Source organism: Lagenorhynchus albirostris, chromosome 5 (genome assembly GCF_949774975.1).
Source record: "Lagenorhynchus albirostris chromosome 5, mLagAlb1.1, whole genome shotgun sequence".
NCBI lineage: Eukaryota > Metazoa > Chordata > Mammalia > Artiodactyla > Delphinidae > Lagenorhynchus > Lagenorhynchus albirostris.
In genome coordinates, this window is record NC_083099.1 from 132,505,715 (window position 1) to 132,649,893 (window position 144,179).

Here is a 144,179-nt window from a genome sequence, read left to right on the forward strand (position 1 = left end):
ATACAGGATAAATCCAAGGAGAAACATGCCAAGACATATATTAATCAAACTATCAAAAATTAACTACAAAGAAAAATTATTAAAAGCAGCAAGGGAGAAGCAACAAATAACATACAAGAGAATCCCCATAAGGTTAACAGCTGATCTTTCAGCAGAAATTCTGCAAGCCAGAAGGGAGTGGCAGGACATATTTAAAGTGATGAAAGGGAATAACCTACAACCAAGATTACTCTACCCAGCAAGGATCTCACTCAGATTCGATGGAGAAATTAAAACCTTTACAGACAAGCAAAAGCTAAGAGAATTCAGCACCAGCAAACCAGCTTTACAACAAATGCTAAAGGAACTTCTCTAGGCAGGAAACACAAGAGAAGGAAAAGACCCACAAAAACAAACCCAGAACAATTAAGAAAATGGGAATAGGAACATACATATGGATAATTACCTTAAATGTAAATGGATTAAACGCTGCAACCAAAAGACACAGACTGGGTGAATGGATACAAAAACAAGTCCCGTATATATGCTGTCTACAAGAGACCCACTTCAGACCTAGGGGCACATACAGACTGAAAGTGATGGGATGGAAAAAGATATTCCATGCAAACGGAAATCAGAAGAAAGCTGGAGTAGCAATTCTCATATCAGACAAAATAGACTTTAAAATAAAGACTATTACAAGAGACAAAGAAGGACACTACATAATGATCAAGGGATCAATCCAAGGAGAAGATATAACAATTGTAACTATTTATGCACCCAACATAGGAGCACCTTAACACATAAGGCAAATGCTAACAGCCATAAAAGAAGAAATTGACATTAACACAATCATAGTAGGGGATTTTAACACCCCACTTTCACCAATGGACAGATCATCCAAAATGAAAATAAGTAAGGAAACACAAGCTTTAAATGACACATTAGATAAGATGGACTTGATATTCATAGGACATTCCATCAAAAACAACAGAATACACCTTCTTCTCAAGTGCTCATGGAACATTCTCTAGGATAGATCATATCTTGGGTCACAAATCAAGCCTTGGTAAATTTAAGAAAATTGAAATCGTATCAAGTAACTTTTCCGACCATAACGCTATGAGACTAGATATCAATTACAGGAAACAAACTGTAAAAAATACAAACACATGGAGGCTAAACAATACGCTACTAAATAACCAAGAGATCACTGAAGAAATCAAAGAGGAAATCAAAAAATACCTAGATACAAATGACAATGAAAACACGACGACCCAAAACCTATGGGATGCAGCAAAAGCAGTTCTAAGAGGGAAGTTTATAGCAATACAATCCTACCTCAAGAACCAAGACAAATCTCAAATAAACAACCTAACCTTACATCTGAAGCAATTAGAGAAAGAAGAACAAAAACACCCCAAAGTTACCAGAAGGAAAGAAATCATAAAAATCAGATCAGAAATAAATGAAAAAGAAATGAAGGAAACAATAGCAAAGATCAATAAAACTAAAAGCTGGTTCTTTGAGAAGATAAACAAAATTGATAAACCATTAGCCAGACTCATCAAGAAAAAAAGGGAGAAGACTCAAATCAACAGAAATAGAAATGAAAAAGGAGAAGTAACAACTGACACTTCAGAAATACAAAGGATCATGAGAGATTACTACAAGCAACTCTATGCCAATAAAATGGACAACCTGGAAGAAATGGGCAAATTCTTAGAAAAGCACAACCTTCTGAGACTGAACCAGGAAGAAACAGAAAATATAAACAGACTGATCACAAGCACTGAAATTGAAAAATCAGTGATTAAAAATTTAAAATCTTTAATGATTAAAAATCTTCCGACAAACAAAAGCCCAGGACCAGATGGCTTCACAGGCAAATTCTATCAGACATTTAGAGAAGAGCCTATCTTTCTCAAAATCTTCCAAAATATAGCAGAGGGAGGAACACTCCCAAACTCATTCTACAAGGCCACCATCACCCTGATACCAAAACCAGACAAAGATGTCACAAAAAAAGAATACTACAGACCAATATCATTAATGAACATAGATGCAAAAATCGTCAACAAAATACTAGGAAACAGTATCCAACAGCACATTACAAGGATCATACATCATGATCAAGTGGGGTTTATCCCAGGAATGCAAGGATTCTTCAATATACGCAAATGAATCAGTGTGATAAACCATATTAACAAACTGAAGGATAAAAACCATATGATAATCTCAATAGATGCAGAAAACGCTTTTGACAAAATTCAACACTCATTTATGATAAAAAACTCTCCAGAAAGTAGGCATAGAGGGAACCTACCTCAACATAATAAAGGCCATATATGACAAACCCACAGCCAACATCATTCTCAATGGTGAAAAGCTGAAACCATTTCCTCTAAGATCAGGAGCAAGACAAGGTTGCACACTCTCACAACTCTTATTCAACATAGTGTTGGAAGTTTTAGCCACAGCAATCAGAGAAGAAAAGGAAATAAAAGGAACCCAAATTGGAAAAGAAGAAGTAAAGCTGTCACTGTTTGCAGATGACATGATACTATACATAGAGAATCCTAAACATGCTACCAGAAAACTACTAGAGCTAATCAGTGAATTTGGTAAAGTAGCAGGATACAAAATTAATGCACAGAAGTCTCTTGCATTCCTATATGCTAATGATGAAAAATCTGAAAGGGAAATTAAGGAAACACTCCCATTTACCATTGCAACAAAAAGAATAAAATACCTAGGAATAAGGCTACCTAAGGAAACAAAAGACCTGTAGGCAGAAAACTAGAGGACACTGGTGAAAGAAATTAAAGATGATACAAACAGATGGAGAGATATACTATGTTCCTGGATTGGAAGAATCAAAATTGTGAAAATGACTATACTACCCAAAGCAATGTACAGATTCAGTGCAATCCCTATCAAACTACCAATGGCATTTTTCACAGAACTAGACCAAAAACTTTCACAATTTGTAAGGAAACACAAAAGACCCCGAATAGCCAAAGCAATCTTGAGAAAGAACAGATCTGGAGGAATCAGGCTCCCTGATTTCAGACTATACCACAAAGCTACAGTAATCAAGACAGTATGGTGCTGGCACAAAAGCAGAAATATAGATCAATGGAGCAGGACAGAAAGCCCAGAGATAAACCCACGCACATATGGTCACCTTATCTTTGATAAAGGAGGCAAGAATATATAATGGAGAAAGGACAGCCTCTTCAATAAGTGGTGCTGGGTAAACTGGAGAGCTACATGTAAAAGAATGAAATTAGAACATTTCCTAACACCATACACAAAAATAAACTCAAAATGGATTAAAGACCTAAATGTAACACTAGAAACTAAAAAACTCTTAGAAGAAAACATAGGCAGAACACCCTATGGCATAAATCACAGCAAGATCCTTTTTGACCCACCTCGTACAGAAATGGAAATAAAAACAAAAATGAACAAATGGGACCTAATGAAACTTAAAACCTTTTGCACAGCAAAGGAAACTATAAACAAGATGAAAAGACAACCCTCAGAATGGGAGAAGATATTTGCAAACGAAGCCATTGACAAAGGATTAATCTCCAAAATATACAAGCAGCTCACGCAGCTCAATATCAGAAAAACAAACAACTCAATCCAAAAATGGGCAGAAGACATCAAAAGACATTTCTCCAAAGAAGACATACAGATTGCCAACAAACACATGAAAGGATGCTCAACATCCCTAATCATTAGAGAAATGGAAATCAAAACTACAATGAGGCATCACCTCACACGGGTCAGAATGGCCATCATCAAAAAATCTACAGGGAAGCAGCTGCATAGCATAGGGGGATCAGCTCTGTGCTTTGTGACCACCTAGAGGGGTAGGATAGGGAGGGTGGGAGGGAGGGAGATGCAAGAGGGAAGAGATATGGGGACATATGTATATGTATAACTGATTCACTTTGTTTTAAAGCAGAAACTAACACACCACTGTAAAGCAATTATACTCCAATAAAGATGATAATAAATAAATAAATTAAATAAAATGTCTTTTAGCATTAAAAAAAAATCTACAAACAATAAATGCTGGAGAGGGTGTGGAGAAAAGGGAACCCTCTTGCACTGTTGGTGGGAATGTAAATTGATACAGCCACTATGGAGGACAGTGTGGAGGTTCCTTAAAAAACTAAAAATAGGGCTTCCCTGGTGGCGCAGTGGTTGAGAGTCCACCTACCGATGCAGGGGACACGGGTTCGTGCCCCTGTCTGGGAAGATTCCACATGCCGTGGAGCGGCTAGGCCTGTGAGCCATGGCCGCTGGGCCTGCCCATCCAGAGCCTGTGCTCCACAATGGGAGAGGCCACAACAGGGAGAGGCCCGCGTACTGCAAAACAAAAACAAAACAAAACAAAAAACTAAATATAGAACTACCATATGACACAGCAATCCCACTACTGGGCATATACCCTGAGAAAACCATAATTCAAAAAGAGTCATGTACCCCAATGTTCACTGCAGCTCTATTTACAATAGCCAGGACATGGAAGCAATCTAAGTGTCCATCGACAGATGAATGGATAAAGAAGATGTGGCACATATATACAATGGAATATTACTCAGCCTTAAGAAGAAACAAAATTGAATTATTTGTAGTGAGGTGCATGGACCTAGAGTCTGTCATACAGAGTGAAGTCTGTCAGAAAGAGAAAAACAAATTCCATATGCTAACACATATATATGGAATCTAAAAAAGAACCCCCAAAAAACCAGGTTCTGATGAACCTAGGGGCAGGACAGGAATAAAGATGCAGACGTAGAGAATGGACTTGAGGACACAGGGAGGGGGAAGGGTAAGCTGTGACAAAGTGAGAGAGTGGCATGGACATATATACACGACCAAATGTAAAATAGCTAGCTAGTGGGAAGCAGCCGCATAGCACAGGGAGATCAGCTTGATGCTTTGTGACCACCTAGAGAGGTGGGATAGGGAGGGTGGGAGGAAGGGATATGCAAGGAAGAGATATGGGGATATATGTATAGATAGAGCTGATTCATTTTGTTATACAGCAGAAAGTAACACAACATTGTAAAGCAATTATACTTCAATAAAGATGTTAAAAACAAACAAACAAACTAGGGTTACCATATGATCCTACAGTCCCATTTCTGGTCATATGTCTGGAGAAAACCATAATTCAAAAAGATACATGCAGTCCGGTGTTCATTGTGGCACTATTTACAATAGCCAAGACATGGAAGCAACCTAAATATCCATTGACAGATGAATGGATAAAGAAGATGTGGTACATATACACAATGGAATATTACTCTGCCATAAAAATGAATGAAATAATGCCATTTGGAGCAACATGGATGGACCTAGAGAGTATCGTACTAAATGAAGTAAGCCAGGCAGAGAAAGACAAATCACTTATATGTGAAATCTAAAAAAAAAAAAAAAAAAAAAAGGACTTATTTCAAAACAGAAAGAGACACACAGACACTGAAAACAAACTTATGATTACCAAAGGGGAAAGGGGGACAGAGAGAGGGATAAATTAGGAGGTTCGGATTAACATATACACATTACTATACATAAAATAGATAACCGGGACTTCCCTGGTGGTCCAGTGGTTAAGACTCTGCTCTCCCAATGCAGGGGGCCCGGGTTTGATCCCTGGTTAGGGAACTAGATCCTGCATGCTGCAACTAAAGATCCCCATGCCGCAACTACAAAAAGATCCCGCATGCCACAAGAGGATCCCATGTGCTGCAACTAAGACCCAGCGCAGCCAAATAAATACATAAATATTTTTAAAAATCGATAACCAACAAGGACCTAGTGTATAACTGTATAGCACAGGGAACTGTACTCAGTATTTTGTAATAACCTATAAGGGAAAAGAATCTGAAAAAATATATATATATGAATCAACTGTGCTATACACCTGAAACTAACACGATATTGTAAATCAACTATACTTCAATTAAAAAATAGTTTAAAAAGTTAAATAAATAAATGTTTAAAAATAACCTCCCAAATAAGCCAATTTCTTAAAATCAGTCTGTCTTATGTATATCACACACACACACGCACACACACACACATCGCCCACCCCCCCACACACACCTACATACATACATACATATATACACATCCTATTTGTTCTATGTCTCTGGAGAACTCTGACTGATACAGCCCTTTTGCAGGATAAAAACAGCGGTCTGCTTTCTCAGGAACTTAGTTTTAAGAGCTATATAAAAGGCTGGAATTTAGTATTGCCAAGATTACTCTCATGAATCTTAAGTTCTCAATTAGGGACCATCTTTACACAGTATGTTAATGAGGGATATATTGGCTGTCCAAAACAGTCCTTTGCCCTGACCCCAGAGATGAGCAAATTGCTGTTTCTGTGTCTTTGTTTTCAACTGAGCATCAGCTGAAGTAATTGCTTGGGTATTCAGGGCCTTATTATAGAAAAAAGAAACATATACTTAAAATAGTAGAATCACATTCACAAAGTGAGATCCTCACACCATGAGAGTTACCTAGAAACTGAGATCTTGTGAAGGAATATTTGATTCCAATCTCCAATCTTCCTCCTACTCTAGGCAATAAACTTATTGATGGGAATAGCAGGCAAAAATCTTCATGATGTAAATTCATATTCTCTCTGTCTCTCTTTCTCTCCTTGCCCCTGTCCCCAGTGTGCGTGTATAATTGATTTCATGTGAGTTATATGTAAACGTATGTTGGATGTGACTTTACATTAAGCTTGATGGTCTGGGCTGCTGTCAGATTTACTGAACACATTTCCTGAGACTACGGTGCACTATTAAAGTGGCCTGATTTTGCATTACAAGCCCTCTTTATAACTGTCCCCAAAGGAGTCATCAATAATTTCAGTTTGGATAGAAATGTGAAAGAGACCTCTCCAATCCTGACACAAAAATGCCAGCATTGGCAGACCCATGGAAAGTCTGTCTTAAAAACTGCAGACTGGGGCTTCCCTGGTGGCGCAGTGGTTGAGAGTCCGCCTGCCGATGCAGGGGACACGGGTTCGTGCCCCGGTCCGGGAAGATCCCATGTGCCGCGGAGTGCCTGGGCCCGTGAGCCATGGCCACTGAGCCTGCGCGTCCAGAGCCTGTGCCCCGCAACGGGAGAGGCCGCAACAGTGAGAGGCCCGCATACCACACACACACACAAAAAAAACAACTGCAGACCGGACTCTTACAACCATCAGTCTAAATTCAAATGCTTCCAAAGAACAAAGAAAATGAAACAGTCGACCTTCTGGTGAACAGAAGCCCCATCACTTCTTATACTACTGAAAAATCACAAATGGAATCTACTTTTAGCATATAAACAACGTTTATAGAGATGAAAAAGTAATTATGCTTATACTAAAAAATAATATCCTTAGGTTTATTTATTTTCATAACACTGGCAAAAGAGTTTGGCCATGATTCCTTAGCAGCCATCTAGTTTTTATGGTACGTACATCTCACATGAAACATAAAGTACACAGATGATACATGTATTCACTGGGAAGACACAGCTTCATTCTTATCTTCTCTCATTTGAGTCTAAAGAAAATTTCAAGTGTAGTTCTGTGCATACCAAAAGAGACTGGAAAATTCTGATAAATATCCGGTTAGTTTTCTTCTCAAACCTCTTTGTATGAAGCTAAGTTTTCTTTTTTTTTCTTTTAGTAGTTCTGGAGTTATCATCAGAGGTCTAATTTAACTCTGCTAACGTTTTGATATTAATATGAAACTGTGCTAGCCAGCTTCTAGGATGGACCCTATGATCCTTGCCTCCTGCCATCCACACCCTTGTGTAGTCCCCTCCTACCCTGGGCCAACCTATGTGATCAGTAGAATACTGTGAACATGGCGGTACGTGGCTTCCAAGGCGAGATCATAAAATATATTGCTGCTCTGCTTTGCTCTCTTGGATCACTGGCTCTGAGGGAAGCCAGCCGCCATGTTGTGAGGACACTCGAGCAGCCCTGTGTAGAGGCCCATGTGCAGAGGAGCTGAGGCTGTTCCACCTTGCAGCCAAGTGAGGGAGCCACCATGGAAGCACACCCTGTGGCTCCGGTCGAGGCCCAGCCTAAGAGGGACCTTAAGCCAGAAATGCCTCACAAGCCACTCTTGAAATCTTGGGCCACAGAAATCATGAGAGATAATAAACAACTGTTGCTGTTTTACGCCATTACACATGAGGTGGCTTGTTAGCACTGGGAATGAAAAATGTTGCCTGCCAACAAAGGAGGCCGCAGCTGTCAAGCCACTACAGCAGCCCCTACAGTGAGCCCTGAGAGGATTCAGGATGGAGACAAACGTGCTGCCCACCACCAAGCCCTCAGCCACTGTAGCTCCCCCCAGTGGCGCACTCCGAGGGGACTCAGGATGGGAAAGCACAGGATGCTGGTCCTAGATAGCTGAGGTGCATATCTAAGGAATGATTTCAATGAGCACAGACGCTTGCATCTTCCCATACATAGAAAAGTGCTCAGTGCTTTAACTTGAGATATCTGGTTTTCTTTAATTAACAGTAATCTTTTGATGTTCCAACTGACTGGTCTTTGTTGCAAAAACCCCTGTATATCCTGGTTCCTCCCTCACCTCTTCGGACCAGTCCCTCAGAGCTATCCGAGAAGCTGCCTCCCAGGCTTGAAGTCCTGAGAAAGACTGCCAAACACAACAACATAATTCTCAACTTTGAGCTTGTGCTTTTTTTTTTTTTTCAGTCGAGAGCAGCAATACATAAGTAATAGAGGCTTTTATTTTTTCATTTCATTTCATTTCGTTTCATTTCATTTTAATTTATTGCCCTGCCAGGCGGCATGTGGAATCTTAGTTCCCCAACCAGGGATCTAACCCGTGCCCCATGCGTTGGGAGAACAGAGTCTTAACCACTGGACCACCAGGGAAGTCCCCAAGGTTTTATTTAAAAAATCAGTTATATGGTGGCAAAACGAAACTAATCATGCATGATATCCATTTCTGTGGTTTATAATTGCTGTACTTCTTGCACTTTTATTCTTTCGTTGTCTCAGTGCCTGGATACATTTCCAGATATTGAAAACTAAGTACAATTACAAAAATATGTTTCAGTCCAAGATCCGAATCTGGAAATTATAAACATCTGTAGTCTTAGTAGACGATTGGTTTATTAGGAAAGGATGTAACTCAGGAACAGCCAGAGTGTAAGGGGTGGAGGGGCAGAAAGCTGGTGGTGGGAAGCTGCAGGTGGGACACGTGGGTTCCTGTGGACTTACTGCTGAGTGAGGTAGGAAGCCACTAAGGCTGCAGGGCAGAAAAGAGATGCTGTAAATTTAAAAACTGAAAATTAAGTGTCTGTGAGGATGTGGGGACTCAGAGACTCCTGGGCACAGCGGCGGGTGTGTAACCAAGTTCACTCAGTCTGGAGGCAAGTGCCTCAGAACACTGAGGAGTTAAGTGTGCAGGCGCCCCATCACATATCAAGTTCATTTTGTACAGCGGCACAGAGAAATATCTATGAGAAGGTACATCCTGGTAGCAAAGTGAATTAGAGTTTTCCAGGGAAGCAGAACCAGTAAGACATACGTGTGTGTTTACTGTAAGGAATTGGCTCACGTGATTATGGAGGCTGACAAGTCTCAAGGGCTGCACTGAGCAAGCTGGTGGCCCAGGAGAGCCGATGAGGAAGGTCTAGCCTAAGACCCGGGAGACAAGGTGGTGGAGCAGAAGGGCAGGAGCGCACCCCACGAAAACATCAAAATCACAACTAGGGGCTTCCCTGGTGGCGCAGTGGTTGAGAGTCCGCCTGCCGATGAAGGTGACACGGGTTCGTGCCTCGGTCCAGGAAGATCCCACGTGCCGCGGAGCAGCTGGGCCCGTGAGCCATGGCCGCTGAGCCTGCGCGTCCGGAGCCTGTGCTCCGCAACGGGAAAGGCTGCAACAGTGAGAGGTCCGCATACCGCATAAAAAAAAAAAAAAATCACAACAAACTGCTGAACAACCACGGACCAAAAAATCACTGGAAGCTACCAGAAAAGATATTCTGTATCCAAAGACAAAGAAGAAGCCACAGCGAGACGGTAGGAGGGGCACAATCACGATAAAATCAAATCCCATACCCGCCAGGTGGGTGACCCACAAACTGGAAAATGATTATACGGCAGAGGTTCTCCCACAGCAGTGAAAGTCCTTATCCCCATGCCAGCTTTCCCAGCCTGGGGCCTGGCCTCGGGAGGAGGAGCCCCCAGAGCATGTGGCTTTGAAGGCCAGCCGGGCTTGATTGGAGGAATTCCGCAGGACTGGGGGAAACAGAGACTCCACTCTTGGAGGGTGCACACAAGGTCTCGTGTGCACCAGGACCCAGGGGAAAAAGCAGTGGCCTCATAAGAGCCTGGGCCAGACCTACCTGCTGGTATTAAGGGTCTCCTGTGGAGGCAGAGGGTGGCTGTGGCTCAGCATGGGGACAAAAGCCCAAGACCCAGGAGAGCCGCTCTCGTATGTTGCAGGTGAGGGCAGGAGAAGACGGACGTCCCAGCTCAAGCACTCAGGGGGAAGTTCCCCCTCATTCAGCCGTTTTGTTCTATTCAGGTCTTCAACTGACTGGATGATGCCCACCCACTCTAGGGAGGGCAATCTCCTTTACTCAATTTACCAATTCGAATGTTAATCTCATCCAAAACACCCCACAGACAAACCCAGAATTATGTTTGACTAAATGTCTGGGCACCTTCGGGCCCAGTCGGGTTGACACATAAAATTAACCCTCTGGGCTTCCCTGGTGGCACAATGGTTAAGAATCCACCTGCCAATGCAGGGGACACGGGTTCGAGCCCTGGTCCAGGAAGATCCCACATGCCGTGGAGCAACTAAGCCCGTGCGCCACAACTACTGAGCCTGCACTCTAGAGCCCACGAGCCACAACTACTGAGCCCATGTGCCACAACTACTGAAACCCGCGCGCCTAGAGCCCGTACTCCGCAACAAGAGAAGCCACCGCAATGAGAAGCCCAACACCGCAACGAAGAGTAGCCCCTGCTCGCCACAACTAGAGAAAGCCCACGCGCAGCAACACAGACCCAACGCAGCCAAAAATAAATAAATAAATAAATAAATAAATTTTAAAATAAATTAAGTACTGGCAGTACTTAAAATAAATTAAGTACTCACACAAAGTACTGGCAGTAACCTTGGTGCCCAACTCAAGGGGATTTATAATTAAAGTGTAGTAGACGGAAGTTTAAAGTATAGTGCTCACCAGTTAAAAGTAATAAACCTGTTTCATATTGCAACATGGATAAAACAGAAAATTATGAGTTAACAAGGTAAAAGCAAAACAAAAATACAGCTGTCCCTTTGTACCTGCAGGAGATTGGTTTCAGGACCCTCAGCAGATACTAGAATCCAAGGATGCTCAAATCCCTCATACAAAATGGCGTAGTATTTGCATATAACCTACCCACACCCTCCCGTATACTTTAAATCATCTTTAGATTACTTATAATACTTAATACAATGTAAACACTGTGTAAATAGTTGTAAGTACAATGTAAATGCTAGTTGCTGCCACACAGCAAATTCAAGTTTTGATTTTTGGAACTTTTTGGAATTTTCCTTTTTTTTGGAGTATTTTTGGTCCATGGTTATTTGCATCCACAAATGCAGAACCTGAGGCTATACAGGTCTGACTGTAATCCTATTTTTATTTGCAACCCTAGAATGAGACCCAAAAAAATCCGCTCCCCCAAACCATGAACTGATTATGATATTCAACCAAAAGAGAAAGTTCCTCCCCAAGAAGAATGTGTCTGTCACCACTGGAGGTAACTTACTTACTCTGAAAAGTGATCATTGAAGGGAAATAACTGAATAATTATCTTGCCTTCACTTTAGGAACTATATTTCAGGGTGACCAAATAGGCCTGAATGATGAGAAAGGGCTCTGTTTTACAGAAGGATACTGTAACCAAAAGCGGGGTCCAGCTGTTCGCTGCTCAAAAGCCAATAAAGAGGCAAAGTTGGTGGAAAGGAAAGTTTGCTTAATTTTGGATGTCAGCAATGGGGGTGGGGCGGACTCCTGTCCAAAGGCCGACTCCCCCTACAAATGACAATCATGGGCCAAGGGCTTTCATAGATGGAGGGAGAGGGCTACATGCAGAAACAGCACAGTCAGCTCTGACGGTCATCTTGAAATTGGTCATCGGTGGTCTGACCAGCATCATCTTGATTGTTTTAAGTACAGTTAATCTTCAGTTCCAGGGTCGGTGTGTTCCCATTTCCTTGAGGCCAATTCTTGGAATTGTGGCAGCTTACGTCACGGCTACAGTCTGGTCATCATTGTAGTTAACTTCTCCCACCTGGTAGGAGTTTCAGTATCTATAAGACAGCTCACAGGATATGGCTCAGAATATCATCTATAGTCCTTGAGAAGGAACTAATGGTCCTTGACTATGCTTAATGACTAAACTATTATTATTTAGTCTTGTTGGACTGTTTTCCTTTGTTTCTGCATTTTCTCACTTCTCTGATCAGACTTATTCTTTGGCTAAAGTTTTTTCACAGACAAAAGGCAGGCTGAGGACATGGGGTGGGGCAAGGACCATAGGGTCCTGTTCTGTTTCAATACCAGTTAATTAATATGGAAAAATCATAGTATAAAATCACCATTTTGCAAACTCTGATAAAATAATTGATTCAGGCAACATTAATCAATAGATGAGAAAACCTTTGGGTGAAAGACTGATGGGGGACAGAGTGTCAAGTGTCATGCCAGAGGATACTTGCTGGTTGAAAGAGGGAAACACAATTCTTCCATGAGGGATCAGGCTGTCATCACCAGAACTCACCAAATCTTAGCATCGTTAGCAATGGGGCAACCGGATTATTTTGAGCAACGTGGTGTGTTGAAATACAAAGCACAAGACACTGCACCGAAGTATTCTTACTTCAATATTTAATATTTTTGTTAATATTTTGTTTAATATTTTTGTTAAGTCTGAGCAGGATTTTAGGTCTAAATTCCAGGTGACAGGAAGTAAAGGAGACAGGTTAAATGACCCCATGAGGGAGCAACCAACCAAATCTAAAATGTGGGACATTTTGCAGGAAAACTGATTTGGCTTGCTCAATAAGACACCGGCATTTAACGCAGGAAAAGCAGGGAATTGTCCTACATTAACTCAAACAAACCAGCTGTAATAAAATGGTTTTTTAAGGACAACTGGGAAATTTTGAATATGTGCTGTGCACAAAATGGTATTAGGGAATTCATTTTCTGATGTGTGACAAAGGAATTATGGTTCTGAAAGGTGCTGTCCTCTCTCTCTTTTTTTTTTTTGCGGTACGCGGGCCTCTCTCTGTTGTGGCCTCTCCCGTTGCGGAGCACAGGCTCCGGACGCGCAGGCTCAGCGGCCATGGCTCACGGGCCGAGCTGCTCCACGGCACGTGGGATCTTCCCAGACCAGGGCACGAACCCGTGTCCCCTGCATCGGCAGGCGGACTCTCAACCACTGCGCCACCAGGGAAGCCCTGTCCTCTTTATTTAGGGTTGAGACGCTATGATGTTTGTAATTTACTTTAAAATGCTTCAGGAAATTATATAGAACAAAACAGGAAGCAAAAAAGGGGCAAAATAATCATTGTTGAATCCAAGGGATGGGTTCATTAAGTTATTCTCTGTACTTTTCTGAATATTTGAAAAACTTCACATACAAAAGTTAAAAGGGGTCTGTGGGGCTCCTGGGGAGAAGAAATTCAGAGGTTTTAGGAATCATTTAACATTTGAAAACTCACATCCAAACAGAAATTGATGGGTATAATTCTTACTGATATACTTATCTTTGCATTAAGCCTGTTTCAGAAAGACTGTTCACTCAGTCCAGGAAGACAACATAACTAACAGTTGTTTGAGAGAAATTCAGGGTCATGAAAGCAAACTGACCAGGCCCTTGGTGCTCAAGAGTGGATCAGACCAGGGGCCAGAAGCCTTGGGTTCTAACCCTGGGGCTGCCAAGTGTTATTTCCTCTCACTTGAGCCTGAGTGTTCTTACTCCAAAACGGGAGCATCTATTCAACTCCACGAACATTTCTTAACCATATGCAGTGTTCCAGCACTGGGTTAGGTGCTGCTGGAAGAAAGAATGATCCTATGGCGCCTCTCATTCAGTAGGAAAGACAGACAGGAAAGGTCAAGCCAGGGAGTTCCCTGGTGGTCTAGTGGATTCGGTGCTTTCACTGCCATGGCCCGGGTTCAGTCCCTGGTCGGGGAATTGAGATCCTGCAAGCCCCATGGCCAAAATTTAAAAAACTAAAAGGCCAAGCCAGCTAGGCGCTGATCAGGAATATGAAGGTGGACAATCAATGCACAGCAAAGATTACTCAGAATTCAAGCAGATACTACCGGTATTTTGTTATAGCAGCCCAAACAGACTAAGACAGGTGCATAAAATAAAATACACAGGATTACAAAGGAAATATTGTTGAAACTCTACTCACAAAATGTACTTCAAATTTGTGATATGTAATATATTAGCTCTTTTGTTAATGCGTTAAATAACAAGCTCTAGCGATGAATCTAATTAACTGCTCTGATTTCAAGGGAGTGATGAGTATAAATAATGTTCTGCATCAGATGCAATGTGATATGAAATGTCTGGAGTTCCCATGGGTTACACAGCCATTGGTACCGCTTTGGTTTGTTGTTTCATTCATAACTGAAGAGGATGCTCAATTTCAGTCGGAGGTTGGTGAAAATAACGACCTAATTTCTCTCCCAGCTAAGTTTAAGACCCCCTGAATTCTATCCAAGGACACCTTGAGGACACCAGTTAAGAACTGAGGGACTTCCCTGGCAATCCAGTGGCTAAGACTCCTCTCTTCCAGTGCTTGCATTGCAGGGGGTGTGGGTTCGATCCCTGGTTGGGGAACTAAGATCCCACATGCCCCGTAGCCAAAAACAAAAACAAAAAAAACCTCATGAGTGTGAAGCTATCTTACTTATCCTGAAAATAGGTACAGCACGAATGGCTGTATCTTTAGGAACTTGCTGAGTTCAGGTGAGACTCATTTTCTTTGAAAGGCCCAAGTTTACTAACTGATTCTTTTGGGTGAGTTAGTTTGGGAGAAGGAGATTCACCTAGGCTCCCAGTATCTGCCTACAGCTGAGTTATTAATTGTACAGAGGTAAAAACACCTTTATAGCGGGGAACTATCCCAGACATCATAATGTAAATGACCACCGCAAGTGTCCAACGTTTCAAAATATTAGTAGTAGGACACACTGAGATCACGTCACTCCAGACGCAAAATGTGTAAACAGAATAATCTCAAGTAAATAATCAGATAAACCCAAATTGAGGGACCCTGTGCACAATTATGTACCTCTTCTCTTCAAAAATGTCCATGTCATGACAAAGAAAGGCTGAGGAACTGTTCCAGATTATAGGAGATTAAAGAAGTTGACAATGAAATGTCTTGCTTAACCCGTGACTGGAGCCCAGCTTGAACACAAAGGTTTATAAAGGATATTATTGGGACAACTGGTAAAATCCAAACACGGAACATATATTACACAATAATACTGTATGAATATTTTCTTGAATTTGACGACTTTCCTGAGATTATGTAAGAGAATGTCTTTGTTCTTAGGAGATATACCCTGTATTATTTAGAGGCAAAGGGGACGTATTAGACTTAATGGTTCAGCAAAAATAAGTCTCTTTATATATCAGATAGATAAATAGGTACAAATATTGGGTGCATATATACACATATATACATATGTATCTATACACAAATATATACATATATTTCTATATACATGTATATACATAAATATATACATATATGGAGGGAGAAAGAGAGAGAGGGTTCATGAGCAAATGAGACAAAAATCTAACAACTGGTGAATCTGGATGAAAGGTATAAAGAAGTTCACTGTGCTATTATTGCAACTTTTTTGTGGGTTTGACTTTTTTCCAAAATACAAAGTTAAAAGCAATTAAAAAGCCCACCATCCAGAGTCAGCTGTTACAAACGCTTCAGCTACTTTTAAAAAAGTTTTATTTATTTATTATTTATTTTTGGCTGCTTTGGGTCTTCGTTGCTGCGCGTGGGCTTTCTCTAGTTGTGGCGAGCAGGGGCTACTCTTCACTGTGGTGCGCGAGCTTCTCATTGCAGTGGCCTCTCTTGTCGCGGAGCACGGGCTCTAGGCACACGGGCTTCAGTAGTTGTGGCACGCAGGCTCAGTAGTTGTGGCTCGCGGGCTCCAGAGCGCAGGCTCAGTAGTTGTGGCGCACGGGCTTAGTTGCTCTGCGGAGTGTGGGATCTTCCCGGACCAGGGTTTGAACCTGTGTCCCCTGCATTGGCAGGTGGATTCTTAACCACTGTGCCACCAGGGAAGCCCCTCAGCTACTTTTATCTCTGATCAACACCAGAGTCTCTGCTAATTAGCTAATGCACGGTAGAAATTAGTTTTCATCGCGTAGTCATGGCGCTTAGATGTGGGGATTAGCTGTTTGAGCAGGGGATAAGAATCCAGCCAGTCCTGTGGCCTGAACTTCTCTGAATGGCACCCGGGGTTTAGGATTCTGAACCACCCACATGTGCAGGTGCTCACTGGAGGCGTCTGTTCCTGAGTCCCGAGGCCTGACACCGGAACTGTAATCACTGCATCCGCCCTGAGTGAACCTTTCAGAGAGAGAGGGTTTGGAGGCTGAGGCCCTACAGCCCGGACTACGTGGACTTCCAGAAGAGGCGTCTAAGGGTTGCTGGGTCAGCCTGCTCACGAGTGCATGTGGCAGAGTTCAGTCTGAGATGTGGCTTTTTCAAGACCTTCTCTTCCTCCTCATTATTATTATTTTATAGCTTTACTGATATACATATACCTCCCATTTTTAGTCAAGAGGTCCATGAATTTTGTAAATACACAGTCCTGCGACTGCTATATTCATTTCAGAACTCTTTCATCACCCCTAGAAGTCCCCTCCTGCCTCGTTGCTCTCATCGCCGTCCCCATCTGGACCACGAAGTACTACTGATCTGCCTTCTGTCCGTATGGCTTTGCCTTTTCTAGAATTTCCTCTGAATGGAGTCATCTCAGGATGTAAACTTCTGTGTCTGGCTTCTTTCACTCAGCATAATGGTTTTGAGATTCACCTCCTGCGCTGTGTGCTGTGGTTTTGATTCAGATTACCTAATGATTAGTGATGTCGGGCACCTTTTCATGTGCTCATTGGCCATTTTTAAAACTCCTTTGGAGAAACGTCTCTTCAATTCCTTTGCTCATTGTATAAGTGCACTGTCTTTTTTTTTTTTTTTTTTTTTGCGGTACGCGGGCCTCTCACTGTTATGGCCTCTCCCGTTGTGGAGCACAAGCTCCGGATGCGCGGGCTCAGCGGCCATGGCTCACGGGCCCAGCCGCTTCGCAGAATGTGGGATCTTCACGGACCGGGGCACGAACCCGTGTCCCCTGAATCAGCAGGCGGACTCTCAACCACTGCGCCACCAGGGAAGCTCCTGTGCATTGTCTTTTGATGCTGTTGTTGAGTTGCAGGAGTTCTTCATATATTCTGTATATTAATCTCATATAGGATACATAAATTGCAAATATTTTCTCCCATTCCATAGGTTGCCTTTTTACTCAGTTGATAGTATCCTTTGGTACACAAAAGTTTTAAATTCGGATGTAGTCTTTAGTCTTTTAAAACCTGAAACACTTCCCAGGCCTTTCTTTACCTTTCATGACATTGACATTTTTGGAGAGTACAGGCCCTTATTTTGTAGAATGTCCTCAGCTTGGGTCTATATAATTGTCTCCTTATGATTTGGTTCAGCTTGTGCATTTTTGGCAGGAACACAGTATCTGCGATGTTGTGGTCTTTCAGTGCATCCATCAGGAGGCATGTCACCAGTTTGTCCTCTATTATTGGAGATGCTGATTGAAATCTCTTAACTCAGGTGGTGTCCTCTGGTAAGTATGTAACTGATAAGCAATCTGGGGGGACAGCTCTAAGATTGTATGCATGTTATAAGTATCCTTTTCCCCAACAAAATGGAACCCAGTAGTTTTAGCATCCATTATGATTCGAGCCTGAATCAATGATTATAGTGATGATTCGCTATGATGGGTGAAAAATGGTGACTTGGTTTTCCACTTGTATTAGTCCCTCTACATTTATTGTGGCATTTTAGTTGGCATTTTAATTTCCCTTATAATGAAAGAAGAGCTTTCTTCACTCTTTTGTTTACTTGTTCTTCGATATCATTCTGATTCACAGATTCTTTTTTTTTTTTTTTTTTTTTGCGGTACGAGGGCCTCTCACTGTTGTGGCCTCTCCCGTTGCGGAGCACAGGCTCCGGACGCGCAGGCTCAGCGGCCATGGCTCACGGGCCCACAGCCGCCCCGCGGCATGTGGGATCTTCCCGGACTGGGGCACGAACCCGTGTCTCCTGCATCGGCAGGTGGACTCTCAACCACTGCGCCACCAGGGAAGCCCCACAGATTCTTTTTTACTCAAGGTGTTATGACATCTATAGTCATTTTGGTGAACTTTGTTTGTTTGTTTTTTGCATGTAACCATATATCTGGATATCACTCTGTATCAGTTCATAGAGTTCTTCCTTGTTGGTTTTTATAGCAATGTGCTACTTCATTGTGTGGACATGCTATAATTTATTCAAACAATTTCTTACATATGGACATTTAGGTTGTTTTGAATATTCTGCATTACAAATTATGCTGTAATAAATAACCATCACAGTTTTTTTTGTATTGCTAGAGATAATTGAGGGTAGTACCCAAAAGTGCTATTTCTAGGTCAAAGGGTAAATACTCTGTAATTTTCTTAGCTATTGCTCAATTCCCCTCAGCAGAGGTTGGACCATTTTGTGGTGCCCACTTCCAGCCTCGCCACAGAGTGGTTTGTCAAGATATTGAGTTTCTGCTCTTCTGATGAATGACAGGTGCATTGTCACTTAGGTGTGTCTCATCGTGTGCAGAGAGGTTGCATCCTTCCACCACTTCCAGTAAGTGGCTCCTAAGACCTTATTTTAGAGAAATGGCTTCCATTCGGGCTCCAGGTGCTTATTCTTTGGCCCCAGCCCCTCTCTCCTCCCTGTCTAGACAGATGAGGTCTGTCAGACTGTAGGAATGGGATCGTCACTAATATCTCCATCGTCGTCAAACGTGCCCAAACGTGAGAGGGCACTCAGTCCACCGGCACCAAGGGGGCGCATTTCCGTGCAGCTGGACAACTTGCACAGCCCTCCCTCTCACTCCTGTCTCAGCCTCCACAGCAACCTCCCCCAGAGGGTACAGAGAACCCTCCCTGCTGAGTGCTGAGGCAAAGGGGCTCGGAGAGACGAAGCAGCTCACTCAGCCAGTGAGAGGAGAGTCCAGTCCAGAGACCATGAGCATAGAGTCCTAGTCAGTGCCTGCAAAGTCAGGGAACTGTCCCCAAGACTACTCTCACTTCTGACACCAGAGGCCAGCTCAGGGTCCCCACAACCACCGCCAAGTTCAGTGACTCACTAGAAGGACCCTCAGAACTTGCTGACAGCTGTTATACTCACAGTTACGCTTTGTTATAGCAAAAAGATACAGATGAAAACCGGCCAAGAGAAGAGACAAATAGGGCGCAGTCGGGAGAGGTTCCTACTCAGCGTCCGGGTAAACACATGTAACTGATCAGGACACTATGGGGCCTGCCGGGGACAGACCCCTCCCCCCATGTCCTCTGCTTTAGCTCCTCTCTGAAGCGCCTAGATAACAGTATCTGATGCACATTTCCTGAGTTGTTTTACAGATGCTAAAACCACCACCAAATGGAAAAAGCGAACTATATGATGACCATGAGCACATAGCCCCTGGACCTACTGGAGCCTAATGACTGATAATGTTACCACCACTCACCATCAACCAATCAGAGACCAGTGCATGAGCTGATCACTCACCCTGGGACTCCCCTCCCTCACTTTGCCTTTAAAAACACCTCCCCGAGTGCAAGTGTTTTGAGCATTAGCTGCACTGGACTCTTTGTCTGGTGCCTTACAATAAACGCTGCACTTTTCTTCACCACAACCTGGTGTCAGTAGATTGGCTTTACCGCCAGCCCGTGGGCAAGTGGACCTACATTTGGTTCCACAACACAAAGGCACTCTTATCAGGCAGGAGAGCCTAAGGGCTTAGAGATCACCTCTGGGGAGCTGAGGGCAAAGAGTAGATCTCTCTTTGGGCAAGGGTAAATCTTTATTACACAATGCCCTTTCCTTGTGATACATTCATACAAGTGAGGGTACCTTGCTCATGACCTTGGAGGAAGAGTCCAGCCTCTGCGCCCACGTAACTGGCATGAAGAAGAATCCCACTTGGCTAAACAGCAGGACTGGGAAACGGACAGCAACAGCCAGTCTGCAAGAAAAGTACAGTAGACTGGTTATTGAGAATTCACAGCCAGTGTTTTTCTCCACTCATCAAATATGGAAGAAAAATGTCAGTTTGACCCCACTTGGCTCTTGCATCAGGCCCAGCTGGCCTCAGTATCATTTCTGACTTCATTGCATCCAGAACCCATAGGTGGTGCCAATTTTCAGTTTGGGCAACACATAATTTTAAAAAGAAAAAAAAAAAGGGGGGAATCTGAAAGATTAACAAACCTCTTTCTTCCATCGAATTACATTTCCCAGTTGAGGTAATGTTACAATGAAGATTGCCTTGCAATTTGTACAAAAGGGGTAAGTTCACAGCTTTATTCACTGTGGGACTGTTGTTGACACTTGCAAAAATCTTCCACCTCCAAATCAGACAAAGGTCAATTGAGAGGAGGCCGCCAAGCCTTACTATTTAGGGATGGGGGAGGGGAGAGGAAAGGAAGACAAATTCAGACCTGAGGGAGCAGGGGATTGGGGGTGGCGTGGCGAGGGGGGCTGGGAGGGAGGAGAAAAAACTTTTTTGTTCACCTCACAGGCTTTCTCCACACACTGGGCTATCCTGAAGGAGGAGGACAGAGTTTTGTTTTCTCTCGAGGTCCTCCAGCCTACCCAGTGTCCTTCTCAGGATTTCCATGCTCCTCCAGCCTTCCTTGGATAGGATGCCAGGGCCACAGACAGATGTTTTATTTCTTTTTTCCTTTTTTTTTTTTTTTTTTTGGGTCATGCCTTGTGGCTTACAGGATCTCAGCTCCCTGATCGGAGACTGAACCCAGGCCACCGCAGTGAAAGCCCGGAATTCTAACCACTAGGCCATCAGGGAACTCCCTCAATTACATGCTTGGTCTGGGGCTTCAGCTGACACTCCCAGACGGGGGTCTGTTACAGTCTTCCAAATCTGGAGGTCTGTGGATTCATCCCAGACACCTGATCTGTTCAACCATCAATTTCATGGTTGACTCTTTCTCTGTGTCTTCAATGTGAATGTGACTTCCCATCACATGGGCCATTCTGGTCGCCCCGAAAGGGATTTCCCAGCATCTTGGGCTTCCACAACTCCAGTTAGATACTTTCCTTCTTTCTCCAGTTTTAAGCATCTGGGAATCTCAGCCAGGCCTAAAATCAGAGGTTCTCATCTATCACCTCAATTAATGAACAATAAATATTATATACCCGGCTGGTTTCTATGTAAAATGTTTCTAGCACCAATTCCATTCCATTGTGCAAGGGGAGGGTGTTGGTGGCAGTAGGGAGGGTGGTTCCCAACACTATCCAACAAGTCTCCAGACACCAGCTCAGTGTCCCACAATTCAACTCTATTCTGACACTGCCTACTCAGAGATGGCATCGTATCCCACAGGTTAAGGGCTCAGTCTCACACGCCTACCCCCTTCCCCAGCTTCGGAAGCCAGGCATAAGGCCAGCTGATCACCTGTGCTTCTGACCAACCAGCTACAGTGTCGATTGGAGGTTCCAACAAGACCCCTCCTTGAGTTTGATTAATTTACTAGAGCAGCTCACAGAACTCAGAGAAACATTTAATTCACTAGATTACTGGTGTATTATAAAAGGATATGAACAGCCAGATGGAAGAGATTAGTAAGGCAAGGTATGGGGAAGGGGCGTGGAGTCTCCATGCCCTCTCCAGGCATACCATTCTCCCCCCATCTCCAAGTGTTCACCAGCTCAGAAGCTCTCCAAACCCTATCTTTTGGGGGTTTTCCGGAAGCTTCATTTCATAGGCATCATTGATTAAGTCATTGGCCATTGGTGACTGACTCGACCTCCAGCCCCTCTCCCCTCCCTGGGGGTGAGGGGGTGGGACCAAAAGGTTCAGCCTCTAATCACGTGGTCAGTTCTTCTGGCAACCAGCTCCCACCCTTAGGGGGATCCAAAAGTCATCTCATTAACATAAAAAAGAACATTCATCCTTCTAGTCACTTAGGAAATTGCAAGGATTTTAGGAGCTCTGTGTCAGAAATGGACGAGGACCAAGTATATATTTAATTACATTACCATACCATGACCCAAATATCCTTTTTTTTTTTTTTTTTTTTGTGGTACGCGGGCCTCTCACTGTTGTGGCCTCTCCCGTTGCGGAGCACAGGCTCCGGACGCGCAGGCTCAGCGGCCATGGCTCACGGGTCCAGCCGCTCCGCGGCATGTGGGATCCTCCCGGACCGGGGAATGAACCCGTGTCCCCTGCATCGGCAGGTGGACTCTCAACCACTGCGCCACCAGGGAAGCCCCAAATATCCTTTCTTTAGGAAAATGCAGAATTGGGGATCATAAGTATCCCGCATTTTGTTGTGACATCAATTGATTTATTCATCAAATACCTACTGAGGGTTTACTCTGTGCCCAGCGCTATGTTGGCACTGGAGGCTTAATGACGAGCAGGGTAGGCGAGGTCAAAGTTGAAGAAAGGCACCGCTCTGAGATGGCTTTCAGTTACTTTTCATTCTGAAGGGAAAAACTCTCTGAGAACTGAAAACTCTACCTCTGTCTTGTCAAAAAATAAACTGAGGTATATTAAATGTTTTAAGAGTTTGAGCAAACATTAATTTGAGTCGGGCAGCATCCAATCTAGGAAATGGAAAGGGGCTCTGAGGAGCTGTACAAAATGAAAGACTTTTATAGGTAGAAGGGAGCAGAAACAAGGACGTTATACTAGGCAAAAATGCCAGGTGGTTAGAGCAGGTTACTTTCCTTTCGAGTTTGTCAGGCAGATTACCTAACTAGTGCTAGGAGTCAGGCGATTCTAGGAATCAGGTGATTCCTGATTGACCGGTTAAAGATTCCATTTCTAGGAGAGCAGAAACTGTAATTAAGTTGTCTTGGTTTGGTGACATGGGGCTTAACATAAGCGACTCCATTTGGAGCCTGTTGTCTTGTTTTTAACCGTCTCAACCAGAGGTGAATCTTACATCTTATAAAATTTATCTTAGTAGTATTTTTAATAGTTAAGCATTTTAAAAATATATATAATAAAATATTTTTGAAAAAAGATTACCCAGTACCCTAGCATGGTAAATTCAAATGGCCCAGAAGGGATCACAGGTAAGTCAACCGCTCCTTCCCTCAGAGCTGGTAGGAGAAGTTTAGGCTTCAGGCCTGCAGGGGGACCTCCTAGCCAGCTCTCCTTTCTCCTCAGGCCTATTCTAGATCCTTGGACCCGAGGGCTCTGGCATGCTGGGCAGAGCGGGGGTGGCGGCAGGGGTGAGACAAGTCCCCAGTCCCCAAGAAAGGCCTTGGGTTCACATATCCAACCAGCTGTTTGGGGTAGGGGTGGAAGTTACTCATTCTCAAATGCTTATGGATGCCAGACACTGATCCAGACATTTAGTTGGGATACATCACCTTCTTGCAGGTGAAGAGCTGGTAAGGGGTGGCTGCATGAGTGCCTGGTGTGAGAACCAGGGAGAAAACCTTCCCCCACCCCACTATTCTTAACTGCATACTAAACAGCTTCCTGTTGGCAGGGGGGCAGTGCAAGTCTTTTCTTCCTTAGTCACCTACAATGCAAGGGATTTGTAGCCACCACCCGATGCCTCTGCATGAACAAAGGATCCCTGAAGGATGTTATACTCTACTTTTCTTCAACAAAAACTGACCTTGCAACACAGGAATCCCAGTGAACTACCGATTTTTCATCTTTAAGCAGTGCTGTACGCTGCCAGTTCTAGACAAGGAGCCATTTCTGATTTCTAGAAAACTTCTTGCAGCCAGTGGGTTGGAGACGGGGCCTGGCTGTAAAGGACTGAGAGTAGAATTCAGTTACGGGGCCCGCTGTCCTGGGGTTGCCTCTTGTGTTGGAAATTACCTGCTGTGAAACGACGTTAAAAACAACCGCTCTTCACTCTTCACTCTTCCTTCCTTCCCTCCTTCCATTTATTTTTAATTGCGGTAAAATATATACAACATAAATTTTACATTTTTAAATTCAAATTTTTAAATTGTGGTAAAATACACATAACACAAAATTTACCATCTCAGCCATTTTTAAGTGTACAGTTCAGTGGCATCAGGTACATTCACATTATTGTGTATCCACCACCACCATCCATCTCCAGAACTCTTGCCATCTCACAAAACTGAGACTGTGTACCCATTAAACAACTTCCCATTCCCTCCTTCTTCCAGTCCCTGGCAACTACTACTCTACTTTCTGTGTCTATGAGTTTGACTATCTAGATACTTCACATAAGTGAAATCAAGCCGTATTTGTCCTTTTGTGTCTCACTCAAAAGCATAGCGTAGGGCTTCCCTGGTGGCGCAGTGGTTGAAAGTCCGCCTGCCGATGCAGGGGACACGGGTTCGTGCCCCGGTCCGGGAAGATCCCACATGCCGTGGAGTGGCTGGGCCCGTGAGCCATGGCCGCTGAGCCTGCGCGTCCGGAGCCTGTGCTCCGCAACGGGAGAGGCCACAACAGTGAGAGGCCCACGTACCGCAAAAAAAAAAAAAAAAAAAGGATAGCGTAATGTCCTCAAGGTTCACCTGTTGTAGCCTGTGTCAGAATTTCTTTCCTTTTTAGGCTGAATAATATTCCATTGTATTGACAGACCACATTTTGTTTATCTACTGATCTGTCCATGGACATCTGGGTTGTGCCCACATCTTGCCTCTTGTGAATTATGCTACTATGAACCTGGGTGTAGAGATACCTGATCATGTCCTGCTTTCAGTTCTTTTGGATGTGTACCCAGAAGTGGAGTTACCCTCCTCACTTTTCTTAATTACAAACTAAATGACTCTGTGCTGGGAAGAGAAACTCGGGATGAACGTGCAGTCTGTTGGATGTTTACCACCAGTGTGATAACCCAGCCGAAGGCTTCTCATTTAAAAAAAAGAGAAAAAGGGATTTCACCTTCTCACAGTTTTGTATAAACTCCCACCACTGACACACTTTCAAACATACCTCATTTCTGATATAACTGTCCTCCCTCTCTCCCTCTCTCTTGCCAGAAATTACAACCACCACAGATACCATACTCTTTCTATGATACAGCTCCTACTCACGTCAGAGCTGTATCATAGAAAATTAGCCCTGAAAAGCAAATACCCCTTCACCGTAGGTACGGACTTTCACACAATCTCTTGTCTTAGATTTACGTAAAAGATCAAGCTCCATTTAAGAGAAAGAACAAAGAAAAGGTGGTGACCAAAAATGCCTGAAGTGGATTAAATAAAAAATAGATCAGCTGCTCAAGAGGGAACAGGAAACAACTAGCAATTCACAGACTTAGAAAGTCAATAAACACAAGGAAGTGTGCTCATTTGCATGAATAATCAAATAAATGGAAATTTAAAATGAGATCTTATTTTTACCTCTCAGACTGGCAGATAAAGAGACCGGTATTATGGAAGTTTGATGAGGCTGTACGGAAACAAACACTGAGGGTGGGGATGGAAATAACTGCAACCTTTTTGAAGCACAATTTGGCAAAAAAAAAACCCTATGGCTCAGCATTTATGCTTTTAGGAATTTGTATTTCAGAGGCGTTTCACAAATCCATAAGAATACCCATACAAGTCCATAAGACAACATGCAGCCTCTGTTCTAATAGCAAATAACTGAAAACTTCCACATGTCCATCCAAAGATAAGTTCGAGTCCTAACAATTAGCACCTGTGAATGTGACCTTATTTGGAAATAGGATCTTTCTAGATATAATTAGTTAAGATGAGGTCATACTGGATTCGGGTGGACCCTAAACCAATGTCTGGTGTCCTTATAAGAAGAGGAGAGGACACACACACATACACACAGGGAAGAAGGCCATGTGCCCATGGAGGCAGAGATTGGAGCGATATAGCCACAAGCCAAGGAATGCCTGGAGCTTCCAGAAGCTGGAGGAGGCAAGGAAGACATCTTCCTTAGAGCCTCTGGAGGGATCAGAACTCTGTTGACACCCTGATTTTGGACATCTGTCCTCCAGAACTGTGGGAGAATACATTTCTGTTATTTTAACCTATCCAGTTAGTTATAATTTGTTATGGCAGCCCTAGGAGAGTAATACAGTAGGGGATGGCTCAATAATGATACATACACGTGACTAGGGATGGGTGTGAGACCCTCAATCTATTCCTTATTATGCTTTGGATTATTTTTTTTTTTTTTTGCGGTACGCGGGCATCTCACTGTTGTGGCCTCTCCCGTTGTGGAGCACAGGCTCCGGACGCGCAGGCTCAGCGGCCATGGCTCACGGGCCCAGCCACTCCGCGGCATGTGGGATCCCCCCGGACCGGGGCACGAACCCGTGTCCCCTGCATCGGCAGGCGGACTCTCAACCACTGCGCCACCAGGGAAGCCCTATGCTTTGGATTTTGAACTATGTGAATGTAGTTCCTTTTATAAAAATAAAATTTAAACAATTAATAAAATATCATTCTACTTCTTTCCCTATAACCTAGTTGTTTGGGTTTTATTTATTGCACTTTAAAGTTACAGTAATGGAGGACAATTATATTGAGTTTTTTCATAACATTTTGAATTGGAAAGATCTAAGAGATTGCCTAGTGTGGTAGGCAGAATAACGGCTCCCAAAGGTGTCCACATCCTAATCTCCAGAACCTGTGAATATATTAGGTTATATGGCAAAGAGGAATTAAGTTCACAGATGGAATTTAGGTTGCTAATCAGCTGACCTTAAAATAAAGAGGTGGGACTTCCCTGGTGGTGCAGTGGTTGAGAATGTGCCTGTCAATGCAGGGGACACGGGTTCAAGCCCTGGTCCAGGAAGATCCCACATGCCGCGGAGCAACTTACCCCGTGCGCCACAACTACAGAGCCTGCGCTCTAGAGCCCGCGAGCCACAACTACTGAGCCCATGAGCCACAACTACGCGAGCCACAACTACTGAAGACGGCACACCTAGAGCCTTTGCTCTGCAACAAGAGAAGCCATTGCAATGAGAAGCCTGTGCACCGCAACAAAGAGTAGCCCCTGCTCTCCACAACTAGAGAAAGACTGTGCGCAGCAATGAAGACCCAACACAGACAAAAATAAATAAATAAACAAATAAATGTATTTATTTATTTTAAAAAATAAAATAAAAAAATAAAGAGATAATTCTGGCTGAGCTGGGTCAATGTAATCACAAGGGTGAGCTCAGTGTAACCACAAGGATCCTTACAAGTGGGAGAAGGAGGCAGAAAAGTCAGCGTCAGAGTGATGTAATGTGAGAAAGACTCAATTGGCCATTGCTGACTCTGGCCTTGAAGATGGAGGGAATGGCCATGAGCCAAGGAATGCAGGCACCCTCTAGATACTGGAGAAGGCAAAGAAATGGATTCACCACAAGACACTCCAGAAGGGAACACGGATCTGCTAATACCATGGTTTTAGCCCAGTGAGACCCCCATCTGACTTCTGACCTCCAGAAACACAAGAAAATAAATCTGTGTTGTTTTAAAACACTAAGTCTGTGGTAATGTGTTATAGCAGTAACAAGAAACTCATCCATCTTGTCAACCCCTCGTTCTGTAGAAGAAGAAACTGAGATACAAGAACACCAGAGAAAAGAATCAATACTCTACCCCAGATGTCCTGGTTAATAAGGGTGTTTTCACTATAAAATGTGTACACGAATAATTAGAGGATAAACTTCCTTTCACCTCGTACACATTTTGTCAAAATCAAACTTTCCTGGAACATTTAAAAAATGATTTGCTCTTTGAAAAATTCAGCACATTAACATTTCTGGAACATTTCTCATCTTAAAAGCAAAAATAAACAGTAGGGACATTCCACACTCACTCTCAAACCAACTTATTAAGAACCACTGTTTTAGGACTTGCCTATGGTTCGGCATAGTTTACCGTCCTGAATTGTAATTCCTCTGCTATTCCCAAATAAACTCATTTTACTGTTGAAATAACCGGCTCTTAACAAAACCAAACTGAACAACTTTTCCTCCCAGCGGAACTGGTTTGAATTCCCTTCCTAGTAAAACTGGACTAAATTTCTCACTTCAAACCAATGCAGTTTTTATTCCAATGCAAATGAAGAGCTTTATGAGAAGAAAAACATACCATGCTGGTTCACACACAACGAATTGCATATGTAACAGGATTGCTATAAATTTAAATACCTGTTTATTGTCAAGAGTAATAAAAAGGTCACTTCTAGAATTAATGTGATTCTGAACCCTGTTATATAAGGCATTAAAAGGTTAACTCAAAGCACATTTGTAAGAAAACTGGTAAGGGCAAAAACAGTCTTGATCAAGTGGCATATGAAAGAAAACTATTGTTATTTTGAGTAACAGAAAACCAAACATACCCTAGAGACCTTAGGTATTTAGTGTGTGTTTTGTTTGAATCCAGACACATGGGAGTCTTACAATGTTTAGTTACTTTAATCATGCTTAACATGTAAAATTAGAATAACCAAGTAAGAACAATGATGTCATTTTAGACTTTAAAACAAATTTCATGGTGTGGGTCAAAGAGTGCCGGCCTGGAATCCACCCTGGTTCGAGTCGGGGTTTTGCCATTTCTAGGCTGTGATCACCTCCCCAAAGTCTTAATTCTCAGTTTGTAAATTGGGGATATGCCTGGCCTCCTAACAGGCGCTTGTGAGCACAAAGTGGAATAGGAAGTGTGAAAGCAATTCATGGACTTGACTCGACGCCAAGGACAGTCTTGTGTAGGAGGGCGGAGCTCGGAGTTGACAGGAGATGATAAGGCCTTGGGCACAGATACCCCTACAGTGTAAAACACCGGCCCTCTCTGGCGAAGAAAAAGTAGAGACCTATGACAATACAAGCAGTTTCTAGTTCAAGTTCATAATCCAGTCAGTTCTTTGCACTGGAAATTGCCCTGCTGCGGGTACTGGCCTGACCTTGCCAGTGACAAACGGGCACCTTAATCTACTGCCCTAACTTTCTGTGGTTTCCTCCTCAGGATGACTTTCTCTCCTTCCTTTGTGTACCAGTTAGGATGCTTTAACAGGCAAGTGAAGAAAACCCTTCTCAAAGTGGCTTAACGAATCAAGGGGTGCGTTACCTTGCAGAAGAGATCCAGAGAGAGGATGGTACCCGTTAGTTAACTAATGGGCTGGAAAATGCTATCTTTCAGCTTGACCATCCTCAGCTTGTTTTTACTCACATCATGTTTGCAGGATGGTTGCCCTAGGACATCCAGGAGAAAAAGCCAGACCAATTCTTTCTGTAAATCTTTTTTAAAGAAAGAACATTTCCCAGAAGCCTCCAAATGACTGCCCCCCACGTCTCATTGACCCGAATTGAGTGGGCGTCAGGCTTACCCTTCTACTCCTCACTGACATGCAGAATGGGGTGACCCTGGCAGGTTTAGACAACCAGCATTTTCTCCAGTCACACAGGTGAGGTTAGACACTGGAACAAAATCAGGGTTCTGCCAGTGTGGAATAAGGGAACAGGACAGTGGGGCAGGCACTCAACAGTGCCTGCTGGAATTGGAAAATAATCTTTATAGTTCTGTCTACGGTAATGGCATAGAAGTTGAAAGGGAAGGTCCATTATTACCTTTCTTGTCTTAGATATTGAAAAGACATCACAAACTGTGTCCAAAATGAATCTACTGATCTTTTCCAAAGAAAACCTGCTCCATCTACAATCTTCCCAGCCATCCTAATTAATAACAACCTCATTCACTGAGTCAAAACCCTGGAATCAGCCTGGACTCCTCTCCTCTTGCACCCAATATTCTAACCATCAGCAAATCCTATTTGTGTTGCCTTCAAATTACATCCAACTTGGGACTTCCCTGGTGGTCCAGTGGTTAAGACTCCATGCTTCCACTGCAGGGGGTGCAGATTCAATCCCTGATTGAGGAACTAAGATCCCACATGCCGCGGGGCGTGGACAAAAAAAAAAAAAAAATCCAACTTGGGGCCCAGGAAACAAAGTGTGGCAGGAAGTTGGGGGAGAGGCTCTGCATACAACCCAGCCATGCTCTGGTACCAGAGACGAGGGAGCACCTGCAGGAGCACCCTTGGCCTAGAACGGGGTCCCCATGATGGGAAGCTGCAGGAGTGACACTTCTCCAGGTGGCTCTATGGACTACGGATGGGAACAAGAAGCCTGAGCAGAAGAGGAAGGACAAGGCCATATGCGGGCTGCAGCTGACATTCTGGTTTGTGGGCACTTGTGAGCTGCTACTTTGGGCATGCCCAGAAATAACTAAGGACACGGGGTGATGAAGAAAAGGGCTAATTTCCAATAGAGCTGGTGAGGCTTGTGCCAGGAGGAAATGCAAACTGCCTTTATTTTGTGCCCACAGACTAGTTAGGCGCTTTGGTGCTCTAGGCGGTTAACTCCAAATGTATATACAGGAAGTCCCCTACATACGAACGAGTTCTCTTCCGAGAGCACGTTTCTAAGTCCAGTTTGTTCGTAAGTCCAACAAAGTTAGCCTAGGTACCCAACTAACACAATCGGCTATATAGTACTGTACTGTAATAGGTTTATAATACTTTTCACACAAATAATACATAAACACACACACACACACACACGAAAACATTTTTAATCTTACAGTACAGTACCTTGAAAAGTACAGTAGTACACTACAACAGCTGGCATCCAGGGGCTGGCATCGAGTGAACAGGCAAGAAGAGTTACTGACTGGAGGAGGGAGAGGAGGTGGGAGATGGTAGAGCTGAAGGGTCGTCAGCAACAGGAGACGGAGGGCTGCAATTCTACTCACACCTGACGTTGATGGAACGCACGTTCGCCTCTTTGAAAGTTTGCAACTTGGTTCGTATGTAGAGGACTTACATGGGGATATGTTTTGAAAATATTAAACCACTATGTTTTGTTTCCCTCTTAAATCACATTCCCTGGCAGTCTTCCATCTCCAAGTTTTTTTGTTTGTTTGTTTGTTTTTTGGTTTTTTTTTTGCGGTACGCGGGCCTCTCACTGTTGCGGCCTCCCCCGTTGTGGAGCACAGGTTCCGGACGCGCAGGCTCAGCGGCCATGGCTCACAGGCTTAGTTGCTCCATGGCATGTGGGATCTTCCCGGACCGGGGCACAAACCCGTGTCCCCTGCATCTGCAGGCGGACTCTCAACCACTGGGCCACCAGGGAAGCCCTTCCATCTTCAACTTTGAGCCACCAACCTCTTTGTCCCAGGGAAGGAGAGCTTGTTTACTCCTAGAACAAGGAAGTAATTGCTTTGAGTTCCAAAGATGATTTTCTTGAGGCCGTAGCATGGGGTGAACAGGCATCCTGGTCTGCCTACGGCAGTCCGGACTACTCTTGTGGTCCTGGCATTATTATTATTATTAACCCATTTAAGCATCAAAGGTATCCCTGTCTGGACAATAAATTATAGTCATCCCCACCTTAGAAGATAATAGTTTGAAAATCTTTTGTTGAGAAGAAAGGATTTTCTAAGTCCCTTTAGCATCCATTAACAAACCAAGTATCAAGTTTTGCGAAAAGACAATAGGATTTTACTTGAGATCAGGGGTAGCAAGAAATCAGGGTAGAAGGTAGACCAGTGGTTCTTAAAGTGTGGTTAGCACCAGCAGCAGCAGCATCTCCTGGGAACGTGTTAGAAATGCACATTCTCAGGCCCCATCTCAGACCTGCTGAATTAGAAACTCTGGGGATGGGGTTGAATCATCTGTGCTTTAATAAGCCCTCCAAGGGGTTCTGATGCAGCGAAAGTTTGAGATCCTCTGAGGTGGAGAAAGTAAAACACTCTTCCTTCAACATTACGGGAAGGGAGGGAAAAGGAGGGAGCTGTAGAGCAAGCAAGTGGCGTGTGCCACTTGGGTCCTCACTTCCTCTCTCCCTGTGAGTGCTGAGGGCTGAGGTAGAAACACCCAGATGAAATGGAAGATCTTGACAACTTTAGGAATGCCAGTGGCATTCATACAACGGTGGGTGGAGGAGGAACAAAGTTTTAAGAGAGGGTCCATGTGGATACATTTCAACATGGTGCCAGGGCAGGGCAGTGGGGTGTAGAGGGAGCTGTCAGGATAGAAAAGTTGGAGCAGTAAAATGTGGCCTGTGCCTAGCACCTGACGTTCCTGTGGGCCCCCTTGTTGGGATACGAAAAGGCCGAGTTGACTGGGGACCAGCAGAAGACTGGGGGCAATGCAAAAGAAGTGGAGATTTGGCGACAAGATGGCAGTGGTCAGAACCACAGATGATAGTGGTAGGACGGGTCACGCCATAGCTGTCACCGGTCCAGAAGCAGAATGGACCAGCTGCTGTGCAGCAGAAACCAACGGGGATCCTGATGACAACACGTGGATAGGCAGTGCCCTCCTCTATTGCTGCCTGACTTCTGCCAACTAGATGCCCAGAGTCCATCCTGGGGTGCAACAGCAGGAAAGGGAGGAAACTCGGCATTTACACATGAGAGAGAAAACTGTCCACTTCCACCATCTGAGGAGGGCCGTCTGGAGAAGAACAGAGGGGCCTGGTAAAATCAACAACCTCCTGTGGAAAGTGTCTAGCATTCATGATAAAATAATTGAGCAATTTTCTTGTAGACTCTGATGAGATCAAGAGCTCCCGTGGGCTGCTAGACTTACTGGCGTGTCTTGTTATGAATCACCCGAATTGTTGACCATCAGGCTGGTGTGAACAGAGAGCGTTTCACCCGACAGGCCTGTCTTGAAGCTAATGTTAACAAAATTATCTAGTAACCTTTACTTCTACCAAAAGTTTCCACCGAAAGGAAATAAATGAACTGGTTTTATTGGATGCCTTGTTCCCCTGCAGCAAGTTTAAAATAAAATTTTATGTGTGCTCATAATGAATTCATATCTGAGAAAGTTGTTTTCACATCTGAAAGAGATTGATTTAACCTAAAGCAGTGGGTTTCAAAGCGTGGTCCCTGGGCCAGCAGCATCAGCATTAGTATAACCTGAGAACTCATTAAAATTCAAATTCTCCAGCTACACCTCAGGTCTAATGAATCAGAAACATGGGGAGGAAGCAGACGTCTGGCTATGGCCAAGTGAAATGGTTAGCAAATCCTCTCCCCAGATAGCAACCGTAAAGCTAAAAAAAATTGACAAGAACAACATTTAAGTGCCCTGGAAATTGACCAAAGACATACGACAATCTGAGAAGTGTTTATGTCTGAAAACTGCTGAACTTCGGATACGAATAGTGGATATCCGAGGCATGCTTGCCAGTACTGCTTCCATCTCCTCCAGCCCAGTTGGGTGTGGAGGTTCTGCCAGGGCTGGCCAGGCCGTGAGGACTGGCAGTTATGGTGCTGTGATTAAAGGGGTCTCAATTGATCGGGTGTAGTGGGTGATGCTTACATCCAGAGGCATTGTTAATGGAAGTGATGACAGCCTTGCCTTTCAAGACATATTACAGAAAGTCCTTCAGACTGAAAGGAAGTGACATCAGATTGCAATTTGAACACATGGGAAGAAATGAAAAGCACTGGAAATGGTAAATATGTGGGTTAATATAAAAGACTCTATAAATATATTTTCCTTATTTCTTCTCCTGATTTCTTTAAAAGACATAAGATTGTGTAAAGCAATAATCATAACACTTTATTGTTGGGTTTATACTACATATAAATGTAATACATATAACTGTAATAATATAAAGGTGAGAGGAGAGAATGGAGGTATACTGGAGCCAAGTTTCTATATTTTACCAGAATTAAATTAGTATTAATCACAACTGGATTTTGGTAAGTTAAGATGTTGCAAACTATAGAGCACCTAATAAAATAAATTTTTAAATAGTAAGAAAATTAACAGAGGAATTTAAATGATATTCTAAAAAAATTTTTTAACACAAAAGAAGGCAGTAAAAGAGGAACAGAGAAACAAAGAACATAAGAGACGTATAGGAAACAAACAGCAAAACGGCAAAAGTAAATCCAAACATATTATTAATTACATTAAATTTGAATGGTCTACAATCCAATCAAAGAGCAGGGATATTCATATTGGACAAAAAGGGTAAGAGTCAACTATGTACTGTCTGCAAGAGAACACCTTAGATTCAGAGACATAAATAGGTTGAAAGTAAAAAGATGGAAAAAGATATGCCATGAAAACAGTAACCATAAGAGAGTTGGAGTAGCTATACGGATATCAGCTAAAATAGATGTTAAGACAAAGAAATATTACTAAAGACAGAGATGTTCCAAAATGATAAAAGAGTCACTATATCAGGAAGGTATAACAATTATAAATATATATGCATCTACTACCAGAACCTCAAAAACATGAAAGAAAATGGAGAAAATTAAATGGAAATGTAGACACAAATAATAAATGTGGAGAGGGTGTGGAGAAAAGGGAACCCTCCTACACTGTTGGTGGGAATGTAAATTGATACAGCCACTATGGAGAACTGGCATGGAAGTTCCTTAAAAACCTAAAAGTAGAGTTACCATATGGTCCAGCAATCCCACTCCTGGGCATATATCCAGAGAAAACTCTAATTCGAAAAAGATACATGCATCCCAATGTACATAGCAGTACTATTTACAAGAGCCAAGACATGGAAGCAACCTAAATGCCCACTGACAGATGAATGGTAAAGAAGAGGTGGTATGTATATATACATAATGGAATACTACTCAGCCATAATAAATTGAAATAATGCCACTTGCAACAACATGGATGGACCTAGATATTATCATACTAAGTGAAGTCAGACACAGAAAGACAAATATCATATGAATCACTTATATGTGGAATCTAAAAATTGATACAAATGAACTTATTTATAAAACAGAAACAGATTCACAGTCATAGAAAACAAACTTATGGTTTTGCCACAGGGGAAAGGGCCAGGGTTGGGGGGGCAGGGATAAGTTAGGACTTTGGAATTAGCACATACAAACTACTATATATAAAACAGGTAAACAACGAGGTCCTACTGTACAGCACGGAGAACTGTATTTAATATCTTGTAATAAACTATAATGGAAAAGAATCTGAATCACTTTGCTGTACACCAGAAACACAACATTGTAAGTCAACTATACTTCAGTCATTAAAAAAAGGAAATGTAGACAACACAATAATAGTAGTTGGAGATTTCAATATCCCACTCTCAATTAGTTATAGAAAAAGCAGACAGAAAATCAGCAAAGGTAGGGAGGACTTAAAAAACACTATCAACCTACACAACCTAATGATATATGTAGACTATTTCACCAAACAACTGCATAATCACATTCATTTCAAGAGTAGGTGGAACATTCTCCAGAATAGATCAAGTGCTAGGCCATAAAACGAATCTCACTATATTTAAAAGGAGTGAAATCATACAGAGTCTATTCTTTTAACTCACCGTGGAATTAAATTAGAAATCAACAACATGGGACTTCCCTGGCGGTCCAGTGGTTAAGACTCTGCCCTTCCAGTGCTTGCACTGCAGGGGGTGTGGGTTAGATCCCTGGTCAGGGAACTAAGATCCCACATGCCGTGTGGCATGGCCAAGAAAACCCAAAACAACAACAACAAAAAACACAATGGAAGGAAATTTGGGGAATCCTAATATTTGGAAGTTAAGCACTATACTTTAATGCATGAGTGAAAAAAGAAATCATGAGAGCAATTAGAGAATATTTCAAATTATATGAAAATGAAAATGTGACGTATCATGTATGGGTGTAGCTAATGCAATGCTTAGGGGGAAATTTATAGTTTTAAATACCCACACTAGAAAAGAAGAAAGATTTCAAATCAATAAACAATGCTTCCACCTTAAGAAACTAGACAAAAGAAAAGCAAAATAAACCCAAGGCAAGCAGAAGGAAAGACATAATAAAGATTAGGTTGGAAATCAGTGAAATAGAAAACAGAAGAACAATAAAGAAAATCAGTGAAACCAAAAGTTGGTTCTTTGAGGGGAATTCCCTGGAGGTCCAGTGGTTAGGACTCCACCAGAGTTTGATCCCTGGCTGGGGAACTAAGATCCCACAAGCCATACGGTGTGGCCAAAATACAAAAACAGAAACAAAAGTTGGTTCTTTGAAAAACGTTAACAGAACTGACGACTGTTTAGTTAAGACTGAGCAAGAAAATAAGAGCAACAAAGAAATAGGCAAAATCAGTAATGACGGCAGGGACACTACTACCACCCCTATAGAAATTTAAAATTTATAAGAAAATATTATGACCAACTCTATATCAACGAATTACACAATTTAGATGAAGTGGACAAATTCTTTAGAAGACATACATTACCAAAACTGAATCAAGAAGAAATAGAAAATCTAAAATGAATTCTAATAAGAAACTGAATTAGTGATGAACAATCTTCTCACAAAGAAAAGCCTGAGTATGGATGGCTTCTCAATTCATTCAATGACACCAGTATTATCCTGATATCAAATAAAGAATCACAAGAAAATAACATTACAGATATTAACAAATCAAATTCACAACACATACAAAGGATTATATACTCCGTTCAAATGGGATTTATTACAGGAATGCACGGTTGATTAAACACCTGAAACTCTATCAATGTAGTACACTAGATAAATAGAACAAAGGACAAAAACCACATGATCATCTTAATAGATGCAGAAACATCATTTGACAAAAGCTAACATCCTTCATGTAAACAAAATAGGCATAGATGGGAATTTCCTCAACCTGGATAAAGGGCATCTATGAAAAACCTACAGCAAATATCACACTTAATGGTAAGAGACTGAATGCTTCCCCTAACTATTGAGAACAACCCAAATATCTCAACTCTCACCACTTCTGGTCAACATTGCACTGGAGGTTCCAGCCAGTGTGATAAGGCCAAAAATGGGAATAGACTGGCATAGACATTTCATCAAAGAAGATATATAAATAGCTAATAAGCACATGAAAAGATGCTCAACATCATTAGTCGTTAGGGAAATGCAAAATAAAAGTACAATAAAATACCACTACATACTCACTGGAATGGATATAATAAAAAAAGATAAACAATAGCAAGTGTTGGCAAGGATGTGGAGAAAGTGGAACCTCTGTCTTGCTGATGGGAATATAAAATAATGTAACCACTGAAATATTGTTTGGCAGGTTTTAAAACAATTGGACAAAAGTTAAAAAGCAAACTAAAGAGAAATGAAACTGTATGTCCACACAGATGTGTATACCAATGTTCTTGGCAGCATTATTCATAATATTCAAAACCTGGAAATCATCTTGCATTAGTCTGCTAGAGCTTCTGTAACAAAGTGGCTTACATAACAGTAATTGAATTGTCTCAGTTCTGGAGACTAGAAGTCTGAGATCAAGGTGTCAGCAAGGTTGGTTCCTTCTGAGGCTGTGAGAGAGAATTTGTCCCATGCCTTTCCCCCAGCTTCTTGGGGTTTGCTGGCAATGTTTGGCTTTCCTTGGCTTCTAGAACCATCACCCTGATCTCTGCCTTCATCTTCACATGGTGTTCTCCTTGTCTGCCTATCTGTGTCCAAATTTCCTTTTTATAAGGATACTAATCATATTGCATAAGGGGTCTACCCTACTCCAGTATGATTTCATATTAACTAATTTCAGTTCCAAAATCCTATTTCCAAACAAGGTCACATTTCGAGGTGGTTAGGACTTCAACATATGAATTTTGGAGGGGACACAATTCAACAACACAAATGTCCACCAACCTGTGACTGGAAAAACAAGTTATGGTATATTCGGCAATGGAGTACTCTTTTAGACATAAGGAGCAAGCTACCAAAATATGCTACAACATAGATTAAGCTCTAAAACATTACGCTAAGAAGCCAGGTGCAAAATCATACACTACATGCTGTATGATTCCATTTATAAGAAATGTCCAGATAAAGCAAATTTAGAGAGAAAAACGTAGATCAGTGGTTGACTAGGGCTCAGAGTGGGAGAATGGCTTAAGCAAAAACCAGATGACGAAATCTCCTATGCTGATGGAAATGTTCTAAAACTGCATTTTGGTAATGGTTGCCAATTACATAAATGTACTAAAAATATCGCTTAAGTGTATACTTACAGTGGGTGAATTTTTTATAGCATATAAACTATATATTAATAAAGTGCTTTTTTTTTTTAAAGAAAAAACTTCTGGGGTTGGGGACCAGCAATTTGAGTTTTAACAAGCCTTCCAGCTGATTCTAAGGTATATTAACGTTTGAGGATCACTGCTCTAAAGAGACTGTTTAAACCAGACGAACCCGAGAAAATGTCATTGATGCTTAAGTCTCACCAGTTTCCTACCCAGAGTGGTAGGGAATCGTGAAGACAATTATATCCCCTAAAGCGAACGAGTAACTACATTTTCCTTACAAATCTGAATAGCACGTGTGTTGAGTTTGATATAGAGCCTACACTTAGGGGTGACCCTGAGGTTCACATCTGTGTCCAAAAGGACACTTCCAGCTCAGCACTTCGAGGTTTCTCAGGCACCCAGATGCACCCTGACCTCACCCATGAACACAATCAAGCTGCTTCCTGCTAAAACTCCTTTTGTGGCTTCTTATCTCGTCAGTTAGAAATTGTTTCGACCTCATGTAACAGAAACCTGGTTATGCTTGTTTAATCAAATATAAGTTTATTTTCTTCATGGGATGGAAAGTGCCAAGGTAAGCAGCCTATTTCCAGTGAAAACCATTGTTGGTATCTTACGTATCTTACAGCAATGTAATGTGCATTTACTGTTTAAATATATGCAATTTGAAGATGTGAATATAATTGGGCCCAAGCACACTGTTTTCAAAAATCTCCCAGGGGGTTCTGAGGTGCAGCCACTGTGGACAAGCACTGTACCCAACCCAGGTGCCTCTGATTCACAGTTGAGCTCTAGAGAGAATTACCCAAGATGATACAGTGGGCCAGAGTGGGCCTGAGCCCAGGCTGCAACTGCTAAACAGAGACCGTATGACAGGTTATAGCCAAGATTATTAAATATACAGCTAACTCTCAATTATAGTTTGCAAATTTCTAATCCCAGGCTGTTCACTCCTGTTTACTAACAATATAAATTAATTTTTATAATTTTCCCTCTCCAACTTTCAAAAATGCCTCAGAGGGCTTCCCTGGTGGTGCAGTGGCTGAGAGTCCGCCTGCCGATGCAGGGGACACGGGTTCGTGCCCAGGTCCGGGAAGATCCCACATGCCGCGGAGCGGCTGGGCCCGTGAGCCATGGCCGCTGAGCCTGCGCGTCCGGAGCCTGTGCTCCGCAACGGGAGAGGCCACAGCAGTGAGAGGCCCGCGTACCGCAAAAAACAAAAAACAAAACAAAAAATGCCTCAGATACTTCGTGATTCTGGGATATAATCTTCTCACAGTGTTTACTGGTAATAGCTTCCAGTTTTTGGAATTTACTAGCATTAAATATATGCAGGTAGGACTAGCTAATACTGCCTTTAACTGTTTTTAATTTGCTTCCTAGTTATTTTGTTTTTATTTTTTGGCTGCACCGTGCAGCATGTGGGATCTTAGTTCCCTTACCAGGGATTGAACCTGCACCCCCTGCATTGGAAGCGTGGAATCTTAACCACTGGACCACCAGGGAAGTCCCTGCTTCCTAGTTATTAGTGCATTTATTTCTTAGCATTTAAAAAAGCCTCTCTTGGGACTTCCCTGGTGGCGCAGTGGTTAAGAATCCGCCTGCCAATGCAGGGGACGTGGGTTCGATCCCTGGTCTGGGAAGATCCCACATGCTGCGGAGCACCTAAGCCTGTGCGCCGCAACTACTGAGCTTGCGCTCTAGAGCCCGTGCGCCACAACTACTGAGCCCGCGTGCTGCTACTAAAGCCCGTGCGCCTAGAGTCTGTGCTCCACAACAAGAGAAGCCACCACAATGAGAAGCCCGCACACCGCAACGAAGAGTAGCCTTCGCTCACTGCAACTAGAGAAAGCCCGGCGTGCAGCAACGAAGACCCAACGCAGCCAAAAATACAAATAATAAATAAATAAATATTTTAAAAAGCTTCTCTCTTTGTACTTTGCTTCTTTTATATTTTCCCTAGTTCTGACATTTTCCTACAATTCATATAAAAACATATTTTTCATCAACAAAGGTCCTGGTGATAATCCCTTTGTGATGTGTGATGTGAAGGAAATTAAAAAACTACTTATTTCCTGAGCATGAGGAAGGTGTAAAGGGGGGAATCACCTTGGGATTACAGAAGAAAAAAATGATTTGGGGAAAGAAAGAGATGAGATAAAGGAGAAAGGGGAAGAGTGAGTCCTAAGAAAGGAAGGAGAGGAAGAGAAAAGGATGTAAACGCCAGACCGAATTTCTGGTCTACCTTCTTGCTTACCTCTTAACCACAGAGGTCCCCAAACACCGATTTTCATCCCCAGGAATGCCAGAATGACACACGGTAAACTGCTTATTCATCCGCACAGGCTGCCTTAGAAGCAAACAAATACTGTTCAAGATCACATATTTATATTCCTTAACCTTGTTCTAGAAGGAGGGGTAAAATTCTGGGTGGAAGCATTTTCTTGGCAAAACACCCCCCCAGGGGAAACATGGCCTGAGAGGAACAGAACAGGGTCCTCTAAAGTGTGGGACCCCCTTGCCCAGGTGTGAGGGTGGTCATAGGAATAAACCCCAGGGGTCCTCTAATCCTGCATGACACAAGCCCTGGCACTGACCCAGGCTTTGTCTACATATCTCAAAAGAGGAGGGACTCAGGATCCCAGGGCCACTCTGTACATGGGCTGCTTTGTTGGCCAGCGAACTGAAATCTGATTCCAACTTCCTGGAATTTTGAAGCCAAAGAGAAACTCTGGCCTTGGGCAAAGACCCTGTGGCTGGAATTTGCACATTTATGCAATTGCCTAGCACAAGTCAGCTATCTGGGAAATGCTAGTAAGTACAACAAGCAAAATTACAAATATGTATACTTTCAAGAGGATGATAAAAAAATGTGGATTGTGTATCTCTGACAGAAGATGCCTTTGAGTCCAAGGGTGTAATTCAATAAATAAGTTATGGACAGCCAAGATGTGGTTGAATCAGCTTCTGCCTTGTTTCACTCTGGCCTTGAACTACGTGTCAGTGTTTCATCATCCTTACGACTAAATGCTCCCTACGGAGCATTAGAGGGAAATGCAGATTGCATTGGAGTTCATGGGGAGATGGGAAGGATTTCAATCCCACAAAACAAAAACAGAAATCCCCAGTAGCCAAAGCTCTTCTCCCTTAGGTGTGTCCCTTATTGGGTCCCCTTGACTCCAAGTTTCTTTTCGGGATGCTTTCTCTATCTCCTCTTTTGAGTCAAGTAGGTCCAGCTCTTGCCCTCAACTTGCATACTTCACTGGGCATGAACAACACCTGCAAGTCAGAGTTTCTCAAAGTGCCAGCATCAGCGCTACCTGGGCACAAGGTAGGAATGTAAATTCCAGGTTCCCACCCCAGACTCGCTGAGTTAGAAACATAGCAACCTGCAGTTTAATGAGTTTTCTGGGTAAGTCTAAGGCATACTTCCAGGTTAAATTAACCTCACCTCTGAAAACAGTTCACTCATCTTTGTTATTCAGGCAGCCCCGAAGGGAGGGAAGATGGAAATCCTTGTCTTGATGCTCCCCTCCCCAGCCCCCTGGTTTATCAAACTGTTCTGCCAACAAAAGTATGTGTGTGTGTTGGCGGGGGGAGGGGAATTCTCATTCTAAGCCAAACTGTGGCAGACAAATGCACATGTATCGTAAAAAAATTTTTTGAGAGAACATTAGTAAAAGTTTAATTTGCACTCCCCAAAGCTACCCACCCATAGTCTCTTGTACATCTTTCTAGATTTCTGAGCGCACAAGTAAATATGTGTATACTTTTAAATAAAAACCCACAGAAGTAGTTTGTACTGTTTGCTCATTTCATGTTTTTGAAGTCTTGTCCTTGAAGGATAAGAAATACTCTGAGGTACGGAGGTATCATAAATTATTCACCCCTTCTACCCTTTTCCTTGACATTTGGGGCAGCAGAGTCAGACAAAACGCAGAGGTATGGAGAAATCAATCAGTTGACATTCTTTGGTATTTTCACGTTTGCGGCCTTGCCAAACAGGAAATATTCGAAAAGAATACACAATTCTGATAACCAAGTAACTCTATACGTTTAGGACTACGAAAATTGCGGGCAAGAAAAGGTGAGACCAGGGGCTGAGATGCGTGGACTTTACATACCCTCCGAAACCCAAAACACAAGACAATTAAAAAGTAAAAGCTATCAAAAGCACCCAGCTTGACAGTCCCAACTTTTAAAAAAACAAATGCGACAATATTATGACCAAAGTCAGTTATAACTAACTACATTTCCAGACAAAGGGACTTCAGATCTTCAAGGCGTGCCGCGTATACCTCATTTTCCTTATTTTGTGTACTGCAATCCACGGACTACACCCTTTGGAGGAGAAGGGCTGCTGTTTTTCGCCGTTCCAGGTTTCTGGGCGTTTTACGGGCGCCGGGCGGAGGGAGCCCGCAGCGCGAAAGGCAAGGCGCCCCAAGCAGCCCTTTGGCCCCGCCCCCGGTGATTCCCGGCCACTCGCGTCCCGTGGGGGGCGTGCTGAGAACGCGGGCGGCGATTGGTTCCGGGCCAGGGTGGGCGGGGTGCGGCGGCCCGGCATATAAAGGTGCCGCGGCTCGGCGCGGTGCTGCGTCCTCGGTTTGCGTTGGCGTCCTCGGCGGGGTTTCCCGCTTCTTCTCTGGTCTTCGCAGTGGACCGGAGCGCGTCCCCGTGAGTCATGGTGACGAAGGCCGTATGCGTGCTGAAGGGCGACGGCCCGGTGCAGGGTACTATCCACTTCGAACAAAAGGCAAGGACCGGCGGGGGGAGACTGGCGGCGAGGCCGTGCCCGCACACCTGTGCCCGGGAGCGGCCGGCGGGGCCTCGGGCCGACCTCGCCACGCACCCGGCGCGTGGGTCGGCGGGTCGGCGCCCCCCGGGTCCTCGGCCGTGCGGCGCCCTCAGAGCCGACAGCCGCGCGCGGCCGCGGAGTGCTGAGTCACCGGGCGAGCCCAGCAGCGGCTGTGCGTGGCGAGGCCTGGGCGGGAGTGTAGGGGGGGAACACCCGGCCGGCCCGGTGGGTGCCGACCACCGCCAGTTTCGGAAGGAGAGAAAGCGTGAGAGGAAAGCCGGTTGCCCTGGCGCCTCCTCGGCGTCCGTAGGCCCGGGCGGAGACCTGAGGTGCTTGAGGACGCTGTGGCCCTTCTTGCGGGCTCAGATTCTGGGTCCTGAGATACCGCGGATGCTGAGTTGCGCAGTCCGAGGCCTGGCCGGTCCTTGAGACCCGGGGGTGGCGGATGCGGCTGGGCCGTCTGGGTTTCGTAGCATCCGTATCCGTTTGGGACTTTCCACCTTGAACTCTCTAGTTCAGGTGGTCTGCAGACTGCGGCCCGCGGGCCTAATCTGTCCCGAGGCGGTGTTTGTACAGCTCTCGAGCTGAGTGGCTTTTATATATTTATGGTTTTATGTGTTTGTGTTTAAACGGTCGTGAAAACAAGAGTAGGTGACAGTGATCCTTTACAGAAAAGTTTGCTGACCCCTGCTCTAGGTCAGGGTCATCCTCTAAGGGCAAAGAGGACGGCCCTGGTCAGAGCTCCAAAAGCCAGAGATCTAACAGCCTCCATGGTTGGGGGTTTTCCAGAGGAGCGATTTTTAACTCTGGGTGCACAGCAGACTCATTTGGGGAGCTTTTAAAATACAGATACCAGGGCTCAACTCCGGATCAATTACATGAAAACCTGATGGGGTGCAGTCTGAGTGTTGCTCTTTTTAAAGCTTCCAAAGTGGTTCTTAACAGTGCACGGAGGATTGAGAATTCCTGTTGGTAGAGGGTAGTGGATGAGGTTTGGAAGTCCAATGTTAGGACACCTAGAGTATTTCCATTGCATGGAATTGTCACTTCTGTTCTTGGAGCATTTGTTTAAACAAATTCCCTGTAAAGTGACTTTGAAATTTCTCTACCCGTGGGCCTGTTAACTGAGATGCAGGTGGATAAACCCCTGAACAAATCTTGTAAAATAAAGTGTACAGACATACTCATTGATGACACTGCAAAACACAGGTGTTGTGAGGAAGGTGCTTGTGATAAGCCTGTCCCCCCAGATCTTAGTGAGGTTACCAGTGGGTGGAAAATTGTTTATGTTGGCTTGTTAATCATGAGGGAATATGAATGAGATTTAGTCGTTAAAGTGGTTTATGGAAATGTGAGAGGACATGCAAAGTAATCTAGGTAAGTGTCCCCCATCTGTGAGATGTAAACGAGAGAGCTTATATTTGAGCTTAATTTTTTCCTTTAGGTGGTTTCCAAATTTTCTAGAAAAGGCTCTTTGATATTTGACTGAATTTTGCTGTTTTCATTTGCAAGACTTTGTTTTGTCCATCCTCTCTCTCTCCACTAGAGAACCTAAGAAGTCTCTGAGGGATTCTTTCCCTGTGGCCATTGAGAAAATGGCTCGTGGTGTTGCATTCAGAAGTTAAACTGGTTTTTCCACCTTCCCTGAGCAGCTTCTATGGCCCCTCCTTTAAGTTCCAGCATCATTTTGGTGGTGCTCTTTGTACCTGATAAAGACCCTTGGATATGCAGATGTATTACATTGACAATAAACTGTATTTCTTGGCCTATTGAGTGTTTAAAAGTTTGGATTAGTGTCCAGTTTTCAAAAATCGGAAATTTTCACCTATTAAGTCCAAATTCTTAGCTTCTCTTGAAAAATCTGGAGATCTGCCCATACTGAGCCTTCATTAGCCCAGGGCAACGCTGTGCTGGACCGGTTTACATTCCTCCTGCTTCCCTGACCTGTTTTACTCATTTGAGACAATAGCCTGGTCCCTGCAGGGTTGTACCCAGGCAGCTTACTGTTGAACTTCTTGTGCTCTATGCATTACCAATTAAGTGGAGGCTTGGAAGAACCTGCCATGTTTGTCTGTCTGTGCTCTTGATAACATGGCGTGTTTGGGGGAAGTACTTTCACATTTGGGGTTCTCCAAAATTAAAGGTTGTACGTAGAAGAATCATAGTGTATCTATTCTCAAAAAGAAACACAAGAGGCAGCAGTTGCCAGGCTACTTCCGTTGAGCAGTGGTATCTAGCCAGTGGAAAGTACGATCTTCAAGGCTAACACCTCTTGTAACTGTTGGCCCTGGCTTCTTAAAAAACAAAGACACCGTCGTGTATTACTATATGGTGTGGATGCTGTGTCTATTTTATTTTACTTCCTAAGATCTCTTTGTAGCTGTAGAAGTAACTTCTTTGATTTCTACATGTAGCATGCGGTACCATTATCCATCAACATTGCCTGAACTGCAGTGTGTTTTTTTTCACCTGTTTTAGTGTTTCATTGTCCTTTCTTTTTGGTCTCTGTAGTGGAAAGGTTATCTAGGTTTCAATGCCTAAAAAGACTTGAGAAAGCAGTACTTCTGTTTGGACTAGGATCAGTCCCCCAGGGGCAGTGAGGTAGGATATTTTCTGGCTGTAAATCAAAGATATCCACGCCGGAAACGGGTAAACACCCCTCTGGTGGAGAGTGGAGAACAGGGATCCTAGGGTAGCAAGTTGGATATTGTTTTTCTTTTTAAGGCAGATTTGTATGATTGCTAACATAGAAGAGTGCATGAAGAAAGTAGGGTGCTAAAAAGTGTATGATGTGCTAACATTTGGGTTCAAAAGTTTGATTTGTACACATACACTCACTATGCGCAAGTACGACCTATTCGAAGTATTTACATAATAAACAAGAACTTATTCATATTACGTATGAATAGAGTAGCTTAGCAGCTTGCTGGAGGTTCACTGCTCCAGGCAGACCTGGGATTTGGACACAGATTTTTCGACTCCTGAGTCCATGTTCTTTTCACTTTCCTGTGAGTGGTAAAGATAATTCAACTGTTTTCTTTGTTCAGAAGCATTTGCTGTCTCAAACTTCTTGCACTTTTCTTTGAATAAAGGAAGATGGGACGGTCGTGGTATCGGGATCCATTACAGGATTGACTGAAGGCGATCATGGATTCCATGTCCATCAATTTGGAGATAATACACAAGGTGGGTGCTGTGCTGGTTTAGTGACTGACAGTTATTTCACCTAGTAAGATACACCGAGTAGAGTTACCCCCAAACATTAAAAACTTGTGACAGTTTTTTTAAAAGTCAAGTTAATATGACTACTAAAGTCGATCTCAGGGATAAAAATGGCTTTTGACTCTTCCGTGTGGAATGGAAGGAGAAGGAGTTGATGTTTTGTGATTATGGGTTGATTATGTAAGAGTCTCAGGTGTGTTTTAAGTAAAAACGCAGCTTCTTTCTGACCTTCCCCTTTACTCCCAGGTGTTGATGAGCTGGGGCTTGAGGGCGGGTGTGGCAAGCAGGGTGCATTTATCTGCATAACCCTGCGAGGTAGCTCTGCGCCTCTAGCTTAAGGGCCTTAGCGGGGGTGGGGGGGGGCAAGGTACAAACTGATGAGGGGGTGTACACTCTTCACACTTTGGATTGTGCTTGCATTTTCTCAAGTTGGGTTTAGAAGCAAGTCAACAAAAGCTTACGGGTTAAATTGCCATATTTGAGTAAACTTAGTGTTTAGACTTTTTATGGTGAGAACTTAATTCATTGTGCTGGAACGTACGTGTGTGTGTGTGTGTGTGTGTGTATTGGAGTATAATTGCTTTACAATGTTGTGTTGGTTTCTGCTGTACAGTGAAGTGAATCAGCTATATGTATACATATATCCCCTCTGTCTTAGAACTTGTTTTTTATGTTCCATAATTTGGTTTCTGTAAATAGTGATTTAATGATCAGATTTGATCCATTTCAACAATTATAAAAAGTCCTGGGACTTCCCTGGTGGTCCAGTGGGTAAGACTCCACGCTCTCAATGCAGGGGGCCCGGGTTGGATCCCTGGTTGGGGAACTAGATCCCGCATGCATGCTGCAACTAAGAGTCTGCATGCCGCAACGAAGACCCGGTGCAGCCAAAATAAATTATTAATTAAAAAAAAATTCCTCAAGTCGTTTTTTTTTTTTTTTTTGGTTTTACTGCTTCTGCTTTGGGAGGTGATTGCTCTGTGGCTTTGACTTACTGTGCTACTTTCTGTAACCTGCATGTCTTCTCCCTGGGTAGAGGATGGATAAAAGCTGTAAACAGGGGAAACTTTCTGTCAGCTGTTGAATGAAGAACCATGTCATGAAAGAGCCTCCTGCATTGTCGTGGTTGTGTTCTATGTGAACGCTGTTCCCTGGTGCACTGGAGTGCCATTTTTACAGAGTACAGTCTGAATGCCCCAGAGTTGTGCTGGGCAGCAGCCCTTGGATTAAGGTGCCGTTTTATATTCTGCATGCACAAAGTAAAGGCCATAAACAGGAGAGCTGCCTGGTAGTATGTTGCTGGGGAGATAAGCTTTTTGTAGTTGAGGTGTGCTGTTGTCTAATGAAGTAGGATCATAATCATGGGATTTTAACAGAAGAACTATTGAAGATCAAGTCTTGGCCTTCTCATTTTACAGGGCAGTGAAGAAACCAGAGACCAGAGAAGGGTATTAATTTAACTTCACCAGTGTTACACAGTAGTTAGAATGTCTTTACTCCCTGCCCGTTTTGTTTAATGTGTTGCTTTCTGTTTTTATTAGCCTAGAAGTCACAGTGTGGGTCAGTACTTTCTCCATTTGAGGTTTTTAGCAATGACCAGTTTCTTTTGAGAACTTACTTTGGAATTTTGATTCATAATTTAGCACTTTTTTTTTTTTTTTCCGTAAACAGGCTGTACCAGTGCAGGTCCTCACTTTAACCCTCTATCCAAAAAACACGGTGGGCCAGAGGATGAAGAGAGGTGAGTGACCTTAACTCTTTTTGAAATAATAGCGACGGCTTTGAGGGGGCAGTATGGGTATATGACCTGCAGATTGCATGCTAAGATAATTGCACCTCTGCTCTTGAGTTTGTTGCCCCCATGTAACCCCTTGCCCCCAAGTGCTGGAATGGCTTGCCCCTTGGGCTAAGGAATTAAATAGGGACACTTAAAACGATTTGGTTTTGTAGCATTTATTGAATATAGAGCTCATACAAGTGTCAAAGGGATCTAATACAGGAAATGTCATGAATAACAGTACTGTCAACCACTAGCAAAATAAACCATTGTGAAACACTGGAAGGTTTGTAGGTAAAAATTTGATATTGAAAATTCAGTGAGGCTCCCATTTGTGTTTGTTTTCTGAGAGCCTTTCAGGAAAATATTAAATTTAAGGACAAGGATTAATTTATTTTTATATCAGAGGCCTAGGGGCATAGCTCTGCCATGCCAGGAAGTAACAGGCGTAACTCAGTAACTCAAGAGTTTACCCTTTGGTCCTTTACCTGTGAAATCAGAGGTGCACCCCATCCTACCACTCTTCCCAGAGCATTGCTTTATAGACTTGAAGCCTGTGTTTGAAGAGCTGTGTGTCTAGAACATCTAGTTACTTGTTTTTAAACTTACATGTTTTTCAGGGTTTTGTCAGTCTGGAAAAGTGGGTTCTATTTGATACAGACTATATCCACCTCTTAGCCCACCCTTACATATCTGACTCAGTCCATTTTTAATTTAGCTCATGAAGTAAAGTTAAATAGAAACCAGTCCTGATCCTTCTAATGCTTTTTCAACGTTAGGCATGTTGGAGACCTGGGCAATGTGAAGGCTGACCCGAATGGTGTGGCCGAAGTGCGTATTGAAGATTCCGTAATCTCACTCTGTGGAGACCATTCCATCATTGGCCGCACAATGGTGGTAAGTGTTCATATAATAAGAATATGCATAAAATTACTTCTAACACATGGTCACATATGTTTTCATGATTATTAGTCCTGGTTTCTAAGGATCCATATAAATTGTACTTTTAGTTCAGATTAGGAAAAGCAATTATTTCATTGGATGATTACAGTGAAGAATAATTAATGATCTAGGTCAGTTAAGAACACTGTTTTGCTAAGATGCGGTAATAAAGTAGATTACATTAGATCGTATTAATTAGATCTGTGTTACAGAAACAGGAGTGGTCTTCATCTAGTTTTTAAATGGCCAGACTTTCTTGCCACTACTGGGTTTCCCCCTTGTAGTTAACCAGAGCGTCTGAAGTCTGAAATCGGATAGACCTCAATACTAATACTCATTCATGTCTGCAGGTTATCACCACTTGTTTAATATGTGGGAAGCAGTTGCCCCAAGTTACGTAGAGCTGCATCTGGTTCATACAGAACACCACCTAGGATAGGCTCCCTTTTGCCTGCCCAGAGGACAGTTAACATTCAGGAGACACCTCCTTTCAGTTGACCCTTTTATTCTTAGAATTTTCTTCACCTGTAGTTGTGAAGCAGAAAAATCACGTACCAGTGTTTGATGAGCAAAATTTAAAATACTACTGCTCGAATACGTCAAGATATTTTTAGGATTACCTCTTGTTTATGGGTCCGTAATTAGGCATGATTTTGCTGTTCTTTTTTGTTGTTTACTTTTTCCCCCCCAAAGCAATTTATACAATAAAAGAATGACTACTGTAACTGAGATTACTAGAATTTCTCATGTTGGATTCAGCATGTGGCAGCCGTGTAACCTAATTGTGTGGGTTTTTTGTATTTCATTTAGAGATAGCACTGCTTACCTAGTGTTTGAGGGTAACTATTTCTTTGCTTTATCAAGAAAAAGCTTTGAGGAGTAGTTTCTCTACTTTTTACTATTAGATTAAATATTAGTATACTTTCCTCCTAGTAAAATTATTTTAACATGTTATTTTCTAATATTAAATGGTTCTTAAAAGTCTTTTGGGTATTGTTGAGAAGATATGGTAATTGCTTGATAGCCCTAAGTTAATGTGTTCTTAAAATTTTTTAAAGGTCCATGAAAAACCAGATGACTTGGGCAGAGGTGGAAATGAAGAAAGTACAAAGACAGGGAACGCTGGAAGTCGTTTGGCCTGTGGTGTAATTGGGATCGCCCAATAAACATTCCCTAGGAGGTGGTCTTGAGTCCTAGTAACGCATATGTTATCTTGCTAGTTGTAGAAATTTAACTAGAGAAACATTAAACACCGTAACCTTAAAAGTGTATTTTGTGTGACTTTTAATTGCTTTAAGTACCTGTAATAAGAACTGATTCATGATCACTTGAAGATTTGTATAATTTTATAAGACTCAAAGTGTCTTGTTTCAGTGGTCTCTGTATTTTGCCAAACTTAGTCACATATGGATATTATTTGTCTGAATTTCTTCAGTTCTCAAGCCTGCAATAAACATTCTCTGTGGCACTACTGTATTTTGAGCCTATTAAAGTATCTAAGTTGAAATTCTAAATTAGCTCTGATACTCACACACAGAGCTTGAATGGAACAGATTTAGTAATATGTTGACGGGTATTAACTTCTATAGAGCTATTTTTTGAAAGTGTTTGTTTTAAATGAGATCAGAATGTTTAAAATGTTAGCAACTGGTACATTTCGCTGAGACTAAGCTGAACTTTAATCTCAGACAAATAGGCTATCCTTTGTTAGCTTTAGGGAAATTAAAGTGGTACCTTTATTTTAAAAAGTAGATGTTACAGTTTAAGAGAGCCCTTTGGTAACTTTCAGTGAAATTGTGAATGGCAAGTTAGTTAGAGCTTCAGGTAGCTGAGAAGACTTACCTACCTGTCAAATAGCACATACTGCATTTTTGTAGAACTGTGAACGTTTAGTTTATAATAAAAGTAGAGGTTGGCACAATCTGCTTTCAGATAAGCTCCTTAAAGAAATACATTATGCCACTGTAAGGTGGAAGCAAAGAAATGTTTGATTGTGGGTTCTGTTTGTTTAAATACAAGAACTGACACACCCAGTTAGTGAATTCAAGTCTGTTTCTCTTAATGGAAATATGTACCTGTAAGAGAATGCTTTTAAGTGTTAAGCTAACTCAGGTTTGACGGTGGGTTATAATATTACTTCTGATAGGGAAGCCAGATAAGCAACAGTTTTGGTTGGTCATAAATTATATGATGGACTTTATCAAGCGAAGGTCACTTAGGAGAGGAAAAGCTAACTTAGAGTAAGAATTTGTAGTGTGTGTGTGTTTTCAAAGTTTTAAATTGGTGATAACAGTATGCTCACAATAATGGTTACAACTACCATCAGGTAGGGAATTTAAAAACAAACACAGATTTCATAATGTACAGTTTTGTTACATAAATGGGATAAGACTCAAATACAGGACTTGCTTGTGTCCTTTAAAGCCTCAAGTGTAATTACTACCACTTGGTACTTTCGGGGTTTTGTCATGTGCAAATAGGGTGACCTTAATACTTTCAATTGGAAATACAGGGCTGCGAGTCCTTGAAATCTGAACACTAATCAGTCAGGTGTATTTTTATTTCCAAAAGCAGTTTCAGCTGGGACTTTTAAACTTCTCAGTGGGCCAACATAAAACAGGATAAATTTTGTAACTCAAATCTGCATATATGAAACCGGATTTTCTCTTACTTTCCAAAGGCAGGGACTCAAGAACACTGCCCTAGATAAATACATTTTCCCCCCATCAAAACAAAGGTCTTGCTGCAGAAAACTCAAAACCAAAGTAATAAAGCAGCTTCTCGCCTGGGGATGAGGGTAAAGAAAAAAGTTATCTTACGCACACTGAAACAATGACAGTTTAAAAATGTGATTTAAGAAGAAAAAAGCTTCAAGGCCGAAAGTACTAGGATTATGTTAACGGTCTTTTCCTTGGCACTAGGTAAGCAGCTTTATGTAACTGCTTTTCTGCACTATTTCAGGTATAGGTATGATTTGGCTTTGGATGTGTTCATGTAATAGCTCTTGGATAACCTACGACTATTTTTCCTAGTTAACCCAACAATTTTAAGGAAAAGAGAGAAAATACTTTGTAAGTGGCAAAAAGTTCAGTTTACCTTTGCCCAGCAGGGGACTTTAAAAAATGGTAAAGAAAGGCAACAGGCGAGGCTTGTAGAAACAATAGGTTGCATTTAAGTCCTTAAACAGGTAAAGACCATAAGCTTTTAGGTTGCAAATACTAACCTTGATTTCTTTCACCCTTTTGAAAAATTTCATGGGATGGTTAAGAAAAACACCCAACCTTCTTTCTAAATAAGTAATACCCAGGCAATCAGATAATTTATAGTACAACGGGTAATGTTGGGGTCCAGTTTTTCCCCCCAGCGAAAAAATTTTTTTACAATTATTTAGGGCAACATTTACCACAAAGTCAATGGCAAAAAAAGAAGACCTTGACTGAATTCCAAAACAAGCTTTTCAGTTAACATTAAAACCACTAACCTTTGCCTTATGATTGAAATGCTAAAAATAAAAAATATTACAAATGAAGTGTTTGAGACTAACTACATAAAGATGTCTATTTCCATCAAATATACAAGTCTAATTTAGACTCCAACACAGTATTAACAGCTCAAACTTTGATGGTGAACAATCCTTTTCCACCTTAATGCAGTGTAGGAAGAATAGCACACATTAAAGTTTGTTACGAAAATAGAGTTTATTAAAAACATCCCTATTGTTTTTGAGGAGCTTTCACCGTTACCTTGTCTTAAATTAAAAAAAAAAAAATAGAGAGCACTTCTAATTACGATTTGTAAACTTTTTAAAGTCAAAACTTTTAAAAAGTTACAGCAAAAAGGGTAATATTTATTCATATTTTCAGTATTTTTTGTTATTTTGTGGCTATTTTTAAATAGAAGGGAAGCAATCAAATTGCTTACAATTCCCCACCAACTACTGCGGGGCTGTGATATAGCAGGAGCAAGTATAATACAGCATCTGTACACTTCAAGCTCTACACTCCAGGAAGTGTCACTGTCACATGTGGACAAATTCCAGTCTCTAACGAGGAGCCTCGGCTGCTGAGCCAGAATCCTTTTCAGGTTCAACGGATGAGGTAGCCTCAGCAGGTAACTCTTCAGAAGGTTTTACAACTGCAGACTCAGACTCCCCCTTATCAAGTTCTGAAACAGTGTCTACATTTCCCACTTGGCTAATGGGAGGTTCAACGGTTTTGTTACCGCCTGCCCTGTCTGTCACCTCAGGCTTCTCCTTGCCTCGGTTTTCCTCCTTCTCTCTACGAGACTCTCTATCTCTAGAATCTCTCTCTCTGTCTCGATGCCCACTAGAGCGTCTATTCCTCTCTTCCAAGTCTCTGTGCCTGTCCCGGTCAGGGCTCCTTCTTCCCCACTCTCTCCTTTCACGATTACTATTCTCTCTATCATCATTACGGTTCCCATACCGTTCCCGGTCATTTTCCACCCTATTTCCAAAAGATCTTCTTCCAAACCTTTCTTGGTCTCTACCTGAAGTGAACTGCTGCCTGTTATCGTTTCTAAACGGCTGTGGCTGCGTCGGCGTCGGCTGCGGTGGCTGCGTCGGCGGCTGTTGCTGCGCCTGCGGTGCCGGCGGCGGCTGCTGCTGCGGCTGCGGCTGCCTTCCGTCTCTGTCCTCGGGACCCCCTGGGCCTGGCCCTGGGCCCCCGAGCCCTGGCACTCCACCGGGCCGGACAAAGGGGCCGTGGGGAGGAAAGGGACCTTTCATTCCATGAGGCGGAGGCATCCCGAAGCCCCCGGGGCCTGGTGGCGGACCTCTATGCATCATATGCGGAGGCATGGGACGAGGCGGCATCAGAGGAAAGCGTGGCAGGTGAGGTGGAGGCATTCCTGGCGGGCGCTGGAGTGGGATCAGGCCAGGTCGGGCACCAAGAAGACCAGTGGATGGGGCTTGGAGCCCAATTACTCCTTGAGTACCTGCAAGGCAATAAAAATTAAAGTGTAAATAAAATAACACAGAAGACAGCATATTCTATTTCCAATTATTTCCTGTGGGGCTTGAAGCAAAATGAAATTCAACCCCAAATTCAAATTTCATACCGTTTGCCTGTCTACCTAGCAGAAAAATGTGACAGCCCAGTAACAAGGCAGGGCAAGCAGTCCTGGAGACACATACTATGTATACACGTCTACCTAATATAGGTAAGGTACAGGTCAAAATAAGCTGCAAAAAGAAATCGTAATATACCAAATTTTGGAAAGAGTACGTCAGAATCTCCTTCTATAGCCTTGACTAGTAGCTGTTTACCACTCAAAATACTTGAGAAACATATGTGCGCTGAGATAAAAGAAATAATGAGATAAAGAACTGAACTATTTGACCCAACTGAAGGTTATTTCAGGTGTACTCTTAGAAGAAAACTTCTTACTCTAAGTCTTAATTTGACTTTTTACTAGGAAAAAATGGGGTCAATGACCCAGAAAATCCAGTGAAGAGGGAGGTTTCTTTGATTCTGTCATTAAAACGCTTTGTGCAGTTATTATGCAGTAAGCATTACTTTAATGTTTATAAAATAAAGATCCATGCACAAACATAGAGTTTATTTTTACAAGTCCCTCTTCAAACCACAGCATAACGTGTAAACTGCTATGCCGAAATGACTGCTGAACAATGCTGCGTGCCCAGCCAGTCACCTTCTATTCACTTTCCCAAAGGTGGCAAAACTGATAAAGTTAGTGCTGCTGCTGAAAGTGACAATGCCTTTATTTCCCATTTACAGGAGTGTGCTTATGCTTTAAGAATCAAATTCAACCCATCATTTATAATACCATGGAAAAGGACGATCTGTTGTGGTTCACAACTTAAGTAACAGGTATCGTGGTCTCTCTCAATTTATTTCTCTGCAAATATAAACATCACAAGGCAAATACTATGACCAACAAGAGTTATTCTAATAAAGGAAAATGTTCCAGATATTGTCAGAATGTGCCATTTACCCATGTACTGCAGAAATGCCTTTGAGCAAGTTGTGCGTTATGACCATCAACTGGCGATGGTGAGAAAAATGCTTGCGTGACACTGACAGAAAAACCACCAGAGAGCAAACCCAATACTTCACCTTTTTGTCCCCAGCATCATATTATTTTATGTTTAGTTTCAATCACTTCCACTCACTTTAGCAAACATTTAACAAGTCCTATTTGCTCCTAGATTTTCTGTATAAACAATTAATACTAATATGATAGACAAGAATTTCTACTTCAGTTTTTGTTCCTCAGGACATATGGTCCAATACTATTCTGTCAGACTTAGGCACCAAACAGAGTAGACTGGAAAATGTTATGTGCATCAGTTTATAACTCTTAACATGAAGACTCACCGCCTTGGTATTTACTTAAACAGAGTACCTTCTTTTAAATGCTTAAAGAGAAATACATTCAGTGAAAAGGATCTCACATAGGAGCAACCTTGGACACATGCCTCAGAAATGGGGATAATACTACCTGCCTCTTGTTGAGATTAAATGGGATAAAGTACGTAAGCATGAGCTCAGAGCTTGGCACACAGTTAAGTGCTGAAATTATTATTCTACACATCTATTTTGACAGACGATAAGTATCCTAACACTAAATATTTCACTTTGCAAAAACACATTTTTCTTTTCTGATCATTGAGATCTTACTGGCCTCTCCTGGTCCCCCAATATCCACCAAGCACTTTGGTAACTGGGAAAAAATTATGCTTCCATATGTCAGGCCTAAAGTTGAGAAATGCTAATTACCATAGTGACAAGCCAGAAATGATGAATTGGATGAACAAGGCCAAGACCCCATAGACTCTTTACACTCTCCTCAGGAAATCCCAGACAATGAATATATTACAGAGCTTATACTATTATCTCAGACTGATATAAAATTCATGGCAAACTAACATTCTTCATATCATTTAGTGAACATATATTGAGTACATACCATACAAGGGACAAGACACCTAAGATATGTCCTTGCTCCCACCTTTTAAAGAAATCGTAGAGCCGCAACATTTGTGGACTTTAACGCAAAACAAGCAACATAAAATGTGCACCCATGTACAGCCTCCTTCTTCAACAAATTGAACTTTACTTTCCCACCAGCTTTACTCAAGGATGAAACCGGTAAATGTTTACTCTGTTAAAGACTTGTTGTGGCACATTCCAGTACCTAACGATATGCTCAAGGGGCCAATAGCAAGTTCTAAATAACACTAGAAAAATGAGGAAGGGGTTCAAAGCATCTTATTGTAACAGAAGAATTAAGTTCAGATGAACCTTTAAGAGGAAACAGACCTTTGCAGGACAATGGGAAGGTCCTATTCCTGATTTCCCCATAATGATGGCTTCCTCAGCTACCAATCTGACAGCTGCCAAAGGAAGCAAGGCCAACCTCAATCTTGTACAGAAGAGAGCAAATGGGCAATGATTCTTTGTAAAATATAAACCGATCTCTAGCAACACATCTCTAAGTTTTTTATAACATGCATTTGAGGGTACATACAGGTTCATTTAACAGGGTTAACTTTTACAGTACCCATATATTTAAAACTCCTACAAAGCACATTTTTTATAAAGAGAAAAACATAGCCTAATTCATCTATTCCATATATGTGGATATTTGTATTTGGGATTTACTTAAAATATTATTCAAATTCTTTCCCTCTTTTGTAAATAAGCTGATTTCCTTTTAACCCTTTACAGACCAACAAAGTTTACAGATTCCCCCAATAGAATTCCCACAGCTCCAAATGTTGGCCTTCAGGGCACAGAAGTAGTGGAATTAGATATTTTTTTCTCTTCTGTTGTTCTGCAGTGAACAAAAAAGTACTGCTTTTATAATAACAGTTATATTTAATTAAAAAATATATCAGGTGGCATAAGCCCTTGGTAGGCATAAGAGCTGAATTTCATTTTTATTTTTATTAGGAAAGCTGTCATGATGCATATACCAATGGAATACACAGTGAGTTACCCAAGTCTAAAGGACATTCAAAGCAATTATTCATTTTGTTTGGAAGTATGACGTGAAATACCTGACAAGTTTTCTAGAGTTAAAAACTTTAAAAAATTTATTTATTCATACATGTTGAACATCTAAGCTTTATATTATTAACATATTTAATGTGCTGGGGATATAAAGATTAAAAAAAGTAATAATCTTTTCCTTCAAACAGCACATAACCTAGTAGAAACAGACAAATGTCAATTGCTGTCAATAGGAGACGGCACACACTATTATGGTGACAAAGGTGGAACTGACAAAGTCAGTGTGTGTGAATCTGAGCGGGAGTCCCAGGGGCATGTCTGAATTGGGTCCCAAAGGAAAGGAAGAACATTCAAGGCCAATTTAAGGAAGGACATTACTGGTTAAAGAGAACAGCGGCTTCTGGAAAGGCCTATTATACTATTAGCAAAGTGAAGCAGTAAAGTGTGTTGTTCTGAGAATTGCAACAGAATGTCTTTTGATGAGAATCAAGGAGAGAAAAGATGAGGTTTATTATTGAAGCAGCAAGAAAGAATCTGTATGAATACAGATTGCTATCAATTAAAAAAGAAACAAATGAGGTTTGTGAGGCTGAACAGTTAGGCCGGGGCAATCCAGGTCTTATATGCCATGGAAAGGAACCTGGACTCTGATCTAGAGTGGTGGGAAAACCGCGGAGAAATTTTTAGCAGGGATGATCCTCATGTTCATTTCTGAAAGACCCCTCCAGCAAATAGCATACAGGAAAGCAAGGAGGCAGAGGACACTGAATAGTAGTTAGGCTCTTATTCCAAGAATCTAGGGAAAAGAGGTGAGAGACAACTGAACGACGTGCGAGAGATGAAGAACAGATTTAAGCCCTTTAGTAGGCAGGACTGGCAGAATATGAGATGGAGGAACATAGCTGCTTCGAATGAGTGGGTGGATGAAGGCATCAACTCAATGCAGGAATTTAGAAAGAGGAACAATTTCTGGAGACAGACAACAAATTTCACATGTTAATACTGAGAGTTGGAGGGGCCTAGGCTACACCTGGTGGAAATGTGCTGAAGTGATTGATTAAATGTACAGAGCTCAGAAGAACCATGGTGTTAACTTATCCAGAACATGGATGAAACAAAAAAGGGAAGAGTTCAGACCTGGGGAAACTCACACTATAGACAGAAGACTCCAAATTTCCTAATACAGCAAGATTTTAAGGCAGACCAAAAAAGTGACAGCCCCAAATGTCTCTACTTCAATTCAAGAAGTATAAGAAATACACTGAAGTTTAAATAACCAAGGCTATTTCCTATGATGAATCAAAAAAAACCACTTTCACAAAAAGTAAAAATCAAGATTAAAGGGGAGGTGCCAGTGCTTTCTATAGCGAAGACGTTGGTAATTATGGGAAATAAAGAACAGGTATGTTAAAAGATTAAAGGGGTGGTGAAGGAGGGGAAGGCTGATATCATGACTGGAGACCAGTGTGGACCTTGAAATGTCAGGAGAATGTTAGTTGAACCCTTTCATGGAGGATGTAAATTTAAGTTGGATCTTTCACACACACACAAAGGAAGGGCAGAGAGAACATCTGAAAAGGGAAATCAGTAGAAAGGGCGGTTCTTCTACCTCTTCTCCGCCCATCATCTTGTCTTGCATTCTACCACAGCCAACGCCTCTAGGAAGTCCTGGACCTTTCATTACAAGTAACTTTATCACTTCTGAATTCTCATTTTCAAGTACCCCACTCTCTGACCCTCTTTCCCAAAACAACCTTCAATCCCACTAGGATCAAGTCCCCAGTGCCCTTCACGTCTTTACTTTCCTCCTTACCTGTCTTGGAGTCCACGGTTCTCCCTTACCATGTTGCCTGGAAAAACCTCAACACTGGCTTTAAATGCAACTCCTCTACCTAACCTGCACCTGAATATGGCTGGGCACCACCTCCGACATGCTGACTGGTCTCATTTTATTTATAACTACAACCACAAATGCTCCCTTAATCCTGGCCAGCAATTCTAATTTCCCTAGTCAATTCACATTCTTATGTTTCTAGATATCTATTTCACATGTTCCTGTTTCTCCTTAATCCTGTCTATTCTTAGCTGGTTTTATATAGCTTCTGGGAGGTAAAATTCACATAGCCTACAATTCACCCACATAAAGGGTGTAATTCAATGTTTTTTTAATATATTCAGAGTTGGGCAACCATCGAAATAAATTTTAGAACATTTTCATCATCTCAAAAGAAACCCTGTATCCATTAACCATCATTTCCTGTTTCCCCCCAACTCCATCCCAACCCCCAGGCAACCATACATTTTATTTTCTGTCTCTATGGACTTGCCTATTCTGGACATTTCATAAATGTGGAATCATACAATACGTGACCCTTTGTGACTGGCTTCTTTCACTTAGCGTATCTTTTCAAGGCCCATCCACGTTGTAGCATGTATAAGTACTTCATTTCTTTTCATTATCAAGTATTGTTAAATGGAAATACATTTTATTTATCCTAGTTGGTATATATTTTTTAAAAAAAGGACTTTTAGAAAGGCTTTTTTAATCCACCTACCTACCACCAAATCTACCGATTTACCTGCACCTGTATCTGTATTACTCCTTCCATCTGTCAACATCTGTGCCCCACGTTCAAACTCAGAATCCATACCCTCACCTACATAATATCAACCTAGAGAATATCTCTTCTTTCTTGCAACAAAAATTTCCCCTCTACTGGGTTTTCCAATAATGAACATGCTAGAGTTGTCTTTTAGAAATAAACACGAAAGAACTGCCCTCATCTTCTATCTCCCTTCAGCTCACCGCCGTTTCACTGTTCCCCTATATAGCACATCTCCTCAGAGAGATGTCCAAAATCATTGTATCCATTTCTTGTATCTCTCATTCTCTCCTGACCCTATCTATATATACTTGTGAACCCATCACTCCAATAAAACCACATTTCTCAAGGTCATCCAGAAGCCTTCATTTTGATAAATCCCGTTAGCAAGTCTCAGCACTCTTCTTTGACCCAAAAATGGCATCTGATAGTTGATCTCTCCCTCCTTCCTAGGAACTTTCTTTACTGGGCTTCCGGAATACCTTCCTCTACTTTTGCTTCCTAGCCCTCTAGCTGCACCTTCTCAGTATCCTTTGCTGGATGGAACAGTAGAGGACAGTGGTTAAAAAGCACAGGTGCTGGAATAAGTGTACCTTGAATTCTAGGTGCTGCCACATGGAGCTGTGACCTTGGGCAGGTCACTTCATCTCTTTACGCCTCTGATTCCACATCTACGAACTGGGGATAACTGTGTTGACTTCAAAGAACTGTAAGGCTTAAATGACTCATATATATACAAACTCCTTAGAAGAGTTCCCATCATGTCTTAGCTCTCCGTATCATATCTTCAACTGCTAAATGCTGACGTTTTCCTGGGCTCATCCCTCTCACTACATTCCCTCCCTAGGTAATCTCACATACTCTGGTGGCTGTAAATATTATTTTTATTTGCTGACTACACCAGAATTTACATCTTTAGACTTTACCAGTTGTTTAGTTGTCATCTGCACCTGAATGTCGAAGTTAAAACATCCAACATTTAACTTGACATCCTCATCCTAAACCCACTCCTCTTTGAGATTTGCCCATCTGAGGAATGGCAATTACACTCAACTAAATTGCTCAGGTCAAAAACATAGTCGTCCTTGACTCCTTTCTCTCACATATATAATAAGGCCATTCTGAAGGCTGTATCTTCAAAATAAGTTCAGAATCCAAATGCTTGTTACCTCTGCTGTGCCATCCTAGTGCAAGCTGTTAGCACTCTAATCTCATCTACTCCAGTGGCATCCAAACCAGTCTCCTCTTTCCACTCTTACCAACGCCTGTAGTTTGCTTTCTATAGAACAGCCATCCATAATCCTTTGAAAAATGGAAACCAGATTTAAAGTGTTTAAGACCTATACTTCTTGTTGTACTCTGACTGGCCCCTGACAACCAGTTCTGAACTCATCACCTGCCGCTCTTCCGTATGATTGCACTGCTCAACCCTAGCAGCCCACTGTAGTCCCTCCAACAAGCCAAGTCTGTTCTCAGTCCAAGCTCCCCTTCTGTTCTCCTCTAAATGAGATGTTTTCCCTGTGTCTCTATGGCTCTTTCCTCTATTATTTCTCTGTATTACCTCCTTAGAAGCCTTCCTTGGCCATCCTATATAAAAGAGTACATCTCAAACGACATTCCTCCAATCCCATTCTCTGCTTTACTCTCTTCATAAGAATAGCTTCATGGGAAATTATTAGTTTACTTACTATCTAAGTCCCCACTAGAACGTAAGCTCCAGGAAGAAAGGCCCTGTCTTGTCATTCAGGGATCTCTAGTACCCAGAAGGGTGCCTGGCACACAGTAGGTACTCGAGTAAATACATGTTGAACGTATGAATGAATGAATGGTGGTGGCATAAGGGATGACTAAACTCATCAACAAGATACCTCTCGGGGGGCAAAAGCAGTGGCTACAAGGTCCAGGTCTCTCCCCCAGGGCGGTGAGTCTCTTTCCATTGTAAACCTATGAATATCTGAAATTTTGAGAAAAGCTGCAATGTTCTTTCACAACCGCCTTTTCCGCTCCTAGTCGCAGTTCCACCTTTTCTTGATTCCAAACGAATGAATGTCACTGTGGCATTGTGCATGGACCTAACTCAAAATTTGTTCATACAAGGAAAAAGATATACCAGCCACTCTTATCTCTCCCACCAATGCCCTGAGAGCCCCAAGGCATATACATATATGTATTTGTTTAATCATTAAAAGTGTTTTTTTTTTTTTAACTACAAACCTTCAGAAAATTGAAGTAACAGTACAACCCATACATGTATTTCCTTCGCCTAGATTCACCAGTTAACTACATTTAGGCCGTAATTATTTTGAAAAGACTCCCAGGTGATTCTTACAGGAGGCACTGTGATGGGAGAAGGGGAGAATGGAAAAATGAGGAGCTAGTTTTCAAAAGAATGAGAGAGAGCACATTTTAGATTGCATTATACATTACTATACCAAAAAAAAATCGTTCTTAGAATGGTAGCAAAAGATTGCTAAAAGAAATTTGAGTTTTCAATAACATATAGTGCAGGCAGACTAACACGTGTATCTATTTTTAGCATGGGGCACATTATGTTTTGATAAAATCTAATACATGAAAACCATAATTTCAAATGAAGAATCAGAGACTACTATCTCTTTAAAATGTCTCCTTGGATTTTTTGCAAAATAACGTACAATAAGGTTTGGTCAATTTCCCTATGGCTCATTTATAGTCGTTTTTTAAGAATTTGTATATGAATTGCTATTTTATTGTAAGTGGCAAAGTATAACAGCTGTGACTTAAGAGTTAAAGAGTTGTACTATTAGAGTCAAGAAGCTTGGGATATACTGGTAATCCATCACTGAATGAGATCATCCATAGGAAATTTTATTTTCAATGTTAGCTGGAAAAAATCTTACCTGAAATTCTTCACAGCATTATCTTTGTCTACCAAAATCAATCTAGAGCCCAGAGTTTCTGCCCCTCCCACCTTCCTCAGGCCCAAAGAGACGTCAGAGAGATTTAAACTTAAAACAGACTCTTTAGGCTGGAGTTCTACAGCCTAGGAAGTGCAGAGATGGAGACAATATGATAAGCAGCTTTCAAGTTTTCGTGCAAGACCTTCTCCATGTTTTGTTTGAACTGCTTCGCCTTCTGAGAAAATATAGTGTGTATTCATGCATAAATTCATATCCAAGGTAAATATCTGCTGTGGATCGATCACTATTAAAACATTCATTGAACAATGTTATATACAAAGTTGATGGCACTGTGATGAGTATTTGGGAAAAGAAACATAGTGGAATAATATAATGCAATATTTAGAGTACCAATTCAAATATTTTAAAGCTTTCAAAGAACACTTTTAAAGGATAAACAAACATCTGGTAGACCCCTCTGGGTTATAATTTAACATAACCAATATTATAACAAAGTCTACAATAAGGAAGAATATTAAAATGCAAAAAGTGTTTAAAAAATTAGGTGTTACCATTAAAAAAAACTTTTGAGAATTTTCTTCAGGTTTCCTTTGAATGTTATTCACACTAGTAGATTGGTGCTCTAATGTTCTAATTTATAGTGTTAAAAATTACTAATTACAAAAGTATCAAAATTCTAGGCAGAAAAATCTAAAGCTAAGTGAAATCACAAGTCAAATATCAATTTTAAAGTACAGTTGACCCTTGAATAACACAGGTTTGAACTGTACGGACCCACTTATACACAGATTTTTTTTTTTCCAGTAAATACGTACTACATGATCCGTAGTTGGTTGAATCTGCAGATGTGGGACCTCGGATATGGAGGGCCAACTATAAAGTTATGTGTGGAGTTTTTACTGCATGGGAGTTGGCGCCCCTAATCACCGCGTTGTTCAAGAGTCAAATGGAATTACAGAACTTGATAGTAAAATTATTCATCTTCAAGGCAGTCTTAAGGATCATAGATAGTTATTGCATAAAAGCAAACACGCCTGTTTAATTCACAAACCAATTCTGTCTACATAATTCTTGAAGTGTCCAAAGTTTGGAACATCAAATGCCTATCGAGGCCAGGCAAGGATGTGTGAAAATCAAGCATGAAGTATACATCATACTACTGCCTAGCAAGTCAGCCTGTAGGCTACCAATCTGTGACTTTTGCTTTAAATATCTGGTAACAAATAATATCAATAAGAAGCAATCGTACACATACCCAATTCTTATTTATAAATTTTACCATCATCTATAGCAGTGTGACAAAACTGTAGAGAATCTCTGTATAATAATAATTAATGAGTAAATGTATCTGGCAAGAGAAGAGACTTTAATTTTCCACAATAGGAATGAATCCGATTTAGCTTAATTTTTCCTTGAAAAGATATTATGGATATGCTGGTAACACAATAGAGATATGTAACACAAACAAACATTTTTTTGTGTATTTTTTTATTGTTTGGAACACCAAAGTAACCCAAATTTCACATTTACAATGAAATTTTAAATAAAAATATGCTGTACATTGTATTAGAGATACATATACAAAAGTTTGGAAAAGTAAACACATACACTTATACAGTAAAGAGAATGTACTGATGAATTGCTATCACCTTTAATATGCCTTCTCTCCTAAATGGTCAACAACTGTAAACTGTTTCCTTTAGCTTTTATGAAATGACCACTGCTCTAGCTATTTTGAAGTGTGAGGTACCAAGAACAGATTCCTTTAAAATCAAGTGATAATGAGTGATTATTGTGCATCAAATAGTTTTATGTTTTCAGATTATCAGTTACTAAAATAATCAAAATCTCTAAAAGATGGAGGTGGTTCCCTACAAATCTGGCTGCGAGGGCTACTTCAGCCCAATTCAAGAAACAGGTAGTCATCACTCCCAAACTAACATCCACACTTAAGTCTGATCATTCAGAAAATTCTTTACACCAAACCATCCTTAAAGCACCCCACCACCTCCTTCATAACCAGGGCCTACAACAGAATTTCGGAAGATGTTTGTTGAAATCTTTTTTTTGGCCCCTCTACTTTAAAAATATAATTGCCACATTTCAGAAATTAGGATCCAAGAACTCAGTTAAGTCTCAAGGATACATTTAGCTTCCATTGTAAGAAAACAATTTGAGTATCATTAATAGGAAGAATACAGATACCATATTGTGCTATTTAAATGAAATGCCACTATGACTAACACACATTTTCTCAGTAAGCCAACTGATGGAACTTTAATACATGTGAACTTATCTCCTGGTCTAATATACCATGAAATATCTGAGGCAACCATGCCAAGATACATACTTTCCTAAAAAGGCTGCTTCCTCTGCTGACAATTATAATAGTTTTAAATAAATCACAAGTAAGTAATATAATTTTAGAATTTCCAGTACTCTTCTCTAGGTATGCTAAATATCGTCTATGACATTCCTTACCTGTAATAAGCACCCACCATTCACTGAGTGCCTACTCTGTGGCAGGCCCCATGTCAGTTGTTTATATATGTTAGCCCAACTGAATGATCACAACACCCCGGTGTGACATTTCATTCCTTTTCTCACAGTTGAAGAAGCAAGTTTAGGATCACCTTCTAGGCTTAAAGTTTTCTGTGTAGTATAACACTGCTTTTTATTATCGTAAGAGAAAACATTAGAGCACCAAGAGAAAACTTGAAAGCATCTTAGTTCTAGTATTCTGTTACTTGGTTAACATCAACAATATTCAACCTATTTACTGATCCTTTAGTGCTACAATATTGCATGTGATTACAATATTCCTTTATCAAAATGATGGAATTGTGACTAGTCTTTTGGTTAAATCCTTTATTTGCATATGCATTAAAAAGTCTCATTTCTATAAAAGGTCAAATTCATGGGATATTCTTTTCAAGATTTCTAATTGAAGGAAAATGGAAGGCTCTCTTTCTCATGATTCAACTAAACTACTGCAGTTTAGTTAAAAGTGCCTATTTTAACAAAAGTTTTCATTTTTACGTTATGTCATATTTTAACCTTTCCAGATCTGGAACAGCCTTCAATTTCTAAATTTTGTTTTATAAGTTACAGACAAAGATCATCATCAGAGGTGAAGTATAAACAGTCCTACACTGAAAACCATCCATCCACCCACTTACATAATAATGTTCCTCTCTCATGGAGCTTCCATTCTTGGGGGTGGGAGGAGATGGACATCCAAATAGGTATGTTAGATAATGATAAATCCTAAGAAATTTAATTATTTTTCTAGCAGTGACTAGCTTACTAAGTTTATTTTTCATGCTCACCAACTTTTGATTTGTTTCACATGTTGGCTGAGAGTTTAAATTATACATTTCAGTAGTGATAAGAAATAAAAGGGCAGAGTCTCCAAGACCTAAATGTTAAATAAAAGGCAGGTAATTTATTCTTTTTTTGGGCGGGGGGGGGGCTGCACCGTGTGGCTTGTGGGATCTCAGTTTCCCGACCAGGGAATGAACCCGGGCCACAGCAGTGAAAGCCCAGAATCCTAACCACTAAGCCACCAGGGAACTCCCTGGGTTATTTGTTCTTAAAGGTTGTTCGAAAGTAGCAGTTATTAAAGTCTTGGAGATGAGGAAATCTTTTCATTCATTCAGTGAATTTACTAAGACCAGAAAAAATCCACAAATGCATGAAATTCTGTAAACAGTCTCAGGTGGCCTAATACCCATGGACACCAGAGTAGGAAACTTCATTTCAAAGAGAATTCACAATCAGGAGCATGCGTGTGGGGTGGAGGAAAGAAGCTGATCAGAAAATTCTACCCAACTTAGATTCTTTGATTCTTATGTAACCATCTTATTACAAATATGGGGGGGTGGAGAATCATAACAAAACTGAGATCCAAAGATATTAAGGTTTCCTGGCTCCTAGTTCACTGTTCCTTCTACTATGACTTCCATTAGGGCACAGACCTCTTAAGCAACTTCCCCATTAAACAAATCATTTTCCATCATTATGATGACTACACTACATTACTTGTGACAAATTTTAACCCTAAATCCTCTTTTACCATTACCCAGTCTGTGTACTAAAAGAAATAAAAATCAAGTTTATTATCAGCCTAAACTCAGTCTTGGAGAGGGCAGAAAACAGCATGCCATTTAAAAACAAATTGATTTTTATTATAAATGTAGTACATGCAACGAAGTGAAAATTTCCAACAGTACTGAAAGCTGTAGGTGAAAAGTAAAAGTCCTACATCACAAACCAATGTCCCACAGTCCTACATCCCACAAGTAACCAATATGCTCTTTCCTTAAAAAACCTAAGATTATGAAAGCGAACATTTGCACACACATACCTCTGAAAAATACAATGGGCTCATAGGACTAGAATATTCTAACACTAAGGATGAATTAACTACCCATTAGGAGAATCAAGTGTTAATTATATTTGGCAATACCACTTCAAATACAACAATTTATTAATTGTTATAGGATGGTCACTATAACAAGTATATGACATATTCACTTATAATTCAAGCAAGCAAGGGTAAGGCCTCCTAAAGATGTAAACAATCTAAACCACACTTCCATGGATCACAGAAGTAGAGTTGTGGGTAAAGAATACAACAGATGAACTTTTGCAGGAGAAAACTGAGGGGTCAGTGGAAAAAGCATTGCCTCAGGCTGTGTAACTGTCACTCAGGTAACAAAGCCATTTTTTGGCAATGTATCAAAGATAATTTCTTTGCTAGCCCACAGAGAATGCTACCAAAGTCCAGGGATTTTAAATGTATAAAAATTAATCCAGACAGGGAAAAAACCCACATTGTTAAAGAAATGCTCTCTCTTATAAAGCTGCGATGTCTGGGGTTTTGTTCATCATGGACTATGTACCAACTCCTTTTTATAGAGATTAGTTTAATCACTTTGCTATACCAAATTAAGATGTGCAAATCCAAACTTTTATTCAAGACAGACAAACAAACATGATTTCATTTTTGAGGCTGTCTCTTGAGCATATTCTTGGTAAAGACTAAAGTACACATATTTAAGAGAAAGATCTTCCTCAAAGAAAAATAGCCTCAGAGAACGTTTTACCAAAAGTAGCACTGTTTATATAAAAAGCCTAACTTGGGCAGGGGAAAGAAAACTAATGATAAAAAACTTAACTTACCAAGAAGTGAAACAGGCTGGGTTACAGGAGGGGTGGGCAGATTCGTGGGTGCAGCAGGTGGCACAGCAGAACCATACATTTTCACACTGTCACCAGACTCGGCGTTTCCTCTAGCCCCAGACACCACTGTTGGAATGGGATTTCCAATAGATAAGTCTTTTGTAGTGTCTTCATTTATACCAGCGATAGTAGCTAAGGAATATAATTACATCAACATGTGAAGCTGAATAAATAATTATCTCCCGGTCAACATTCTTTTGCCATACTATAGGTCCTATTACTGGTCCATTCTCCCTCCTACTCTCAATCCCAAGAGGACAAGTGAACACAAAGGAAAAACATGCTTACAGTTTGGGATGTTTATTGGTGGAGTGTGAGGAGGAGGAATGGATACTGGTGGAGTTATAGGAGGTGGGGGTCCAGGAGGAAGAAAACCTAGAATAAGAAAAATAATGTCAACTGAAGTTGTGTCACTTTATTTCAGGCTCTAAAAAAAGAATGTCTTCTCAAATAACTTAGTGTACCTGGTGGTAAATGCATTGGGTTGAATCCTGGGCGCAGAAATGGTGGAGGAGGTGGAGGAGGAGGAACACCAGGACCAAAGCCTGGAGGGGGAATTCCCAAAGGAGGCGTGAAAGTGGGTGGCTGGAGAGCACCAACTACAGGAGGTCCCGGCTGATGTGGTGGGACCTAGAAAGAAAATGGAAAATGAAGGCACAAATCTAGCCACCCTCCCACCCACAGTGTGTAGAGACAAAGAAAATACTTTGTTGAGAAAATTTGAAAAAAGGAATCTCTAAATTGTGCTTATTATGTGAGTACACTTATTAGATAACAGGTGGTAATCTGCACCTACCCCTAAACAATAGAAACCACATATTTTTTCCCTTTTTCTATTTGGCCGCACCGCGCGGCATGCGGGATCTTAGTTCCCCGACCAGGGGTCAAACCTGTGCCCCCTGCAGTGGAAGCATGGAGTCGTAACCACTGGACCACCAAGGAATTCCGAGAAATCACATATTTACTCTCTACTTTATGACAGCAAACTCACACTGTAATTCACCAGCACCTGTATTGGTGTTCTGCTAGAATATTAATATGTTAAAAAATGTCTCATGGTTAGGTCAATAAGTTTGAGAAATACAACTTTTTTTTTTTTTTTGCGGTACGCGGGCCTCACCGTTGTGGCCTCTCCCGTTGCGGAGCACAGGCTCCGGACGCGCAGGCTCAGCGGCCATGGCTCACGGGCCCAGCCGCTGCGCGGCACGTGGGATCTTCCCGGACCGGGGCACGAGCCCGTGTCCCCTGCACCGGCAGGCGGACTCTCAGCCACCGCGCCACCAGGGAAGTCCCGAGAAATACAACTTTTAAAAAAGCTCCCTGGTGGCGCAGTGGTTGAGAGTCCGCCTGCCGGTGCAGGGGACACGGGCTCGTGCCCCGGTCCGGGAAGATCCCACGTGCCGCGCAGCGGCTGGGCCCGTGAGCCATGGCCGCTGAGCCTGCGCGTCCGGAGCCTGTGCTCCGCAACGGGAGAGGCCACAACGGTGAGGCCCGCGTACCGCAAAAAAAAAAAAAAAAAAAAAAAAGCTACCTGGTAATCTGCACGGTGACTAAGATCACAGGTCCTTAGGGTCAAAGTGCCTGGTCCCCCTTTCAGGTCATTTTGTGACCTTGAGCAAGCTACTTACATTACACTCCCTAGACCTACCTCAGTTTACTCATCTGTAAAATGGAAAAGTGCCAACCTCACATAATTATGGGGATTAAAGAGTGAATAAATATTAAGTGCTAGTGCCTGGCACTTAATAAATACCCAACATATGTTAACTATTGTTACAAAAAAGTATAATCAATCTTAAGAGATTAGTCAAGTTTCTTTGACTTTCATTGAATCTTATTTAGAACCTGCACTGGAAGGCATATCCAAAAGGTCAGCTAAAGAGTGCCAATTTGAGGACTCCATTTATAAAATATCACAGTTAAGTATGTATCAAAGCATGTAATTTTCTCCTAACACTATGAAAAATGAAGAAGCTAGGCAACCCAGTTTTGTGATAGCTCAGATTTATCTGATTCAGTTTTAATGTGAGAAATTGGGGAAAGAAGGTATTGAAAGAAAAGAAAAATCTAATGGATCATACATAAAAGTATGGGTCAAGTATTTATAATTTTTACCAAAACATTACTTACTTAGCTCTTAACATGTAACAGGAAAATCACATCTCAAGTCAAAAAGGTTATGAGGTAAGACACTGAATAATCTCGACAGATGTAAGGCAATATGAAATTTATTCTGGTTTTTAAAAGCATTTATAAATAATAGGTCTGACATACCAACACACAAAAAATTAATATGCACTCATATCTTTGACTATGAATCTAGACATACATCTATAGTAAGACTTAGAAAGGTATCTTTCTAAAAGTTTAAACAATGCCCCAAATAGTCTTACCTGTGGAGGTGGTACTGTTATAGGTGCAGGAACAGGAATAGGAGGGACAGGCACAGGTAAAGGCTTAGGTATGGGTGATACTGGTTCTGTGTGTGAGGTTTCTGCCCCTCCATTTTGAGCAACTTCATTTTCATGCTTTTTGGGAATTCCCTTCCAATCTATGAGAGTTAAAGAAATTTAACAAAAGCTTACATTTCAGCTTATAACTTTAAACCCAGAAATGATTTTTTAAATGTTGATATTAAAATCAGAAAGCAGGACTTCCCTGGTGGCGCAGTGGTTAGGAATCCACCTGCCAATGCAGGGGACGTGGGTTCGAGCCCTGGTCCGGGAAGATCCCACGTGCCACGGAGCAACTAAGCCTGTGCACCACGACTACTGAGCCTGTGCTCTAGAGCCTGTGAGCCACAACTACTGAAGCCTGAGTGCCTAGAGCCCGTGCTCTGCAACAAGAGAAGCCACCACAATGAGAAGCCCGTGCACCACAACGAAGAGTAGCCCCCACTTGCCACAACTAGAGAAAAGCCCGCACTCAGCAACGAAGACCCAATTTATTTTTGGCAGCCAAAAATAAATTAAAAAAAAAACCAAACCCAAAACAGAGAGCATTCTGATTATTAAAGAAATGCCTATGCTGATCTCATAAACGTTAATTATTTAAATTAACAATAGCAAACATGCAAAAAGAATGCTTACTTACGTGCCAGGCACAGTTCTAAGCTATATATATATTTATTTAATTCTCATAACCATCTATAAGTACCATCTATAAGTAGGTCCTACTATTATTATTCCCATTTCTCAAGAGGTGAAATCAAAAGACAATTTGCCCAAAGTCACATACCTAGTAGTGGCAGAGGTGGGATTCAACCCAGGCATATTTGGCTCTAAAGTCTCTGTTCTAAACCACAACAGTGTATTGTTTGGATTAAAGACCCTGGGAGGGAGGAGCAGGATTCTTTTTACCCTGGACCAGAGTCTCCCAGAATGCCTGGCACATAGTAGACCCTCACTACCTGTCTGCCTGAACAGAAACCTAGTCCGATCCTTAAGCGAAGGCATTACGCACCAAGGAGGGAGGAGGTGGTGTATGGGGAAAGTCCAGCATTGTTTCACTGCCTTTTGGCTTTTCAAATCATCACTCCTGACTGAAGTTCTTTAATGCTTTAAGTATTTACTGTACTTTGCCATGCCACCCTGTGCTCCTTTCATCCTGCTATCTATCAATCTTCAGGGTATGCCCCCACAAGCTGCCATTTTTCCCAATGCAATTCCACTATCAACCTGGCATTTTTAATATTCAGCCTACAAATAACTGCACCTCCTTGTCTTACACGTTTACTTTTGATGGCTTCTCTGGACATTTAAACATTTTCTAAGAAATTACTATGAAACAGTGGATTTTACTAACAATGTTCAGTTTGAGACTCATTTGATCTGTTAGGTTTTTACAGTGAAAAATTCTACCTAAGATCCACTTAATACTATAATTAATAATTAAGCCCATAATCAGTATTTATTTGTGTCTGCAACTCTCCCACTAAATGTAAGTTCTCCCACTAAATGTAAGTTGCATAAGGGCAAGGACCACATTTGTCTTATTCACTGTTGTTTCCTCAGTTTATTATAATGGAGAGACTGGCACCCACATAGTGGGTATTTGAAAAATCTCGAAATTCAGATCCTAAGGCAAAGAATAAACATTTGTCATAGCACTACCAAGGAAACAGATGAATTTTTTTAAAAAAATTAAATACTGCTTTACCTGGATTAAGTGTATCACTGTCCAACATTCCTCCTTCACAAAAACTCTCCAGTTCTTCAGGCTTGACTTTGTCCCACGGAATATAAGTAACACCAAGTTCTACATCCCAATACTGCTTATAATCTGCCTTTATTCCTTTGTTTAAGGCCCAGGCAATCTATTTCACCATTTGTTAAAATATAAAAAGAAAGGAAAGGAGAAGAATGTCATACATTGAGAGTTAACTGTTCCTCATGATTCTAATTATTCAGACTTTGTCAGCAAGGGAGCAATCTGGCCTGGCTTTCTCTGGATCTCACTCAAAACTTTATTCGGTGCTAAGAAACTGGTTACCCTACCATCTCACTTTGTTTCTCCTAGGATGGAAATCTGACTGGCAATCACTTCCTTACTCACTCTTCCAACCACCCACCACCCCGCAAACCCAGGCAGCATAAAACTTAAGAGAAAAGGAAAAAGTTTATCAGGGACAGGCTGAAGTTCCCTATACAACTCAGCATAAAAAAGTGGGGAGCACTTTTAAAAGTCTTGGGTAACTCGGAATTACTCAACATCAGACAAAATCCTTTTGCGGTGCGATCCAAGGGTAGAACATGGTATTATAACATTAAGGAAACACTGACTCTGGCCCCTCAGAGTAATACCCATGTACCTATATCTTTTCCTCTATCTTCAGTGAGTATTTTTCATAGTTCTAAGATGAGATGGCAAACTTTAAAATTAAAATGTGAAGAACACAAAATTTTCTGAATGACAAAATAGTTTACAAAATGACATTATATTTAAAGCGCCAAGTAAATACCTTGATGAACCTACCTACCTTTAAAAAAAAAGACAAAATTCTACCATGCACCTAACATTTAAAATTTTATTTTAACTCTTAGGAGATAACCTCTTTAAAAAAAGATGCACAGATAATGCCCCGTGTCCAAAATTACAGTTTTTTTAAAAAAGTCACATATATTAAGTTTTAAAAGAAATGAATTATAAACTATAAAACAGTACCTTTATGGATTTCTGGTTCACTTTATAGTTTCCTCGGCTCAGTTTCTGCAGGGCACGGTTAGCATCTTGCCTATGAACCATAACAATATAGGCACAACCTCTGGGAGGAATCATCTGCTCCAAAAGATTTTAATATTATAAAATATAGTAACAAAAAAATAAAAAAGCAACAAGATATAATACTACGTAATCAGTTCCAACAAGCCCAATTCAAACCCCCTGCACCCTCCAGAGCCAGAGTTCTATAACTGGAGATTAAATTAATTTGTTAAATTGGTGGTTCCAGTTTGGTCTCAACTTCCAATTATCGACAAATCTACAGTTCCCCAAGCTTTGTTATATAAAGACTTTTTTAGAAAAACTTTTTAGAAAAAGGTTTTAGGTTAAACTTGGTGACCCAAGAAATGTAGTTAAATGCTAAACATGAACTCAGAACACCTGAACGCTAGCCACATCTTCTACAAACATGGGAAAATTTTACCTTAGGTTTCAAGTCCTTAATTTCATAGAGTAACATTAGTCACATCTATCTACTGTCATTAAGTGATTTAATAAATACTCACATTAATTGATTCAATTGGACCAAACTCTTCTAAGAGACTGGCAACATCCTGCTGAGTAGTCCTTTTGTCCAGCTGTCCCACCCAGAGTGTAGTACTACAAACTTAAAATAAAATTATAATCATAAAAATATACACATTCGATAATGAACAGCACTGTACTTTACATGAAAAAAATCATTAAAGAAGATATGCATGAGTTACATTAAGATACCACAAGTTTAAGTAGAAAACCCCATATACATTTAAAAAATTCTAGAAAGTTGTGGTAGTACTTCCAGAAATGGAACCAGGATAGTGAAAGGTACACCTATGAGTTGGTAAAAAAAATTGGTCTTTTTGAAGACACATCTGAAGATTTCATCTACGTAAACTAGGGCCAGAGAAGCAGTATTTTGCCCAAGATCGCCCTTGGCAAGTGAACACAAGAGCTAAGACTTGATCCCAACTATCTTGATCACCAACCAATTCAGTGCTTTTGTTCACTGCATGTAGCTGTTCCTTTCCAACTGTCGAGAGTATATGAGTTTTGTTTCATGTTGTGCCCTCGGTAATAAGCCTTGCAGAGTCAGAAGTTTTATATATGCCCTAGTTATACTATAAATTAAAATTTCATTAATAGCTAGAGTTGTATCAAGAATATGTCTAGCACACCTTATTAAACATATTCTAAACACATCATGAAATTTAGGAGATAATGTAAGCTAGTACATTCTGTAAATCATAAATCTTTATAAAAGAGGGCACTAGTTATTCTAGGGGGAAAAAACCCCACCTTTCCACCATGTGTAGGAGAACTAGTTAATGACTCTATTTCATACATTCGATTCAAGACACACTTCCTCATCATTAGTTTGGTTCGCTCCTCATTGCTGCTTTACAGCTGGCTTAATGTACAAAGGCAAATCCAAGGGTATATGCCAAAGCACAAATGAGTAAGACCTCATAAAGTGGTATTCTGCTAACAGTTATAAAACATTTTAAACTCATGACATGAAAAAAAATGCAGGAAATTTGAATATAAACGTTCACGTACCACTAGCAGTTTCTGGTTTGATTTGAGGAAGGCCTTTTTGTCGGCGCTCTCTTTCTTTTTCCCGATCCCTTCTTTCTTGGGATCGAGATCTAGGAGAATGTCGGCGTCTATCTCTGGACCGAGATCGAGAACGTCGATGACGAGACCTTCGAGTTCTAGAACCAGATCGAGATCGTCTCCTTTTTGGTGACCTAATATTTTCAGAACGAGGGAGAATGGATTAACACATGGTGGTAAAAAAGAAAATGTAAGCACGTGTTAATCTGAAAAAGAAAAAATACAACTAGGTAATTTAATGTTTGGGTATGTAAGAATTTGACAGCAGGGAATTCATTTTAAAGATTTTTAATATGCTCAAAGTTAGAAAGCACAAATATATGATAAATGAGATAAATAAAGATGCTAACTTATAAAAGTACCTCCCATCTTTGATACCTCTGGTACTATACTACATGACATCTTTATAGTGAAGAAGCTAATGTCATCATTGAGATATACTGACTACTATTCTCTATCTTCTCAGTAAAGTCTTTTCTGTGGGAATTAAAACATGTAATCCGATTACAGTATTACTTATTCTCTTTCCACTTTTTTGGGTTGATAAATTGGTAAAAGAACTCTGAATACATAAATCTTATGATTCTATGTATATCTGTAAATAGGCATTAAAGCAACTCAAAGGGAAAATATGTGGGTTAAGATGACTTAATTTTTTAAAATTAATACTTCTCCTACCCCCAATCCACACATGCATACAAACATACCAAGTGTTATTTTATTAGTCCTGGGCATCTGAAAACAATCCAACTAGATTTTAAATTCTATCACTCCTAAAACATACAGATTTGGATTAACATTTTCTATAAACTACCTGGATGCTGATCTAGATCTTGACTTTCTGTTATCGGACATGTGCCGCTTAACCTCTTGAATACAAGGTTGTTCTACTTCCATTTCCTTTAAAAAGAAAAACAAAACACAAAACCCATCATTAAAAGAGAAAGTGGCAATTATAAATAGAAAAAAACGGGACAAAAATCTAAAAAATGCTAAATTACAAATCTCTTGCCCTGAAAGTTCTCTTTTGGTTACTTGAGACCAAATTACTAGTTTAATAATGACTGGCCATGAGTGGGAAAAGTTTTTTTTATATGGTTTACAAGATTAGAAGAAATACTGATCTACTTCTGGAAATTATTTCGTAAAAGTTACATACTGTGTTTACCAACCATCACCTAAAGCAGTGAATTAGGCACTGTTTAAACATTCTATACTCTATCTCAATCCTCACAAACCGTATGGAAATTTGTAGTATTATTATGTCCACTTTCCAAATGAAAAACTTCGCTCACAGAGAGGGCAAATCTGTGCCCGAAGTAATAGTCTTTCTTCATATTCAAAATGGAAGGTAACAAGCCAACAGGCAGCAATCTATTTATAAATCAAGGGAACCATACAGATAATCAACAATCTGAGAATGAAGTTTTACCTGATGTGCCTTTTGTGTAAGTGGTTCACTTTGTGCCTGAAAGGAAGTTTGGAAAGGCTGCTGCACGGGTGGAGTTGGAGGAATCACAGACTGAGCCATGGGAGGAAATGGAGGTGTAGGAAGAAGGCCAAATCCTGGCATCTGTCCATTAGGAGGAAGTGGAACCTTTTGTTTTTTAAAACAAATTGTACAAGCAGACTTTAAGTAATTAAAAAAAAAAACCTTGAACACGGAACCATGACTGACAATTCCTATTGGTACAATCTCTATTCAAAGAATTGTTATATATCCAAGAATACAGGGTAAAAATCCTACAACTCGTTTTAAAATTATGAATACATGATCTGCTTTTATAATTTAAAAACATAACTTCATTTATATGAGGAAGCAATGTGACAGACTGAACTTAAACTCAAAGGTACTCTGTATTGCAAACTGTCTCTCTTCAACTGTAAAGGCAATTAAGCTTTGGGGGGAGGAAAAGTGGCTAGAAGAATTGACTTCTAGGTATATTTTAAACATTTTACGCCAAGGGGAGTTTCAACCAACATGCCTAGGGTTGAATACATAATACTTAGGGTTTGATATTTAGGGTTTCAAATATCATAATAATGAGAGTAATTATGCCACAATGTAACAATTTTCTACATGTGACATTCCAACGCTAATAGAATTAAAAGTATAATTGTAATGCCATTATAGTATCACAAAATATTCTTTCTAAATTATTAATAAACTTTCAGCAATTGTTAAACATCTGGAAATAAGTTCATAGGCTTTCTTTGTATTTTAAACAGGCTTATAAAATATTTTTCAAACTTCATTCCTCAGCAAGTCATTAAAATCACAATATCAATTTCATATGACCAAATACAGGCACATCTCAGATTCGATTCCAGGCCACTGTAATAAAGCGAATATTGCAATAAAGCAAGTCACATGAATTTTTTGGTTTTCCAGAGCATGTAAAAGTTATGTTTACACTATACTGTAGTTTATTAAGTGTGCAATAGCATTATGTCTTAAAAAATCAACATATATACTTTAATTAAAAAATACTTTACTGGGCTTCCCTGGTGGCGCAGTGGTTGAGAGTCCGCCTGCCAATGCAGGGGAGACGGGTTCGTGCCCCGGTGCGGGAGGATCCCACATGCCGCGGAGCAGCTGGGCCCGTGAGCCATGGCCGCTGAGCCTGCATGTCCGGAGCCTGTGATCCGCAACGGGAGAGGCCACAACGGTGAGAGGCCCGCGTACCGCAAAAAAAAAAAAAAAAAAAAAAAAAAAGAAAAAAGGCTTCTCACAAGGGAAATAGCTGTATAACTAAACAGGCCAGTTCCCTGAAATAGAACCACAATCTCTCTCTAAATTATTTAAACAAAAATGCCTATTAAATTATCAGCATGTAATGTTTAGCATCCTTGTTTTAATTAAAGCAAAAGCAACTCAAATCAGTTATGTACTCAACAGCTTTTACTGTAGCTATAGTATTTAGCCATGCACACAGCTAAGTACTGGGAAGTGCAACCCATATGCTCTAATGAATAGATCTTCAGTTATTAAAACTCAGCTATAAGAAAAATGCCTCTACCTGATGGTGCACTGGATCCTGCTGTATTGCCATCATTCGAGGTTGAAACTGATCCATGTTTTGGTGCTGGGTATATGCTGGTTGCTGCATGCCATCTCCAGGAAATCCACTAAAAAAGATGAGTAGTCTTTTCACCCATTCGAAAACACATGAATCTTAGCCACATTTATACTACAGAAACTTAAAGAATGCTGTTCAGGAGTTATTAATAATCAACACTTTACTGAATCATATATTTGCCTGTATTAACTTAAACACAGCATTTTCCCCAAAAGTCATTTTTAATTGTAAATCTGACAGGATCTCCTCTCCATTCAGAAGAAAACTCCAAATACCACAATTTAAAAAAAGAATTTTAGAAGACTATATGAAAAATGATTTCGTTATTAACTGTTACTTGCATTATGCCTTATTATGACTACCAAATCTCTATCTGCTGAGGAATCAAAAGAAAGCAACTCACAAGGGTGCCTGTGGAGGAGAAGCAGCAGTCGCAGCAACAGAAGGTACAGCAGCAGCAGATGCAGGGGGCGCAACAGCAGCAGCAGGTGCTGTGGTGGCGGCGGCGGCGGCGGCAGCGGCGGCGGCGGCGGCAGCAGCGGCCGCAGCATCTTCCTTCTTCGATTCTTCCACAGCTTCCGGCTCATCATCGTAATCAAATCTATCAAGTAGCTTCTGGAATAGGTGTGTATGTCAATTTTCCATTTTAAAATTCAGACTGTGATTCACTGAACAAAAAACTTTATAAAAACAGATATTTACCACCATCTATAATCCCGCAATGCTGTCATGTACAATTTCACCTTCCCACATGCCTCTTAGGACCCTAGTTCACAGACAATTTTTACACAAATGCCATTTTGAAAAGACACTTTAAAGAATTCTGTTTTTCTTCCCCAATTCTAAGTACAGTGTTTTCTTTTTGACTATTTTCTATATGATTTTATAACTAATTTAGTGATAGAAAGACTTTACCCATTCATTTTCCTAGACTAAAAACTTTTGGAACTTTGCACATATGAAAATGGGTACACATTTTCAGTCGGCTTTGTAAAATGTACAGAAAGAAAGACCATCTTATCCAATCCTTATAAATGCCTACAGAAAAATGTCCATATGCCGCTTGATCGAGAATATGAAAAATAAAAGAGAATGGCACAGACAGGGCTGCAAAGTCTACCTGTGCACTTGCTTCTTTCTTAAAACGTCACAACCCACCTTAGATTACCAGAAACTTTCATTAAAAAAAAAACAAAAAATCAAAAAAACCAATCAGTGCACTTCACAGGATCACGTGTCTAGAAGAAGAGCTGTTTAAAAATATGGTTACATTTACTCAGAAAAGAAGGAATGAAAGTAATGCAACCACTACTGTGTTTTGATAGATTATACACAATATTTCATCATCAAAAGAAACATACAACGTACATATAGCTTCTTCTTCTTACAGACAAGGAGACTAAGGCTCGGGTAATTAAGAAACATGACCAAGACTGTACAGTTAATACATGTACAATTAGGATGTGGACAATGGTCTTTTCTACCTCAAAGCCCTCAGTCTCTGGCATCCAACAAGGCTGTCATTTCTCTCAGGCTGTGCCCTTCCTGCTCATGGATTTCCAACCTCAAATTCCTAAATTTGTATTGTTCTGTGATAGTTCTGCCTGGAAATTCTGGTTCTACTTTATTGGACAACAGATTTTTAAATTAGGAAAGGAAGTCCCCTTCTTGGACAACACTTCTGTTTCTTTCTTCATAATTCTAGGCCACGTGACTAAAAGTTCTTATAACAGAGCGATCTAACATGGCCCAGGCACCTTGCTGCTTTACACACGTTAGCTTACTTAACCCTCATGGCAATAAAAAAATATAGGTACTACCATAGCTCTTCTACAGTGGTACACAGTGAATACTAACTCAACATCAAGATAGAGTCAATGACAGGAGCCAAAATTAAAACCTGGGTCTAAACTGTCTACAAAAAAACCACAAAGCCTATGATCTTTGCAGTTTATCGCATATACACATGTTCCTTAAAGTTTTACGATTTATACCTATTGCTTGGGAGAAGATTTGAAGCAATTAAAAAATTAAACTGAGATCTCTACTATCTAAAGACATTTCTGTTGCTTTTTAGGAAACTGAAGATCTATGAAGCAGCCAAAATAGAAAAACTGTTCCCAGTCAGCTGTCTGACTAGCTTAAAATAGACCTTTACAGTCAAAGGAAAAGCACAGAATTCCTTTTTCTAAACTTAATATAACTAACAAACATTGGCCAACCCACTTAAGATAAAACACTAGAGGAATTAGTTGTAATTCAAATTAACAACAAAACAAGCATGTCAGTAGCACTGCTATTACTCAACATTTCTTTTTTGGAAGTCCTAGCCACCAGAACAGTAAGAAAAGAAAAAGAAACAGGCCTAGATGTTGAATGGGAAAAGTCAAATTTAGTAGCCTAGAAAATCTAAGAGAACAACTAGAAAACTAAGCTTCTAATACCATGATAATTTACAACATAAAATAAAAATCAGTAGTTTTCCTGTATGGCATTATTAACTAAACGAAAGTGTTATGAAACACTAAACATGAAAAATGAGTAAACATCTAAGAATAAATGACACAAGAAATGTATGACATATTAAAAATCTAATAAATTGAGATTCTGTGTAAGAAATTATCAGTACTTGTTAAATTAACCTATAAATTCATAAAAATTTATGCTAAAGTTCATCTGGTAAAGTATGCTGTGATGATCAATTATATGTGTTAACTTGGCCAGGTTATGGTGCCCAGTTGTTTGGTCAAAGATTAATATAGGGCTTCCCTGGTGGCGCAGTGGTTGAGAGTCCGCCTGCTGGTGCCCCGGACCGGGAAGATCCCACGTGCCGCGGAGCGGCTGGGCCTGTGAGCCATGGCCACTGAGCCTGCGTGTCCGGAGCCTGTGCTCTGCAACGGGAGAATTAATATAGATGTTGCTGTGAAGGTATTTTAAAAATGTGATTAACAGGGAATTATTCCCTGGTGGTCCAATGGTTGGGACCTGCCCTTTCACTGCCATGGGCCCAGGTTCAATCCGTGGTCGGGGATCCCCACAAACCACATGTGCATGGCCAAAAACAAACAAACAAAACAAAACAAAGAAAACATTGGGAATTCCCTGGCGGTCCAGTGGTTAGGGCTCTGTGTTCTCAGGGCCTGGGTTCAATCCCTAGTTGGGTACTAAGGTCCCATAAGCTGCATGGTGCAGCAAGGGAAAAAAAAGTGATTAACATTTAAATTAGTAGACTATGAATAAAGAAATACACTCTATAATGTGGTTGTGCCTCAACCAATCAAAGGCCTTAAGAGCAAGGACTTAGGTTTAGGTTTCCCAAAAAAGGCATTCTCAAGACAGCAACATGAAAACCTTGCCTTGCAGAATTCAGACTCAAGACTGCAGCATTAACTCTTACCTGAATTTCCAGCCTGCCACTCTGACCTACAAATTTCAAATTTGCCAGCCTCAACAACTGTGTGGGCCAATTCCTTAAAGAAAATCCCTCCCTTTCTCCCCTTTGTGTGTCTCTGTGTATAACTGGTTCTGCTTCTCTGGAGAACCCTAACACATATGCCCAAGAATAGCCAAAGAATGCCTGAAAAAGAGTAAGGGCAGAGAACACATCTAGAAATGAAATACAAGTTGCAAGTGTTTAAACTGTTATGTTGCAGAAATAAACAAAGATATTAGTGGGACAGAACAGTGTCCAAAGACAGACACAGAAACAAATGGGAATTAAATGTATGACAAAAATTGTGAGAATTGGCTATTTCCAAAACAAAGATTTAACTATCTTGAACCATATTCTAAAATAGGTTCTCGATTGAGACAAACATGAAAAACAAAAATATAAAACTACTAGAAGAAAGAGAATTTTTAATACAAGTTCAGAGAGTTTTCCTAATCACAACACAACACAGAAGACTAAAAAACAAAACCACAATACATAACAATTTATGTTCACATATGGATGGGAACATACACAACTCTGTTCAAAGCAGAGTGGAACTGATTTCCCTTTCTACTTTAGAACTTTCTGTATTATTTGCAATTTTTTCCCTAAAAGCATGTACTTCTTTTGTACTAGAATAACAAGCAGTAATTATCATATGGATTCTTAATTTGGACTACCAGCAATAAAGTTTTGTATCTTAGAATGTTAGAAAGAATCAAAAATTTTAGAGATGATTGAAAGATACTTCGTTCTAGGATTTTCAAACTTTTGTGGTTTTTGCACTGCAACTTGTAAAATGAGATGAAACTGTATATAGTCATAAATCCAGTAAATAGACATGACATAAACAGACAAGAGTGGAGTTGTCTGGGCTAACATTTCAACAGGAAGCTCTAAGCTAGGCATATCCAGCACATCTATATCCTTAGTGGCAGCTCCTTAAACATAATGAAGGCCCAACAGAGAAGTTGGAAGACACTCAACCAACCCAAACCCTCATATTATAGATATGGTAACTAATGTTTTTAACAGCAGAAAACAGAAAGCAACTTAAATGTCTATCAATAGGGGAATGGCTAAATTGTGATGTCTCTATGTAATGGAATACTCCTAATAAGCACTCAGTAAATGTGTAGATTTACATCTATTAACCTTAACAACAACAAAGAGACAAGAGGATTAATATCAAAACAAGCAAGTTAAAAACAGTGTGTATGTATATATATGTGTATATATATACTAAAAACACACATTTTTATATATGCACACACATATATAATGACCAAAAAAGAAAAGCATATATCCAGGAAATTAATTCTGAAAAGATACACAGCAAAATGTTACAGTAGTTACCTTCACGTATGGGGGTTAATGGTGAATGTTCCCCTGTTTACTTTCCTTTACACTGTTTACTTTTCCTTTATATTGAAAATTGTGCAATGAGTATATATTAGATTTTTAACCAGGAATAATAATCAATGTTTTGATGTCGAGGGGGAAAATCCCTCAAATTACAAAACAACAAAATGAACAAGCCAGAGAAGCTAGAGAAGGGGTAACTTCCACATTCCAAGTTGAGTGATGTAAACAATGGGGTGGGTTATGTGAGAGAAGCATACCTTGTCAAATGCAGTTTTTTGTTCAGGTTGGGGGAAAGCAGCTTTTTGTTCAGGTGGTTGTGTAGGAGCTGTCTTTAACTGAGCTGTGATAGCCTGAACCTGAGCCATCACAGCATTGTCAATGGCGGGAGACTGTGGTTTTGGAGGCTGTTGAAAAGTCTGAAGGATCTGCTGAAGCTTAAAGAATGGGAAGACTGATAAACCACATAATAAAGTATAATCACAGTATCAAAAGTTAATTTACTAAAAAAAAACCTTAATGGTGATTCAAAATAGCATAGGCACAGAGTAAACTGGAAAAAGGAACCAACCTTTTAATAATGGTTACGTTTATTGTGAATGAATGTATCAGGGATATAAGATGTGTCACTTAAGGTTAAAAATGTATGCTGATACCCCAACAGTAGAAAATGATGGTCAGAGAAAAGAGAAAATACACTGAATTGTGAACAAGGTAAATATGTTTTCTAAAAAAGTGTAAAAAAAATCATCTCCACCAATCCAAATAATTTTGAAATCTGGAAATGCTAGAATTGTGAGCAACAATACCACCACTCAGCGGTTCTGCAGTTCTCTCCAAAGGGGTACTGCTATTTCTCAGTGTGCTGTTCCCTTGTTTCCCACATTTCCCCTATTATCCCTATGTAGTATCCCTTCCCTTCCTAGTAAAGGCCTTTCTATTTGAAAAGTAGAAATATTTCCTCCCCACAATGTGCTCATTAACTAGGAATGAAAAATAAGAACTGACAACAGTACCTAACTGCAAACAATTTAATCTTTGGATAGGCAGTTTACCTGTTGACCTTGAGTTGTCTGAAACAGTTGGGCCACAGCAGCAAAAGCATCAGAGCTGGGCAACTGTGGTACAGTTGGTATGGAGTTTGTAGTGGCTTGTGAGGGTTCAGAAGAAACTTTAACTGGAGGTGGAGGTGAACCTAAAAAAGAAAAGATCATTAAGCACTCGGTAAACTTTAACTCATAAATATTCCTTTTAATCTCCATTAAGCTTCTTTACTAAAATAATACTGCATTCAGTTTAACATAGAGTAAAAAATACAGATTATGGTAATACAGCCTATACGGTAACAAGCACTGAATACTTTTATTAGAAATAAGAATTATGGGAAGAAAACTATACCTTCTAAGATGTAAACTCAAGTTTCCTTCTTATAGAAAACTTCCATCACTATAAACAGACTCCAAACACTTCATGCACAAAAAATTATACCATCTTCTAAGCTCACAGATACATCTGCCATACCTTCATTATTAGTAACATTTTCTGTTACTGGGGCGGCATTACTGGTTCCTGCTGCCATGTCCAAAAGCGGTTGAATGATTTCAATTTTGAATACTCCATTTTTTTGCCAAAGGTTCAGCACACGAACTATTTTACTCTGTTATGTGTGAGAAAACATAAATATACAATAAATATTTGCATAAATAATTTATTATACCTCTTACAAAAAGAGGAGGAAAAAAAAACCACCCCAGGCTAATATTTCCATGCTATATCTGTTTTCATAAACAGAAAAAAATCTATCATCAGAATTACAACCTGGTTAAACTACACTAACTGACCTTTCTTCAGTAGTGCAATCTAGAGTAAGAAACAGAAGGGCAGAAAGAAAGAGAAAAGAAATATAACCTAGAGGATCAAAAGAAATGCATTATAATACTTAAAAATGTATCTGAAGTTTCCATTATATTTTACTTATGAGTACAAAGAAACAACCATTTATCTTACAGAAGTGAAGAATTTCCCGGGATGACTATAACAGTTAAAATATTTAAGACAATTATTGGCCTGTAATTGTTAGGTAAATTGTTTTGTGGACTAGTAAATATGAAGGAGATCCAGAGAAAACGTGTTATTCATGGTTGTAACTCTTATTTCCTACTCATGGAATGATCTTCTTTTCTCTTGTATATTTTCCCCACAAGAGCATTCCTTCAAGAATATACAGAATCCATAACACTCAAATTTATATGCCGTTTATTGTAGTCTCCAGTCTTCATTTTTCTGAGTCTACCAGTGCATTTCTCCCACCTACTGGAGTCTAGTTTTCTGTCTATAATGTTTTTCTATCTTTTTATAGTACATAGTAAAACTAGCTATAAATGTGAGGAATTAAATACTGTAGTCTGATTGCTAATGAATACCATTTACATTCTAGCAGCTCCATATGCTGGGGAAAGCCATCAATTATTGGTCCCTTCCTTTTGGAATAAGCAACAATCTGAGATAAGCACTGCTCTCCTCTACTTGCAGAATTTCTTTACCATTCAACCACAAGAAATCTTTCCAACAATGTCTTCTTAAAGCAAGACTGTGCTCCTTTTATATTTCAACAGTACAACATTCCTGAAGGACTTCCCAAGAAAACAGATATGACTACTATAGAAAAAACTGGGTTTTGTTTCAAGTTCATGATTATCTTTCTAGTAATACAGTAGGCTTTAAATATCTAATATACATTTAAATAGATTTAAGTAGATACAAAAACAAAACCAAAACAAGAATACAAGCTTAATTTAAAAATTATAAACTCTACCTTATCTTCAGATGGACAAAGATACAAATATTGGAATGTGGCAGTTATGTTTTTAGAGAATCTTGGCCCAAAAACATCTTTATCAGTTCCAAACTGATGACGAGACTGTCTCACAATTGAGTCGATTACATATAATCCCGGAACCTTGTATTCTGGTTTACACTACAAAGATTAAAGATGTAAATTCAATACAGGAAAAGCAAATCACAATTTGACACCCATTAATCTCACTTTCATGAAACTATATATCCAAGAATTACTTCTATTTAGAAACTACTTGAATGTTTAGTTCTCACTGGCTAGCTTGTCAAATTTCCCACAGGTCTGTACAGAATTGCCATTCTCTTGATACTTCAGACCCCCAATATTTCACTTTTCTCTGATCCCTCTGTCTCCCCACACACAACTTCCCAGAATCAACATGACTTTACCAATCCCTAAGCCACCTCCATACAAATCCACTTATTATGGATAAATCTCTGCTGTAATTCATCCTGCTCAAAAAAATAATTTTTACCTTTTAAAATTATCAAGGAGATCATTTTAACAACATATCAATTTCAATTCTATTAAAGTACAGTACCAGAGAAACAAAAACTGAAAGGAGAGGTCATTTTTGGCCTTTCAAATTGACAAGGTAAAATGAATAGACAGACACCTGCACACATTTCTGGTGGTACAACCTTTACAAAAGATTTAGCAATAAAAGTAAAGCCTTATTTGATCCATCAAGTCTATTTCTAGAAATTTCTCCTAAGGAAAACAATTAAGATGCCTCTGAATTTTTTCCACAAGGCTAGCCACTGAAGTGCAATGGCCAGTAATAGGGAACTGGCTTAGTAAATCGTGAAAAACAATCATATGTTAGAATACTTTGCAGATGTTTATAATAAATTCCGTGGGAAAAGCAGGTTATCCATCAGCCTATGTCTTCATTTTCCTTTTATAAATGTACATACTAAAACATGAGTAAATATTCATCATAACTGGGGTGGTGGCATATAGGTAATTTTAATTGTTTTTCCATTTTATTTACTGGTACTTTGATTTGCTACTATAAAAACCTCTATTGGGCTTCCCTGGTGGCGCAGTGGTTGGGAGTCCGCCTGCCGATGCAGGGGACGCGGGTTCGTGCCCCGGTCCGGGAGGATCCCGCATGCCGCGGAGCGGCTGGGCCCGTGAGCCATGGCCGCTGGGCCTGCGCGTCCGGAGCCTGCGCTCCGCAATGGGAGAGGCCACAGCAGTGAGAGGCCTGCGTACCGCAAAAAAAAAAAAAAACCTCTATTGACTATACTTTTTAGTCTGTTGGAGCTCTAACTCCTATCTCACAGCCAGTATTAAATGGCCATGGACCAGAGACACTCCCACACACATTTATTAGAGTGTACTACATGGCATAGCTCCAGGTTGGGGGAGAAGACAAGGATATCTAAGTAAGCCTCCGTTCTCAGTCCTTTACTGAGAAAGACGTGTGCTAATCACACCATATAATCGTAGAAGTGAAAAACTGTTTAATTATGACGGGAGCAGGGGAAAGTTGGAAAAACTTTAAGAAGTGATTTCATTTGAAGTACTCCAAGATGAGTTAAATGTCAACAGAGCAGACAGGGCAAAGGGGAGAGAAAGCACATCAGGCTCAAGGAAGAGTCCTGTTCAGTAGAGAAGAAACTGTTGTTGAATCCTACCTCATAGTAAGTGCTCAAACAGTACTGCTATAAATTTTTGTTTTGTTAGGAAAAAAAAAAAAACTCTAGTGATTAAAAAGAACTTCTAGTGACAACTTTTCTGTAGAGTGGCTTTAGAAGCAATTATCCAAATTACTATTTACAAAGTAAATTACAAATACTGATCACAACTAAAATGAGGTAATAAATAAATGGATAGTTACCTTTTTGATGAACTTTTCCACTATTTGAACTACATGCTTATAAAGCTGAAAAGAATGAAAAGAAAATCATTATCCAGTTTACATACTTCTACATTCCTTGTAATTAGAAAATACTTAAAAATCTTGAAATTTGCACAATTTGAATTAATTCCCAAGATGATACTGAAAAAACATGGGAAATAATCCATAGTCAACCCATAGTCAACAACTGAAAAAATCTTAACACATCATAATGAAACTACAAACTAAAACAGAAAACTACAAAAATTCCCCCAAACACAAGGTCCTTTTCTTAGATTTTTAATCAGTGAATCTTCATAAAGTAGTTTATTAAGGAACTTTATGAGAGGGCTAAGAACAATGGAACTGGAACTAAATAATGCAGTTTTTAAAGAGACTCACTTATTCAAGGTGTGACTGGGTAAGACATTTAATTTCATGAAGTCCAAGGTTTTTAAATAAAAATGAAGCTAATACTCCACTGATTTATGATAAGAATTAAATGAAAACAAAACAAAACAAAACAAACAAAAAACCCTCTGCCATTCTACTCTCTACTTCAATGAGTTCAACTTTTTTTAGCACCACACACAAAAAGGCAATTATGTGAGGTGATGGACGTGTCAATTGGCTTAACTGAGGTAATCATTTCACAATGTAGATGTGTATCAAATCGTGTTCTATTACATTATATTACTGAATTTGTCAATTATACCTCAGTAAAGCTAAAAAATATAAAGGGAAAATATTAACAACAAAACAGGTTTTGAAATAATATGTTACAACGTAGATGCACCATACTGTATTATTATGTACTTTCAGCAAAACCTGGTGAGTGTTCTTCGATTCAGGCCTGAACTAATTCACAAGATGAATTCTCACATTTAACAATAACATTTTCAAAATTTCAAAAACATTTTCCAAATTAAATACATTTCTTTTACGCTTACCTTAATAGCTTTAATAGCAGCTTTCGTGATGAGAATCATCTTGGCTCGAGAGATGGGAGGCTTCATATCCATAAGTGAAAAGAGCTTAAAAAACAGAAAAAGAGGAAAAAAATGTTTTAATTACAAGTAAAATTAGAGGTTAATCCTTCAGTTCTACAAATATATTTGTAATATATTAACTAAAAGAATAATAAATTTTGGGGGCTTCCCTGGTGGTGCAGTGGTTGAGAGTCCACCTGCCGATGCAGGGGACACGGGTTCGTGCCCCGGTCCGGGAAGATCCCACATGCCACGGAGCGGCTGGGCCCCTGAGCCATGGCCGCTGAGCCTGCGCATCCGGAGCCTGTGCTCCGCAACGGGAGAGGCCACAACAGTGAGAGGCCCGTGTACCGCAAAAAAAAAAAAAGACTAATAAATTTTTGGAACTAAGTTTAATAATTCGTCTAGTAAAGAAAAACAAGAGCTTTCCTACATACTGGCATCACCACTTCGAAAATACAATGGGAAAAAATCATATTAAAAGTAGCAAAAGAGGGGGAAAAAGGTAAAATATTTACAAAATCTGTAACAGAAAAAATTACAAAACTTTGCTGGAGAACTCAAAAATGATTTGAATGGAAACAAACACACCATGTTCCTGTACTGAAAATGGCAATACTGTGACTCAATATTTAATATTTCATTCCAAACCTCATTGAGATTTTGGAGAACTTCAAATAATTCTAACGTTCATTTGGAGAAACACATGTATTACATCAGGCAAGAAATTTAACATGCCATTATAAAGCCTGAATTCACAATTTCTTGATTTAGTCAGGAATAAAAATGACACCATATTTAACAAATCTCACTACAGTAAATCCAGCAATCAGGTGCTCACAGGAGACTTAACCACACATGCATACTCCTTCCCCCTGAAGTTTAAATCCAACCAAGATATAATGATAGCCCATAGAGGGTTACAAAGATAAAAGACATTAAGCTTATATCTAGTTTCTTAAATTCTTGTTTTTGTTTTGTTTTAATCATAGACACACACATACTCTTCTAAAAATACATCTTGAAATAAGTTTCAGGGCTTCCTGAGCATTATCAACCTTATATGAACCATGTTTCCATTTCTTTCTAATTAATGTTGGTATTTCAAATATGGAACCCCTAAGACATAGACCATCTTTACTAGACCACTACTAAGAGGCTACCCTAAAGAACAAAAGTCTCCTTTCCCAGAATAAATAGCCCTACCTAGCAACATACCTTAAATTCCCTGGCAACAGAATTTTCACAGCTTTTCAAAACTACAGACACAATGGACTACTGACAACGGTAACAGTAATTTTTAGAAAAAGTACGCAATGAAAGATATACTCAATATAAGAACCAGATACATACCCTGCCTAAGCAGAGAAAAGTAGAATTTTTCCATAAATAATACTAAGATACAGAAAATGGGAAAAACACAAAGATATTAACACAGAAATTCATTTTTAAAAAAGAGATTAAGTAAATAAGGTCATTCTTTATCATTTTATTTACCAACATAATTAAAATTCTCCTTGAGAATAAAAGCTCACTAATTGAAAAACAATTAGAAAGGAGACAGTAATCTTTGAAACTATAAAAACTAATGAGAAAATACGAAATGATTTAAAATATTTCAACTTCAACACAAACTGAAAAATATCAACACTGCATGAAATACACAGCACACATTTTATAAAAGGGCATGTTCTGCCCATTTCTAAGTTATAAAAGTTATTAAGACAGTTGTTTATTACCGTAGTTCTATTTCCTTCTCTGGACCTTAAAGCAGAGAAAGGGGAGACAAAAAAGTTTACACATGGATCTTAAGAATAAGCAACAGTGGGACTTCCCTGGTGGCACAGTGGTTAAGAATCCGCCTGCCAGTGCAGGGGACATGGGTTCAATCCCTGGTCTGGGAAGATCCCACATGCCGCAGAGCAGCTAATAAGCCCATGCACCACAACTACTGAGCCTGCGAGCCACAACTACTGAGCCCATGTGCCACAACTACTGAAGCCCACGGGCCTAGAGCCCGTGCTCCACAACAAGAGAAACCACCGCAGTGAGAAGCCCGAGCACCACAACGAAGAGTAGCCCCCGCTCGCCGCAACTAGAAAAAGCCCATGCGCAGCAACAAATACCCAACACAGCCACAAAAAAAAAAAAAAAAAAAAAAAAAGAATAAGCAACAGTGAGAACTACTTCTCTGGCCATTAAAAGCTTAAGAGACTCATATTTCAATGAAGCCTAAGCCAGAGCTAATATTCATTTAATGTCCCAAATAGCACTTCTTGATTATTTCCGCAGTAGGGAACTCCCCATATTAAAACAAAACAAAACAGACAACTGAGCACAGAAGACAGACCAGTGGTATCTTCTGATGAAACGTTCCACAGTTTATACTTAAATTATAATTTATTTAAAAAAATTAAAATACAGACTACAGGCAATAGAACAGCAAGAGAGCATTCAAGTGCTACCATATAAGAGACAGAGGAAGGGTGTTTATTCCACTAAAGAAGGCACAACTCAGGAAAAGAGGAGGGAACCAACACTGAGTGCTTATGTATAAGGAAGAATTACCTTTGGTGGTACATTATCTCATTTAATCATATTAACAATTAACATAGATTGTTACACCTATTTTGAGATGATATCCAAAGGGATTGCATCTGTTTTCAGATGATGCCCAGGGAACGGGTCTGGACTACAATTTGTTGATTTTAAAGCTTACAATCCTTAATAGCATAGTCATCTCCTTATACAATTGCTGCTTATTGACTAAATACATGCAGAGACCATTAACTACGATGGGGAACACAGACAAAATATCAAGTAGGCATCTGTGCCTGTCTATATGTATACTGTATTGATTCAGGGATAATGATAAGACATAATGAATTTAATTTGGGATGCCTACTGAATATTCAGGTAGAGATATCAGCAGACTGGAAAATGCATCTTGAACAAAGAAGAGGTTCTGCTAGAAACTGAAAGGTCACAGAATCAAAGCCATGAGGATGAGTAAGACAAGAACAAAGATGATATAATTAACTAGGGTATACCAAATATTTCAATGTGGTACAGAGAAGGGAGTTGCACAAAGGAACACCAGGAAAATAACAGAAATTAAAGGTATTTGGCAAAGTCAAATGTTATAAATTAGCTTTTGTGTATGAACGACTAGTATATCATCTGCAACAGGGCAAGTGCCCAATAAACATCACTAGGTGCAGTGTTCTCCCTGTTATTACAGATCTGCATTCAGAATTAATGTAATCTGTCAAAGAAAACAAATGTGTCAAAGCAGCCAGAGAAAACCATGCAATTCTCTTATATAAAATAATAGCAGCAGTAGGACCCAAAAGGTACAAAACCTCCTTAGAAAGCCTTAGTAAGAAAAAAATACTTGTCAGCAACAGATATGAGTTTGTCTTTTTGCTGTCACCAGCTAAATAACTATTAAAAAATACTAAATATGAACACTGCTCTGCTGGGTGCCTGATTTACAAAGTATTCTAAAAATTATGAAGAATCACTCACAAGGATCCCTTATATCAATAAAGAACAGTTTCAAAAGAAGATAAGGAAGGAGCATATTTGGCCCATGACACCTGTAGAATTCATAGTGTTTGGGGGTTAGTCAAAGTAACATGATACTCTGCTGTTTATTAACAGTATAAACATTGACAAGTTTAGTTAACCTTTTCTAAATATCAAGGATTTCTGAAATCTGAAAAAAAGGATTAATAGCACTTACTTCACCTCGTAAGACTGTTAAGATTAAATGAGATAATGTATATAAATCTCTTAGCCTAGTACCTGACATATAAATGGCTCAGTAAATAGAGGTATATAATGCCCTGGGAATCTTGACACACACCTCGAGTTTAATTTTTTGTTATGGCTTACCATAATACCTTTTTTGTATTACATCTACTATTCAAGTGCTGACTGAATTTAGAGAAATTTTCTCTATACTGAAAATACAGTAGTATCAAAGAGTTTTAAAGCTGTATAGCACCTTAGTATGTAATCCAGTACTCATACCAAATTCAGAACTGCTTTCACAATACACCCGGCAGGTCTCATATTAGTCCACAGGCTTAATAACTCATAACTAACCTTACCCAACGGTTACAGCAGTCTTCTTTGTACTGACCCCAAATCTCCCTTCTGATAACCTTCCCTCCTTCTCCTGTTCTAGTTTTGCCTCTGGAGCACAGAACAACAGTGATCTTTCTCATGTGATAAAATAAATATAACTAAGCATGTTTCCCTTTCTCTTATCTTCTTCAACTACTAGCCAAATGATATGATTCCTAGATCCGACTATCCTGGCTAATTCCTTTCAAGTATAATAAACCAAAATAAACAGAGCCCGGATATATTCCTGTAGAATCTAGTGGATTGTCTTTTGTATTAGTTTCCTATTCCTGCAGTAACACATTAGCTTAAAACAACACTTTTGGAAGTCAGAATCTCCAGACTTCCCTGGTGGCGCAGTGTTTAAGCATCTGCCTGCCAATGCAGGGGACATGGGTTCGAGCCTTGGTCCGGGAAGATCCCACATGCCGCAGAGCAACTAAGCCTGCGTGCCAAACTACTGAAGCTTGCACGCCTAGAGCCCATGCTCCGCAACGAGAAGCCACCGCAATGAGAAGCCCGTGCACCACAAGGAAGAGTAGCCCCCGCCCACTGTAACTAGAGGAAGCCTGCACGGAGCAACAAAGACCCAACACAGCCAAAAATAAATAAATTTAAAAATAAATAAAACTGTACCTTGTTTTTAAAAAAAGAATCTCACTAGTCTGAAAACAAGGTGTTGGCAGGGCTGCCTTCGTTCTGGGCGCTCTAGGTCAAAATCTACTTCTTGCCTTTTCTAGCCAAAGTGTGCATAAATTCCTTTGGCTCATAGCTGCTTCTTCCATCTTCAAAGCTGGCAGCATAGCATCTTCTCTCTTCCCTAACCTCTGCTTCCACTGTCAGAGCACTTTCTCTGACTTTCCTGCCTCTCTCAAGGAAGGACCCTTGGGGTTACACTGGGTTCACCCAGATAATGCAGGATAATTAACTCAACTCAAACCCTTAATCACATCTGCAAAGTCTCTTTTGCCAGGTAAGGAAACATATTCACAGGTTCTAGGATTCAGAACATGGACATCCTGGGGTAGGGGAGATCATTTATTATTTTTTAAAAATACTGCTTAATTATTAACTCACATTTATAATCAACTGAAACCCTCAGACTGTTTTCACTGGAATCTTTATCAAAACTAGATCTTCATGTTGATTTTATGTTGGTTTCTGACAGTACTTTCAATCTACTTAGGTAGTCTGGAAATGATTTTCTGTTTTCAGTGTAGCAGCTATTCCAATCAGTTTGCAAATTTCACAAACTACTTTATATGGCTTCCTCCAACCCCGTGGTTTTTTAAATATTAAAAACAGGACCTACTTGTAGGATGACCTTATGTGATATTCCTTGGGCCCTGCCAGTCAGCTAAAATTCACTTAACTCACTCTCATCCTATGTATTTTTAAAATTTATTCATGATGAAATCATGACAAATATCTTTCTGAAATATTTGGTTTAGAGTCATCACTAGACAAACTTTACAAAAGAAAAATGTTTAATTTGGCCTGTGAGAATCTGTTCTGGCTCCTAGTGACTAGATATCTCTAGACAGAATCTCTTTCAATGGGATACTTACCCCTACCTTCCCCCCACTTAAACTTTTAAGTATTTGCTTTCCTTAACTTTATTTTATAATGAATTATACTGATTATATCTAGTACTCCTTCCTTTGCTATTATGACCTCCAAGATGATAAATTCTGGCTTAAGCTCCTGTTGTTAATAATTACAAAGTTCAATTTCAGGAAAAAATTTGAATGCTTCCTAACAGAAATACATACACTCACAGTAACAGGCTGGTACTCAAATCTCCCTTCTGACAGATAAAGATATCAAAGTGTTCAAGTCTACAGTCTTCCCTCCTCTTTCGTTCATCTGACTCATCAAATCTGATACACTGGCTTCAACCAAATCAAGAGTTAAAGCCAACATAACTTAAATGTTTGCTTGTAAAATATATTTTATAAAAGTACACATTAGGGCTTCCCTGGTGGTGCAGTGGTTGAGAGTCCGCCTGCCGATGCAGGGGACGCAGGTTCGTGCCCGGGTCCGGGAGGATCCCACGTGCCGTGGAGCGGTTGGGCCCGTGAGCCATGGCCGCTGGGCCTGCGCGTCCGGAGCCTGTGCTCCGCAACGGGAGGCCACAATAGTGAGAGGCCCGCGTACCGCAAAAAAAGAAAAAAAAAAAGTACACATTAAATTTAACAAAACAAAACTTAGTGGAAAAATCTTTTAAAATCATCATCTCCACAAAGATGCTTTTTTGTCCATCTAATTATAGCCTGAAGATAGCTCCATAAAACACTTACTGCTAGAACAATTACAGTCCCTTCTTACCTGGCATTTCAGTTTATGCCTTTACCAAAAGGTAATACTCTCTTAATACTGGGCATTTAATGTGATGGGGGGAACAGGTGTTGGGGGGGGAGGGGGAGAGAGGTGGGGCACACAGGGAAAGGGGAGCTGCAAGCACATGCTAGACAAGTATCATTATGCCACTCTACCTGAAAGCAGAATATTGCATATGAGTTAATCAATAGCACATACAAACAGTAAGAGAGAAAATAAAACTGAAAACTGTACATAGGAGAGTAACTCAATTAACAAAGAGAACCCCAAACTAATATAGAAAAAAAAATGTTCAGTCTTATCAGTAGTCAAAAAGGTATAAATTAAGACAATGAGATACAGTTCTTCAATTATCTAACTGTCATGAATGTAGATTAGCATGAAGCAAAGAACTAAAAAAGTCCATATCTTTTAAACCAACAATTCCACTTTTAGAAATTTATCTAAAATAATCAGATGTTCCCAAATTTCCCAAGATGACTTTTAAAATTAGAAGATAATTCATGTTATTGAAAAGATCTGGTAACCATATATAAAGTTTCCATACACAAGTGGAAGGGAAAAAAAGACTGAAATACTCTAAAATGTTAATGGTATTTGGTAGAATACTTTCTTATTTTCTAGCTTAAGTTTACCTAATTTGCATTAATTTTATTCTTTTGTTTTTATAAACTTTATTTTTAAACATTTTTTTATTTTGTTGTGATTTCTCATTCTTTTTAAAAAATATTTATTTAATTTACTTATTTTCTTTATTTTTTTTGGCTGCTTCGGGTCTTAGTTGCAGCACTCGGGATCTTCGTTGTGGTGCGCGAGCTCAGTAGTTGTGGCGCGCAGGCTGAGTTGCCCCACAGCATGTGGGATATTAGTTCCCCAACTGGGGATCAAACCCACATCCCCTGCATTGGAAGGTGGATTCTTTACCACTGGACCACCAGGGAAGTCCCATAATTTGCATTAATTTTAAAATGAAAAAATTAAAATTCATGGATTAACAATGAAAAACTTTGTGTCTGAGACACAAAAATGCATTTCTCCAACTTGACTGTAAAATATACAGAATCATCATTATCAGGTACAACCTGTCCATGGAGTAAATCGTGTCTTTGAAGTTAACAGTTATGTTTAAATCAATGCCTTGTAAACCTTTAATACAACTTTTCAAAATTGCTAAAACAAAATTTTAAAAATAAAATTTGCCATTTTAAATCTTTATAACTGAAGCCTCTATGCACATAAAACCCAAATCTGAAAAATTTCTTAAATATATTTTTGACATCTGTGCATTAAAGAAAGCATCCCTTTTAATTACTATGATTTACTCCCATGTAAACTCTATTTACTTTCCAGAGAGTCAAATCCTTTGAAACGCAAATAATTAACCAATTTTCCACTTGCTTAGAGGACTGTCTGGAGACAAGACAGGTCTGGCATTAATACAAAATATACCTAACAATAGAGCAAATTTACATGGCTCTTTAAAACAGAGATGAGAAAAAGAAACTGTACTGTTCTCCTGCTCCTACAGAGCAGGGTCTTTACTTTGACTTAAACACTACAAAATAGTTCTATTTATTTCTCCATAAAAGTCACTTTTCACACTTCTAAAGTTTCCAAGCCAGATATTTTTACAAACAACAAACCTGCAAATAATATTCTCAAGTTTAAAGAGTTTTAAAATTTTTCATACTTAGGTCTACACTTCTTTACCTTACTACACTTTCCCACAAACATAAACTTTTCTCCTGGTTCCAGAATTTAGAGAAATGCTTTACAAAATACACACATATAAGTTCAAATATATACTGTTAATATTAAATACGAAACCACTTTCAAGTTAACTACTTAAGTTTCTATGTGCTTTATGAAAATAGAATATAGTAATATAGCAAACAGGAGTTTAAACTTCATCACTTTTTAATTATATCACCAACTCCTAATTCTGTTACCATTTGCTGCTGGCAGGACTAATTTTCTAAGTAGTTAATTTCTGACAACTCACTTGCTACCTTGCTTCAAAGTATGCCCTAATTTATTCTTCAACTAAGACTAACTCCCTTACAATTTCCAAGGGTCTACCCTTCACTCAAACTTTTTACTTTAGAACCAAGGCTGCCTCCCCCGAATCAGGGCTTTTAACTCCTTCAGCTCCACTTACTACAACAGGTCATTTTTTATTCCTTACCTCCATTTTGATTCACTGAACTGCAATCAATCCTCAACTTCCTTTTCACTTGTTCGAGAAATAGGTCAGGATGTGATTTTAGGAAATGCCAAATATTTTATCCATGCCATTACTCTACTTTACTAGCATAGACGCCAGGTTTCAAAATCACTTTTACTGTGCCTCACTAAGTAAACTTTGTGTCCACCCAAAGTTGGCCATAAAACATTTTTATGAATTACATAGTTCCTTCCAGACCTCAATTGAAGAAATAAAAATTTGTTCCAGGATATAAAATCATCTGATTAGAAGAAAAAAAATTATCTCATATATTATATATTTTATCTATACCTATTTTTCTCCCACAAAGTTGTAATGACTAGATCTATACAAAAGAATGGGATTAAAACTGAAAATGCTAACATTTATAAAATCCCTAATTAATTTTAAACTTTAATTGTGAATATAAATTAGTAAATGAAACATAAACACCTAAAAGCATATCTTAAGTTTTAAACACTGATTGCATCTATTGCATTATTGTGGATGACTTAAAAACTCCCAAACTTCATCATTCTTAAACTTTGGCGAATCCTTCCACAAATATACATTACAGTGCCTTGCTACCTTTCTTCAAATATACAAAAGTTGTTTAGGGAGCCCTCTCCCTTCATAAACAATAGACAAAGGTCAGCTGCTCAAAAAACTTCCGAGTAGCCATGTGGGGCTGTAGACTGGGCTCAGGCAGCCTCTTACAGTACTCTGTCAAATCACACCACCCCTCCCGTTTCCTTACCTCTAAAATGGAAGGAAGGTAAAGGCATATATAAAACACCTAACTGGTATGCTGGCATCTGGTTGGTATTTAATGAGCAAATGCAGGATTCATTTCCTGTCCTTCCCTTGAACTGGCTCCACTGGATTACTTCTTAAAATAGCATGTAAAAACTAAAGATATCCTTTGAACAAACTTAGGATTCAGGATCAACAAAATAACTTCCAGAGCCACTCAGTAGCTAAGAGATATTGTTTTCAACCTGATAGAAAATAAGATCAAGCAACAAAACAATGAAAATGGTGTTAAAACCTGACTTTTTTGTGTTTTTCTTTAAACAGCTTTGAGATATAATTAATATACCATAAAACTCACCCCTTTAAAATGTACAGCTCTATAGTTTTTGCTATATTCAGAGTTATACAACCATCAACACTATTTAATTTCAGAATATTTCATTACACCCCAAAGAAATTCCATACCCATTAGCAGTCACTTCCCATTCCTCCCTCATACCACCACCAATAAACTACTTTCTATCTCTATGGATTTGCCCATTTTGGATTATTTCATATATTTAAAAAACCCCTAACTTTATAAAATATGCTCTTATATTTACTCAGAAATGGTTAAGGCCTTTATAAAGATTTGAATGTATCTCTGAATCCCAAATGTGGCTATCCTTTCTAAAGTGATTTATCATCCAGCAACTCTTAATTACAGTAAACTAGATAATATATGACCATTAAAGTTTAAAAGAGTATTTTATGTTTCCTAAAAGCTTAAAAGCGATATTACCATAAATTTCCTTATTATAGGTTTCCTTTAAGCAGGGTATTATAATTCTACATCAGCTAAAACTAACCTCTGACAAAAGGAGGAATAAAGTGGAATACTCATGGTAAAGTGCATAAAGATATTTAGGGGATATTGCAGAAAAAGATTTACAGACTATAGGGTTAGTCAGCTATCGCTCTCCAGAGTAATAACACACCTAGAGAGGGACAGTGGGAAAAGTCCACCCAGGGGAAGGCAGAAAGTGGGTGAACTGTCTATAAAGACTCTAAATAAAACAATAAAACTGTTTGAGAATTGTTTTATTTATCACCAAATGCTAGCAATTCTAAATAATATCAGGGATAAAATATTCCTTCCCCTAAAACATTTTGTTGACTGAGATTCTTGTTTTAAACTACTGCTGTGGTAACTGATAAGTTTTTAATACATAAGCATCAAATCTGTACATTTTTATTATGTATCCTTTAATAAGCGATCTATTCTAAGTGGAATTTCATTAGGAAACCTTCCAGTTATATGATCAGTGCATAGAACATGCAGATTCGTTACACCTGTTCATTTGGAGAATGACTACAAAGAGGTTCAGGACGGCCTGCACTCTCCTCAGGGTCAGTTTACGTCTGCAATTCTGTAGTTCCTATGTATATATATTCGTATGTTTAAATGGTACGTTTAAAGTATGATAGCTGTTTGCAAGTCTTCTTTCCTGATATATCTTTTTTTTCTGGTGTAAATACTTAAAAGCAGCCAGAATTAGTCTTTAACAAAGAAACACAAAGCTTGGTGATCCATGAACAAAAATTATGGAGAATGCCATTACACATAATTTCAAAGATGTTCACCAATCATAATAGAGACCTACACTGAAACTCTGGGTGAAAATATTTTAGTGAAAATTTTTTGACTGAGAGTACATTTGGAAGTCACTAGAATCGATGCCAAAAAAAGACATGGACAGTATTGTGATTTCTAGAGTTTACTGTGAAGTGAGCTTTTTCTAAATTTCTGCTAAAGGAAACCTTATGTTTAAGTCACCCCAACTACTGTATATGTGCTGCTTCACTTACAACCTTTAGTAATTAGAATTAATGAGAAGTGTTTTTTCAGTCACTTACAGGTGAAGGTAAAATTGCTAAATCTGACTATAACTGTCTACTGAACTCAAATATTGTGAAAATCAACTGACAATCATTGACAAATATGCAGAAGTTAAGGCTTAAAAAGAAACTGGAATATTATTATTCATTACTGTGACAGAGCAGGATGTAGATAAAATTTTCTACTTTTATCAAAAAAGTATTAATGAAATTTAAAAATATTAATCAATTAATTCTCTCTGTTGTAATATTTATTTGTAACCGGCATGAAGTTCAAATTTCTTTCCTGGCCAATTTCATGATTATTTCTGAGAACAGTTTTGTTGTAGAAGATGAATGTGTTAAAAGAAAAAAAAGAAGAAAGAAAAAGAAGAAAGTTCTGCTCTGGATGCCAAATATGCTAGGTACACTACTGCTCTACGATCTCTTCCAAGTGACCCACATGGATTTACACCAAAAGTCACAAATTATCCAAACACCAATTATAACTTTCAAGGGGTACTTGGATGACCCTCTACTTTTCACTGAGCCCTGCTATCTCCCAACCGCCCCCCAATCTAAACCTTGGCTTCTAATTCTTTTTTTTTTTTAAACATCTTTATTGGAGTATAACTGCTTTACAGTGGTGTGTTAGTTTCTGCTTTATAACAAAGTGAATCAGCTATACATATATCCCCATATCTCCACCTTCTTGCGTCTCCCCCCTCCCACCCTCCCTACCCCACCCCTCTAGGTGGTCACAAAGCACTGAGCTGATCTCCCTGTGCTATGCGGCTGATTCCCACTAGCTATCTATTTTATATTTGGTAGTGTATATATGTCCTTGCCACTCTCTCACTTCGTCCCAGCTTACCCTTCCCCCTCCCCACGTCCTCAAGTCCATTCTCTACGTCTGCATCTTTATTCCTGTCCTGCCCCTAGGTTCTTCATAACCTTTTTTTTTTTTTAGATTCCATATATATGTGTTAGCAGACGGTATTTATTTTTCTCTTTCTGACTTACTTCACTCTATGACAGACTCTAGGTCCATCCACCTCACTACAAATAACTCAATTTTATTTCTTTTTACGGCTGAGAAATATTCCATTGTATATATGTGCCACATCTTTATCCATTCATCTGTCGACGGACACTTAGGTTGCTTCCATGTCCTGGCTACTGTAAATAGAGCTGCAATGAACATTGTGGTACATGACTTTTTTTTTTTTTTTTTTTTTGCCGTATGCGGGCCTCTCACTGTTGTGGCCTCTCCCGTTGTGGAGCACAGGCTCCGGATGCACAGGCTCAGCGGCCATGGCTCACGGGCCCAGCCGCTCCGCGGCATGTGGGATCTTCCCGGACCGGGGCACGAACCCGTGTCCCCTGCATCGGCAGGCGGACTCTCAACCACTGCGCCACCGGGGAAGCCCACATGACTCTTTTTGAATTATGGTTTTCTCAGGGTATATGCCCAGTAGTGGGACTGCCGGGTCATACAGTAGTTCTATTTTTAGTTTTTTAAGGAACCTCCATACTGTTCTCCATAGTGGCTTGGCTTCTAATTCTTAACTCCAGAGTTTCACTGGAGTTCTTGTTGAATTCACTACTAACCTGTACAATGCTTCATCAGTATTATCAAAGTTTCTATGTATTTATCCATGAATTCACAAGCACCAATAAAGAGCTCTAACTATAACACAATAAAATGTAATCGACAAACCATGCAAATATTGAAAAGGATCAAGGTGACTGAAGCATAATAACTTACAATACTGTTTGAGCAATCTTCTAGTTCTCAAAAAAAAATCATGACAGTACATTTTAATTACACTTACTATTAACACAGAAATGTAGACATGTCTCTTCAAGACTAAGCTCTCAACAGATCTTAGTAAGGCCTAATACAAATTTAACTATTACCAACTCTACCAAAACTTCAACTGTTAATAGCTAAGCTGCTTATCCTATATACTACCTGATAACATAACGTAACTTGTTTTAGGCTTATTATTAAATCTGCATGCTGTTGCTCTGAAGTATGCTAAAAAAAAAAAAGATTCCACATATTATCTCAACAAATATCAATAACACTAAAAGTTCATCATTTATGTTAACAACTTTTTTCCTATCATGTTATCAAGGTGTATCTGAAATGAGTTTTAAATGCAGGCAGACATCTATAGAAAAGTAACCTGTCATACAACTCAATATCAAAAAAACCAAACCAAAAATGGGCAGAAGACTTAAATAGACATTTTTTCAAAGACACACAAATGGCTAACAGGCACATGAAAAGATGCTCAACATCGCTAATTACTAGAGAAATGCAGATCAAAATGACAATGAGGTATCACCTCACATGGGTCAGAACGGCCATCATCAAAGTCTACAAATAAATGCTGGAGAGGGTACGGGGAAAAGGGAACTCTCCTACACTGTTCGTGGGAATATAAATTGGTGCAGCCACTATGGAAAACAGTATGGAAGTTCCCTAAAAAACTAAATTAGAACTACCACAGGATTCAGCAATTCTACTCCTGGGTATATATCCAGAAAAAACAAAAATTCTAATTCGAAAAGATACATGCACCCCAGCGTTCGATACCAGCACTACTCACAATAGCCAAGACGCGGAAGCAACTTAAGTGCCCATCAACAGGTGCACGGATAAAGAAAATGTGGTATATATACACAACTGAATATTACTCAGCCATAAAAATTGAAATATTACCATTTGCAGCAAAGTGGATGAAACTAGAGAATGTTTAGTGAAATAAGTCAGAGAAAGACAAGTACTATATGATATCACTTATATACGGAATCTAAAAAATAATGCAATGAATCTATGTACAAAAAAACAGAAACAGACTCCCAGACACAGAAAACAAGCTTATGGTTACCAAAAAGGAGGGGGGGGCGTATGGGATTAACAGATACAAATTACTATATATAAAATAGATAAGCAACAAGGATTTACTGTATAGCACAGAGATACCCAATATTCTGTAATAATATAATAACATATAATGGAATATAATCTGCAAAAAAAAAACGGAATCTATGCTGCACACCTGAAACTAACACAATATTGTTAACCGACTATGCCTCAAAAAAAAAGTTTCCTGTAATGATTAAGTGAGTTATATTCACTTGGGCTCCATGTCAGAGGACAGCAACCTACAATTTGTACCTGGTAAACAAAAAAACACTCCCACAAAAACATACACATACAGGGACTTCCCTGGTGGCGCAGTGGTTAAGATTCTGCCTGCTAATGCAGGGGACACGGGTTCAAGGCCTGGTGCAGGAAGATGCCACATGCCACAGAGCACCTAAGCCCGTGTGCCACAACTACTGAAGCCCAGGTGCCTAGAGTCCGTGCTCCACAACAACAGAAGCCCGTGCACAGCAACGAAGACCCAACGCAGCCGAAAACAAAACAAAAAAACTCCCACAAAACAAACAAAACATACACATACAAAAACCAACTACCATTTCGTCAACTTTTTATTAGGTACTTTTATCTCCTGAATTCTGTTTCACAAGATTTACAAGCCAACTTTTCCATTACTCCAATTTTTCTCTGAATCAGTTCCTTATCATATGTCCACACATTTTTCTGAAACAAAATACTAAACAAAATGAGAGACTAGGGAGAGGAATATTTTCAACAAGAACATCAGTGATAAATCCTGCTACAGAAAGCTCTGAAGAGCCAGCTTTATTCCACTCACCATAAAGCCAGACCTCTACTGTTGTCAGAGATAAGCAATTCTCTGAGTCAAGAAAGAGCAGAGGAACAAAACTATAACTTTTAGTATCCCAACTCCTGTGATTAACAGCGTGACATTGTCAAATGAGTCAAGAGAAACCTCCAATTTTACTTCTGTTGCCCTGGTCCTCTACATCTCCTCCACACAGTAAGAACCGTGTTTCAAATCTTTGTCCACTTCTTTAGATAGACCTCTCAAAGAAGAAAGGAATGATGAAAAAGCAACCAGACTGACATTACAGGTTAAAAAAAAATGCTTTACAATACTCATCATATGACCTAAATTCTAGAAGACAATCATGCCTAGTAATCAATAGGTAAAATACACAATAGTTCATACAGAACAATTTCCAGTGGGAATAAGAAGAGTGGCAGGCTCCCCAATGAGATGTGGAGCTCAATTCTTCCTTCAGAGTAACATGATTCAAGACTGTCAGCCCAAGTGAATAAGAGCAGCAAAATCAATTCATGTATTAAAATTACTCATAAAGTTTAATTTGTCTGATTTTAAAGATAAACAAATATAAAAGCACTCATATTTTCTTCCTGCACTTCAAAGTAGCATTATATGCATACCACACCTCGATACAGTAGTTCTCACAAAGTAACTCCAGGATCCTGGGGGCTGTGGGGAGCGGTGTGGGGAAGAGGGTGTCTGAGTTCCTTTCAGTGGTCTGTGAGGTAAAAACTGTTTTCATATCAATACTAAGACATTTCTTGCCCTTTTCATTCATTTTCTCACAAGTATACAGCAGTTTTCCAGAGGCTACCTGATGCAAGAGACTGAATGAAAAAGTATATACAAGAATTCAAGTTTTATTAAACGTAAGTTTAAATGAGATTTGCAAAAATATAAAACCATGTCACTCTTCTAATTTTTTTTGTTTTGGAAATGTTATTTTTCATTAGAAATGTTATTTATGTTAACATGCAATAGGTACATTATTTTTAATAAATGTGTTTCTCAGCTTAAATTTCTGATATGGTAAATATCAAGATATAACCCACAGATACAAAAGCTCTCTGTGGTCCTTAACTTTTAAGAGTTTAAAGGAGCCAAACTCCAAAGTTTGAGAACAGCTGTCCTAGAGAAACTCTTCCACAAAGAGACATGATTGAGAAAGTTCATTGCAGTGTTTGTCAGTAACAAATGAGAAACAAATGTTCATCAACTGGGGAACCAGATAAATAAAATACGGTCTATTCAAATAATAGCATACTACACAGCGGATAGAAAGAACTAAATCTTAATATACAGTATTAATAATGTTTAAGCAAAAAAGCATTGCGGAATATGTACAATATACTACTCATGTATACCAAAATATAGAATATTGTTTAAGGACCAGAGATTGATATTATACTAAATTCATTACTTGATTGCTTCTGACTGGGGGGGCGAGGATAGAGGAGATGGGAGGAAAGGACTTTATAATACTTTATTTTAAAATTAAAAACACATAAATAACAACTGTCGATTCTTGTTATATTCTCTGCACGTTTTTTGTACTTTAAACATCTTAAAATCACAGATGTTGCCCCCCCCCCAAAAAAAAGTGAGGGAGAGGGAAGAGCTCTTCTTTTGGATTTAGCGAAGACTGATTAAAGGCTAAAAATGCAATCTACAGATTTAAAAAATCCTATCTATAACCTTTATCCATTCAACAAACTTATGAACTACCAAACCCTTCTTATTAAGGAATGTATATAAACATAATAGAACACAATTAAGTATCACTGATTTTTTTTTACTCATCTTTCCATCTTTTACAACACTTAACACAGTGTCTTGTCATAAAAGTCCTGTCAAAATGCCTTTAATAACCTTGGCTTTTTTTATCTTCCTTCCTCTCTTATCACAGATATACTGACCTCTTTTACCTGTGCATCAGATCTGTTCCCTTCCTCTCATCCACAATTTTGCTCTAAGTTAACCAATCCCTCTGGCTGCTTTAAACTATGCTTTTTTTTTTTTTTGCACATTCCGTCCCTCAACATGCTTTAACTTCTATGCCCATCTAATAGAGACCAGGGCTTGAACACCACTTACTTAGGTTAAGACTTTATATATACACACTATATAAACATACCAAAGGGCTAGCACCAGTGCCTACTACACTGTTAATTATTCTTCCTTCCCTTCATCCTTGAAGCAACTTTTCCCTGGGAATACCTCCAACCAAACTTCTAAAACAACAAAAACAAACAAAAAACCCCAACTACTTTACATTTGCTACCTCTTTATTTCCTTATCTCTCCTATCACCATTCAACTTTAAACTACAGATTCCATTACCCTCAAAGAATTTTGTGGCCTTTTTCTTACTTAAGTCTTAACCTGTGACCACTCCCCTGGTATTATATAAAATATTATCTTCAGGCAGCAATTAAGAGGGGACCATCTGTATTCAAATCTCAGCTCTGCCATTAACTAGTAGTATGCCCTTGAGAGATTTATTATTCAACTTCTTTGAAAATCAGTTTTCTCACCTATAAATGGACGTCTACGCAAGGTTGTAGGAGTATTAACTTAGATATGTATATATAAAGTGACTGACATGCTATATAGATGCTTATTAAATATTAATTCCTTTGTCTCCCCCTCTCAATTTTCTCTAGGGCACATCTGAGAGTGACTCCCTGATGTCTCCCTCTAACTCTTGCTTCCAAGTTTGAGTCCTACATGACCAACTGCTTGCCAAAAATTTCTACATGACTGTTCCACTCAAACTCAAGCTGTTCAAAATCGAGCATATTTTCCCATCCACTAAATATACTTTTGATGACTGCTTGTCATGTTAACAGCATCCCCCCTCTCCCAGCACTCAGAATGTGGGGGCAAAAGGTGCTTCTAAACCTACCAGATGTCAAGTCCATGGATTCTTCTGGTCCACATCCTTCCCCTCCTCTCCACTCCCTCTACAGACGTGCCAAGTTCAGATTCTACTTGCTTCTCCTACCTCAGTCCCCAACCTGCCAAATTTCTCCAAACCTCTGCCTTCTCCAATATATACTACAAATCAAGCAGTATTTTGATTATCACTCCACTACTTAAAACCTTCAATTTATCCACGACCTGGAAAAAAAAAATGGAATTCAAACACATCAGAGATGTAAAACTTGTCAGACCCAAAATTATTGATACCTTAATGATTCTTACTTTCCAGTACTCTCAGGAGTCAAACTACTGTTCCTTATTTCTCACCACTGTAGCCTCTGAATTACTTTTCCAACACCTTCGGAAATCCTGAGACTGATACTATCCTCTCCGTCCAAGTCTAATCCCCCACGGCCATCCCACAGTACTCTACAAGGGCCCCAAAGGAAGCCATTCTATCCCATATTAAAGCTACTTGCCTAAGTTTTGTGTCCTCTATTAGTTTAGGCTCCTATGGGACAGAGGTCCTCAGTAGTAGTGCCATCGTATTAAGGACACAGCTTTACAGCTAAGCAGGTTTGCAAAATGAAGATTTGGGAGATCTGAAGTTACAGATTTGAACTAATCAATAACATTTCATGAATGGGGGGAATTAACTGAGAAGCACTACAATCAGGCAGGCACAAGGAGATGGATTTTAAAGTCAGACTATTTTCTCCAGAAAAAAGTGTTTTGGGAAGAAAGTCTGGCAGAAGAGAGTTGGAATTGGTAACATACACCTAACATAATGCAATTTGCAGTGATAAAGACTAGGAATGGAAATAGAAATTATTTAAAGAGGAAAATGATCAATGATAAGAAAATTCTCATTTTGTACATTTAAAAAGGTTAAAATACCATTTTCCTTTTTCAAGGAGTCAGTATCATTCCTAATTTTGGTTTTCAAAGTAAAAACTACTGATGACATTTTTCCAGAATTAACATAAGACACTTTGCTTAATAATGTGATTAATGTGAACTTCCATAATGTCTCAATCAGAATTAAATACTTCTGATCTTAAGAATACACTAAAAACCCTCCTCTTTGTTCGTTAAAACCATTCAAAAAGTTTTTATCTTGAGAAAGAAATGTACTTATCTTCTAAAAAATTGTACCATTTGTATAAAGTCTCATTCATTCAACAAGTATTTGCCAACCATGTGCTATGCTGGGGGGGGGGGAGAAAGCAAAGAACAGAAACTCCCTGCCCTCATGAAGCCAACATTCCAGTGTATTTTGCCTTAAGGAAACAAAGTCAACTTCCAACCCTGAAATCTTTGGAGCATTATCACAAATTCTCTAGCCATCAAAAATGAGGAAATACTATTTCATCATTTTGAAAATAATCAATACTGAACTTTACAAGACACTGCCCAACTTCTGCAGTTAAGACATGTTATGTATCCATCAGTTGAAGACAAATCATTTCTAGGATAATTGATAAAGCAATAAACGGTGCTAACTGCAGTGTTAGTGGAGGGTACGATATTATAGCACTGCAAAGGGAAAGTTACTGCACCCTAATTCTGTCACAAGTGAAACTACAAAAATCTCACTGTGAGATGCACCAAGTTTTTAACGCTGTCCCAAGACATCTAGCACTACACTACTACATCTGACTTCTTCAGTGCTGAGTTTATCTTTAGTACTTGGAAAAGAAAGATAATCCAACTCAACACATGACAATTGTTTCCATTCTGTAACTACATTTTAAATCATCAATGGTCAAGACCTCTCCCCTCAAATCGATTCTGAAAAATAGAAATGTGTGGACTCTACGCTTCAAAAACAGCACCTGGAATGTTTGGAGATACAACCAGAGAGCTTTAGGGCGGCAGGCAGCTTTGTTCCCGGTTTTGGGAGGTTTTCACATGTAAATGCTCCCAAAGAAGGGAGCCGAGGATTAACTACCGCGAGAAGGGTGCAAGGGTGGGGGACGGGAGGCCAAAGCCGGCATTCTAGCGGTCTAAGGCGGGGCGAATACTCTTCCCTCCCATTCAACTTTTTAGGTGTCACGTTGGGGCCACAGAGCCCATAAGACGGTTGGGTTCACGACTCGGTAAGATAAGGAGCCCCGTTTATTAAGCCCATTTCCCAAGTGTAGGAATCCCGGGGGAGAGGGATGAACACCCTCTCCAACTCCTCCCCGACCCGGGATCAGAGTCCAGCCGCTGTCGCGCCGCGGCCCGAGCAACAGGAGAGCCGAGGCCGCCGCTCCGCCAGCCCTGCGACCAGCAGATGCTCCGGCTCCCCCCGCCCCCTACGCCCGCCCGCGCTTCTTTCTTAGCCCCTTGCGGGCTCCCGGTACCGCGAAGCCAATACAGGGCTGGGAGCAGAGAGCGAAAGCACCCGGACCTGAAAGGGGGCGAAGTTAGAGGCACCGGCGCCGACGCGGGCTGGAGAAGGCCGGAAGGGGGCGAGAGGGGCAGCCCGAGGTCGCCGCCCGGGAGTGGGAGGTGGGGGAGGGGTGTGGGGTCGGCTCCCGCGGCCGCCGCGACCTCCCCGGGCCACAGGCCGCTCCGCGCAGGCCCCGCCGCCCCGGAACCGGGGCAGGAAGAGTCCCCACCCCGACCTAAGCTTTAAACCTCCGGCGGCAGGAGAAACGACGCCCCGACTCCACGGCAGGCCCGGCACCCTCCTGTTCCAAGCACCCCTTACCTCTTGGTTGAAGGCGTTGACGGCGTCCATGTTCGCGCTGCGGCGGCGGCTGCTCCGGGCCCGCCGGTCACATAGACCTCGCGCCGCGGCGGAGCGGGGCCGGGGAACCGGCCGGGCCTGAGGGGCCGGCGGAGGCGATGAGCTGCGGAGCTGGAGGCCGGGCAGGAAGAGGCTGCGGCCGAGGCGGCGGGGCGGGCGGCCGAGGCAGAGGCGGCGGGGTGGCGGGCCCCCTCTCAGTCCCGTTCGGAGGATAAGGAAAAAGAGGCGGCGGCGGCCCTGGGCTCCAACATGTCCGTTTGGCGGTGGCGGCTGCGCTCTGCGTCTCGCTGACACGGCCCCCCGCGCCCTCACGCACTAGCCCACACTGGCCCGACCGGCAAGCGGGCGGGCCTCTCTCTCCTCCTCGCCAGCGGGATGGCGGCAGCTGCCCGAGTCCACGCCGCGCGGGGCACGCTGGGACGGCTTGGGCCTCCCAGCTCTTCCTGTGCCCGGCTCCAGCCCCGCCCCGCCCCGCCCCCGCTGGCCCCGCCCCGCCCCGTCCCGCCCCGCGCGTGCGCGCGCGCCGCCCGCCCAGCCGCTAGCGCGTGACGCTGGGCAACGGAGTGCTTTCCCGCCCGCTGCGGCCGCGGGCCGAGAAGTCGGCTTAGCCCAGAGACTGGGTCCCCGAGAGGGGCGCCGGCGAGCGCGGGGTCCCAGGGCCAGGAGTCTGGCACGGAGAGGGCCAGTGCACACGCGCGCCCCTGCCCGACACGGCGCTTCCCGGTGCGTTTTTGTGTGCCATTCTGCCCAGGCAGGCCCTGCACCGGTCAGGGCTGGCGGGCTCGGAGCCACTTGCCCTTCGCTGCCTGGAACAAAGGGCTCAGGATTTGACCTCAGCCCGCTGAGCGTGCATTTGCAGGCTCCCGTGCAGGCTCTGCCGATGCAGTCCTGTGTCTGCCCTAATCGTGAGGGTTAAATCTGCCTGAGCTGAAGCCCCGAGAAGGACATGCAGGCACTGGATATCCACGCAGGCCTAAAGGAACCCCTGTGCAGCCTTGTGCCGCGAGAGGAGTGGATTCGCTAAACACTAATATCGATTCCCCAAACCACGTTGTTTCCTTTTAGGTGGAAAGACTGTTCTGATTAACTTCCCGTGCAACCTACTGCCTGCCGGGCACTGTGCTGGGTTCTGGGAATATGGAAATTAAAAGATACTTTTCTTTCCCGCAGGCAGCTCGATTTAGTGGGAGAGAATAGGCAAATGAGCAGGTAATAACTAAAGCATGGTAAGTGTTAGGGCAGAGACTCTGTGGAACAAAGGACAAAGATATTCATCTGACTGGAAGTCCAGGAAAGCTTTTTAGAGGAAGTGGCACCTGAGCTACATCTGGAAGAAGCAGCAAGAGTGGTTGGAGAAGGCACTGTGGCCTAACTGAGCTTGACGAGTACTGTGGCATTACCCAAGGAGGACGAGCTGGAGCTTATGGAGTAAGGAGGAGGACTGAGACCAGGTCCTGAAGAGCCTCTGTGTCCTTCCAAGGAGTTTGGATTTTGTCCCCAAGGCAGTGGGAAGCCATTGAAAGCTTTTAAGAGGAGAGTGGTGTCATGCAATATGCTCTTTCACGACTAATGTGTAGAGTAGCAAGAGTGGGGTCAGGGAAAGAATAGCCCTAGCCCTCAGCCCAGGGGATGCTGAGAGCTTAAGGCAATGGAGTAGAGGAGAGACAAGCTCAGGTACTTAAGAAGGGAAATGGATGGGTTGGGACAGAACAACTATGAGGTTAAGGAAGAGGGAGGTATCAAGGAGGATGCTCTAGGTATTTGCTTGATGAAGGACATGGGTGGTGGGTTTATAAGTTAGGGAATATATGGGTAGGAAGGAATGGGTTTGAGTGAAGTCACAGTAATGGTTTAACACTTGTAGATCGTTTACCATGTGCCAGGGTCTGACATGCCATTCTGTGTTATTTCGTTTAATTTAGTGTGCTTCTGTGTGACATGGCTATTGGTAATGCCCCTGTTTTATAGTTGAGGAAGTGAGACCCAATTCGGTTAGCTAACATGCCCAAGGCCAGATGATCTCCTTCTGGTGCCTGTGGAGTTTGAGCTGCCCCTGGCGCAAATAAGTGAAGGTGTCTAAGAGGCAGTTGGGTAAACGCGTGTGGAGTCAGGAGAGATGGCTGAGAGGAGGTGGAGGTCTGGGAGTCAGTAGTGCAAAGCATGCTGGGAGGAGCTGAAACTGACAAAGGGACACGAAACTGGAAACTCAGCCATGTGAGGGGTAAGAAGCTAGAGTGAGAACAGGCCGAGAAAGAGCATGGGAGAATCGGTCAGCCTGGTCCGGTGCTGAAGGTAGAAGTCAGCAAGGTAAAGGTTAGGAAGTACCTGCTAGCAATGGGATCTCAGGAGGAACGTTGGCAGGAGTGGAGAGGGCCGAAGCCAAACTGATGTGCCCTCAAGAAGGGAATGCAGGGACTTCCCTGGTGGCGCAGTGGATAAGACTCCGCACTCCCAATGCAGGGAGCCCAGATTCGATCCCTGGTCTGGGAACTAGATCCCACATGCATGCCACAACTAAGAGTTCTCATGCCACAACTAAGGAGCCATGGAGCCACAACTGAGGACCCCCCTTGTCACAATTAAGACCCGGTGTAGGGACTTCCCTGGTGGTGCAGTGGTTAAGAACCCGCCTGCCAATGCAGGGGACACGGGTTTGATCCCTGGTCTGGGAAGATCCCACATGCCACGGAGCAACTGAGCCCGTGCGCCACAACTACTGGAGCCTGCACGCCTAGAGCCCGTGCTCTGCAACAAGAGGAGCCACCTCAATGAGAAGCACACCCACTGCAACAAAGAGTAGCCCCTGCTCTCTGCAACTAGAGAAAGCCCGCACACAGCAACAAAGAACCAACGCAGCCAAAAATAAATAAATTTTAAAAAAGACCCGGTGCAACCAAATAAGTAAATAAATACATTAAAAAAAAAAAAAGAACGAAGGGAAGGCAAGCAGGAGATATTTTACAGCCTTGACTGTGAAGGCAAGTTTGTGAGGGACCCAGGGAAAAGCTGCAGGATGAAGGAGGAGTGTACTTGTTTCTTTTAGGATGTGAGATGATGTGTACTCTTAATTATTTGTTGAAGGAAGAAAAAGTATTCTTTGGGGGCCCATCTAACATCTACTTCGTTTCACTCCCTTTTTATCTCTCAGCTGAACTACGATTATATTTTTTTAAGCCCATTTTGCTTCTCTCAGAGTAGTCATACATAGGACCACCAACATTGCATTAGAAAATATAGTTCTTGGGGACTTCCCTGGCGGTCCAGTGGTTAAGACTCCGCGCTTCCACTGTAGGGGGCACGGGTTTGATCCCGAGTGCTATGCGGTGTGGCCATTAAAAAAGAAAATATAGTTCTTAGTAGATCTACCCTTTGGCTTTTCTGGATCTCCATTGTCTACCAAATCCTGTCCAAGACCCCCATACCATGTTGCCAGCCTACTGCCAGGGCACAACCCAAGTTTTGTCATTTCCTGGACACGTCTGGGAATTGACACAGCTTGCCTTTTTTGCTCTCATGTAAAATCTCTCCCAGCTTCTCCATGTAGGCAGGCCCATTTAGCATCAGGTTGATATTCAGACATTACCTCCTTTCAATCATTAATCACTTATCAGTCACCTACTTTGTGTCAGGCACTGTACTGAAAAGCTTCCCGACTCTCCTCCTAGCCAGACTCAACATCTCCCACCATATGCTTCCATGACCCGGCTATAGCACATCTTACCTTGTCTTGTTATTATCCGGAAAAGTCTGCTGTGCCCTTGCCCTTCCCCTCCCTCTTTCTGTGAACCGTGGCAGATCTTAAAAATGGGCCCACAAAGCCTAATGGAATTCCTTCTTCCCCAGCTCATATCTGTAATCTTCTTTCCTCCTGAGAGTCAGAGAAATGGATTTGCCTAAGGAAGTTTGCAGTCTTGAGCTGGGCGGAAGGTGGTGAGTTCAGCTTCAGACATTTTGCATTTGGGACTCAATGCGTGATAGCTATTGAGCTCTGTAATGGCTGCTGAACTGAGGGAATGATGGCCAGGAGGAGAACATTTCCTGTGCACCATTCTACTGAGATATGAACGTACAAGGAACAAGATTTGACATCTGATATCCTTGTGTTTGAGGTAGATAATTTAGATTCAGGGGGTTCTTTTCTGTATAGAGTTGTTTGGTTTATATGTTATAGTGTTTGGGAGGCCTTTTAAACAAGTTGTTTGGGGAATATGTGTTGTTGACTAGGCTTTGGGTGCCTTGGCAGCATTTCCTACCATTTTTCTTTTCAGAGGATAGAGGCAGCACCTCTATCTGCTTTGGGACATCTGGCAACCACTTGCAGAACTACTGCTGGACTTCTGTCTCTGTCTCTCTAGGCACACAAGTCAAATCGTACAATAGGAAATTAGGGGCTAATAACAAAAACTCATGAGATCTGTCCTTTGTGGGCACACCTTGAAGCAGTAGGAATGCAGCCTATTAAAAAGATGGCTGGAGGATCATAAATGCATGCGACAAGAATCAGCAAGACATTTTATCCACTTGCAAACTTGCCTTCTCTCAAAGAGCATTGATTTAAACAGATTCTTGTATTCATAATGTGTGTGTGGAAATAGACAGTTCTGAAAAGCCACTCCAAACAAACTTGTTTTTAAAAGGAGTAGATGAAATCAATATTCAGAGGAAAGAGAAGATGGCATTCAGAAAGTAGTATTCTGGTTAATTCTGTGCCCTTCACATGTCAACTCACTCTCTTGAAAAGAATGCTGGCTACAGTCTGCAGGTGTGGAGAATACAGAAAGAAAGCATCTCACTCCTGAAGAGCCCAGAAGAACATTCATAGATAAGAATTCAAGAGAAAACCGATTCTTTCTAATGCGTTACCCCATATACTTTCTGGAGCAAGTATAAACTAATGATACTGTACAAGATTCTTCCTTTCTTCTTGGCCTGCTTTCCTTCTCTGGCCAGCTTCCTCCCCTTCCTGAGATTTCACCTGACACCTCTGTGACCCCTCTCCCTCCCCACTTAGAGATCTGAAATCTCTCCTGGTTTACATTTCCAACTACCCACTAGAAAATTCCACATGGACGTCCATCCCCCTCTGTCCCCAAGGGACCCACCTGATTCCTTTTTGTGCCAATCTCTATCTCCATGCCCTTTATGTTGTTAGTGCCAAAATAGTGGAAAAAACTATGAGGAAAACAGGAAGTGGAAGAAGGAAGAGCTCAATGTCCATTGGGGTGATGGGATTTTAGGGAATTTTCACTTTCTACTTAATTTTTCAGCACTTTCTAGGCTCCATACAGAAGGCATGTATTACCTTTGTAATCATAAAGAGTAAGCTCCTTACAAAAAGAAATCATACAGATAAGTGTGTAGCAACCTTAAAGTATTTTGGATAGACAATCTTATTTATGAGAGTAAACATATGAGCATATGAGTAATGTATCAGTTAGGGTTCTCCAGAGAAACAGACCATTAGAATAAATATATATATGTGTATATTAAAATATATATCCTCTCTATATATTCTCATATATATACCATTAATATATCTATATTTTTTTCTCCATATATATTTTATATAGAGTTGATCCTTGAAAAATACAGGTTTGAACTATGTGGGTCCCCTTATATGCAGATTTTTTTCAGTAAATATATAGTTGGCCCTACATATCCTCAGGTTCTGCATCCACAAATTCAACCAAATGTGGATAACAAACTTAATACATCATCCACAGTTGGTAGAATCCGTTAATGCAGAACCGGTGAATACAGAGGGCAGACTATGGGACTGGAGCATCCCTCGGTATTGGTATCCACAACAGGTCCAGGAACTAATCCCCCTCAGACACCAAGGGATGACTGTATATGGAGACACATATATACGTAAAATCTGCCATCTGCAAGCTAGAGTATCAAGAAAGCTGGTGGGGAACTTCCCTGGTGGTGCAGTGGTTAAGAATCCGCCCGCCAATGCAGGGGACACAGGTTCGAACCCTGGTCCAGGAAGATCCCCCATGCCGTGGAGCAACTGTGCCGTGTGCCACAGCTACTGAGCCTGCACTCTAGAGCCTGCGAGCCACAACTACTGAAGCCTGCACGCCTAGAGCCCGTGCTCCGCAAAAAGAGAAACCACCATGATGAGAAGCCCGTGCACCGCATTGAAGAGTAGTCCCCGCTCGCTGCAACTAGAGAAAGCCCGCACACAGCAACAAAGACACAACACAGCCCCAAATAAATAAGTTTGTAAAAAACACCCCCACAAAACTCAAGGCCCTTAAAAACACAAAATATTATTTAAAAAAAAAAAAAAGGAAAGAAAACTGGTGGGCAGTCCTAGGCCATGGCCTGAAAACCAGTGCAAGGGCAGGAGAAGATGAGATGTCCCAGCTCTTGCAGTGAGGCAGGAAAAAAAAGAGCTAATTCCTCCATTTTCCACCTCTGTTCTATTCAGACCCTCAGTGGATTGGCTGATGCCCACCTGCATTGGAGAGGGCATTCTATTTTTGTGGTTCCATCAGTTCAGACGCTAATCTCATCCAAAACACCGTCACAGACACACCCAGAAATAACTTATCTCGGTATCTGGTGGCCCAGGCCAGATGACACAGAAAATTAACCATCAAAAGTAACTGCTAAAGGAAAACAGTTTCTCTTAGCCATATTCTGTCTTACTTAAGAATAGGGATCTAAGATTCTTTTTCCAAAATTGAAATATTAAAATTGTCTTGACTGAAGTGAAATGTGACCTCTCAGGACCGAACTACCCCAATCTAACATTTGCCCTTTTATTCATTCATTCACAAAATAAAGGCAAACACCTACTATGGACAGGCACTGCACTGGGTATTTAGGATATCGCAGTAAGCAAAACCAGATACATTCCAGGCCTACTCTGGTGGCGCAGTGGTTAAGAATCCGCCTGCCAATGCAGGGGACACGGGTTCAATCCCTGGTCTGGGAGGATCCCACATGCCGTAGAGCAACTGAGCCTGTGCACCATAACTACTGAGTCTGCTCTCTAGAGCCTACGTGCCACAACTACTGAGCCTGCGTGCCGCAACTACTGAGCCCGTGTGCCACAACTACTGAAGCCTGTGCGCCTAGAGCCTGTGTTCTGCAACAGGGTAAGTCACCACAATGAGAAGCCTGCGCACCGCAACGAAGCGTAGCCCCCGCTCGCCGTAACTAGAGAAAGCCTGTCCACAAACAGATAGATTCCTTCCTCATGGACTACTTCCCCAGAGTCTAATACCTGGCCCTGATGTTGAGCATTTTTTCATATGCATATTGGCCATTTATACATGATCATGTCTTGCAGGAAGACAGTTTTATGTTTTTCTAGCCACTCTGTATGTCTTTTATTTATTTTTCTTGTTTGCACTTAGTCCTCCATTACAATTTTATTTTATTTTATTTTTCACCTTTATTGGAGTATAATTGCTTTACAATGTTGTGTTAGTTTCTGCTGTACGAAAAAGTGAAACAGCTATATGTATACATATACCCCATATCCCCTCCCTCTTGAACCTTCCTCCCACCCTCCCTATCCCACCCCTCTAGGCAATTTTAAATAAAAGGAGGGAAAGGTGGACATCGTTATCCTGTGTCTTATCTCAGGGGTAAACATTCTTTCACCATTACATTGTTAGCTGTAGGTTTTTCATAGATGCCCTATAAGAGGTTGAGGAAGTTCCTTTCTATTAGTTTCTTGAGAGTTTTTAAAAAAATCTTTTAAATCATGAGTGGGTGTTATATTTTTTCAGATGCAGTTTCCATGTCTATTGAGAGGCCTGTATGGTTTTTCTATTTTATTCTGTTTTAATGGTGAATTACATTGATTGTTTTTTTTTTGTTTTTTTTTTGTTTTTTTGTGGTATGTGGGCCTCTCACTGTTGTGGCCTCTCCCATTGTGGAGCACAGGCTCCGGACGTGCAGGCTCAGTGGCCATGGCTCACAGGCCCAGCCGCTCAGCGGCATGTGTGATCTTCCCGGACCGGGGCACGAACCCGTGTTCCCTGCATCGGCAGGCGGACTCTCAACCACTGCGCCACCAGGGAAGCCCACATTGATTGGTTTTTGAATGTTAAACCAACCTGGCATTCCTGAACACATACCACTGGTCACGGGGTATTACCCTTTTTATACATTGCTGGATTCAGTCTGCAAATATTCTGTCAAGAATATTAACTTCTATGTTTATGAGTGATACTGGTTTGTAGTTTCTTTGTCTTGTAATGGTTTTGGTGTCCGAATAGTCTGTCCTCATCAAATGTGTTGAGAAGTAGTTCCTCCCTCCTCTATTTTCTGAAAGAGTTTGCACAGAATTGCTATTATTTCTTCCTTAAGATTTTGTTAGAATTCACCAGGGAAACCATGTGGGCCTAAAGTGTTCTTTATGGGAAGGTTTTATATTAATAATTCAATTTTAAAATTGACATAGGGCTCTTTGGGTGCTCTATTATTTTGAGCCAGTTTTGATAATTTGTATTTTTTGAGAAATTTGTCTATTTAAAGGTTGATGATCTATTGGCATAAAGTTTTTCATAATATTCTCTTATTATCCTTTTTATGTCTGTGATGATATTGTCTCTTTCAACCTTGATGTTGGTCACTTGAATGTTCTTTTTAGAATTTTCTTGTTCAGTGTTGTTAGAGGTTTACTTATCTTGTTGATGTTTTTGAAGAAAGAGTTTTGGTTTTATTGATTAGCTCTACTGTTTGTGTACTTTCTGGTTCATTGATTTTCACTCTTTATTATTTTCTTTATTCTGCTAGCTTTGTATTTAATTTGCTCTTCTAGCTTCTTATTTATTTATTTATTTATTTTTGGCTGTGTTGTGTCTTCATTTCTGTGCGAGGGCTTTCTCCAGTTGTGGCGAGCGGGGGCCACTCTTCGTCGCGGTGCGCGGGCCTCTCACTATCGCGGCCTCTCGTTGCGGAGCACAGGCTCCAGACGCGCAGGCTCAGTAGTTGTGGTTCACGGGCCCAGCCGCTCGACAGCATGTGGGATCCTCCCACACCAGGGCTCGATCCCGTGTCCCTTGCATCGGCAGGCAGACTCTCAACCACTGCGCCACCAGGGAAGCCCCATCTTCTAGCTTCTTGAAGTGGGAGCTTAGATCACTGATTTGAGACATATTTTTTTGTAGTATAAGCATTTAAAACTTTCAGTTTCCCTCAAGGGAATTCCCTGGTGGTCCAGGGGCTAAGACTCTGTGCTCCCACTGAAGGGGGCATGGGTTTGATCCCTGGTCCCGGAACTAAGATCCTCCATGCCGCGCAGCACGGCCAGAAAAAAAAAAGGAAATTTCCCTCTCAAAATTTTGATGTGTTGAAAAAGAAAATTTTTTTGATGTGTTGTGTTTCCATTTCTGTTTAGTTCAAAGTATTTGTAATTTCCCTTGTGGTTTCTTCTTTTATCCATGAGTTATTTAGAAATATATTATTTACATACAATACATTTGGGAATACAATACAAAATATTTGGGAATTTTTCAAATATCTTTCTGGTGTTGGTTTATAATTTAATTTCATTGTGGTCAGAGGTCATACTTTGTGTGACTTCAGTCCTTTTAAATTTATTGAGACTGAAATCTATTTTGTCTGATATTGATATAGCCACTCTAGCTTTCTTAAAAAAATTTTTTTAATACCATGCAATTTCTTTTTTAAAAAAATTTATTTATTTTATTTTATTTATTTTTGGCTGCGTTGAGTCTTCATTGCTGTGCGCGGGCTTTCTCTAGTTGTGGCGAGCGGGGGCTGCTCTTCATTGCAGTGTGCGGGCTTCTCATTGCAGTAGCTTCTCTTGTTACAGAGCATGGATTCTAGGTGTGCGGGCTTCAGTAGTTGTGGAGTGTGGGCTCAATAGTTGTGGTGCATGGGCTCAGCGGTTGTGGCGCACAGGCTTCAGTAGTTATGGCGCATGGGCTCAGTATCTGTGGTGCGTGGGCTCTAGAGCGCAGGCTCAGGAGTTGTGGTGCCCAGGCTTAGTTGCTCCATGGCATGTGGGATCTTCCTGGACCAGGGCCCTAACCTGTGTCCCCTGCATTGGTAGGCAGATTCTTAACCACTGCGCCACCAGGGAATCCCTAGCTTTCTTACGATCAGTATTTTCATGATATATATTTTTCACGCTTTTACTTTTAACCTGTGTTCTGTCCAACCCTTGTGCTCAGTTGTCCTATATTTTACTCCTACATATGTCCACAACACATTAGTATCGTTTTTGCTTTAGACAGTCATTTTTCTTTTCTTTTCCTTTTTTTTCTTTTTTTTTTTTCTTGGCCAATGCTGCGTGGTCTGTGGGATCTTAGTTCCCTGACCAGGGATCAAACCCGGGCCACGGCTGTGAAAGTGCTGAGTCCTAACCACTGGACCACAAGGGAATTCCCAGTCTTTTTTCTTTTAAAGACATTTAAAAAACAAGATAATCCTTTTATATTTTCCCACATATTTAACATTTCCAGTGCTCTTCATTCATTTATATAGATCCAAGTTTCCATCTGGTATTGATTTCTTTCTTCCTGAAAAAGTTCCTTTAATATTTCTTTTAGCGCATGTCTACTATCACTGAAAATCTCTCTGCTTTTGTTTACCTGAAAAAGCCTATATTTCATTTTTATTTTTGATATTTTCAGTGGGTATAGAATACTACATTTACAGGATTCCCCCCCCAGCATTGTTATGTGTGTTATTTCACACATACAAACACACATTGTATGTGTGTTTTCTTGTTTGCATAGCTTCTCCTGAGAAGTCTTTGATAATTTTTATATTTGTTCCCCTGTCAGTAATTTGCCTTTTGTCCATTTTCTGAAAATTGTTGTTTCCTATAAATTTTCCAGTTTTCAAATATTTTTTTACAGCAGAAGGGTAAATCTGAACCTTGTTACTACCTCATCACTAGAAGCTGAAGTCTCCAGAAGCTTTTGATTATTATGTAGTAAAATGTAGTAATTTTTTCTTTTATATTTAAATCCTTTTTGTATTCTGGCTAAGAAATCTTTGCCTGTCCTGAGGTCATGAAGATATCTGCCTTGTTTTCTTCTGGAAGCTTTATAGTTTCAAAGCTTATATTAGGTCTATGGTTCACCTCAAATTAATTTTTGTGTATGTGTGAGATAGGATTCAAGTTTCATTTTTTAAGAAGTTGTTCTATCCCCATTTATTGAAAAGCCTTCTTCCCCACCCCCAATGAATTGCATTTGCATTTTTGTGAAAAAATGGCTGCATATGTGTGGGTGTATTTATGAACTAACTTATTATTCTATTCCTTTGGTCACTAATAACACACTGTATTGATTACGATAGTTTATGGTTAAAGTTTTGAAATCAGTAAGTCCTCCAATTTTGTTGTTCTTCAAGATTATCCTGGATATGCTAGTTCCTTTGCAGTTCCTTATATATTTTAGCTAAAGCTTGTCAATTTTGGAGAAAAAACAAATTCTATTGGTATTTTGATTGAGATATCTGATTCTCAGGTAATAGTGATGGTCATGAATCTCAAGTGGCCCCATTGTGAAATCCAGCAGGCATAGTACGTTTTCTTATATAAAAAAAAGAAACTTTTTTACACAGTTCTCCTTACCTCTTATTTACCAGAACTGAGCTATACAATCATCTCTAAACAAATGAAAAGAAGAATGAGATTCCCTATTTAAAACCAATCCAGATTCATTTTTTAGAGCTAGATAGAATATGGGTGACTTTCTTCATACCAAGAGATCTTTGCATACTATTGGAACAAATAAATTCTGTTAACAAAGAACAAGTGGGAGGAAGGGCCCTAAAGTATGGCTGTTGAGTGGACAACAAAGATTGACTGCCATCTAAACAAAAGACACTCCATGTGTGAGTGTGTGTTGTGTGACTGTATACTCATATGCAGAAAATGTGGAAGGATATAAACCCAGTTGTTGGCACATGCTACATCACAGCTGGGAAAGGAGCCCTAATGTGGATATGTAGATGAAGGCGGGAGAGGATGAAAGCAAAAAAAAAAGTGTCCAAAAAATACATAGATCACATGTATGCATTTATATAAAATTCTATACATTTGTGAGTACATAAATCAATCAGAAGATTAAAAAAGCGATTCTAACCCCATCCAAAACAAAGGTCATTTCTGGGGGCAAAATATTAGCCGCACGGCTGAACCCTTGCATTCAAGCAAAAGATAAATAAATGGAGGATGAGTGAATGAATAATATCTGTAAGCAGCCACAATAAATGTTCCATCTAAACAGACAAATAAAAACAATTCTGTAAGCAGCCAAAATAAATGTCTTATTGTCCACATATTAAGACCATATATGCTACCAACTGGACAGTCACTCAGCCCTCACTCTTACTACAATTATCCAACAATTCTAACACCTTGAGTCTTTGATTTTTAAGTCCAAGCACATTAAAGGTAGCAAAATAGGGAAGGAGGCTGCTAGGGATAGGCAAACTGACAGCAATGTGAAGTGACTGCTGACAGACTGACAGTGAGGAAGGAGACAGAAACATCTGTAGAAAGCAGACACAAGAACTCATCAAGGCAAAGTTGTCAGGGCCATTCTTTTTAAAGGAAACTAGTTCTAGGCACCTCCATAACCCCCAGTGACATCCGTTTTACAGCAAGTCACGACAAGGCTGCTGTAATGTCACACCCCAGTTAACAAGGAAACTGAGGGTGTGTGCCACATTCTTTAAGAAAGCAAGACAGCCTATGATAGAATGGAGGACAATAGCTATGCCTTTTTTGAGAAAGGAACTCAGTTCACTCTGTGACTTTCAAGGCACAGCCTTCAGTTCTCTACTGGACGCACCAGCTGGAGTCTGCAGCCCTCTCCAGGCTAACGCATTTAAAACATTTCCTGCCTCATTTCCAATTAAGGTGCCACATGAGTGGACAATTTGTTATCAGTTACAAAAGTGTTGGTGAGGCAAGTCCATGTGTGAACATTTTCAAGGGAAATGTCTGAGAAAGTGTTTCTTAAATCTTAAACATCCTTCCCCACTTTGAGATGATAAAAGTGGTCAGATTACAAAGAGAGAGGAATTGGTGTAAGGAGATTGGTAATGAGAAAGCAGCTGCTTCCAACCCACATAATTGGGAAGTGAGATGAGGGGTAGAGGAATACGACCCTCCCATTCGGCAAACTTTTGGTTTGGTCATCACCTTTTCATAAGTGAAGTTTTGGGACTTCCCTGGTGGCGCGGTGGTTGAGAATCCGCCTGCCAATGCAGGGGACGTGGGTTCTGAGCCCTGGTCCGGGAAGATCCCACATGCTGAGGAGCAACTAAGCCCGTGTGCCACAACTACTGAGCCTGCGCCCTGAGCTCTGAGAAGCCCGTGCAGGGCAGCGAAGAGTAACCCCCGTTCTCCACAGCTAGAGAAAGCCTGCGTGCAGCAATGAAGACCCAACGCAGCCAAAAAATAGATAAATAATTTAAAAAATAAAAACACTCGGAGTTTTTTTAAACAAGAATATGCTATAATAAATAAATAAGTAAAGTTTTACTGAGACACAATCATGCTGATTGGGTTACGTATTGTCTATATTGTCCATATATTGTGTTTCAAGCTACAACACAGAACTGAGTAGTTATGACACAGACCTGGAGCCCACAAAGCCTAAAATATACTACCCAGCTCTCTTCAAGCAAAGTTTGCTGACTTCTAATCTCATGCTTCATGAGAAAGACTTCAGGGGTCACTGGGAGAGTTTTGAAATGTGTTCTGTGGAGGGTGGGAGACAGGTATAAACCACGCCTAAGGCAACTAACGTAGCCCATGGGCTGGGGGTCTGACTCCTAAGGAATCTAGAGGGTAAGATCTTTCCTGGTGGCAGAACCAGGGTTGTGACGCCTGGATCCAGGGTGGGTAGGGGAAGTGACTCTGAGTGTTTCCCGAGGACCACTCAGGATTGAGTGGGAGACGGAAAGCAGTGATGTGGTTCATTTGGGGTCTTATTGGACAGGCCACCTGGAGACCTTGACAGAAAGAGGCTAGAGCTGACCAGGTATTGCATGCCCAGAGATTAAAGAAGGAATTGCAAGAGACCACACAGAATAGGTACATCCTTCGTGGTCAAAGGAAGAGGGGAAGAAAAGGATCCAGAAAAAAACCTCTAAAGAACCCACCAAAACACCCATGAGGGAGATCCGGCACTAACCATCTGTCAGCCCTGAGACTCAGCATGAAGCCACCAGCCAAACGAGAGCTTGTCTAGACACCTTCTCTCCTCCTTCCCCACTCCTGCTTCCCCCTGGTGGTACCACACTAACAACTGGCAAGTTGGGGAGGACATGAGCAGGGGCAGAGGAGGAGCAGAAGCTTCCAGACAAAAAGTCAAGGAAGGGTGAGGATTTAACATTGTCAAGTTGAGTTTTCTGCCATTTAAGTAGTAAATTGAAACTGTGACTTAAGGTGACTCATTTATTACCTAGAAATGAGTAGAAAAGCTCTAGGATCTCCTAGAGTTTCATCTAGGCTCATGAGAAGACTAATTTCACTGAGGAGAGGTTGAAGGGGTGAGGGGAAACACAACTAAGGTTTTGTTTGTGGCGCGATTCATGCTTGTTCAACATATGGGATATGATAACTAATAGTTATGAGCACTCACACGTGCCAGACGCCATGCCAGGCACTTCTCACGCGTGAGCACATTGAATCCTCCCGGCAAGTCTCTACTGTTAAGCCAGCTTTATGGGTAGGGAACCAAGACAAAGGAAGGATAAGCTGTGGTCCACAGTCTCACAATTAGTAAGTGGCAGAGATGAGATTCAACCTCAGGCAGCCTAAAGCCAGCCTGAGCTCCCAATCACTATGTCATGCTGCCTGGTAGCATAGCAACCCAAGAGCTGGTTCTCTAAAGGTTTGTTATTTGCTGAGAGGTTTGTTTGTTATTTGCTAGAACCATAGGGTCATCTGTTTGGTTCTCCTATCAGAGCCTGCCACAGACTCTATTGTATCCCAAATGGCCAGAGACATGTCAGACCTCATTGGATTAGCTGGATCACAAGTGCTAAATGGCAGAGTTGCTGATACTACAGCCTGGACCAGCTCTGGACTTTCTTCCTCTCCAAACTGAGAGTTGAGTCACCCATGGAGTCAGATGGCACACCCAATGTATTATACAAGTCTAAAGTCCGCAAACATGGCACCCGACTCCCAGTGATAGGGCTTGCAAGGTACAACAGCGTACTCTTGGAGAGAGAGCCCTACATGTCCTCCATTATTGGACCCCTTCCCCCACCTCTTCCTCAAATCCACTACCCCAAATCTGATGTAGTTTTATGAGACTTAGCTTCCACACTCTTTTAAAATTAATTAATTTATTTATTTTTGGCTGTGTTGGGTCTTCGTTTCTGTGCAAGGGCTTTCTCTAGTTGCAGCTAGCGGGGGCCACTCTTCATAGCGGTGTACGGGCCTCTCACTATCGCGGCCTCTCTTGTTGCGGAGCACAGGCTCCAGACACGCAGGCTCAGTAGTTGTGGCTCACGTGCCTAGTTGCTCCGTGGCACGTGGGATCTTCCCAGACCAGGGCTCGAACCTGTGTCCCCTGCATTGGCAGGCAGTTTCTCAAGCACAGCTCCACCAGGGAAGTCCAGCTTCCACGCTTTGATGTGAATTGTCTAACCCAGTCATCCTGGGTGTCTGCTACTTCAGCTCCCTGGATTCTGTCAACTTGATGTCCTTTGGACAACTGAGATTCCTGTAGACCAAACTGTGGCACAGTATCAGAGAAGTAACATAATACTGAAGTAAGATAGTAAAGGTGTACTATCGTCCTTGCCAGGTAAAACAAACAAACAAACAAACAAACACCTGCTTCTGGTGTTCTTTGGGTGTTGGGATAGAGAAAACACGCTTTTGGCAAATTCATAGATGCATACCAAGTGCCAGGGTCTCTGTATGTTTGCTTCTGTCAAATGAAGCCTGCTGGAACAGCAGGTGTAACTGATTAAGATTATAATAATCTACTGTTACTCCCAAGACCAGTCTGGTTTTCTTCACTGGCCGAACTAGAAAGTTAAATGGGAATGTGGTAGCAATCATCACCTCTGGATCTTTCAGGTCTTTTAATCTCTGAAATTCTCCTAGGGATGTGATATTACTTATGATGTGCTATTTTATGTAGCGAGAGCTCCATCAGTTTGCACTTGGCCATTCCTGTCATAATGACCCTTATTTCATGGATTTTAGAGAGCCAAAGTGGAGAATTACTCTGTTGTGTGTATCGGTTCCCGTTATACCTTTGTAAGCTGAGGAAATAAATACAGATTTGGGGGCTCTTTGAACCTAATGAAGACAAACTTAAGTCAAAACTCAATTTATTACCTTACTCCCCATAAATCTCTCTGACTGGTAGACAACAGTGGTATTCTGCTTCCATAGGAGTTAGCATTAGTAACAGACCCAGTTTCTAACAATGCTCTGAAGATCTAGGTATTTTCGCTTCTCTAGTACACATTTATTCTGATTAATGATGGTAACTGTTTTGGAGGAAGATCAAAATGAGGATTTTCAATATATATTTGTGATCATATTGTAATGTTCCTCATCAAGAGTTCCTGACCTTTCCTTCATTCAAGAGGCTCTGGGTCTGTAAACTAATTCAGGTCTAGCATTTGAGAATCTCTCCTGAAGTGTCTCAGACCATGCCTCTGTTTATGAGCTCCTTATGATTTTGGTCCTAGAAATTCCATGGTCAATTAACCATGGTGAAAGATCCCTTCCAGGCAGACCATTCAGATTCTATTCTGACCCTGCTTCCTTGGGTCACTTGCTACTGATTCATCTCTGGGGATGACTGAGGGAAGGAGAGGTGTCCAGTTGACCAGGTCTAGGTCATTTGCCTACACCTTAGCTACAAAAGTGCCTGGGGACTGACAAATCTGTTTTTCAGTTTCAATCATAGGTAATTAGAGTTTGCTTTCCACCAGAATTTATAATCTGGGAAAATAAATCCAGATTCTTATCCCAAACATAAGGAAGTTCAGAGGCTACTCAGCCAAAAACAATGACAAATGCCTCCCCTGATCCATTTCATCCCTTTGCTGTCTAACAACTATGAATCTGGATCTGCTGGATCTGCTGGATTAAACCAACCCTGAAGCCTCCTCTACTTCTGGACTTAGAATTATGAAAGCCAATACATTTCCTTATTGTTAAAGCCAGTTTATGCTGGGTATTCTGTTATTCATAATTGAGAATATCTTAATTGATTCAATATAAAATCTTCTGCATTTATAGCTCCTAATGGCATCCTCCAGAACTGGTATTCCTTTATAATAATCACTACTGTCCTACAAGATGGGAGTGGCTAGAATCTGGACTAAGATGGCAATATAACATGTGTGAATATTGACATGAAAGGAAATAAATAGATTAAAGAATGATTGAGGGACTTCCCTGGTGGCACAGAGGTTAAGAATCTGCCTGCCAATGCAGGGGACACAGATTCGATCCCTGGCCCAGGAAGATTCCACATGTCGGGGAGCAGCTAGGCCCGTGGGCCACAACTACTGAGCCTGCGTGCCACAACTACTGAAGCCCGCACGCCTAGAGCCCGTGCTCCACAACAAAGAGAAGCCACCACAATGAGAAACCCACGTACCACCCGCTCACCACAACTAGAGAAAGCTTGCGCTATGCAACAAAGACCCAACGCAGCCAAAAATAAATAAATAAATTTATTTATTTAAAAAAGAAAGATTGAAATGTATAGTTTTATAATGAAAGAAATACACGTTAATTACCAAAAAATTTATGTTGACAACTCAATTCCAAGTAATACAAATAAATGGGCACTATTAAGCATTTAGAAAATACTTATGCAAGTAAAATAATAAACCTATTTATGCCTCACTGTACCATGTCCCTCACATTGAGCTACTTTACTATTATGAAGCCTTGGACAGAGTCCAGGGAATTGGTTTTTAATACGATTTAATACAATTTAATAAGGTGAACTTGATTCTCTGAATCTTAGATTTCTAGTATGCAAAACAATTGTTGTTAGCATCAAATTAATTCATATATGTGAAAAATCATTTTAGAGCCCAGGACATTGATGAGGCAGGTTTTATTTATTTAAAAATTTTTTTATTAGTAGTTGTCAACTAAATTCTAATTTATTTTTCATATATGGAAGCATTTATATTTCTTTTTTTAATTTATTTTTTTATTTTATTTTATTTTTGGCTGTGTTGGGTCTTCCTTGCTGCATGCGGGCTTTCTCTAGTTGTGGCGAGCAGGGGCTGCTACTCTTCGCTGTGGTGCGCAGGCTTCCCATTGCAGTGTCTTCTCTTGTTGCAGCATGGGCTCTAGGCACGTGGGCTTCAGTAGTTGTGGCACTCTAGAGCTCTAGTTGTGCTCTTAGAGCACAGGCTCAGTAGTTGTGGCACACGGGCTTAGTTGCTCCACGGCATGTGGGATCTTCCTGAACCAGGGCTTGAACCCGTGTCCCTTCCACTGGCAGGCGGATTCTTAACCACTGCACCACCAGGGAAGTCCAAGAGGCAGGTTTTATGTTTGAATTCTGCAAGGCTGAGATGGTCACAGTGATCATTCATGAATTTTGGTTCTAGTATAAATACTACATTTCCTATTTCGGTTGTTGATTTTCATATCCGAGAAAATAACAGATCTATTGGTGTTTATATCCCAGTGCTTCATAACTGAGTATTGATATTAACTAACATATTGTGGAAGCGAACAGAAGTAATGAAGCCCTTTCCAATGCATAATCACGTTTGAGAGATACAGGGACTCTGTGCAATCAAAAGGGAGGGCAGCATTATGATCACAGCTTTCTGAGGTACTTAGAGAGGAGTGTATACCAGCTAGTTACATGGTCTAGCTAGTTAGTTGTGGAAGGGAATTTTAATTTAGTCTTCCGATAATATTTCTATGAGAGTCTCTCCTAATTTGACTTTCTTGTCTTCCCATCATTACTAGCGTTTTGATGATGGGCAAGTGACAGCCTCTTTATGTCTTAGTTTCCTTATCTGTAAGATGGGGATAATAATGGCTGTTTATGATAGGGTTGTTTTGGGAACTAAATGAGCTAATATTTATAAAGCATTTGGACTAGAGCCTGGAACTTAGTAAGCACTGTGTAAGCATTTGTTAAATAATAAATAAACATGCTTTTTTTCTTCCCTTGTTACTTGCCATCATCACCACCATTAATTGTCACCTTCAAGTATCTCTCCTCAAATACTAGTGTCATTTTGATCTGGTTTGTCTTTGCCTACTATGCATGAAAGAATGTTTTATGTAAAAGCCCATTATTTGTTACTTTTTGAACAGTGTTTTAGATTGGGGTAGGCATACTATGGGCCAAATCTGGCCCACTGCTTGTTTTTAGAAATAAAGTTTTATTGGAACACTGCCATGCCCATTCATTTGCATATCGCCTATGGCTGCTTTCATGCTACAGAGTCATGTAGTTATAGCAGAGAACCTATGGCCCGAAAAGCTTAAAACATTTATTATCTGACCCTTTACACAAAACGTTTGCTGACTCCTCTATTTTAGATACAACTTTTTTAGAGAAATACTTGGGTTTTAAGGTCTTTAAGAGAGAGGAAATCTCACACTTTTTAGATTCAAAAAAGATAAATATTTCCTTCTTGTTTCTATTGGATTACGAATATAAAACTGTTCACCCACCTTGCCTATATCACAAATAAGGGGCAATTATTATTATTGTTGTTATTACTACATCAAGTGCAGATTGTCATCGCCTACCCAATGCCTGCCAAGAAGTTGTGGATTTGGCTCTTCTGTATTTGAGGAGGCTAATTTTCCTCCTCAAACGTGTCTTATGATCTGAGGCTCTCCTTTAGATCAAAGGAGTGATTCATCTCCCCCTGAGATCAGATCAAAGCGAAATGGGGGCCTAGGTCTTGTGCTATCCCCACCCCCTACCTCACATACACTTCCTGAAACAGAGCAGTTCCCAAGTTTGATCCCGTGTTATAACAGCTAGCTTTCCACTCTTTCGTGATTGCCTGTTACCCTCTTAATCTCAGGTATTCATCTTCTACATCTGTGCTTATAAGAGATTCAAGGAGAAGAATTTGGATGGATCAGATCAAATTCATTATGATTTCTCCCTTGGGAAAATAGTTTGGGGTCCACGACATATGTTTCCTGCATAAACAGGTCCAGTTTACGTGCCTGGAGTGGGGTTATACCATTGTGCATTTTTAATGTCCTGATGTTTTATGTTTTAAAATGATCTATTAGTGGCTACATGAGAGTTACCTCACATCTGGTTCTTTCAGTGGAATTGCTTTTCACGGATCATTTTTGGCAATTTGTCTTTAAAGTTCTTAAAATTGTCGCAGTATTGTCCTGTAATACCTGTCACTCTAAGAATCTGTCTCCCTTAGACATAACTCCTATCATTCTATAATGTAAGGACATCGCTTCATAAATCTTTAATGTATGTTACTATTCAGATTGACAGATTCTGTACTTATTATCTATGACATTTTCATTGACTTCTCTTGCAAAGTGACATTATTACCATCCCAGTCTGGGTAAGATTTAATACCTGATCTTCCTTCCATCCATTTATCAAAATCATTCGTAACTCCCTCTTTTTTCCCCTCCCCCTACGCAAAGTATCAATGCAAAGATTTTTATTTTTATCCTATTTCCTTGGATATTTTTCTCTAATTATTACTTTGGTAAAGAAATATTATCACCTAAACGACAGTAGCTGTCCCAGTCCTTGTCTGCATTCTAATTTATTGAGATAGTTTATGGGCTTTTTATACAAAATTCCTAAGGAAGTGTCCAAATATATTGCTAATGCCAAAGGACCCTTGTTTCATTACTTCCTTATAAACATTATTTATAATGTCCTTATTAGAAACATTATAAATTGTTTCTAAGTTACCTCTATCTAAAATTTACTATTTATGAAAATTTAAAACTTTAAAGCCTATTTATTAAAAATATTATAATATATATTTAGTATATTTGAAAGCATTGATCTTAAATTTTCAGGATAAATCAATAAACTTGAAATACTAATTTATTTCTTAATCCAAAGGCAGTGGAGACACAGATCTGAATAAACATAGATCTGAACAGTGTCCCTGCCCTCATGGAGACTGCAATTTCAGGTGAAAGTCTGACAAGTTAAAAAAAAATATTATAACGTGGGAAGTGCTAAAGGAAGTACTGTTGTGGGTGTGTTTCACTGGAGCCCATGTGATGGTGTCATTAGGGAGGACTTCCTGGAAGAGGTGAACTAGGTCTTAAAGGAAGCACAGGATATCCCTGGGTTGGGAAAGGTCTTCCAAGATGAAGGAACACATTGTACAAAGTAAAGTAATTCTGTTTGGATATTATCCAGCAGGTCCATGTGAACATAGAGTTGAGATTATCTAACTATGCTTATAAACATATGTGCTAAGGGAAAAACTAGACTAGACCACAGGGTTAACAGGCTCTCTCTGGGAAATGCAAGAAGGTCTAGAGACAGGTTGGGGGTATGGGAAAAGCATCAAGGACCTTTGACATAAGAAATGACTATAGCTGCAGATAAAAGAAGTTTTGAATTGGGAACTATATTCAGTGTCTTGTAATAACCTATAACAGAAAAGAATCTGAAAAAGAATATATTTGTGTGTGTGTGTGTGTATATATATATATACATATATATATATATATAACTGAATCACTTTGCTGTACAGCAGAAACTAACACAACATTGTAAATCAATTATACTCTAATTTAAAAAAAGGTTTTTTTATTTTTAAAAAAAGGTTTTTGTTTTTGGTTTTTAAGGCAACAGCATTCTTCCCTAGCTGGCTATGCCTCAATAGGGATTGCCTTTCCCTGGGGAAAGGTGCAGAAGTTTTGAGCAATGAATTATAATTATGTGGGTAATTCTGTTTTTTTTCTTTTGTTCCCCTCATATCCCCACCCCCTTTTTCTTTGTTTGTTTCTTTCTTTTTGTTTTGTAATTCTTTAAAATAACACTTTATAGTCCCTATCTAGGGTCCTAACAGGGCAATCATATTTTTTTCCTGATTTTGTTTTTTTGTTCTTATTGAGTAAGATTCAGTGCACAGGTCTATAGTGTGAAGGGAGCAAGCTGAGGGGAACACTGTTTCCTTTCTCTTGGCTAAGTCTAATTATAGGAGGCAGCAAAACTGATACATAATAAAAACAGATGTTTCTAAGCAGATTGTGTGTATGTTAGAACCTTTGCCCTCCTCCTGGCCTCAGCAATATCGGAAAACTGGAGTGAGCAAATTGATGCTCTGATGATTTTTTTTTATATCTAAAACACACACATGGCAGGTTGGTTTCTGGTCTCACCCCCGGAACCAGGGTACTGGCTTAAAGACACTATACTGTAGTGATTTTGAGCAAAGACCCTGGAGCCGGGCTGCCTGGGTTCAAATCCTGGTACTACCCTTGCTAAATCCATAAGCTGGGGTGCGTTGCTCTGCTTTGTTATCTGTAAAATGGGAGTAATATTAATAGTGCCAACCTCATGAGAGCTCTGAAGATTAAATGATTGACATAGACAGGTGCCTGGGAGAGTGCCTGGTGCACCCTTGAGCGTTGGCCAGCATCATCTGTTAAACAGCGTCTAGGGTTATATGCCGTGGCACCAAGAATGTTTGTCCTCAGCACCCTCTCTCTTCTTTCCGTCTTAGTCACCATGCAGTGTCCCCCCGTCTTCACCCCAGTTTGCTCCTGGGGCCCCAACTTCTTCAGAGGCACGGTGGCCTGGCCAGTGTCAGTCATTGGTAGCAACGAGGTGTATTGTGTTTTAACTGAGGCTCCCTGGCATCGAGGAAGAACTTGATTAAGAATAAGAAAACCTGGGGTCTATTCCTCCATCACTGCTTACCGGCCCTGTGTCTTTAGGGAAATCTAAAAGTGCCATGTCCCTGAGGTTCCTCATCCTCAAAGCTGGGATGACAACCTTTGTCCTCATCTCACCTGTACACTGTGAGGGTTGCAGGAGATAGCACTTATGGAACTCTTTTTAAACTGTAAAATGCAAACAGATATAGACGATTGGTTCTGTTGACCCAAAGAAAAGACTTGTCAATGAATAGTATTCGCTTTTCCTGGTCTTGATGTATTTAGTACCTGCAGCACAATGTTGAATAGGAATCTTGTCTTATCTCTGACTTTTATGGGAAGGATTTATGGTATTTGACCCATAAAATGGAACTTGCTTAGGTTATTAACACACTTTATCAGGTTTAAGACATTTCTTCTCCTGGTTTGCTATCTCAAATGGGTGGTGAATTTTAGCAAAAGCCTCTAAAACATCTGTGAATGCATATGGTTTTTCTACTTTCATCTCTTTGATAGATTCTTTTTTTTTAATAAATTTATTTATTTATTATTTTTGGCTGCGTTGAGTCTTTGTTGTTGCACGCGGGCTTTCTCTAGTTGCGGCGAGCGGGGGCTACTCTTCGTTGTGGTGCGCGGGCTTCTCATTGCGGTGGCTTCTCTTGTTGCAGAGCACGGGCTCTAGGTGCGCGGGCTTCAGTAGTTGTGGCACGTGGGCTCAGTAGTCGTGGCGCATGGGTTTAGTTGCTCTGTGGCATGTGGGATCTTCCCGGACCAGGGATCGAACCAGTGTCCCCTGCATTATCAGGCAGATTCTTAACCACTGCACCACCAGGGAAGTCCCTCTTTGATAGATTCTTAATATTTAAACATCTATACATTCCTAGAATGACCCTTTTTCATGATTCCTTTAATACACTGCTGGATGTGGAATTTTGTATTTTTGTTTTAAGTGAGGTGTATATATATATATGTGTGTGTGTGTGTATTTCTACCATATACACACACCATATATATACCATCTACACATATATGTGGAGAGTAAGAGTGTATCCTAGTATGGAATCTATAAAATGATTAGATAAGCTTCCTGTCTTTTCCAGGCTCTGTAAACAGTTTATATAGATTTTATCTCTTCTCTAAAGATCTGGTAGAATCTACCTGAAAATTCCTCTGAATTGATGCCTATTTTAGTAGATCTTCGAATAGCTCTTCACTTTCTTCTATGGTTGAGATTCTATTCAAGTTTCCTGCCCTTCCTTGGATGAATCTTTATAATGAATATTTCCCTAGGAAGTTACTCACTTCATCTACAGATTTTCTAAAAGCTTGCCACAAAGGTAACATTCTTACAATTTTTGACTTAATATTTTGCCTTTTATCTTTCGACAGGTATGCCAAAGGTTTGTCTTTCCATTAATTCCTTCAAAGAACCAGTTAATCGAGTCTATTGTCTTTTTAAATTTTTATTAATTTCTACTTTGATCTTCCCTGGTTCCTTTCTTCAACTTTCTTCAGATTTATTTTCTATCTCTCTTCTCCCCATCTCCCCCTAGCTTCTTGAGTTGAAAACTTGGTTGATTCATTTATTTTCAACCTTTCTGGTTTTCTATCAGTGTTATATGTGTTTAAGGCTATATATTTCTCCTCTGAATGCTGCCTTATCAACTTTGATACATATGTAGCGCTCCCGTGATTCTTTTTTATAAATTTTAATTAATTAATTTATTTATACAGCAGGTTCTTATTAGTTACCTATTTTATACATATTAGTGTATACATGTCAATCCCAATCTCCCAATTCATCCCACCACCATCACCCACCCCCGCTTTCCCGCCTTGGTGTCCATACGTTTGTTCTCTACATTCTGTGTCTCTATTTCTGCCTTGCAAACCTCTTCATCTGTACCATTTTCTAGATTCCACATATATGCGTTAATGTACAATATTTGTTTTTCTCTTTCTGACTTACTTCTCTCTGTAAGTGCTCTTGTGATTCTAAATAGCTTGTAATTTCCAGTTTTATTCCCTTTAAAACCTAGGACTTAGCTGAATGTTGTAAAATATCCAAGAGGATAGATTTTTTGATGGTTATCTTTGTTATTATTTTCTAATTTATTCCATTATAGTTCATGAATATGTACTCTCAGAGTTTTCCTTTTGGGATTTTGTGTTATGATTTCTTTTGTGACCTAATACACTTGGAGAATGTCTCATGAAATTTTGAAAAGATTGTGTAATCTCTGTTGGGTAAAAAGTTATTTCTCTCCAGATATCTGTTAAACGATAATTGTTAATTGTATTAGGTGGGACTTCTCGAGCCTTATTCATTTTTGTAATAATCAGCCAATTTCTGAGAGGTGTGTTTAAAGTCACCAATTACAAGACTTCCCTGGTGGCGCAGTGGTTAAGAATCTGCCTGCCAATGCAGGGGACACGGGTTCGAGCCCTGGCCCGGGAAGATCCCACATGCTGTGGAGCAACTAAGCCCGTGTGCCACAACTACTGAGCCCGTGTGCCTAGAGCTCGTGCTCTGCAACAAGAGAAGCCACTGCAATGAGAAGCCTGTGCACCGCAACGAAGTGTAGCCCCCCACTTGCCGCAACTAGTGAAGGCCCGCGTGCAGCAACAAAGACCCAACGCAGCCAAAAGTTAAATAAAGAAATAAATTTATTTTTTAAAAAAAGAAAGGCTTAAAAAATAATAAAATGAAGTCACCCATTACAAGAATTTTTCAGTGTCTCGTCACATTTCTATCAGGGTTTGCTTTATATATTTTCAGGCTAAGATTTTTAGGTTCATAAAGATTTGTGACATATTTGGTAGGTGATAATTTTCTACCTGGCATGCCTTTAATATGTACCTGGCATGCCTTTTTCTATCTCTTTCCACATCTTTATATTTAACTTTCCTGTGTTATTTTCATTAGGTGTTATAATTACTGATATGTTTGCCCTTCTTTCTGGTAGCGACATAGGTGACCAGTTGACCACCAAAAATTTATGCTCTCCCCTCCCCAGTGTGGAAAGTGACTGCCCAGTCAAGGGCTACATCCAGGTACAGTCACGTGATTAGTTCTTAGCAATGGAATGTGAGTGGCAGTGATGGGAATCACTGAGGACTTAATTATTTTCTCTGCTTAGATTTGATGCTCATTAATTGGAGATGATTTTGTGGACAAGTGGAGGAGGCAGATGGGGAGGAAGGAGCTCTGTTTGTGTATTGATTCTGAAACCCCAAAAGCCAGGGGACCAGAGGTATCTAAGTCCTTGATATAGTCTAAATGGTTGTGTCTCCCTAAAATGTATATGTTGAAATCCTAATCCTCAAGGTGATGGCCTGTGGGGGGTGATTAGGTCATGGAATTAGTGTCCTTATAAAAGAGACCCCAGAGAGATCCCTCCCCTCCTCTGCTGTGTGAGGGCATAGCCAGGATACAGCCATCTATGAACCAGGGAGCGGGTTCTCACCAGACACGGGATCTGCCAACACCTTGATCTTGGACCTTCCAGCCCCTAGAAGTATGAGAAATAAATTTCTGTTGCTTTTAAGCCTCAGTCTATGGTATTTTGTTATAGCAGATCGAACTAAGACTAAGACAGTTGGTGATGACTTGCTTGATGTTTGCTTTCTCTGTAAATTCCCTGAGCCCCAGGGCTTCCCTGCCTGGTTCACCATAGTCTCCCTAGAGCTCAGCTTATGATAGAAACTTCATTAATATTTATTGGATGAATGAATGAAGTGCTGACCATCTTCTCCTTCACATTTACTTCCTGGTGACTCGACTGATTCTTTTAATAAGTGAATCTCTGCTTACACCAGGCCAACATCTTTCTCAATAAGAAACCAAGCCAATGAATGAGGGAGTGAGACCAAAAAAAAGAAGCCTCCCCTGTGTCTTTAAGCCTTCCCTGTGTCTGTTAAGTCATGTGTTACGCAAAGAGTGGCTAGAAAGGCTGTAAATTGAGATTAATGAAAAGAAGCTGTAAATAGTAATAATGACAAAGACCTGCACTGTGTCAGGCACTGATCTGGGTGCTTTTTATACATTCCTTCACTTAATTCTCACAATGGCTACCACGGAGGTGTTATTCGTTCTATTTTACAGATGAGTCAACTGAAGCCTAGGTGTAGTAAGTGAGTAGCAAAGCTGGGATTCAAATCCACATCGTGCTACCTTCACGCTTGAGTTTCCCTCTTCTATAGCTTGTGAAAAAAATTCAGCAGGCTGAGGTCCAAGGCTCAGCTGCTTGAGTTTAGAAAGTCATTTAATTCCTCTGAGCCTCAGTCTCCTCAGCTGTAGAATGGAGATAATGATGATACCGATTTTCAGTTCCTCTTGGGATTACTGTGAAGACTAGATGAGCGGATGTTTATGATGACCGGGATTTGCAAACTCCTAAACTCTGCAAATGTTGGTTATTTTATGGTCTACTGGAGAAACTTACATCAGACTTTGAAATTTCCAAGTTTGAGTGTAAGCTTTTTCACAGGCAACCTCTCAGTTATTCAGAGCAGAAATAATGTTCCCAGTCCCCTGACAGACCATTCTTCTATTTTCTTCTATTTTAAGTATTCAACTTTCTCTGCAGCGCCTTTTGTAGGTAGGCAAGCCTTCACCAAGTTTCTGTTCCTCAAATCAGTTTCTTAATTTTCACTGGGGAGAAGTGTTACATAAGCTTATTTTATTGTTGTCCAGCCTTTCATAAATCTTTTCCTAGGGTTATCAAAAGAGGCCTTGGTTGGTTGTCACGAGCCTGGGATGGAGCTGAGCCCTGACACTCAGCAGCCTTGTGACCCTCGGTGAGCTACTTCAAGCTTCCCATCTGTAAGGCAACGGGTGGCCCTTCCCTAAGGGCCCCTTGCTGTACAGCTTAAGAATGATTGCAAAGGGTCTTAAGCAAAACTGAACATCTTCTGTAAAAGCCTGCACCTCAGCAACATGGTCCACAGTGGAATCTATATTTAGTTGTGTTGGAATCATTTTCCCTCCTCTTTTAGCTTTAGAACTTCCTACCTCCAACTATTTGTTTATTACAGCTGTGCCCCCTTTTTGCTCTACTGATGCGGGTGAGATGCAAATATGCCTTTTGCAACTTTTGCTGGGGCTCCTGGGCCGGAAATTGACAGATAAGTGATAGAACTGTTGTAGAAGTACATCTTGGGGCTGGCAGGCTTCGGGGGCAAGAAGTGTGGATCAACGCACAAGAAAAATGAGGCAAATAGCTGGAAAAGGAGGAAAGAAGATTTGAATCTAGGAAGAGGGCTGAGAAATGGGTTAGTTTCAGAGATTTCTGGCTCTGGGACTCAAAAGAGGGCCCTGCTGACTTGAGTATGGCCAAGTTAGGGCTACATTAAAAAAAAAAAATCAGATCATAACACTCCCCTGCATAAAACTCTTCAATGGGTTACCATCTTACTTAAAAATAAAAGAATCTGTCCTTTTATCGCTGACAAAATCTCCATGGTCTAAGCTTTGCTGTTTCTTTTTTTTTTTTTTTGCATTACGCGGGCCTCTCACTGTTGTGGCCTCTCCCGTTGTGGAGCACAGGCTCCGGATGCGCAGGCTCAGCGGCCATGGCTCACAGGCCCAGCCGCTCCGCGGCATGTGGGATCCTCCCAGACCGGGGCACGAACCCGTGTCCCCTGCATCGGCAGGCGGACTCTCAACCACCGCGCCACCAGGGAAGCCCTTTGCTGTTTCTTCTTCACATTTTCTGCCACTCTTCTCCTTGCTCCCTTGGGCTAGCAACACTGGTTTCTCAGAGTTCCTTAGCAGGGTCCTGCCTCAGGGCCTTTGCACTTGCTATTGGAACACCCTCTTCCTTTATCCAAGCGGCCATGTCACCTTCTCAAAGGCCTTCCCTGGCCACCCAAACTGAAGGAGCCAGCCTCACTCTAGGCTTTCGTTGTCTCCCTGCTCAAATTTATTTTTCTTTGTAGCACTTACCGCCACTTGACCTTATATTGGGTTGGCCAAAAAGTTCTTTTGGTTTTTAAGTAAAAATAGAAGACACATTTTTCATTTTTATCAAAAACTTTATTGAACAATGTATTCACCCTTCCATCTTCCCAAAACTTTTTATCTTTTTGAGCAAAGAACTGTTCCAGGTGCCTTTTACAGTCTTCCAGGGAATTGAAATTTTTTCAATTAAGAGAATTTTGTAAAGACCGAAATAAATGGAAATCCAAAGGTGCAATGTCTGGTGAATACGGTGGACAAATCAGAGCTTCCCAATCAAGCTGAAACAGTTTTTGCTTGGTCATCAAAGAAACATGCGGTCTTGTGTTATCCTGAGGGAAGATTATGGGTTTTCTGTTGACTAATTCCAGATCCCTTCCAATACCACCATATACACAACATCACCTTCTTTGGATGAAGACTGGCCTTTGGTGTGGTTGATGGTGATTCATTTTGCTTGCCCCATGATCTCTTCCCTGCCACATTGTTACACAGAATCCAGTTTTCATCACCTGTCACAATTTGTTTTAAAAATGTTTTTGTTACATTTAAGTAGAGAATAGCATGAGGAAATACAATCAGGAAGGTTTTCTTCGCTTAACTTATGTGGAACCTAAACATCAAAGCGATTAACGTAATCAAGCTGGTGAAAATGATTTTCAGCGCTTGATCTGAATATTTGTAGTATGTCGGCTATCTCCCACATGGTATAACGTTGATGGTTCTCAGTTCATGTCTGGACTCGATCGTCATCAACTTCAACTGGTCTACCCGATCGTGGAGCGTCGTCCAGCGAGAAATCTCCAGCATGAAAGTTCGCAAACCACTTTTGACACATTCAATCAGTCACAACACCTTCTCCATACCCTGTGCAAATCTTTTTTTGCGTTTCAGTTGTATTTTTACCTTTCTTGAAATAATAAAGCATCATAGGCTGAAAATGTTGCTTTTTTTCTTTCATCTTCAATATTAAAATGGCCTATCACCAATTTTGATGACTTTTTAAAAAATGCATGCTGATATGACAGCGGTCACAGTACAATCTAACAAAATTGTTTAAAAAGAAGTTAAAGACAGCTAAGTGCTACTAGAGCCACCTTACGGAAAAAAGTGAACGAACCTTCTGTCCTCCTTCACTGGTATGTGAACACTCAAGGACTAGAGCATTGTGGGGTTCTCCATGGTGCCCCCGGCACAGAGTTCAGTGCCAGGCCCATTTGTAGAGTAAATGGATGAGTGAGCAAATGAATGAAGGAAGAGATGGATGGGGGAAGGGATGCTAGGCTTACCAGAACAGTAAGGTTTGGGTCCTGCTTCTGGTTCCTCAGATTCCTCTCGGTCATCTTAATCTTTGGCCTCTTATTTCCATGTATGTCTAAGTTCGACTCTCTCCTCTGGTTTTCTTTGCTTATCCACAGTCCAGCGAGAAGTTTCCTTGCCCCATCCTGGTTCCATGGCCCCTCACTGGTCAGGTGGTGGCCTTGAGGAGGAAATGGGGCACTGCCGGCAGGACACAGGGGCAGATCTTCTCCAGCAGAGAGGATGCTGTAGGTAAGGCTGGCTGTGCCCAGTCACCAGTGGGTGCTCAGGGACCTCAATATATCAGAGGCTAAGCATTAACTGATAGGCTCTTCAACAGTCCAGCTGCCCCAGGTCTAGGTCAAGGTCATGAGAACAGTGGGACAGGCAGCCAGGGCCAGTGGAAAGGACATGGTGCCAGACCCCAGAGGCCTCAGGTCAGACCCTGGTCCTCACTTAATTACTACAAAGCTTCTAAAGGCATGGCCCTCATGGATTGGCTACAATATGTTGTTGCCTTCAAAATAAGACAGTCTCAATAACCAACAGTCATTTCAAAATATCTCAGATTTGTTTCATCTATTTCTTGTACTCGAGGAAACCCATGATCACTGTAGCTCTGAAAATCCCCCTTTCCTCTCTCCCATTCACTGCAAATGTACAACACAGATGCTGTTCTCAAGACACCCCACCTAAAATACTCCCCTGGTCCCTGCTCCCTCCCCTGCTTGCCTCTGTGTTTTTTTTTTCTCCCCTCCCCAATTCTCTATCTCAAAAGACTTGCCTTGGAGGGAAGAGGAAGGATAGAAGTGGAACTCTTCCTTAGTGAGTACAGGTACGGGGTCGAGTCAAAGCCTTAGTTTCCTCACCTGCCAAATAGGAATAATAGAAAATCCACTTGCTAGTGTGGAAGGATCAACCCAGCTAATGCGCAGGGAGCAGGGGTCTCCATCAGAGCAGAGAAAACAGTTGGTTTTCTGTGTATTTTCCTTCCTCTCTGCTGAGGTTGCCCCCAGGACACACAGGAGCAGAAAGGGATACATACCTCTGACCCAGATGAAAGAACGACCTGGAGACTTAAGAAGATCTTGAGGGGGAATTCTCTGGTCCAGTGGTTAGGACTCTGCGATTTCACTGTTGAGTGCCAGGGTTCAGTCCCTGGTCAGGGAACTAAGATCTTGCAAGCCGAGATCTTGAAGGATGTGAGGGCAAGGTGTGGAGGGGGCAGAGTTCCTAGACCGGAGCAGGGGAGGTGGGGAGCGTGAAGGATCCACCCCTTTAGATTCCCACGTTCCCCAAAACGCTGGACAGACACTTGAGACTGGGGGTCTTTCCGTGAGAAGAGGTGGGCAGAGCAGGAAGGGGACACTCTCCCCTGACCAAGGACAAGTCTAACTGAGGGAATTTCCCTCTGAGCTGGGTGACTAGACACAGCCACACATGTGCCGCAAAGGCTATAATTTGCCCTTGGTCTTGTGATCAATGCTTGTTGCCAGGAAGGGGCGTGGCACTGGCCTACAAGACACTTCCGTGACCTTCCTGGGAAGTCACCCCTGGGCTGACATCACAGGTGTCCCTGCTCCAAGGCTGTCGTCTGTGGCCTTGAGGAGGGAGATGGGAGAAGCAAGTCTTTCAGCTTGTGCAGAAATGGAGTGGAAGCTGCGTTGAGCATCCCCCCTGGGTGCCATGCAGGGGGCCTGCAGGGTAGAGAGAACAGGTTCCTCTCTCTCTTCAAAGTGCAGCAGGGAGGGAGGGACGGGGCTCCTTGTGGGTTTTTTGCCAAGAGCCCTGTCTGCCAAATGAAAGCAGTTAGCTCCTTCTTCCTGTCTCTCCTTCTCCTACCCCTCTTCTCTCACCATCAGGATGAACCATAACATATTTGCTTGGTCTTTTATATATACATATACATATAACAAATAAAATTTTTCAAAGTGAACGGAAGTCCCATTGATCCTTCCCCAGTCCCTGCATCCTCTCCTTCTTCTAAGATAATCTGTGCTATAAATTTGCCAAGTATCCTTCTGGCCCATCAAAAATATATATTGTAAAAAAAAAAAAAAATATATATATATATATATATAGTATACCTTTAAATATATTTTCCATGAAAAAATATAACATTATTTTATATGTTTATAAAACACATGATACTATATTGGATGTTCATTTAGAAACTTACTTTCACTCGATACTAAATTTTTGATAGCCAAACACACACACACACACACACCAGTGAGAGAGACAGAGAGACAGAGAGAGAGAGAGAGAGAGAGAGAGAGAGAGGGAGAGAGATATAATGTCTTTCTATTGTTGTCTAAAATTCTATCCTATGGACATGTCACATTTTATTTAGCTATTCCTTTACTGATGTTCTGACGTTTAGATTGTTCCTGGGGGGTTTTCAACATACAAACACTGCTACAGTGAGCTTCCTGGTCCAGCCCTCCTTGTGCATGTGATAAGAGGGTCCTGCAATCACATCTCTTGGTTCTCATTTTTGCTCTGCAGTGGTTCACAAGTTACGGGCTCACTGCTGCTCCAAAAGCACCCCAATTAGGCTGTGTCAGAACACCTATGTGTCTCAGTGGTCTGTATTTGGACCCCTAATGATTTATAAGAATTGCTTTGCAACACATTTTATTTCCCGATGAGAAGAGGGCATTGTTACAATTCTTTCAGTCACCTACTGCTGGGGGTCAGCTCTTCTTTCAACACAGCTGACCCTGTCACAAGGCAGGAGGCCGCCAGCGGGATATGTTTTGGTCTTGTCAGTCTTGGCTTAAGCAAGATTCAATGGCTGATGAAGATGAGACCATGGCTTTCCTGTGGGGGGCTGAGCAGGCCTGCCCAGGGAGGTGTGACCTATATGAAACCCGCCTACCTCTCCAGGGACTGTCCCATTTAGCTGTGCAGGAGGCCAAGGAAACCAATGGTTTTGGAAAAGTCCTGTCGGGACAAACCTAACTTGTTTAAAATTTAGTGAGATTCCAGCTGTAGCCTGGAAGCACTATTTGGGCCAGTCACGCTCCATACCACTTCTACCGTAATGTGCGCATCTGTTTTTACCACTGAACACTGACATCTGGATTTATAGGCGTCAAGAGTCCTTTGCTATTAATTAGTTGTTATGCCACATAGCAATTCTCCAGGGCAGATAATGATGCCCAAAGTACCTTGCCTGGGGCCAGATGCTTTTTTTTTTTTTACGGTGCGTGGGCCTCTCACTGTTGTGGCCTCTCCTGTTGTGGAGCACAGGCTCTGGACGCGCAGGCTCGGCGGCCATGGCTCACGGGCCCAGCCGCTCCACGGCATGTGGGATTTTCCCGGACCGGGGCACAAACCCGTGTCCCCTGCATCGGCAGGCGGGCTCTCAACCACTGCGCCACCAGGGAAGCCCTCTTTCTTTATTCTTTTATGCAGCAGGTTTTTATTAGTCATCAATTTTATACACATCAGTCTATACATCATGTAGGATTTCTATTCCAAGAACATTTTACAAAAATTAAAGAGAATTCTGATTCAATAGTTGCACACAGTTCAGCTGAAGAATTGTAGTTAATGGATACGCCCAGTCTGAACAGCAGAGGGCTCTTGTGTCCATCACAAAAAAAACTGTTGTTTTTTTTTTAAAGAGAATAAGCACAGGTGTGCATACCCTCTGACGTCATCTGTGTGTCTCAACAGGTATAAGTTTCTACAGGTATAATTCCTGTCCTTATGGCCACCATTGCCCAGGCCTTCTAATTCCCAGTGTGATTTACAGGAGCGAAATGTGACAGAGACAGCCCTTGGAGAAGTGTTTAGGCACCTCTAACAGGAGACACAGACGCAAAGTATTAATATTAACCAGTAAAAGTGCAGAAGTAGTAACTCCGTCACAAGGAGGCTGTGAGCTTGCTGGGCTCAGGCACACAGAAGGTGCTCCATGATGTGACAGATGCAGCGCACATGCATTCTTTGTTACCTACACGCATCGGCTACTCGGCTGCCTCTCGCTAGAATTTCAGGCCCGCATCTCCAATGTCCTCCAATATCCTGAATTCCTCCCCAATGTCAAAGAGGCATTTCAAAATTAATGAGGCTAAAATAAATTCTGGATCTGCTTCCTTCTCCACGTCCAAAAGGAGAAGAACCAATGACTCCAGCCACGGTCTTCCGCATTTCCGTAAGTGGCACCCGTATCCTCTGAGCAGCTCAGGCCCAAAATCCAATCCTTCAGTCCGTTCTTTTTCCTCTTCCACTAATCCCCAAAAAGGTCCTGCCCACTCTCCTAAGACACATCCCGACTCTGCCCTTCTCTTTTCACCCTCTGTCTTCCAGCCTAGCAGAGCCACCGTGATTGCTGGCCTGGACTTCTGCCAAGGACCTTCCTCTTGGTTCCCCTGCTGCCTCACTTGTCCTTTTTAACCAATTCCTCAAACACAGCTAGTGTTCTTTACAATCACATCGTGCCACTCCCTTAAGCCGCCACCACCCACCTAGGCTTCCCTATAGCACTTAAAACAGAAGCCAAGATCCTTTCCCTAGCTTAGAAAGTCCCACCCGGTCATGGCCTTCCTACTTTTGCAGACCCTTCTCCCTACCTATTCCTTCGCAGTCTATGCCACACCTTCTTTCCATGGACGCTGCACATGCGGGGTCCCCATCTTCTCATGGTGGCTCCTGTGATCATCCGATTTTCAGCTTAAATGTCGTCTGCTCAGGGAAGTCCTTCTCATCTCCCAGTCTAAAGTTCTCACAACTTTTCACCCTTTTCACCAGGCACTCTTTTCCACCCTACCTGAATGCTCTGTGAAATACTTACCACCAACTGATGTTACCTGCACATCACATCATGTCCCTAATAAAGCATCTGCTGTTAAATCCCATCCATTGACACAAATCCGTGAATCATATCAGACCAACAGTCATGTCTTGTTTCGTAATGGACATGTCATCCACATCCCCTCAGTATCGTCACTCAGAGACGCAATGATTTCAGAATCCAGGGGTAAAAATCCACGTAAAATATGACTACAGATGTGTTATCCGTGGAAACTGAAAGAGATTGACAGTGACGTCACTGATGTCGAATCAGACTTCTTGCTTTAGAGATGTCCCTGGTATATTTCATGAATTCATCCCTTTAGTTATTATCAGCAAACATTCACTGAGCATCTACACTATTCCAAATCCTGAGG

At 40.8% G+C, this 144,179-nt stretch overlaps 3 protein-coding genes across 6 annotated transcripts; 1 reads left to right on the forward strand and 2 right to left on the reverse strand.

Annotated features, from left to right (window-relative positions):
• Window positions 1-12,012: 12,012 nt before the first annotated feature.
• On the reverse strand, window positions 12,013-45,243 carry LOC132520324 (uncharacterized). Its single transcript, XM_060149081.1, has 6 exons — window positions 45,212-45,243; window positions 42,682-43,320; window positions 40,641-40,733; window positions 30,943-31,173; window positions 20,295-20,394; window positions 12,013-12,343 (listed from the first exon to the last, which is right to left on the reverse strand). Exons 1-6 carry the CDS (start codon window positions 45,241-45,243, stop codon window positions 12,296-12,298), a joined length of 1,143 nt encoding a protein of 380 aa, XP_060005064.1. The 3' UTR covers window positions 12,013-12,295.
• Window positions 42,956-50,388, forward strand: SOD1 (superoxide dismutase 1). Its single transcript, XM_060150831.1, has 5 exons — window positions 42,956-43,136; window positions 46,271-46,364; window positions 48,072-48,141; window positions 48,957-49,074; window positions 50,178-50,388. Exons 1-5 carry the CDS (start codon window positions 43,065-43,067, stop codon window positions 50,283-50,285), a joined length of 462 nt encoding a protein of 153 aa, XP_060006814.1. The 5' UTR covers window positions 42,956-43,064; the 3' UTR covers window positions 50,286-50,388.
• SCAF4 (SR-related CTD associated factor 4) lies at window positions 48,338-109,341 on the reverse strand. 4 transcript variants are annotated; one of them, XM_060150829.1, is made up of 20 exons: window positions 108,875-109,341; window positions 88,205-88,288; window positions 87,255-87,299; window positions 85,367-85,528; window positions 84,073-84,208; window positions 83,607-83,746; window positions 82,812-82,988; window positions 78,160-78,371; window positions 77,697-77,805; window positions 76,109-76,273; window positions 75,491-75,576; window positions 74,620-74,810; window positions 73,587-73,687; window positions 73,024-73,137; window positions 72,019-72,175; window positions 70,254-70,411; window positions 68,325-68,490; window positions 68,149-68,235; window positions 67,801-67,926; window positions 48,338-54,072 (listed from the first exon to the last, which is right to left on the reverse strand). In XM_060150829.1, the coding sequence occupies exons 1-20, from the start codon at window positions 108,902-108,904 to the stop codon at window positions 53,162-53,164; spliced, it is 3,357 nt and encodes a 1,118-aa protein (XP_060006812.1). In that variant the 5' UTR covers window positions 108,905-109,341; the 3' UTR covers window positions 48,338-53,161. The 4 variants fall into 4 exon arrangements, with proteins under 4 accessions (XP_060006812.1, XP_060006811.1, XP_060006810.1 ...); XM_060150828.1 differs by having other exon boundaries at window positions 67,801-67,992; window positions 82,812-82,982; window positions 108,875-109,340; XM_060150827.1 differs by having other exon boundaries at window positions 67,801-67,992; window positions 108,875-109,340.
• Window positions 109,342-144,179: the final 34,838 nt, after the last annotated feature.

What these genes read in the sequence shown, in the direction of transcription:
- SOD1 (XM_060150831.1), top strand. Translation starts at nt 43,065, where the DNA reads ATGGTGACGAAGGCCGTATGCGTGCTGAAGGGCGACGGCCCGGTGCAG. An exon ending in CTATCCACTTCGAACAAAAG is followed by an intron (nt 43,137 to 46,270) that starts GCAAGGACCGGC and finishes CTTTGAATAAAG; the next exon opens with GAAGATGGGACGGTCGTGGT. An exon ending in ATTTGGAGATAATACACAAG is followed by an intron (nt 46,365 to 48,071) that starts GTGGGTGCTGTG and finishes TTCCGTAAACAG; the next exon opens with GCTGTACCAGTGCAGGTCCT.
- LOC132520324 (XM_060149081.1), bottom strand. Translation starts at nt 45,243, where the DNA reads ATGGCAGGTTCTTCCAAGCCTCCACTTAATTG. An exon ending in GGGACCTCTGTGGTTAAGAG is followed by an intron (nt 31,174 to 40,640) that starts GTAAGCAAGAAG and finishes CATATCCCCATG; the next exon opens with TAAGTCCTCTACATACGAAC. An exon ending in GGCTGGACTCTTCCTCCAAG is followed by an intron (nt 12,344 to 20,294) that starts GTCATGAGCAAG and finishes AACTCCTACCAG; the next exon opens with GTGGGAGAAGTTAACTACAA.
- SCAF4 (XM_060150827.1), bottom strand. Translation starts at nt 108,904, where the DNA reads ATGGACGCCGTCAACGCCTTCAACCAAGAG. An exon ending in TGGAAAAGTTCATCAAAAAG is followed by an intron (nt 85,529 to 87,254) that starts GTAACTATCCAT and finishes TAATCTTTGTAG; the next exon opens with TGTAAACCAGAATACAAGGT. An exon ending in CAAACCAGAAACTGCTAGTG is followed by an intron (nt 73,688 to 74,619) that starts GTACGTGAACGT and finishes TTTTATTTTAAG; the next exon opens with TTTGTAGTACTACACTCTGG.